A 144179-nucleotide genomic window follows, 5' to 3' on the forward strand; every position below is an offset into this window, starting at 1 on the left:
TCCATAAATGCATTTATTATGGTTGGAAGGGTGATCAATAAGGTCAGAAAGTGGTTGAGATGTGTTTGAAGCACAGGCAAAGGGCAAACAGGAGTCCGACATGTGGTTTGTTGTTGATTAGACAGGCTGGGGTGGTGGGGGAAGCTGGCAGTCAGAAGAAATGTGTTCAGAGAAATGGAAACATGAAGAAAGGATATTTGGGGAGGGCAGGAGAATGTGAATAGTTGGTGTTGTAAAGTGTGAAGTTGGAGGGGGATGGGCCTGTTGGAGAGGCCAGCAAATCTTAACTGAAGTCATGAGCCAAAGTAGCATTAGACCATTAATAGTGGGGATCCTTAGAAAGTTTTAAGAATGAAAAGGAATTAGGTTAGATCTGTTTCTTAGAGTCACTTAAGGCTGATCTTTCTAAAGAAAATCATGATTCAAACAAGACATTTAATCTGTCTAGAAGCTTATCTAAGCATTTTAGGACTTACCTCCCCCCCATTGGTGTTTGTTGATATTGGACTTTTAGAATTTAATTATAGGAATGAGAAAGCTTTTAGAGGTTGGAGGTCCTAGGGCCTTTGTGACAGTAATCCTCCTCAACTGAAGTTGTTTCCTGTAGATTGTGTTATTTCAAGGCTTGTGTATGAAAGATGATGTTGTTGTTTTCCTTGTAAAATGTATAGATTTTGAAGCCAGGTAGATGTGGTTTCAAATCCCAAGGTTATCATTTAGAAGTTTGGGCAAATAAGTAAACTTTTGAAAAAAGTTTTCCTCATCTGAAAAATGTAGATAATGCTTACTCCAATCATAAGAATTAAATGATTTGACAAGGTAAAATGTCTGGTGAGGTGTCTGGCATTTTGAAGGGTTTTACCCCTACGCACCCCCTAATTCTCATGTAGGCAGTCAGAAGGTGGTATAAATCAATGAATACCTGGGGAGGAAAGACCACCAGGGTGGAAAAGATGTGGTGGGGAGAAACAAATCATTTTTCAGTTGGCTCCATGTTTGTTCATGATGGTGGCAGCCACCTGGGTAAGGAGTATGTACAAGCCAGGCAGTTAGAATAATGATATTTCCAGTGATTAAAGCAGTCTTCCACAGTCATAATTTGATTATCAGAATGAATCAGCATCACTTGGAAAGTTAACAGCCTCACGATATGGAAAGGATTTCTTTATTCATATTTTTAGGTATGCACAGAGCCCTCCTCTAGGTCTAGGTCAGGGGACACGAATGTGGTGCAGGTGTGTCAGTGATTGTACGGTGATAGGTAAGACATAGACGTGAGTGGCAAAGAAGAGGCACAATGTTAAAAGACTGATTTGAAAGGAGATTTCAAAAAGGCATTTTGATGGCCCAGTATGTACAGGACATTGTGTGAGGACTAAAAGAGTCTAACAGGTGTAAGGCATGATTGTGATTTTTGAAAGCCTTAAGAAAAGGACTTAACAAATATATGCAAAAATTATGAACAAATCAATGTAAAATCTTAAACAAGTAGTATGATATCTGATAGGACTGGAGAGTAATAGGCTCTGATGTGTTTGGGAGATGTGCACCAATCAGGTTCATTGATCAATGGAATCTTAGTAGAATCTTAGTGTTAGAAGAAACCTTGGAAGGCTGTTAGTCTAGTTTCTCACTCATTGCTGTTATTTTCTTTACTGTGGCCCTGACGAGTAGTTATGAGGCCTGTACACCAGTATTTCCTAGCATGAGTCACTCTCTTACAAGGCTATATGTTCTTCTGTTGTCTAGTTCATCCTTGTATTGACTCCAAATTTTCCTCCACATGATTTCCTCTATAAAACTGAATTCTTTTCTATATAGAAATCCTTTAAATATTTGAAGTTATATCTTAATTTAAAAATTATTTTTAGTATTTTTATCATGGAAACTTTCAAATAAGAGCAGAGAGAATAGTAGGGGACTATAGGTAACCATAACATACTGTACATTTTAGAATACTAGAAGAAAAGGTTGTGAAAGTTTTACCATAGAGAAATGATGTTTGACGAGGTAGATATATTTAACTGATTTAAATGTTACATAGTGTAATCATGCATCAAAATGTCATGTTACCTACTTCAATAATTATAATGTTTGTTTCTATGTACTAGTTAAAAAATAAATTTAATTAGAAAAGCTTTAAAGAAAAGCACAGAGAGTAGTATAATGAACCCACGGGCCATCACCCAACTTAACAGTAATTCCTTGATAGCTAATATCAGTGAGTTTTTTTTTAATTTGTTCTAATTGGTTATACATGATAGCAGAATGCATTTCGATTCATTGTATATAAATGGAACAAAACTTTTCCTAGTTGTACACAACACATTTGTATTCCTACATGTACCTCGGGTAATAAGGTTCATCTCATTCCACCATCTTTCCTATCCCTATGCCCCGTCACCTGTCCTACCTCCCCTTTGCCCAGTCAAAGTTCCTCCATTCTTTCCATGCCTCTTACCACCCACCTTACCCCCATTATGGGTCAGCATCCACTTTCAGAGAGAACATACAGCTTTTGGTTTTTGGGATTGGCTTACTTCCCTTAACCTGATATTCCCATTCACCCGCAGATGCCGTAATTTTTTTCTCTTTTAAGGCTATAAGTAATATTCCATTTCATATATGTACCACAGTTTCTTTATCCATTCATCTGTTGAAGGGTTGGTTCCACAAAACTATGGAATGCTTCACAAATGTGGGTGTCATCCTTGCTCAGGGACCATGCTAATTTTTTCTGTATTGTTCCAATTTTAGTATATGTGCTGCCAAAGCAAGCACACTCTGAGTTTTAACAAATGTAGATACCCATGTAAAAACTACCATAATCAAGATATAGAACAGTTTTTTCACTAGAAAAGGGGTTTCCTTGGGATCCTTCCCAGTGAGTTCCTTCACCACCTGTTCCAGGCAACCACTGATAACTTTTTTTTTTAAACTATAGATTCATTTTTCCTACAGTACTATTTCATATATATGCCACTATAAATGGACTCATTTATATCTAGGAGTGCAATTGCCTCCTACGTTTAATGTATGTTTTTATCTTATGTGATACTGTCAAGCCATGCTAAAAAATGACCACAATCATTTTATACTTCCACCAGCAATTTAGGAGACTTCCACTTGACTTCATCTTCACTAGCACTTGGGCCATTCTAGTGGGTATGTCTTTGTGAGTTTATTTCCTGATAATTAATGATATTGAGTGAACTTTTTTTTTCTTTTGAGATAGGGTCTCACTAACTTGCTTAGGCCCTTGATAAGTTGCCAGCCTCAAACTTGGGATCCTCCTGCCTCAACCTTCTGAGTTGCTGGGATTACAGACATGTGCCATGATGCCTGGATCAAATACTTCTTCATGAGCTTGTTGACCATACTGTTTTTGTATGTCAACTCTCTCTGGCTAGCTGGAATCCAGACTTCTCCCAGCTCAGTGCCAACTGTGGGATTGGTTAGCTTATAGTTGTTCTTGGCCCTCGCAGGTACTGCTTAGAATGTAGCCCCAAACTGAAGACCACCTCCATGCAGATTTCTGGAACTCTCTTTCTTTGTGGCTCCCATCTTTCTGGTAGTTTTCTCTACATATTTTTGGCTGCTTAATCTCCTGGAACTCTGGTCTCTCTCTCCTCAGTGAGACTGTTATGCCCTATTTGGGTTCCCCTTCCCAAACTGAGGTCTAGAGGTTGCCTCCAGGTGAAATGCTCATCTATTTGTTCTCCTGCTCTTAGGGGTGACAGTTGCATGTCCCTTGTGGCTTTCTATCTGAAAAATAGCTCTTTAAAAATATATTTTGACTGGGCATGGTGGCACATGCCTTAATCCTAGTGGCTCAGGAGGCTGAGACAGGAGGATCATGAGTTCAAAGCCAAAAGTGAGGTGCTAAGTAACTCAGTGAGACCCTGTCTCTAAATAAAATACAAAATGGGGCTGAGACTGGGGATGTGGCTCAGTGATCAAGTGCTTCTGAGTTTAATCCCTGATACCAAAAAACAATATATATATATATATATATATATATATATATATATATATATTCCAACTTTCTGGTTGCTTTCAGTGGGAGAACAAGTCTCATATAAGTTACTCTCTATTGATTTATCCTTTTGTTGTAACTTTTTGCGATAATTGAAAAAATATGTTTGTGGGACTTCTAGGATATATTGTAGCTTTGGTGAATAAATGACATCCCCCTGGTACAACAATTTAACCTGTTTTCTCTATTGCCTTTTTTTTTTGTTTGTTTGTTTGGTGGTGTTGGGGATTGAACCTCGGGCTCCATGCATTCTAGGCAAGTGCTGAGCTAACAACCTCAGCCTTTCTCTGTTGCTTTATATTTCTTGGAAATTGGTAGTCAGGTTTAGGTTCAATTCTGTTTCTTATGAAAACTTAATAAAATATTGCATTGACATCTGCATGTCCTCTCCTTTGATGTTGACTACTAGTCAACAGTGACCTTGGTGAGATTTGCTAATATATTACAGGTTGCAAAATAGCAATGGTCTGAGTTGCTGGGATTTTTCTTTCTTCATTTAAAGGCTGGGATGCCTATACAAATAAAAAATTATGATTGATTATTCTTTCTTTCTTTCTTTTTTTTTTTTTTGTACTGGGGATTAAACTCAGGGGCACTTGGCTAGTGAGCCATATCCCCAGCCTTATTTTGTATTTTATTTATATACAGGGTCTCACTGAGTTGCTTAGCAATTCGCTTTTGCTGAGGCTGACTTTGAACTTGCTATCTTCCCTCCTCAGCCTCCCGAACTACTGGGATTACAAGTGTGTGCCACGACGCCTGGCTATGATTGATTATTCTTTACACAGATATTTGGTTTGTATAGTTAAGGCAGGAGATAAACATTTGATTCCTTTTCTTCATTACTTTTCAGAATAGTAAGGTGGTATTCTAGCATTATCAAATGATACCCAAAGGGGCTTTTGAAATCTTTTTAACTTTTATTTAAGAGTCAATATGACGTCATGCATTTAAAAATATTTGGTGTGTTTAATCCAGTTAGGAATAGTAATTGTTCTTACCTGATGCTCAATTTCTCCCCCTTTTGCCTTGTAGAAGCCTCTTTATCTTGGCTCCTGGGACCCTTTGCCACCACCTAGTGGTCATTGTTACCTATTTCCCTTGCTTTTGAACTATGAGATATTCCAAGTTCATCTTAAACATTCCCTGTCCAGACCTTGAAGGAACTATTTCTCTAAAAGAACTTTGGTTCCTTTCAATAGGAAATGATATTTAGAGGCTACATTCCAAGTACTAGGATTGCTTATTGCTCAAATTGACTGTCATTTGTAGGCCTTTTTAGTGAACAAAGCTCAGAAATATGTGGGGATTTTTCATCATGTCATTTAGATAATTCCCATGAAAATTCAGGAGAGATTTTACTTCACTTCATCTATCTTAGATTTGTGTTTTCTTTCTCTGATGTTGGAGTTCCAGTTTTCAATGACATCAGTATAATTGTTTACAGTCTTGTGCCACTTAATGACATTTTGGTCATTAGTGCATAATAATGGAGCTAAAAAATTCTTGTCACCTAGTATTTTTAATATCTTTTTTGTGTTTTGATATGTTTAGATATATAAACATTTACAATGTTACAATTGTCTACAGAATTCAGTATAATAATATCTTATAGGTTTTTATCCCCAAAGCGATGATATACCATATATGAATACCTACGTGTGGAAATGGCTATATTTTCTAGGTTTGTATAAGTATGCTCAATGATGTTTACATGCTGAAATTGCCTAAGATGTGTTTCTCAGAATTTATTCCCATCATTAAGCAACACAAGACTATATTTATGTTATTTAAAATACTTTCAGGAATGTATTCCTGAAATGAAATTCTCTTGTCTTTAAGCTATATCCCACTAAGGTATGTTTGAACTAATTCATTTCTGTGGTTTGTCACCAACTTGATGTCACAGGTTGTTTCATTTTTGCTTTCAATATTTAGGTATTACTTTATAAAGATTTTTTTGTTTATTTTACAATTATTTAAATATTTAGAAGAGCCAAAGTTAATTTGTAAAAATAAGTTGTTTCTGTTTTCTAGTACTGGTGATTGAACCCAGGGCTCCTATCCACTGAGCCACATACCTAGCCTCTTTATTTTTTAATTAGAGATAGTTCTCACTAAATTGCGTAGGGACTTGCTAAGTTGCTGAGGCTAGCTTTGAACTTGTGATTCTCCTGCCTGATTTTGAAAGAATTCTAGCTTTTGTCCCAGTTCTGTCTACCCTGATGTTACTCTCTTTTATAGTTAACTTTTAAAATTTATTTCATTATGTATTCTGTTATTAAAAAAATAAGCAAATGAGAAAAGGGATATGTAGCTCAGTGGTAGAGCACTTGCCTACCATACATGAGGCCATGTGTTCAATCCCCAGCACCATAAAAAGAAAAAGAAAAGCAAATGATTTTTACATCTAGCTATGATAGCTTTATATAGGTACTGGCTTCACCTTCCCAACTGAAACAACTAAAATAAATATGAAAAAAAAACCCACAAACAGATAAAATTTGAAGATCCAGCAACATTGAAGATCAAGCAACAAAGAATGATTCTGGAAACATAAGGAACAAATGCTGTGAGCTCTTTAGTTGTCCCAGCTTTTACTATGTTAAGAGATTCCCAAGCCATGACAAAGAAGGGGAAGTCAGGCAGAACCAGAGGATACCATGAATTGAGAGATGGTGCTGAGATTCCAGGAAAACCGAAGTGACTAGAATTCACAGGGTGGAGTACCAAAAGAAGGTTGCTACATTGAGAGACAATTCTGGAAATCTGTGAAAGGCTCTCTGAGTGTTCAGCAGGGTATTGATCTGCACATAAGTGTGATGAAACTGCTTAGCAAGTCAGAGAAACAATCTTAAGTGATTAGAAGGAACAGGTCCTAACACAGGGACCAGAATAGCACCTGGAAAAAACTATCTAAGGAAGTTGGGTAGAATAATCAGAAGGGCGTTACCTCGGACTGACTATTACAATTTATGTAATACCTAGCAAATATTCAGACCCAAGAGAATCAAATTGTTTCCAGTAATTTAATTGTATACAAAATATTAAGAATAGTAATTTGTAATGTATGGCATCGAATCAAAGCTTACCAGGCATGCAAAGAAGCAAGAAAAATACAATCCACAATGATGAGGAGAAGAATCATCCAATCAAAGCCAACCGAGAACTGCCGGAGATGTTAGAATGAGGTAATGGCATTTTTTAAAAAGTTATTACTACAATATTTCGTGTGTTAAAAAGGTAAAAAGAGATATAGAAGATACATTTTAAGAAAATCAGACTTCTAGAGTTGAAAATATATGATAAACACAGTGGATGGGATTAATGTCAGAATAAGCATTTGTGATGAAATTGTTAGTGAACTTGAGGACATAACAGGAGAAGTACCCCAAATGAAACACAGGGAAAATTTCTTCTGTTAAAGAAAAGTGAACCAGAGCATCAGTGAGCTGTGGGACAGTTTCAAGTTGAGCGTTGAGAGGTATTCAGAAAAATATTTTAAGAAATGATGGCCAAAAATTTTCAAAAATTTGTGAAAACTGTACATCTGCAGATCCAAGATATTAAAAGGAACTAGAGTACAAAAAGCATGAATAAAGCTATATCAAGGTATATTATATCATAAATAAATTGCTCAAAACCAGTGATAAAGAGCAATCTTAGCAGTTAGAGAAAACATTTATGTAGAGAAGAACTAAGGATGACATCAGATTTCTTGTCAGAAATTAGGCATAAGAGAATATAGTGGAGTGATACCTTTAATATATTTGAAGAGTAATAATGTTGGCCGATAATATCTTTCTAAAATGAAGACTTGTACTGACATACAAGCTGAAAGAATTCACCCTACACTTGCACCAAGACAGCAGATGGAAATAATGGAATAAAGGAGTAAAGAACACTGAAAATGGTAACTGTGTGCATAAATATTTAAAATAATTTTTCTTATTTGAACATTTTAAAAAGTCATTGACTGTTTAAAGACAAACATTAGTGTAGTATGGGATTTAGAAAACATGTAAAGTAAAATACATGACAACAGTATAAATCTCAGAAGGGTAGTAATTATTGTAACGTTCTTATTGAATATGTGAAGTAATACAGTATCATCTGAAGGTATATTGTGACAAATTAAAGATGTACATTCTAAACCCTGAAGCACTAAGATTAGAAAACAGAGTTATAGCTTAATAAGCCAATAGAGGAATCACTAAAAATACCGATAGTGGTATTTCTGCAAAAGAAGACAGAAAGAAAAGAAAAAGAACAAAGAACAGAAGGAACAAATAGAAGATTATATTAAGCTTACACCTATGCACAGCAGTAATCCTATTAAGTGGAAAGTATCTAAATACATCAATTAAAAACAGAGATTGTCATATTGCCTAAAGAAGCAAGACCCAAATAGATGTCTAAGGGAGTAACACTGTAAATAGACACAAAGAAGTCAAAATTAGAATGATTGAAAAAGGTATCTCATGTTAAACACTAGTGAAAGGAAATCTGGAGTAGCTACATTAAACCAAAAGAGGTTGTGGGGCAAAATATATCATCGGGACTCAAGAAAGTTATTTCCTAATGATAAAGGAATCAGTCAAGATTATATAATAAACTTAAATGCTTGTACTTTTAATATTAGACCTTCAAAATACATGAAGTATAAAAATTGATAGAATTATGAGGAAAATGATGAATCCTATAGATTACATTTAGAGATTTTAATATCCTCTCCTCAGCAATTGGCAGAAAATGAAAAATAAAAGTAAGATTGTAGAAAGTGTGAATGACATAATCAATCCATCCATTTGAAATTAATTGACGTTTATAGAAAACTCCCAAGGAGCTTAGTGCACATGGAACATTTACCAAGATAAACTGTATTCTGGATCTTAAAAAAATTATCAGTAAATATAAAAGTATTCAAAGTCAGGCAAAGCTTGTTCTCTGAACACAATAAAATGAGAAATCAATAATGGAAAAATCTGGAAATTTCTCAAATATTTGAAAACTTTAGTGCCAGACTGCTATATATATATATATAAATGAACAACACAGTACATTTATTTTTATGTGGTGCTGGGGATCGAACCCAGTGCCTCACACATGTGAGGCAAGCACTTTACCACTGAGCTACAACCTTAGCCCCCACTGCTAAATAATTTTTGAGTCAAATAAATCAAAGAAGAAATTCATATTTTGAGTTCAATAAAACTGAAAACAACATATCCATTTGTGCAATGTCACTAAAGCGTTATTGGAAAATTTATAGCACTACCAGGCCCAAGATAGCTTTATTAAAAAAGAAGTCTCCAGTCATTGACTTTAGTTCCTACTATGAGAAACTAGAAAAGGAAAAATAAGTTAATCTCCAAGTAAGCAAGAAAAAAAGATATAATAAAGACTATAAGTCAGTAAAATTTTAAAAAAGGAAAATAAGAGAAAATCAATGAAACCCAAAGCTAGTTCTTTAAGATGAATAAAATTGATCAACATCTAGTGAGGGAAATAAAAGAGGAGACACAGATTACCAATATCCGCAATCAGAGAAGGGATATAACTACAGATTTCACAGATACTAGACTGATAATGGGGATATTATGAACAGTTTATGTTAATTAACTTGACAATTTAGATGAAATGAAGAAATTCTATTTAAGCCACAAATTGCAAAAGTTCACTCAAGAAAAACAGACAACTTCATAAACCTTGTTGACTATTAAAGAAATTGAAGGTATAGGTAAAAACCTTTCTACAAAGAAAAAATATAAGACCCAGATAGCTTTATTGGTGATCCAATTCCTGTAAGGAAGAAATGATACTAATTCCTAATAGTATTAGTAATACTAAACCCTTGTAGAATATTAAAGCAAGGAAATATTTCTCCTATGAAGCCAGTGTTATCACTACACCAAACCAAGACAAAGATATAACAAGAAAAGAAAATCACATACCTCTCAAGAGATCTCCAATGAATCTGTACAGAAATTCTAAACAAAAATTTAAGTCGAATACAACAATATGTAAAAGGAAAATACATCATAGACAAAAACTAGACTGATGATGGGGATTTATGTCAAGAATCCAAAATTTATTTAACATTTGAAAATCAATGAAATTTACCACATCGATGTACCTAAAAGCTGAATAAGAGAAGCCATAGAAAATACATTATTCCATACACATATCCCATACTCTTGTTTAGCTCAAGAGATACAAAACAAGCATTTAAAAAATATAGCAGAGGGGGGAAATGTTGGGGAGTAATATTGGCCAAATTATATTGTTATTTTGTGTGCATGTACAAGTAGGTGACAATAAATCCCATCGACATGTAAAAAAAAATCAGCCCTGATTATTATTTAAAATTTTTTTTTAGATTTTGATTGACTTTTATTTTATTCACTTATTTATATGTGGTGCTGAGAATCGAACCCATTGCCTCACACATGCTAGGCAAGTGCTCTACCACTGAGTATCAACCCCAGCCCCTCAGCATTTATTATTGATGTAGAAAAACAAATAACAAACTAGGAATAGAAGGGAGCTTAAAATATCCTCTGAAAAAATGCAGCTAACCTCATACTTAATGGTTGATAATTGAATACTTTTCCCCAAGATCAGAAACCAAACAGAGATGTCCACTCTCATTACATCTATTTAGCATTGTACTGGGGTGCAGTAAGGAAATAGCTAGTATACTAAGGCAAGAAAAAGAAATAAAATGCACTCAGATTGGAAAGAAAGAAATAAAATTCTCTTTATTTTCAGATAACATGAATATATATAGATACAATCTGGTATGATCTAGAAAAAAGCTATTGTAAGGTTGACAGATAAAATTTACATCTAAAAGCAATTATATTTTCTATATATTAACAATGAATAATTAGAAATTGAAATTTTAAAGATTTCCATGTACAATAGAATAAAAATATGAAGTATTTAAACATAAACGTGGCAAAAACTAAAATGTATATATTAAAAACTATAAAATATTGCTGATAAAAATTAAAGAGAACCTAAATGGAGAGATATACCTAATTTATGAGTCAGAAGACTAAGGTGTCCATTCATCCCAGTTTAATCACCAGAGTCAACATTATTCCAATCAAAATTCCTGCAGAGTTTTGTAGAAAATGACAAGCTGATTGCAACAGACTAGAATACGTGGCTTCAAGACTTAATCTAGGCCTGGGGATGTAGCTCAGTGGTAGAGCACTTGCCTAGCATATGCAAGGTCCTGTGTTCAATCCCTAGTACCATACGAAGAGGAAAAAAAGAAAAAAAAATATTCTAAAGCTACAGTAATCAGGATTGCAGACAAAACATTGGAACAGAGCCAAGAATTCAGAGATAGATACACAATATATATGGCAACAGTCATTGACAAAGATGGAAAGACAAGTAGAGAATGGGAAGTTTTTCAGCAAATGGTACTGAAATTACTGCATATTTATATGCAAAATATTGATCCATGCCTTGCATTAGACACCTGAATTAACTCACAGACTTAAATATTAAACTCAAAACTACAAAACCTCTAGGAAAAAAATAAGAGAAAAATTTTTGTTGAACTTAGGTTTGGCAAAGATTTCTTAAATTTGACAACAAAAGCATTAAAAAGGATTTGACAATGTGGGATTCATCAAACTAAAACCTCTGTAATTCAAAATACACTTTGAAGTGAATGAAATAGACAAAACACAAGCTGGGAGGAAATTACTGTAAAGCATTTATCAAGACTTGCATCAAGAATATATGAAGAACTCTTAGAACTCATTAGAAAAAATATAGTCCTGTAAAATAACACTTCATCAAAGAAGATAAACAGATAGTAAATAAAGACATTAAAAATGCTTGACATAATTATCAGGGAAATGCAATTTTGAAGCATAAGAGTTACCACTACACACTTATTAAATATCTAATATTAAAGACAATTGTGCTGAGTGGTTGGAGATGGAGGAACTGGATGGGTACACAGCTGGTGGGGATATAAAGTGGTAGAATCACCTTCTTAAAAAGGTAAACATATACCAGTCATATCCAACCATTCTTTTCCAAAGAAAAGATAAGTTATATAGCAATAGGAGGAATTTTATATTTGTAAAAGCCCCAAACTGGAAAAAAATCCAAATGTCTATCAATAGATGATAGACAAATTGTGGTATGTACATATAATGAAATGCTACTCAGCAATAAAAATAGATGATAGATAAACTGATGTAGATGAATCTCAAATTATGCTGAATAAGAGAAGCCATAGAAAATACATTATCCCATACACATAAAACTTGAGGAATACAAAGCAATCTATTAAGATAGACATTTTGCTGGAGGAATGGGAAAGTGGGGGGCAAGAAGGAAGGGTGACAAAGGGCAGAATTACCTAGAGAATGAGAATATTTTTGGAAGTAAAGGATGTGTATATTATCTTGATTATAATGGTGATTTCATAATTTCATGTTAAAATTTATCAAATTGCACACTTTAAATACATGTAATTTATTGCATGTCAATTTTACCTCAAAGCTATAAGAAATAATATACTCATCTTTTTTCACTTTCTAAGATACAATTAGTATTCTACAAATATTTTTCTCTACTTCATTTTAAAAATATATATTCTGGAAACCAGCTCTTAGCAGTATTTAAAATTATTTTCTTTCTTCTTTGGTTTATTCAACAACTTTCATTGATGACGGTTGTTTCAGCCTTTTGTGACCATCTTGTATTATTATAATTAATGCTTGAATAACATAGTTTTGTAAATACAAGTTTTAAACATTTGTTGTTGTATTCCCAGTATCTTTAGAAGTTAGGGCTGGGGGACTATAGCTCAGCAGTAGAGCACTTGCCCTAGATACCCTTCCCCAGCACTGAAAAAGTTAAAAAAAAAAAAGTGCGATTGTTGAGTTAATAGGTAAATATATAAGCAGTTTTGGGAGATGTTGCCAAATCTCATTCATAAGGGTTGTATCATTTTGTATACTTATCTGAGAATTTGTATTCCCCCACATTCTCTCACCTACTGAGTATGTGGTCAAACGTTTGGATCTTGCCAATGCAAGTGAGAAATGGTATCTTGGTGTGGTTTAATTTGTATTTTGTTCATTATGAGCTAAGCAGAGCATGTTTCCATATGTTACAGCTATTTGCATTTCTTTTCCTGAGATCTGTTTATTTCTTCAGCCCATTTTTGTATAGGTTTGCTGGCCATTTTATTTATAATGTTCTTTATATTTCAGGAACATGATTCTTTGGACAATAATAGGTTGCAAATATTTTTTCTCAGGTTGTCATTGTCAAACTGTGTGTGTGTGTGTGTGTGTGTGTGTGTGTGTGTGTGTGTGTGTAGCAGGTTTAGATACAGCCAGGAAAGATTTTTTCAATGAGGCAGGTTTTGCCCACTCATAATACATAGAAAATTTCACCCAATATTTTCTAGTACTTGTTTATTTTCTATTTTTACATTCATGTTTCTTATCCATTTGTAGTTTATCTTTTGAATAAGTAGAGAAAAATCCAATTTTATAATTTTCCATGTGGTAACGCTACTTATTAGAAAGTCTATTTTCCCCAAACTAACTTTTATTGTACCCCAAGTGTCCAGTTGGTTCTGTTTCTGGATTCTCTATTCTGTCCCACAATCTCTATGTATTCTTGGGCTTGGACGAGGGTACATGAATTAATTATATAGTCTGCCCTCCCTGTACCCTTCATTGCTCTTCTTTTTCAGTGCTTTCCTGCTTATTCTTGTTCTTTTGAATTGACTATAATCAACTTGATGACAGATTTTTAAAGATCCACATATGTTCATTCCCTCCCCAAGTTAAACGTCCCCAGTTTCTTCAATTTTTAGCACGTGCTTTTCGGGGGCTATTCATGATTCTGTTCTTTTCCACAAGTCATGCAACCTTAAAATGTGGCATCCAGAAATGAAGCCACCGGAGTGGGGTGATAATGACATGATTCCTTAGGGTAAGGCTTTTTAAAAAGAGTGTCATCCACAATTGGAGAAAGTAACAGGACTGGATTGAGCAGGGAAGGAAAGCCCAGTCCAAGCAGTAGTCCTTTATAAGGGAGCAGGAGAAGCTTCTCCTCTTCTGTCTGCACTTTTGGGGCAGGTAGGTACCTGGTGTCTCAACACGTTGACAAAAGGGTTTTGCTCTGGGAGGAGCTGGGAGGCCTGACTTTCTCCTTTTTCCTAGTCTCTGCCTATAATCCCCTTTTGCTAGTTCCCTGGCTTCCTCCAGGGCCTTCTAAATCGCTGGTCCTCTCCCAGTTCCGGGGACAGGTGAGCCTCTTTCCTTCTGGAGTCCTTTCATTTGGACTCTTCTGCTGGGCTCTCCATGCGCTGTCCCCCGCTGGGCTCCGCAGTTGGTTCTTTCCGCTCCCTGCCCGCCCCTCTGCATCCTCTGTCCTCTCACTGCTGTGGGCCCAGGGGCTTCCTCTGATGACGCGTTTTACTTGCCTTGGGCGGAAAGCGCCTGCGGTGGAGGAAGGCAAAGTTCACTCCCAGTACCCGCCCCCTGCGCTGGGTCCTACCGAAGTAGGAAACGGTGAAAGAGGGTCCTGTGCTGTTCTGCATGGAAGCGTTGCTTCCGCTCAGCTGTCCCTACACCATGGACTCAGTACCTGCCACTGTGCCTTCTGTCACTGCTTTCCCGGGGGACCCGGAGCTCCTGGGACCCCTGTCGGTGCTCTACGCAGCCCTCATTGCCAAGCTACTGGAGGTGACGGTCCCATTCCCAGGGAGGGACCCCAGCTCTGGCAGGTGGGTGGCTGAGTTCTGGCGGAGTGGGTGCACTGACTGTCGTGGCAACGGAGAAATGGAGTGTGTCGGGCCCAAGGCAGGCAGGACTTGAGTGTATTGTTAAGCGAGGCCGGTGAGAGTGTACTTGAGCTTTCCCCACTTGCACTTTTTTTTTTTTTTGACGGAATAGAGGTGACAACCTCATGGTATGTTCCGAAATGCAGCCAACAATCCAAACAGCTAAGGTTACTACAGGTGTTTTCCCTACGGAGACTGCTGGGGAATTGGGCCCAAATGACAGTTATCTCCTATTACGTGTAGAGGGCGGTGAAAACAGGGAAGAGTAGGCAGGTGTTTACTGCACTGCCTTTGAGCAACCATTTAAAATTAGGCTTTGAATTTTATAGAAGGATGTTAAATTCAGAGAAGTTTAAGCCAGTTTTCAAGAGTTGTCTGAAATTACATGTCACTTATCTGTTTATATAAGAGTGGAATGGAAGTAAGATTTAAAATCTTATATCATCATTGTTTTTATTTGTTGCCATAATATTAATTAGTTCTTTCATATATTTAAGTTTTTGTCTTAAATGAATTTTTTAAATTATAAAAACCAGGTTATCTAAGAGAAAAGAATGATCCAGAGGGATTCTAGCCAGGTGTTAGACAATGTGATGTTATAGGGCCTGTTACAAACTGGAAATGTATGCTCAATTTAAAGTATTTAGATTCGGGCTGGGGTTGTGGTTCAGTGGTAGAGCGCTTGCCTAGCATACATGAGGCACTGGGTTGGATCCTCTGCACCATATAAAAACAAAACAATGTGTCCACCCTAAAACTAAAGATACATAAATAAATATCTTTTAAAAAAGTATTTAGATTCATTATACTTGAAAACACTGCAAGCCAACAAAAAATGTGAGACTGCCAGTATCCTCTCTCTTGAAGAAGCTATTGGAAAATATTGAGGAGGTTGATTTCTGATGAGGAGGTTGGTTTAGAATTGCCATGATTCTTTGTGACTGTTTTGTTATAAATTTAAGGTTTCCCATTTCTTCTAATTTGTCTGTTTCAGCTGTTTACTACATTGCCTGATGATACTCAACCTGGGCCTGATTTTTATGGACTACCATGGAAGCCTGTAGTTTTCACTGTTTTCTTTGGGATTGTATCCTTTGTCATTTTCTTTTGGAGAACTGTTCTTGTTGTGAGTAAATTAACTTACTTATACCTCAGCACATAAGCACAAGGATTATTTTATATAGTCACTGCCCCCCCTTTTTTTTTTCTTTTTCAGTTGCTAAAACACAAATTAGTGGTTTAAGTCAAACTAACCTTATAAAATAATTTAGTGTGGGTGCAGTTGGTAGAACTGGTAATTCTTACAGCCATCCTGACCAGTAGTTTCATATGTATCAGAAGTCTTAAAAGTGGGATAAAAGATGGGATAGGTTAGATAAATATCCTTTTATATAGCATATATGTCTAGTAATCTAAAAGAAATAACTATGCTTTGAAGATTTTGGTAATGTTTTTCAATGGAACAGTGTATTAGATTGAAGACTTAGCACAACATAATTCATTTAGGGGTTATTGTATGTTCAATTAATGGAATAGTAGGCAGATGTATTTATTTCAAAGCTTTGAGGTACAGAAAATGCTCACAATTAAATGTGAAGTGGGGAAAAAAAGCAGAAACTAAGATTTAAATGTTGATGAACTGTATGTTAATATAAACACATATAAACAGGGGGAAATGCTGCAAAGAAATACAGTAAAATGAGAAAAAGGAGATGAGATAATTTTTCCAGTCTTTTATATAAATTTTTCCCAGATTTTATGATTTGATCATATGTTCAGAAAATACCTTTTTATTTGGAAGTATAGATTATGTGTTGTCCAAAAATCCATTAAATGTTTTGTTCATTAAGTCTTTTTTTTTTCCTGAGCAGAATTAGTCTATCTCTGTGTATATGTGTACATATATGTATAAGTGTGTGTGTGTGTGTGTGTATATATATATATGTGCTTATACATACTTATGTTTGTACTGTAGGTCATTCTGTTTCATAGTTATTTAACATAATTGGAAGAAAATTATTTTAGGTAAATGGACTTTGCATATGAAAAGCCTAACAGTTAAAGAGGTCAAAAGCATTGGATACAAATCTTTTCAAATCTGATTGTTCTTTTTCTGATTTCTTAATTATATCAGACATATCATTGTTAAGATAAGTTTCCTCTCCTTGTACAATTGAGTGTAAAATCTCCTAGAAAGTATTCCCTTCTTAAATAGAAGAATCGTTTGCCTGGATTCCTGTGAGGAATTTTCTAATCTCATTGAACTTTTTCTCAGCTAAAAGGAAAAAGGAAATAGAAGGATAAAGAGAAGGGAAAAACATGACAACATTTTATATTTCTCTCTCTTGTTTCTTTCATTTCAAAAACCCTGGTACCTGTTTCTCTTTTCACTAGGTTATGTGGGATCTGGTTCCTAGCTTGTTGCTCCTCAGTTTCAGCATTTGACTTTGGAACTTTAGTCCTTACCTTAGATGACTGCTTTTATGCTACTTCCCATTTTCCTCTGTTGTCATTTTGAGTAAAAGGTTAGCAAGGCTATGACATTAAAGAAATGTTCATTTCTTTCTGTGTTGGAGTTTTCTGAATGCAATTTCCTATTACGAAGATCCCATGGATGATCCATGGACACATCTGAGTATCCCATCACCATTTATAACATTTGAAAGGACAAGTAATATGTTAAGTTATAAAGAAATTTAGTGATGTTTTAAAAAAATTTCTGCTTACGTTTTATTATCAGGTAGTTTATTGCTGTCTTTTGGAAATGATTGTTTTTGTCCTTTCCAGAATATGTTAATTGTCATTTCTCTTGTTGCTTGTGCATTTTCTTCTAGCAGTCTTCCCTTTCAGAATTCTTGCTATACATTTAGTGGTTTGCAGAAATAAGATGATGTAGCCTCTTAGTTTCTAAATTCAGCCAATAGCCAAATTTAAATTGGAGTTCTAAGATGTTTTCTGGTGAGTGAAAGTGGCATATCTTAGTACAAAGATTATGCCTTTAATATTGTTTCCTCAGATTCCTTTTGAATAGTCATTGTTTCTAGACTTTATCCTGGTTATTTAGAATTGTCAAGTAAATGATTTTGAGTACACACACACACACACACACACACACACACACACACATATTTACTGTGAAATAAGGTGCATATCTTAGTGTTTTTATGTCAGAGGCTATTTATGAAATATCACTACCAATTAAATTTAAAAGGCTTGTTAACCTTTACTTATTTTTAATCCTATAAATTATTATTCTGAACCAGAATGTTATTAAATTCTCACTTGGTTATGATTCTGATTGTTGTTTTAGGAATGCTGTTTCTATTGAGCAGATGTTTGATATCAAATTTAATCTTTTTTCTCTCTTCTAGGTAAAAGATAGAGTATATCAAGGTAAATTTTTAGGTCTCTTAAACTTGTAATAACCCTTTGTATTGGTGTTTGATGTGTGTTTTATGTATGTTAGAAGTAGATACAGTGACTTTTAATGTCTATTATCTTTTTTACCTCCTGAAAATTTTACTGTTCCTAGGTTGCTAGCATGGATAATAGAGTAGATGATGATGGTTCCAACTCTGAGATAGGAGATAAAGAGGAGGAACAAATTGTGGATAGGGAGATGATAAGTTTTAATTTGGGGCAGATTAACTTTGAATATTGATATAATGCAGATGTATTACATTTGAAGAGTATTTCTATGCTAATGATTTAATCATGCATAAAGTAATTGAGTAGATAATTTAAAGAATGGTAATGTGAATCAGTATGTTTTCATTTCTGTTTTTCTTTGCAAAGAATTAAATGATTCCATTTTCTGAAAAGAAAGTGTTTTGAGAAGGGAGGAATATCAAGCTACAACACTTTACTGTATTTCCCATCTGTGAAATAAGCTTAAATTGAAATATCATTTTGGATGGGAGGGGTACCTGGGATTGAACTTTGGGGCACGCTACTGAGCCACATCCCCAACCTCCTATATTTAGAGACCAAGTCTCACTTAGTTGCTTAGTGTCTCGCTCTTGCTGAGGCTGGCTTTGAACTTGGGATCCTTCTAGCTCAGCCTCCTGAGCCACTGGGATTACAGGTGTGTACCATTGCGCCCAGCAAAATATCATTGTTCTTATATTTTTCTTAAATTTTAATAATTTTTATACTTAATAAGCATAGATTTCTTTTTAAAAGCATAATAGCTATGCTAAGAAGTATTTCCTCATAGTACCATATAACATGTCTTTGCTTTTAGTAGATTGAATAATTGAATTTCATTTAGTGATTGTAATAATCTTGTATATTTCCCCCTTTTAGTCAATGAACAGCAAATTTCCAAAAAGGTGAACAATTTCATAAAGGAAAATGAAGAACTAATGCAGAAATTGTCAAATTATGAACAGAAGGTATAATTATTTTTTTGTTTCTTTCTCCCTTGGTTCTAGCTTGAATCATTTCTACCTGTTTTAATTTAAAAATCGTATTTAAAAATTTTTTTCATTATTTCCTACAAATCATCCAAATTCTAAGCAGTCATGTATTAAGTACTGCTTTCTTCTGGAAAGGGTCACTTGTCTGGAAGTAACTTGTATAGTAGCACTATAATTTGTGTATCTTAATTCTGAATGCTTTATTTGCATAGGTGAAGGAATCAAAGAAACAGGTTCAAGAAACCATGAAACAAAAAATGATTCTTTCTGATGAAACAACTAATTACAAGGTAAAAATCCCTTTTTTGGGGGGAATTACATTCTAAACTCAAAAGTAAATGTAATGAGTGAGTAATCTTGACACCTATTTTTTCCAGGATAAAATGAAGCTTCTTGAAAAAGCTAATGAACTTCTGGATGAGAGAGCTAAAAGTCTTCATGTTATGTTAGAATCTGAGAAAGAACAGAAAGCTAAGAATCAGGACTTGGTAAGAGTTTTGCTGCTAAGTGTTACTGCAATTTGGCTTTTGGAATATTTTGTAAAATTGGTTAAGTTAAACTTAGTCTAGCTGTTAACTAAAGTAAGATTAGGAGCCAAGGAAGTTGAACCCACTTCTGCCCATTTTGTGGAACTTTTAAGTACTGATACAACAAATTATTTTTATGGGCCTAGGAAATATTTTTATTCTCAACCTTGGATAATTTTCATATTGCTTTGCTCTGCCCTTGGAAACATGCAGAACAACTAAAAAACTATTGTCCAGTTGAACAGTATTTGTTTACTTTTTACTTGAAAGAGTAATGAATTAATCAATTTTCTGTACTTAAAAAAATTTATTTCATTTTCAATTCATGTTTCATTTTCAATTTTTATAAGTTTCTATAATTACATAAAAGTTGCAAAAGATAGTAGAGAGTGTGTTCTAAAATATCCTACCCCCAAGTAAGCTTGATCACCTAGCTGAGGTAGTATTTATCAGATTTCTCCACTGTAAAAATTCTTTCCAATCCTTTTCATATTGTATTCTTTGGAAGTTACCATGCACAGCCCACAGTTAAAGTATGAAGAGTTACAAGCTCAGGATGCAGCTCATGGTAGAGCACTTGCCTAGCATACATGAGGCCCAGGATTCAATCCCAGGCATTGCAAACAAAGATTGCAGAGTTATATCCACTTCCTTAAGGAGCGGGTATATTTATAAATTTTTTGGATTTCTTCTGTATGTGAGATTAGTCTATTCTTCCTTAAATTTTATCATTTTTTACTTCAGATAAGAAAATTTTAAAAATGATCTTGGGAAATTTTTTTCTCTATCACTAGAAAAAAATTACTAATTTGAACTGGTTTACTTGAAACAGTAATTAATTAGTTAATTTTCTATGCTTTAAAACATTTTATTTACTTATTGCATTATGATTTTCTATACTTTGACCTTTTTTTCTCGTTATCTCATAAACAGTAAGGTTGTGGATGCCATGAAATATTTATGACTTCATTTTCCCTCATCTCTTTCAGTTCTTGATTTTTTGCTTAGTCCAAAGCTGGATCCCCTGCATTTACCTGAAATGTAATGGGATGGCTTGACAAAAATTTTGTTGTGTTTAACTTTTTAGTATATATATGTGTGTGTACACACACACACATATATATATCAGTATTTCTACTGAAATCCTAATGCATATTTTGTGTTCTGTTTTCACCTGGCAGATAATGGAAAATAAGAAAACTATAGAGAAGCTTAAAGATGTCATTTCAGTGAATACTTCTGAACTTTCAGAGGTAAAGCTGCCAACTCTTGCTAACGGATATTAATACTATATCTTAGTTTTGTTGCAGACCAAAAATTTGAGGTGTGCTAAAATGTGCAAAAAATGAGAACTGTATGATGTGTGGTTTGGGAAAGTATAACTTTGTTTTTTCTTTGGAATTAATTCACTAACTGTAGTGTTTTGCATTAGCTTCACATTGTCCTTAATGAAGCTAAGCTTCGTGAAGAGAAGGTGAAGTTGGAATGCTGTCAGCTTCAGAAAGAAAATACCATGCTTAAGAAGAAGAAAGAGCAGGTAAATAAAATTTGATGTCATACATAATGTAAACTAGAGAAGTGAATATCATTATCTTGTATCTTTTTTGGATCTGTTTCTGAGGTAAGGAATATTCATGTAGGACCTTTTCTAGATATGCAAAGTTTAAACAATGCTCCCCAAATTGAGTGCATATATATGGTCTCCATCTGTTTTGGATTTTTGGATTATTGCTTTTCTTATCAAATGTCAATCAGTTATTAACTTGCATAGCCTCAAAGAAACTTTTTAAACCAGAAAATTAAGTATTTTATGATCCTCTTTTGAGTAGTTACTGATTCACCGGCCAAGGGAAGATTACATGATAAGGAATCTAAATTTAGGAGACAGTCATATGTGCCCAGCCATTCCTGCTGGAGGTAAATTATTTGAATTGGCAGCAATTTTCTGGGGAATGCAATAAACAGGGTCAACTTCCTGATAGCTCTGATGTTCTTACTGCAGCTGTGAGAGTTGAGGCCACTCTGCCCTCTTCCTTAACCAAGGTCTCAACCTCCTCGATTGAGGGAGGCCACCGAGGAGTATGGCTCTGTATTTCTTTGTCTAAGTCTTGTAGTCCTGATGTATCCAGTGCAGAAACCCCTCCCTAACCCATAGGAATTCATTTGTTTTGACTTTTCAGTTGCAGCAGGAAGTGAAAGACTGGAGTACATCACACGCTGAGCTCAGTGAACAAATGAAATCATTTGAGAAGTCACAGAAAGATTTACAAGTAACGCTTAGTCTTAAAGATGATACTATTAATGTAAGTTTATACTCCAAATACATGTTTCATCTCATGAATTCTCCTGAAATCTTTGAATTAAAATTGAGAGTCTTCCAACCTTTTGCTTCTTTTCTAGGCTCTAACTAATTACATCACACAGTTGAATCGGTTACAATGTGAATCTGAATCTGAGGATCAAAGTCGAGATGAGTCAGATGAATTAACCAATGGAGAGTTAGCAGGTAAGATCAGTCTCAGGGAGGTTGAATCCTTTTTTGCTTTCCTGTCTTTAATTAAGTATACAGATGCCACTTTTCAGCTGGCTGAATTTCTTCTTAAGCTTCAGGGTTGTAGACACATATCACTGGATCTATAGATATGTCTGTTGCATTGGCAGAGGTGGGTTGCTGGGGTATAATGTAGCAATAGGCATGTGAAGAACACTTGACTTTTTCTATCCCATTGAAAACTAGTAAGTACACTGCAGCTACAATAGTCACATCCTATACCTCTAAGTATTGAACATTGTACAGTAAGAGAAATTTATTTCTTAACTTATGCAGATGATACTTGATTTTGATACTCATCATCTCTATGGCTCTGTGGTTTTAAGTCCACAGTCAGTCTTAAGAGTCCGGAGGTAGTTGGAACCATAAACTAAGGCTGTGAGAACAGAGGCTAGAGACTATCAGAAAGCTAGAGAGGGAGTGTAACAGTGTTTACTGATGAGGAAAATATTTCCAGATGTTTTCTCCCAAGTTGGATATTGCTTACATAGCAAGTATTTCAAACCACACCTGGTAGTAGATTCAGGGAGAAAATAGAGGATTGAATCTTTCTAAACAAGACACTTACTTGCCCAGGTGAAGATAGATCTGAGAGAGAAGAAAAGCTTTTATCTTACAAGAATAACATAGATAACATTTTAGTTGTGCAAACTAGAAATTCACCTTTTTTAAAAAAAAAAAAACAGACACAGTACTTTTATTTATTTTTATGCTGAGGATCAAACTCAGTGCCTCACACATGCTAGGTGAGCACTCTACCACTGAGCCACAACCCCAGTCTGAAATTCACCTCTTTCTTTTTTTTTTTTTTAAATCTAAGCTTGCAATTCTTTTAAAAGTCATTAGTCTAATCAGTTTAATTATTTAATTGATTTTTTTTTCTTCCAGTGTTTGAACACAATCATTCTTTAGTTTGGGGAAGTTAGGAGAATATAGAGTTAAAAGTAAGGAAAGGAAAAGCTAAAAGTCTTTTGTTTTTTAGGTGATCGGAACAAGAAGATCAAAGATCAAATTAAGCAGATGATGGATGTCTCTCGGGTATAGTTCTTTGTAAGAGTCCCATAGTGCCTGTGAATTCTTCCTGTGCCTCACTTTTAAGAATACCTCTCTTTTCTGCAATTTTTAGACACAAACTACAATATCAGTAGTTGAAGAGGATCTAAAACTTTTACAACTTAAGCAAAGCGCCTTGATGTCCACAATATGTAATCTAGAAGGTGGGTTCTTCTTGAGAAGAAATTGCCATGTTGAAAAGACTTAAAATTTTATTGGAAAGATAAAGAATGGCTTCTTGCTTTCATGCTTCTTACTTTTCTTGGCACTACTCCCTCAAACAAGTTCTTAAGTCCTTGTACACATATAGAGATAAGCTGTTTTATCCTTTACAGACCAAATAAAGAAATTAGAAAGTGACTGCAATTCACTACGGTCTTCTAAAGCTGAACTGGAAGAGGAATGCAAAACTCTTAGGCAGAAAGTGGAGATTTTAAATGAACTCTACCAGCAAAATGAGATGGCACTACAAAAGTAAGATTTTCATTGTTTGTTATTGTTATCACTGTGTGAACTAACAGATAATTTTATCTTTTCTTAAGATTATTTACATTTTTTTCTAGTTGTAATAAGTAGAGATTTGTCTTTTTTCCTTTGTGTTTTGTTTCCTATAAGTTGCATTTTTCTTTCCATCGTCAGTCTTAAGAGTCCTGAGGTAGTTGGAACCATAAACTAAGGCTGTGAGGACATCGTAATCAATTGTCAAATTCATATGAAGGCAGGAAGTGGTAAACTGGTATTAACAGTCACTGATGTGGAAATACCTCTCAAAAGATCTAGGCCCTTTCTATGATCCCACTATTTATTTTAATTACCTTTCATTGTGATCAGTTATGTAATTCCAATGTTTTGAACTTTTATCTCTAACTCTGGACCTTTAAAAATACTGAGTGATTTGGAATGACATGTTTTAGTAGAATAAAAACTTCAAAAAGGAATAATATTTACTTATTGATGGTACAAGTTTTGGACTTGAATATCTCAGATGTTCACACTAAAAATTGAACTGTGGCAAGGACCTTAGGAGTTATGATTACAGAAGTACTTGTTTGTAGTATATATTTATATATTAATCTTCTCAGTGTGGAGCTATTTATTTTTTGAAAGTTCATTTGAAGTTTTTAATCCACAAAAATACTTGAATTCTCTAAAAATAGGTTTTTTGTGTCAAATTTTGTTTGTTTGCACCTGATTTTACTCTTCGGCATATATATATATATATCTTGTTAAAGCAAAGACAGACCTTCTTATAGACCTAACTATTTTTAGGTATTTTGACTTCTGTTGCCTAATTAATGCATTAAATATTGAAACCTTTCCATTAACTTTTCTAAAATTCTGTGATCTCCAAGCGACCTTTTTAGAATCTCAAATTTTTGTTCAGGCCAATTCTAAATGCCTGGCCTGTTTCAAAGAAACATTTCTCATTTTATCACTTTTTATTTAAGAGAACACTTGTTTTCTCTGTCCCTACTAGTAATATGAATGACCTAAATGGCAATTAATTTTCTTTGTAATGCAGTTAAGTTATAGCACTATTTTCCTCAACTCCTCCAAAATTCATTCAGTTATCATCTGTGGTTTGTACTCTTTTTACTCATCCCCAGGTACTATGTTAGTTCATGCCTGTGTCATCTTTTCTGTTTCTAACCTAGGTCATCTGTCTTTATTCTCCATTTATATTTTTATATAATTTATTTCAAATTCTTAGTAATTTTCTCTATAGCTGCTTGAGTGGACTTTCTAAAATATGTCTGTCCATGTCAATATGTGCCTGTGGTTTATGAAGAATTTGCTTTCTATTTGATGACCTGTTCTTTTTTTCTTCCTTGTATCTTTTTAATAGTTTAAATATTTTTAATTATTTTCCTCATCCCCTGTATAAGCTTGATGTAATCATAAATTATAATGGAATTATAATTATATAATTGTAATTATATAATTATAATTTTATTCATCTTCTCATAATTTAAAGGCCATGGTATATATTCTGGATTTAATAAAAACCTGACATAGATTAATAGGTTTATTATTTTTTTTATGGGCTTTAAGTAGCTCCCGAATCAGATAACTGTTGTGGCATTGTATGTTAGTACTTCATATACTGTGAACTCCATAAGACATTCATTCAATTTATACACATATTTAAAGTTTCTGTAGTTCTGCATTCTACACTGTTGGTTTCATATTTGAAATTATTTTCATTCTATTTGAACATTGTCCTTTAATGATAGATTTGATTAGTGTATCAAAGTAGTACAAGGATAAACAGAATAGTATTTTATCCACTAAATATTGCTACCTTTATAATCTGTATTAGGTTGACATGAACTTCATGATTAGAGTTAAAACCAGTTTCCATTTTTAAAGGATCTCTCTTTTGGCTACTGAATTTTGACTGTTACTTAGTTTTAGCAATTTAAAAATATCCAATTAATTACCATCTGTTTTAAATTTTTTCTTTAAGGAGTCCATTATCATTGTTGTTTGGTCTTATCCCTCCCCTAGTTCCTGTAGTCATTTCTCTGTTTTTTTAACAGTTTTATTGGGAAGTGCCTAGGTGTAGTTTTCCCCACCCCACCCACTTTTTCCTCTTGCAGTTATGTTGTTTGGGACCATTAAATATTTCTTGAGTCTTTTTTTAAATGTTGATTTTACCTCATTCTCTCTTCTGATTATAATAATGCATATTAGAATTTGATTTCCCCTGCCTCCTACATTCTGGATTTACTTCTTCTGGATATTTTCTTCTGACCTGTCTTAAAAGCGCTAGGATTTATTTTACTTCCCAAATCTGCTGCTAAAATCATTCATTGAGTTTAGGATTTTAAAAAGTTCAGGGTTTAAAATATTATTTTAGTTGTAGATGGACATAATATTTTATTTTATTTTTTATAGAATTTTTTTAAGAGAGAGAGAAAGAGAGAATTTTAATATTTATTTTTTAGTTTTTAGCGGACACAACATCTTTGTTTGTATGTGGTCCTGAGGATTGAACCCGGGCTGCACACATGCCAGGCGAGCGCACTACCGCTTGAGCCACATCCCCAGCCCGACACAATATTTTATTTATTTTATGTGGTGTTGAGGACTGATCCCAGTGCCCCACACATGTGGGGCACGTGCTTCACCACTGAGCCACAATCCCAGTCCTATTTCAGTACTACAGCTCAAACCCAGGACCTTGAGCCATGTGCTCTACTATTGAGCTACTTCCCCAGACTCCTTGCTCTTTCTCATAAGGGACTAGTGTCTTACTGCTTTCCAAGCTATCTTTAATCTCATCATTCTGCCTCTGCCTCCTGAGTATCTTCGATTGTAGGTAGGTCACCACACTCAACTATTTCTTGGTTTTATAGTTTCTAATCCTTTGACAAAATTCATAATCTTTTTTTTTTCCTCTTTTGTGGTGCTAGGGTTTGAACTCAGAGCCTTGTGCATGCAAGGCAGCACTCTAACAACTAAACTATATTCCCAAACCTGAAATTCATAATCTTGACTTTACTTTTTTGAGTATATAAAGCACAGTGATTTTAAAACATGTGCGGATAACCCCATTAGGTGGTTTCCTTTTCTGTGGGATTTTTTTCTCACAGAATTTTGTCTTATGGAGTGCCTGATCAGTTTTGATTGGCTAATATTGTTGTGATAATTATAGATGAAATTTGAGGACTAAGATGAAGTTATCTTTTTATAGAAAAGTGTTGAGGTTACTTGAATAAGATTGTCTGTCACTTTAAACTTAGTCAGCAATTAAGATAATTCAAAAATGACTTGTCTTTTCAATGTTTCAGTATTATTCCTTTTGGATTTTTTGCCTGTCCATCACTTAAGTGTGCAGTACTTTCTAATCTAAACTCAAAGGCTAGGGCTTTTATTAAGGGTCCCTTTATTTGTAGCCCCAAACACTTGTTTTTTCCTCTAAGCCCAGGAATTTGATGAAGGCTTAGTTCAGACTCATTATATCTTTGTGTTATCTTCAATATGTGGGTAAACCTAGGAGAAAAGTACCTTAAAGTGCCAGCCTTACTTGTAATTCTGAGATTCCTTTTTCTAATGGATCTTGGCCACATACATATATCTTCACTGCCTTTTTAGCTTGGATCCTTTCAAACACAATTTTATATTCTTATAAAGATGTTTTGATTGTTCTTAGTGCTCTCAGACTAACTCTTTGATAATTGGAAACAAAATTCTCTCTGTCCTTCAAGATTCAGTTTTCTCCATATTCCTTCTTAAGCCAGTGGGGAAAATTATTATATTCCTTTAGGTGTCATTTATACCTGAAACAGTGAGCTCTTTTATTCTTTAGCATCTTACAAGGTAACTAGTATATTATAGCCACTCATAAAATACTTGCTGAAGAGTTAAATGAGAAGCTATATAAGAATATATAATCCCCTTTTTCTATTTGGTATCAATAATCCTTTTTTACTATAGTTCTTCTGATTTATGGAAAATTAAGTTTCAATTTAATTATCTTTTGAATTGGAACTATGGCTAAAGTAATACAAGGATAGCAGAAAATAGTATTTTTTAAATCATTAAATGTGGCTACCTTTGTCTCAGTAGATGAACATCTTGAGTTTCATGATCAGAGTTAAAACTTGTCAGTAGATAATACTCTGATTGTGGGTCAGTTTGGCTTCTTTTCAGACATTATCAAAACTCAGATTTGTCTTTTTGCTTAATTGCAATTCTTTTGAAATAGATATCTAAAGTGTGAAAAATGTTCTGTCGTTAATTGCATAGCTAAAAAGACATATTCTAGAAGATTTTTTCTTTGACTGACTATATCTTTATTATGGTACCAGTCTTGGATTGAGAAAAGAGTTCCTCCATGACAAAGATATACTTAGTGTCCTACCCATGGCAGAAACGAGAAAAGAATTATCCCCTGCTTTATCCTAATATGTTTAATTATGTTAGGTTGATCAGTCCTGATCTTCCACATTGAAGTAAAGTGAGTTTTTATTATCTTACACACAGGAGACTTGCCCTTGGGGCACATGTTGTTTTCACATTTATTTTATTTACTGGTAAGTAGAGAATTAAGAGAAGTTAGAAAATGTAAGTGATTTGCCAGAGTTTGATTTACGAAATTGCAGGTTTGAATTTCTATTTTATGTGCCTAAGCATTTTATAGAATTGTGGGAAGTGATATTTACAAAGAGAAACTTTTGATTTGATAACTGGCTTTATTTTAGGAAACTAAGCCACGAAGAATATGAGAGACTAGAAAAAGAGCAGCGGCTGTCAGCTGCAGATGAAACGGTGGTTTCCACTGTACAGGAAGTTAAAAATTACAAGTGAGTTCAGTTTCTAAAGGAGGGTGTCAATGTCTAATGATCTAGTGTTAGCTTTCTTTTTTAATCTTTTTTTACATTATGTAGATAGAAGAAAATAGCATGGAAGTATAAATAACGAGAGGATATGAATACATTCAATTCACACAGGAGAAAAAATAAATTTCAACTTTACAAATGAAAAATGTTAACAAAAAATTTACTTACACCCAATGGGAAAGACCATAGGGAACTTGGTCAATGCAAACAGTTCTGGGGGTTTTGATTGTTGTAGTAATTCTTTAAGAAATCAGTTTGCTGTGTGATGTATCAAGACCCACAAAAGTGTGGCATTTGATAGACCTTGGAAATCTTCTATGGATATAATTTGAAAAAAATAAAAAAATGTTTTAAGGAGGAAGATATTTCTAGCAGAATTACTTGAGAACACACTGATGAACAGTTACAGAAATTATAATTTATCATTCAGAATCTTTAGCAATTAAATGATAAAGAAGTTATTAGTATTAGGTTTTTATTTTATTTATTTATTTATTTTTGGTGCTTTACTACTAAGCTACATCCTTAGACCTTTTTTTTTCCCTTGAGACAGGGTCTCAGTTGCATAGGTTCCCACTTAATTGCTGAGACTGACCTCGAACTTGTGATCCTCCTGCCTCAGCTTCCCAATCATTGGGATTACTGGCATGTGGCATTGCACCTGGTCTGTAGTATTAGTTTTGATCACACTGGATTCATATAACTATAGAAATGTTTTTCTTATGTATGATAAAGTCTTTAAAAGTATAGCTGATGGAATAAAGGGAAAATGGTCAGAATGTTTCAAATGTTATTCAATTGTTGTAATTCTTAGGCGGAGAATTGAAGAACTGGAAGAAGAACTACAGAAAACCGAGCATTCATTTAAAAACCAGGTAGTAATTAATACTGTCCTGTAGTTGCAGAATTCTTTGTATCTAATACAGACAATTATAGGCTATTATAATGAGTCCCTAAAAACATATTTTTTAATGTGTTGTCTTTTTCAGATTGCTGTGCAGGAGAAGAAAGCTCATGATAATTGGGTAAGATTTTTTCCCCCTTTTCTTTATTTTGTGCATAGCCTACCACAACTGAATTTGAATATTTTCTCTTTAATAGCTCAAAGCTCGTTCTGCAGAAAGAGCTATAGCTGAAGAGAAAAGGGAAGCTGCTAATTTGAGACAGAAGTATGTGATTTTTGTATCTTACTATATGTTTTATAGTGTTTTAAGGTTATGCTAGATATTATCTATGAAGGAATAGATTGCTGTTTCATAATTCAGCCCATTCTTTCTCAATATTCAAGACTATTGGAAATGACCCAAAAGATGGCAATGCAGCAAGATGAACCCATGATTATAAAACCTATGCCGGGAAGACCAAATTTACAAAATCCTCCTCTGAGAGGTAGGGGACACTTTGTAAAAGGAGCTATTTTATTTCTTGGTGCAGAATGTATGTAAATTACTTTTTATTTCTGTGTGTAATGGTTATGAAATAATCTGAATGATTTGCTAAAGCAGGAGGTGAGGGTTGGTGTCAGGGAGAAGGCTACCTTAAAGTAGTAACACGGCATTGTTGTCTTTAGGTCCACTGAGCCATAATGGCTCTTTTGGTCCATCCCCCGTGAGTGGTGGAGAATGTTCCCTTCCACTGACAGCAGAGCCAGCTGGAAGACCTCCTTCTGCTACTCTTAATCGAAAAGATATGCCCAGAAACGGATTTGGTGAGCATTCACATGTTGCTTTATAGTAAACTGCTTCAAGGTTTTGTTTATTTTTCCCTTTTGAATATTCTAATAAAAACATAGAATTTGGGCCTGTACAATACATAGAAGATAATTTCTTACTTTATCTTAGTGAATGTTTTCTGTAAAATCTGTTCTAGAATAGAAAACATTTTTTTTTTCCTGGAGGTCCCTGTATTGTTTTTTTCTTTTAAATTTTACACTGTGAAGTGTAAACCTTTATCTTTAAATTAAATCTCTATGGTGTTACTTTCCAAAATATTATAAAAGTAGCCTTAAACTTTATGTAGCATACATATTTCCAACATGAAATACTGAGTCTTATTTCCAATTCTAAATAGGACTGTAGTCTTGGTAAGATTGGAAGTCAGGTTATACAGACTAAAGAAAAAACAGCCTACACATACTTCAAGTCTATAGCTTAAAGTTTAGGACCACTACTTATTAATCTGCTGTTCTATCAACCCAAGGCAGTTCTTTATTTTACTTAAGTCTCTTCATAAATTGTGATTTACGTATTGGGCAACCCATTTTTTTAAAAAAAATATTTTTAATTGTAGATGGACATGATATCTTTATTTATTTTTTAAATGTGTGCTGAGAATCAAACCCAGTGCCTCACACATGCTAGGCAAACACTCTACAACTGAGCTATGACCCCAACCCCTGGGCAACCCATTTTTAATGTTGCTTTCCAGTTATTGTTGAACCCTGACCTGTCCACCAGTGGTTTATTTCTTCTGAAAAATACATACAAGGGCTCTGATCTTTCTTTCCCAAGGGTCAATGGATGGACCTTTACCTCGTACTGGTCTTCTGAGGCATCTGGGAAACCCGTTGCCTCTGGTAAAGGACCAAGTAATTTCAAAGAATCTGTAATTGTGGATGGAGGATTTTTATTCTTTTCATGTTAGAATAAGTCTGAATCCATTCTTTGATCTCTAACAGACCAAGGATGTGGTCCAGCTCACATGAACAGCAGCTCCAGAAGTTCTTCTCCAGCTAAGGTGACGAATGAGGGCAAGGTAAGTTCTGCAGTTACTGTGAATCATGTGGTCATGCAGGAACATGTAGCTTTCTACAGTACTTTCTCTTTGCTTTATCCTTCTTTGTGTTCTATTTGTACTATCCCATTTGTTTTTTAAAAAGCAAACTGTTCCCCAAGAACCTGAGACCCCCTCAGTCTCCACCATTACTTCTTTGACTGAGCATCCAGTTGGAGTAAGTACTTAGAGGTTGAGAACTGAATTGGGTTTTATTCTGTGCATTTCTGGGAAGGATATTCAGAGCATGACACTGATCTTGTTTGCTTTAAACTGCATGCAATATTGAGCTTACTTTTCTCCTTAACTTGGGAATGTTGCTTAAGTGTGTACAACTATAATGAACTACAGAATGTAAAAAGTTATCACTCTAACTTTATATGGTGTTTTCTGTTGAATGTTCTAAGGCAAAGTAAATTCATTATAAATTATATAATTCATCATTTTTATTTTTGTTTGGAAGAATGTTATTTAAGAATTCCTCCATTTGTGCAAACCCTATTTTGAGCGATTTGAATTAGATTGGTATCAGATTTTCTGTGAAACAATGATCATCTGAAATGACCTCTTGAGCCAGTCCCAAGAAATGGTCTCATTTGTTCACATAAGTGTATTCTCTTGTAACTGTGTTGCTATTATATCTGGTAGGTCTTCTGCAGCTCTATAATAAAATAAATTTTTAATTGTTTAGTTTCAAACCCACTACTCATAGGAAATGATAAATCAATATCTCAAATGGTGTACAGTAAATGAAAGTAAATATTAAAGGCTTGTCTTCCTAATTTGTGTATATAGCACTGTGATGGAAAATACTTCTCAAGTTCCAGTGTATATATATATTCCAGGAATATATATTTCTGGAGAAATCTAAGGGCAGCTTAGATAAGACCCCAAACCCCTTTGTAGTAGAAGATTTAAAAGAGAGCAAAGACCCATTGTTAGAGAGGAATAGAGGTGGGAAAAGCATGGCTTGGAGGCAAACCTGGGATTGAGTTCTTTAATATGCAGTGTGGCCTTCAACAAATTATGATATCCCATTTGCTTTTGTTCCCTCTTATTTAAAACAAGACAGTCTACTTAAAGATCTCAGAGGTTGAATAATATATGAAAGACTTACTGAAGATATAGTAGAATAGTAGCTATTATTACATGAGTAGAGAATGGATTTTTCATTTTATTCTGTTTATTCTTAATATGGAAGTAATGAGCTATTGTGATGAAAGGGAAGTGATGGGGATGGGGGGACTCCCTTTGAAATAGATTGTAGTGAATACAGCATGACATACTGGTCAGAAATCACCTCTGTTAATAACCCCTGCCAGTCCTCTTGCCTTTCCCTTTCCTGTGCAGATATAATCAGTAACAAACTGCTCCCTCTTGTGGCATCCTTCCAACTTCTATAAGCTGTCAGTGGGAATACACAGGAGGGGTGGGTAGAGTTTTGTTGCACTGATGGTGTTCTCTGGACAGGTTTTGGGTTTTAGCTTTTATAGGTATTGGTACTTTGTCTTAATACATAGGAATTTTAAAACTTTTAACTGCTTTCAAATCTTAAATTGCAGGTTCATATGGCTATGAAAGGGCCCCCTCCTTTCTCAGGGGTACCCTTCATGGGACCCCCGATGGGACGGCCTCCACCACCTCCCATTTGGTATGGACCGCCACTTCAGCTCGGTGGGCCTTTTGGGCCTCGGCCAATTCCTCCACCATTTGGTATGATGATCTGAACAGTAGTGATTGACTTATAAATCACATTCATCTTCCACTTCTATTGCTTGCTAAAACAGTTGGTTGCTATCTCAGGTCTTAACAATGAAAGGATAAAGCTGAGTACATTTTAACTTTTCCTCCAGTTTTCTGGGACATATGGGATACTACATAATCTTATACTGAGATAGGCAATAGCTATCTCTCATAGACAAGGATAAGGGGCTATATACAGAAAAGCCAGAAATATTACTTCTGCAGATGTTTGTTGAAAATCTGTTGATATGCACTGCAATAGATGGAAAGGTGGATGAGACGCATGCCATAACTTAAAATTTTGTCACAGATATGAAAATCCTATAACATAAAGTTTGTAATCACCCATAATGGAAGCATAAGCAGTAGGTTATAGAATATAGAAAAGGAAAAGTCAAACCCTCCTTACCTTGAAAAAAGTCAGAGGGAAGTGTTAAAGAGGATTTAACAGTGACCTAATAAATGTTCCTGGTTTAATTAGGTGGCTGTGGAAGGCCTTTTCCAGGAGGGCATGCGTGCACCTTGATTCTGATGGCATGTGTAAAGTCCATGCTGAAATACTTCATGAATTTTTAATGGATACAGTAATAGTGAGATTTCCTTTTATCAAAATTTCTTTGATGTAGTAAAGTTCTTATTTCATAATCTATCATCTTGTCATGGTAATACTTCCAAATATAAATGGAGCTCTTGTGAGATAGAAATAATTCTGCAATTATATAGTAGGGAAAGAAAAAAGACAAGCCTGGAGCTAGGTAGAGCCATGTTAAATCCTTAATATGTTGCTTCATGGCTGGTTGGTCAAAGGCTATAACCTAAACTTGTTCCATCTCAGTTTGCCTCATCTGGCAAGTCAGGATGTTCACCAGCTGATGTTATAGGCTTGGGAGAAATTAAAGACTATATTAACATACTTGAAATCACCCTAGTTCAGAAATTTCTGGTATTTACATAACTTCCTTTTTATTTTCCAGGTCCTGGTATGCGTCCACCAATAGGCTTCAGAGAATATGCACCAGGTGTTACACCTGAAAAATGGGATTTGCCTTTTGACCCTCGTGATTTTTTTCCAGGACCTGCACCAGCACCATTTAGACCTTTAGGCTCATTTGGCCCAAGAGAGTACTTCATTCCTGGTGCCCCATTACCACCTCCAACTCATGGTCCCCAAGACTATGGGCCACAACCTGCTGCAAAAGACTTAATGCCTTCAGGCTTTAAAGATGAAACTCCACCTAATTCTCAAGAGTAGTGAGGGCTGTTCACAGGCCTTAAAAACACGGCCCATAAAATTAACCTCTGACACTTAGTCAGAGATAAAGGATTATTGGCTTCAAAATATAAAAGTTTATTTTAAATGGTTTATGTTTTCAGAATGAAGCTGCCTTGGCGCAGTATACATTTTGAGCCAAAATATTTTCCCCCTAAATATCCCCCACTTAAGCTAGAGTATCCTTCCAATTTAAAAATGTGCAATAAGGAATACCTTTGTTTTAGTTAATGTAGCATATACAATTGCTAAATGATTTAGAATGTCATAATTATGGACATTTCCTGTGGAAATGCTTTAAGAACATGTATTTCCATTATCCTATTATTAGTGTATTCCAGTTGACAACAGAGAAATGGTGTTTTATAAGCTTGATTTTTTTTCTCTTTCAATATCTGGTCGCAGAGACTGTTGGGCTAAAAATGTTTACTCAAAGATCATAAACATCATTTTCCTTCTTGCTGAAGTTCTTTGTTGTAATAGTTCATAAAAATTGTTTATTAATATTTCCCAAGTGTCTGTTGATTCATTGGATCGTCATGAGATTTTGTGCCATTGGGGAAGCATGTAAACGCACTCTCAGAACTGAAGATAGTGACTTGGCAGCATATTCCCTGTTGCTCACTGTTAAGGAGGCTGGACCTTGGTCAACTGTGGACTTCTACAGAGGATTTCTTTTACTTGTGAGAAGTCTTGTGGCTCTATTTTTGTAGCACATTCATGTACTTTTTTCTAACCACTGTCCATGTGAGAATGCTTTTCTGAGAATGAGTTTACATTAGTAGCAAGAGCTACTGCTTTTGCCATTATTGCATTGTAACAGTAAAATATAAGGTGGTATGTTGTGTCTATAAAAAATAAGGAAATTTCTTTTTAAAAATGTACACAACACACTCTTCTCTTTCCCATACCTTCCCACTGATTTTCAAGGAATATGATAAAAAAATTAGAAAAGTATAATCCTCTAAGAATGAATGAAACTCTAAGGCTTATAATGTCTTTACTCAGCAACTACGGGCTGAATTAAATTCTTTTTTTTTGATAAATACTCAAACATATTTTATTTAAAAAACAATTAAAGCAAGTCCTGGATCTGTAACTACTGTCTTTAAAACAATGTTTCTAAGAACTAGCTCTCCAGAACTGTAATTTTAATTACGGCAATTTTAACAATACATTTTTAGAGGTTTAAGATTTAAATAAAATTATAAAAGCCTGATACTTTTGTTTACTGCTAGACCATATTCTTCCATTCTTTTAAATTCTAGAAAGTAATAGGATTGTTGAAACCTAGAACATAACATATCATTGTTTTTTTTATGTCCCCTAAGTATTCTCAAAATAGGGGCAAAAGCTTCAGTGTGAAACAAAATCTCTGTGAAACAAAATCTCTAAACTACTGAAGATAACTCAGAATCAAAATGAATTCTTCCTAAAGGACTCAAATTCTATCTACATAACCTCCATTTAGTATTAGAAGCAGCAGCTGTGTGTAAGAGGAAAACCATATAATAGCTTATGCCATTTTTAACCATGTAAAATAAAATTTAAGTCACAAACACATTTTGAATGTATCTTTCAACCTCTACAGGACACAAGGCAATGCTGAAGTTACTATAACTTCTAATTTTAAAATAGCATTTAAATAAAGGTGATGTCAGCTAGGAAGATAGATTTTCAAGAAAAGGCAGATTTATTATTTTATTCAAAGCAACAGTAGTTTTCCCTCTAAAGCCTTTTTTGTATTTATTCTATTAGTAAGTTATAATGCGTTCTACGTAGTTTATCTGAGCAGTTCTGAACCCACCCATAGTTGCCTCTCCTTACATCCATCTAATTGATTGTACCACTTCTGTAGCAAAGCCCAAGGTAGCTGCCCATATACAGGTTGTGTAGAGAATACTGTCCCTTGATTCAATTATACTTTTGTATCTCAAAAGTTTTAGAAGTCCTCTCCAGCAAATTGTGTTTGAATTTAGTTACTAAAATCATTTCATTTGTGAAGCAGTAGTGTTTCAACCTGAAAGTATTATTGCTATAGTTGTAATTATTGTCCAGTAACTCATCCCCTCCCACACTAGAAAGTAAATTTAAACAACTAATTTGTGAGATACAGATTGCTTTGTGTTAACTGCTTCAAGATAAAATCACCTTTTTTTGGGGGGGGAGGTTTGGTCATTCAGGTCTGAATTAAAGCTAAGCTGATGACAATGTTCAATTTAAGTTTGTTTAATGCTGATGAAAGACATTCATACAAAGCATCCTCTTTTTTTTCATATAACCCCATTCTTTGGTGGAAGCTGGGGTTGTGGCTCAGTGGTAGAGTACTTGCCTAGCACAGGCAAGGCCCTGGGTTTAATCCTCAGCACCACATAAATAAATAGAGGTTAAAAAAAAGCATTCTTATGTGAAGGATGCTAAATGTTTCTTCATATAAATTATCACTTTGAGGGGCTGGGGTTGCATGTGAGGCACTGGGTTTGATCCTCAGCACCACATATAAATATAAAGGTACTGTGTCCATCTACAACCAAAAAAAAAAAAAGGTTTGTTTTTTTTAAATTATCACTTTGATATACATGTTTTATAGTATGAGAGAACAGAAAGAACAATGTATCAGTTTTGCTACATTTTAATAGCAGATTTTAAGGGAGCAATATCAAACATCAGTAACATCAAACAAAAAGGTACTGAGTACTCCACAGGGTACAGACTGCTGCCAAGCACCTTGGAAAGTTTACATGACATGGAGAAGATGAGGCCCTTCTCTTGAGAAGTTTACAGTCTGGAAATTTTGACTACTCAGAGTTTCAGTTGAGTGAACATTTTATTAAGGCAAATTCTTCATTTCCTAGAACTACTGTAGACTGAACTATTTTTGCACTTGTGAAATTAACCCAATCCAGATGAAAGAAAAGACTAAATTTGGTTGATAATTCTTTCAGGCTCATATAGTTTTATGAGTCTAGTAAACAAAACTGACCTAACAGACAACTGAAAAATTAAAGACTAGTTCTCTTGAAGTGCAAGGGCTAAAACAACTGTTATTTGTTTTAAAAAGCAAACGGATGGTATGATTAGGGTTTACACTAGTTTAAAAATAGGCCAAGTATTGCATTCCCTTCATGCATTGTTCATTTAAAATAGTGAATATTAAAATACGTGGGTTCTACATGTAACCCACAAAAAAGCTCCTCACAAATCTTTATGTTCTGTGTATCAAATATACACCTTGTGTACTATGAAAGTTTTATTTATGTCTCATCAAGTTAAAAGTAATGTAAATAGTGAAATTATAATAGGCTAATGACCTGCATATTTTCATATGAATGTCAATATATCTAAATAGGAAATAAATGGCAGTCATATCTACCTATATTAAAAAAAATAAAATATCTTTCCAGATTTTGCATAAAGACAAGGTACGCAGGTTTTAAGGTTTCACAATCAGTTGTCAGAAACACAGCAGTTGTTCCTAAAGTATCTCATTAGCATCTGACTCAATTATTTTTAGATGACATGATTTAGAAGACGTAAACCCACCCCAAAATTTGTAATTATTCTGAGAGAGATGGTTTTAATGTTAACCCTAGAATCATTAATGTTAACCCTAGAAACAATAGCAATGTGATGTAGAACAACTAATCAACATGACTAAAAATGTGCTCACTTTCAGAAAAACAATCTGGTCATCTGGAAAAAAAATCACAGCTACAATCTGGGGAACACTCCCATATAGGATATTGATCTGATCAAGGCATACTATTTCTAAGTAGAACCAGGGTGAATTTAGGCCAGCTCTAAGGAACAGCCTATAAGACAGACCATAACTGATCCAATTTCCTTTCAAAGCAATCTGGTACTATCCTACCCACTTCAATTCAAAAGTTTGAAGTTAATTCAAATCAAAAGACCATATTGGAGCAAAAGTGAGCAAATGTGTAAACTCTAGCACATTCTTATTGCTGTATTAAGTTTGAAGATGAGCATACCTACCACAGGAGTATTGATCCAGGAAGCAGGGTAGGAAGAGTGGTAAATTAGGAAACAGACTATTAATTGCACAATTAATAGGAAAGTAAAAACAAGTTTCAAAATCTACAATAAATCTGTACCCAAAGGAGTCATAACAATGAGGTGCTGGACTTTAGTTCTGTTGTACAGCTTTGCAATGGACTCACTGGCCTATAGGTACGGCTCACTTCCTGCCTCCTGAAGGATGAATATGCTACACAGAGCTATGATGGTTTCTACTGAGTGGTAAAATTCACAGAAATTAGACATTACTCATGTCAGAATCATTCCTTGTGCAAAGTTTGATGTAGATGAAGATAAAGTGGTTTCTTGGTCAATAACTGCAATTTCTTTCTTTTAAAGTCAGTGGGTTTCTTGTATCTGTAACCACAATAGATTTAAAATACTCTGATGATTGATCTACTCCAATGTTACATTCTCGATAAGAGGGACTAAGAAGAAACATGAACTAGTAACCATTAGAACAGTATGAATCCTATATGTATATCACTTACAGTTCTATTACAGTTGGCCCAGGTTTAATCTCATCCATCTCCATGAAAGCAAAACACTTGGTGCTGGTAAACCTTTTTTTTAAGCTTGTAGTGTTTGAATTCAAAGAAGATAGCTGCACCTAAGGAATTAAAACAAACAACATAAGCCAGAGACCACACATTTCTTATGTGTCACCAGAAGCCTATGATTTTACAAAGTAACGTGTCAAACAGACTGATGACACAACTGTTGATAACTCACTGTGGCTGTCACTCCAAGCTCTGGTACTAGCATGTCTGAGTGACATTTCTCCATATCATTTAATTCTATAAAGTACAACAAAATTGTATAGCAAGAATGTAAGTTATGTACACAGGTAGAATCATAAACTACCAAAGAATATAAAATATTAAATACCACAAGAAAAACAGAAGTTACTTAAGTATCAGCAGTACCTATAGAAATGGTTTCAATAAGCACCTATATTAGATACAATAGAAATTTAAAAGAGTTCCTTTAAAAAAAATTCTACCTTATAATATCATTTCTCTCCCTCCTGAAACAACCACGCCCAGATTGTCCTTTCCATATTCTTACAAACTAACTGCCAGTTATAGTATCTTTTTACCCAATGCATCTTATTGAAAGAAAAAAAATAATTTAACTGTTAGAAAGTAATCATTAGGTTCCTAAAAGGACTTAAGGTAATTATTAGGGAACCTGCTTCCTTAACTCTGTATTATGAGAAAAACTTCCCTATCAAATAATATTTAACCACATTATTACACAACTAGATAATGCAACTGCTAATTCTCATATTTTAAAAAAATTGATTTGACTTTAAGTCAATATTCATAACTATGTGACATAAGATCTTGTGTTAAGTACACTATGAACACAAACCCAGATAAGTACTGTATCCTTAAGAAGTCAGTAACTGATAATTACAAACCTTTGGTTAATTTTTCAATATGCTTCTGGAGCTCAATGTCCACATTAAAATGAACATATGTATCTTCTTTTCTTGAAGCCACAGGAGTATCTTGCAGAGGAGTTAAATCTATGCCATTCAGATCTGGAGAAACAATTAAGTTTCTGCTTATGAGCATTCACATATACAGACGGAAAATATAGAAACTGCAAAGGTTACAGTTCCTAAAGAGACATGGAAAGAGCTGAGAGGAGATTCTCAGGCTAAGAGATTCCTATTTGATGTGAGCAAGTATGTGAGAGTTGTTGAAGTTCATGGGGTATGTGGAGAGAAATGAATATAGACTGGATAGGGGACAAGGAAGCCTTTACATGGCCAAGTGGACAAAACTTGATCTTCATAGTGAAGTGGTAAAAAGAACAAACATGTTTTTCTTAGGGAATAGCCCACTATATTTTTCTATGCAAAAAAAAAAAATCTGGAGTATTTAATTTGCCACAATGGAGCTCTGCCACCAATTTCTAACTTTGATCAAGTATGACTTATTTAGAAAAGCCTTTAAACCTAACCTTATCATAATTTCCCTGTTAAGAACCAAAAATGGATGAGAACAGCCAACAAAAACCCTTTTGTTAATGAATAATTTTTCATATATATTATCTAAATTCTGGTTATACTGTTTACAACATACCCTGAATTTACAACAACCAGATGGTACGTTATATATAGTTTTAATTTTCTGGGTTTTAAAATCTCAGTTTATAGTCAAATGCAACATGGACTCATTTAATAACTCCTCAGTGTTTATGTGTTATTCATTTATGTGTCTCAAAAAGCTCAAAAACAATTTAGTACATTTAATAATTAAAAAATATTTACATAAAAATATTTCAGTTTAACATATGCAAAGGTAATTTAACATTTACAACATCATTAAATATTTTTGTGTTTTAAGTATACTTTCTGAATGAGTATGCAGTTTTACAAATGGCCTATTAAACAATGTAAATATTTTCCAGTATACTATATATTTGATAACTGGTAACATCGGAATTTAAAAGTGTACCAGTATTAGTGCTGTGGATTCTGTTCTTTAAATAAATGTTTTTCTTTGTGGTCAATTGATAAAAGTTCCTCCATTTAATTTCAGCACCAATCTGTTCCTTTGGTGCAAAACTATAGATTAAAATAAGCCGTTTGTACTAACTATAGTTATTTCTGTAAAATGGTATAATTTATTCCTTAATCACATCATCATCCCACGGGATTGCTTTCAGGGCATGGATGTTATGGACGCACCCTACTTCCCTGTCCCCTGATTTTCATCTGCCTCTGTAGGACTCACCTAAGTAGATACCTCAGTAGCACAGGAAGAAGAAGGGGCTGAAGCAGGAGAGATGGGAAAACAGGACATGGGGCTTTGTGGAGAGAAATGAATATAGACTGGGTAGGAGAAGGTGAGGGGTGCTATTGTTAATCTACATCCTGAAGGCTGTAGCTGCTGTTAAGGACAATGTGTATGTTTAGTCTGCACGTTAGATGGAATCTGAAGAGCAAAAATCTATACAAACTCAAAAGCAAAAGTGAGTGTATAAGTAGGAAATATTTTTTGTAAGTCTTTCGAACTATGTTCTGTTATGATCTCTTCTAGGATTTTGCCTCATTATAGAATGCATTAAAGTAAGTTGTCACATATACAAGATCATCCCCTGTCAAAAACTTTGTCTCATATGAGAAAAAACATAATGCAATTTGCCAGTTATTTACCCTTTATACTAACTGTAATATAGGGATCGATGCACTGTCCAGCGTCTTTCAGACCAATTTTCTCAATCCTGATAGTGAGTAATGTCATTCCCGGTTCTGATGGCAACCTTGGTAATAAAGTACCTGGCAACAGAGAAACCTCAATAAAAGTTAGCTCCACCAATAATGCAGAGTAAATACTTTGACAAACAGAAGATATAGCCTACCTCTTAGGAACTAGCTAGGCATTATGTATTTTTATTTCCAAAATTCATGAACATCTGATGTTATACTTTTTTAGAAAAATATTTAATTTTACACATAATATATCTGCATTTCCCAACCATACAATCACCTTTAAGCAGAAATAATAATTTCTATAATAATAGTATATAGTATGTATAATAAAAGTATGTTAAAAACATCACTTGAGGAAGCCCAATGATACATAATATTATAATATGCTCACATAATATTTATATTCAATATGTACTTCTATATTATATTCAGCATCTTAATATGAAGTGGTAGAACAAAGACAAGAAAAGCTTTTAAAATACTTGTTATACTGTTCTAAAGTCTGAGACATTTAATATCACAGTTGATCAATACATTCTTCTCTTTAGTTACTCCTAATAAAGAAAATAATTTACAATTTGATATTTGTTTTAACTTAACTATATAGTCTAACTTCTATTCTTCATTCTATTTTGTATGATTTATTCTCTCAGAAATTAGTACTATACAGACTGCCATATAAAATGGCCATTTGTATAACTGAACATTTTCCCCAAAACCAACTAAAATTTTTAAAACTAAAAACCCACCCAGAACAACATGACAACATTCACCCACCAAGAACATATGAAGGAAGAAATCAACTGTTCAGTATGTTCCCTTTTTTGAAACTACCAATAGAGAACAGATGCAAATAAGCTGATTTTAATCAAGTATGTATACAGAACCTCAAAATACACTTAAAAAAGATTTTGGTTGATGTTTTTCAAGTTTCTATTCAACAATGTGTTATGCTACTTTTAATGATGAGTTATTTGAAATACATGAAGTAATCAACACACTACATTTGAAAATACACATTTGATTGATGGCAAATGTGGCTTGAGGAAATTTTGGGAGGTGATGGGAATGTTCTGAACTTGTATAGTGATGGCAGATGCAAAACTCTATAGAGGTGTCAAAAATCGATGAATTTTATACTTACAGAAGGGAAATGTTATGAAATGCAAATTGTACCTCAACAGTGCTGTTAAAAATGTATTACTTTCTAATTTAAACAAATATGAAGACAATACAGACAAATGCAATAATAGGAAGGCCTGGAGGCTGCATTCCACTGTTGCATTAACAAACCTAAATGGGCTCAGGCTGATATCATTAAATATATACATAATACCTTTTATGCATCTTCTTTGATTGACAAATGAGGGTACTTTTAGAAGAGGGGCTTGTACCTGGACATCTGGGATGAACTTCAGAAAGTTAAGAAACACTTCTGAAATTTTATGAAAAATGTGAATATGTATACATTTATATTTATATATATACATACATATTCATATGTATGTATATCATATATGAATTTTTCTGCAGAAAAGTTCATTCTATTATGTAGTACATGGCTGTATAAATATGCTACAGTTTATGTACACATTCTTGTGTTGATAGACATTTGAATTACTTCAAGTGTTTGGATATAGTTAACAGGCTATTATAAATACTCTTCTGAACATCTTCTAGTGCCCATAAGCACCCATTTCTGAAACAGAGGAATCACTAAGTCACCTGGCATGTTACCTCCATACCTACTATGTAATGACAATCCATTTCCCAAGGTGGTTGTGCCAACTTTTATTCCTAGCCCAAGTGCAGTAGTGTTCCCATTGCTCCACATCCTCACTAGGTACTGTTTTCTCAGATTCTTCATGTTAGCCAATTTTGGTATAAAGAGATCAATCATTTTAATTTGCATTCCTCTGAAGATTAATAAGGTTGAGCACCTTTTAGAATAAATCAAATATATGATTTCCTCTTTTCTGAAGTGTGTTCAATTATTTTGCTCGATTTTCTATTGAGATGTCTATCTTATTGAGCTGTAGGAGGTCTCTATTATTTTGCTGGACAAATGTTTTACAAATAGCTTCTTAGTAGTTTTCCTTTATAAAGACTTTTTGTTGAAGTAGAGCATATACATTTTAAAATGCACAAATTGTTAGTACAGTTTGCTAAACTTCCACAAAGTGAATACACCTGTATAACTAGTATCAGATCTAGGAAAGATATGATCAGCCTCCTGGGAGTGTCCTTCCCCCCACCCTATCCAATTCACTCTTCCAAAAGATAGCAACCATTGCTAACTTCTAACACCAAGTGTTAGTTTTGAATGTTAAGAATGACTTTTCTCTGCCATGGTGTCTTCTGATTATGATAAATACTTACTGCTAGTAATATTCAAATTTCTTAATATCTTCCTTTACAATCAGTGCTTTTTATGTCATATTTAAGAAAACTTACCCCACTCCAAAATCATAAAGGTATTATCTTGAAAGCATTTTATAGTTTTGCCATTCACACTTAATTCTATATGTCACACAGAATTATTGACTACGGTGTATAGTAGGAGCTTTAATTTCATTAAATTTCACATAAATACTCAATTGTCTCAGCACTACTCATTAAAAAGACTGACATTTTCCACCACTGATCTGCAGTCCCACCTCAATCATAAATCATGTGGCAATCACTTTCTGAGTTTTCTATTCTGTCTTACCGGACTGTTTATCCTCTTACCACTAATATAGTATCTTAATTCTATAGCTGAATAAAAGGTCCAGGAACTGCAATAAAAATTCAGATGAGTTTCAGAAAGAGTCTATCTTTATAAACTGCTTCTTCTAATTTATGAACTAGTATATATCTTTACATTTTAAAAATCATAACAATTATTTAATAGAATATTATTTGACCTAAAAGCCTTCAGAAATAAAGACCTACAGATCCAGGGAAAACTCCTGTTTTTTTGTTTATGTTCCATGAAGAATGGATGGCCATGTAGAAATGACTGGAAAATGGGGTGTGAGCTAATGGTAAAAGGCTGCCAGGGTTCCAGCAAGCCCTGTCTGGTCAGATTCTTCTTGGCCTCTCTGTATAGCTTTCTTTCCTTCTGGACCTAAGGCAGGTCCTGTCTGGAATGAGGGTTTTTAAGGGAGGGGTAAGGGAGGGTAGGGGGACAGTAAGGGAATAGCAGGGAGGGAAAGAAAGAGAAAGAGAAAGAGAGACAGAGAGAGCGCTTTCTAGGTTTTATGACTGGCTTTGGGAGAGAAGGGTGAACGGACAGGAGGGCAGGAGGAGAGCAGAGGCTTTGCTGCTGAGGTTGCTTTTGGGATTCCAATCTCCTTCAGTTAGAAGTTCTCAGCGGGCCAAAACCTCACCCTTTGGGCTATCATATTCTGATCTGACCCTGCCCACCTTTCCCCTCTCCCTCCCTCCTCCTCCCTTTCTCCTTTTAAAAAGGGAATGTGTAGATCTTTCCATCTTCTAAGCTCTTCTTTGATTTCTCTCTTTAGAGTTCTGTAGTTTTCATTGTATAGATCTTTGACTTCTTTCATTGATTCTCAAGTATCATTTTTTTTTTGAGGTTATTGTAAATGAAGTAGTTTTCCTCACTTCCTTCTCAGAGGCTTTGTCACTGATATACAGAAATACCTTTGATTTATGGGTATTGATTTATATCCTGCTCCTTTGCTGAATTCATTTACTATTTCTGGAAAGATCGACCTTGTTCTTGGATAGGCAGAATTAATATTATCAAAATGACCATACTACCAAAAGCGCTATATAGATTTAATGCAATTCCAATCAAAATCTCAATGGCATTCCTCATAGAAATAGAAAAAGCAATCATGAAATTCATCTGGAAAAATAAGAGACCAAGAATAGCTAAAGAAATCCTTAGCAGGAAGAGTGAAGCAGGGAGTATCGCTCTATGAGACCTTAAACTATACTACACGGAAATAGTAACAAAAACAGCATGGTTTCAGCACTAAAACAGACTGGTAGACCAAGGGTACAGAATAGAGGACACAGAGACTAACCCACAAAATTACAATCATCTTATTTTAGACAAAGGTGCCAAAAACATGCACTGGAGAAAAGATAGCATTTTCAACAAATGGTGCTGGGAAAACTGGAAATCCATATGCAACAAAATGAAATTAAACTCATAACTCTCACCATGCACAAAACTTAACTCAAAATGGATCAAGGACCTAGGAATTAAGCCAGAGACTCTTCGTCTAATAGAAGAAAAAAGTAGGCCCTAAACTTCATCATGTGGGTTAGGCCCCAACTTCCTTAATAAGACCCCTATGGCACAAGAATTAAAACCAGGAATCAATAAATGGGATGGATTCAAACTAAAAAGTTTTTTTGTCAGAAAAAGAAAACAATCCGTGAGGTGAACAGAGAGCCTACATCCTGGGAGAAAATTTTTACTCCTCACACATCAGATAGAGCACTAATCTCTAGGGTATATAAAGAACTCAAAAAGCTAAGCACTGAAAAAACAAGTAACCCAATCAAAAAATGGGCCAAGGACTTGAACAAACACTTCTCAGAAGAGGATATACAATCAATCAACAAATATATGAAAAAAATTTCAACATCTCTAGCAATCAGAGAAATGCAAATCAAAACTAAGATACAACTCCAGTCAGAATGGCAGCTATTATGAAGACAAACAACAATAAGTATTGGAGAGGATGTGGGGAAAAAGGCACACTCATACATTGCTGGTGGGACTGCAAATTGGTGCAGCTAATCTGGAAAGCAGTATGGAGATTCTTTGAAAATCTGGGAATGGAACCACCATTTGACCGAGCTATTCCTCTCCTTGGACTATACCCAAAGGACTTAAAAACAACATACTACAGGGACACAGCCACATCAATGTTTATAGCAGCACAATTCACAACAGCTAAACTGTGTAGCCAACCTACATGCCCTTCAGTGGATGAATGGATTTTAAAAAATGTGGCATATATACACTATGAACATTTTTAAAAGAGAATAAAATCATGGCATTTGCAGGTAAATGGATGGCATTGGAGAAGATAATGCTAAGTGAAGTTAGTCAATCCCCCAAAAACAAATGCCAAATGTTTTCTCTGATATAAGGAGGCTGACTCATAATAGGGTAGGGAGGAGGAACATGGGATGAATAGATGGATTCTAGATAGGGAAGAGGGGAGTGAGGGAAAGGAAGGAGGCAGGGGATTAGCCTCCTAATGAATGTGATGGACATCATTATCCAAAGAACATGTCTGAAGACACAAATTGGGTGTCAACCTACTTTATATATAGAGATACGAAAAATTGTGGTATATATGTGTAATAAGAATTGTAATGCAAAAAAAAACAAGTACATGAATAATGTGAATTGGCGTGAACATACTTTATACAAAGATAAAAAATTGTGCTCTATATGTGTAATAAGAATTGTCCATTGTCGTGTATTAAAAAAAATAAAATTAATAAAAGAAAAAGAAGGGAATGGGGAGTGGGTAGGGAAAAACTGTGGAATGAACCCAAACTAACTTTCCAATGCACATATGTGAATATACTATAATGAAACTCATCATTTTGAATATCTATAAGATACTAATTTTAAAAAATGTAAATAAATGGATCAGTAAAGTGGATGAAAGGGAACAGTGGGAGGGAGGATGGGGAGGGTGAAGGGACTGAATTGGAGCAAATTATATTCCATGCATTTATAATTAGTCCAAATGAATCTAATGTCAAGAATAACTACTATGAACAAATGAAAAAAAGAATAATGACTTCACTGTTTTTATAAAATGCATTCTCATAAACAATTCAATTGAGAGAAATGAAAAAAGTAAAAGAGAATGTACAATTCAACATCTCACCAACCATAACAATTATTAAGTCACTCTTCCATCTTTTTCTCTAATTTCAAGATGGCTCCAGTTTCATTTTCCTTTTGATATTCTTTTATTTTTTCAACAAAGGTTTATTTTCTACATAAAATTCTTATATTTCTTTTGTTGAATTTATAATAAGGTCCTTGATATTATTTAATACTACTATAAATATTATAATAGTTCATTTTCTAAGCAACTATTACTTGTTTGAGATAGAATTGATTTGTCTGTACAGATTTTATATCCAGGAACCGCATTATCTTATTAATGAGTTATGAATAGGTTTTTGCATATATTCTCTATATATTCATAAATATGCAAATAAAGAACATCCCCCCTTTTATATTTCATTTTCTTGTCCTAGTGCAGTAGCTAGGGCTTCCAAAACAATGCTGATGAAAAGAAGTAATAGACACTCTTGTTTTGTTCAAATTCATCATTAAACGATTTTGGGCTGTAAATGTCATGTAGCCATGTTTTATCAAGTTAAGGATGTTTTTCTGTTCTTTGCCAAGAATTGTTTAAAATAAAGGCTGTATTTCAAATTTAACTGAAAACTTTTTCTGCATTGTTGACGACTTTATGAAATCTTTCCCCTTAATCTGCTAATGTGAACTACCTTGATAAATTCTGCTAACAATAATTTGAAAAATCACTCATTAGTTCAGGAAGATTTTCTGAATTATTTTCTACAGCATCCTATGTTTATTCAGTCAATCTTCATATGGCAGTTACATTATTTCTAACTTTTTATCATTATAAAAAACACCTAAACAGAGAATCTTGTGTATATGCAAATGTTTTTCCCTCTTTTTCCTGTATTTTGGGGGTGCATCTTCAGAGTAAATTCTCAGGAATGGGATTGCTAAGGAAAAAATATATACTTATATGTTGCTAGAGAATGCTCAATTCCCCTCCAAAGGAACTGTACCATTTTTCTATTCCCACCAGTGATTAATAAGTATCTATTTCCCCTAAGACTCTCCAACAGTAGCTTTAATTTATGTTTTTATTAAAAATAAAGTTGAGTATCTTTTTATATGTTTAACGGGTATTTTTTAAATGTGTGTGTGTGTGTGTGTGTGTGTGTGTGTATGTGCACGCTCACGCGCTTGCTCATATTGTCTGTTCCTCTCATGTATTCTGCTTTGGTTATTACAATTAAAATTTTTCTTTATACATTAAGAATGTTGGGTTGGGATGTAGCTCAGTGGCAAAGTGTCTGCCTTGCATTTGCAAAATCCTGGAATCAAACCCCAGTTCTAAAAAAGACAAAAAAAGAACCCACCCCACCCCACCCCCCAAAACCCCCAAGAATGTTACCTCTTTTATGTATTACCTCTTTACTACCTGTTTTGACATTCAAAAGATGATTGCTTTACAACTTTCAAAAAGTCTTTTTGATGTTAAGATTATTTTTTGCCAAGTTGATATTAAACTTGTTGTTACTTTGGGGTGAGTCAATTTTATAAGCTGTCATTATCTAGATCTTTCAGTTGAAATGGTAGGGCTGATGCTACATTCCTTACCAACAATATTTTTGCCTGAGACTACACAGTAAGGTTTAATGTAATCATTATGCTTCAGATAATTTAATATGGAGGCAGTGATTTCAAGTCTGAATTTCTTGTTTAATTTAAGGTAGAATGTCAAACATTGTGTTCCATGATGAAGGAAGCTGACTGTAATTAAGATCATAGATTGCATAGAAAGGTGCCTATTTAAGGTGTTTCAGAATGCTCTATGATGTGCTCTCTCTGCATGGTCAACTCCTACATACTCAGTGAGTCCTAAATCTGGACAGATTTATTGAACTCCCTCAGCCCTTCTTTTTTGCCAACCTATGACATTGGTGCACATCTCTAATTATAATCATGTGCTTTTGGCTCTGTCTTGCTGACTACACAATAAGCATCCTGAAAGGTGTGGGAACTGTTCCTTTTGTAGTATGCACAAGGAATAAACAGATCTTTGTTGAAGAAATATTTTATTGAATGAATGACTGAATTTCCAGTTCTAGAGGTTATCATGCTCTAGTAAACAAATGGCTAGAGAATCTATATCAAAGAGTGAAGAAATAATAAACATAAAAGAAGATCAAATACTAGAATAATACCATACCATCTATAGCTCCCAGGTAGATGAAAAAGGGTGCATGTTTTTGCATCAAAGATAAAACCATGATAGTTGTAAATTGAGCCAATGCATTAAAAGGAAGATTTCTAAGTGAAGAATTAACATATCCAATTACATAGTGTAATATGAGAACAAGTCAACTACATTCATAAAATTCGAAGACTAACAAGGATAAGAAAGAAATCACTACACACAATCCAGTGTAAACTGTGCTATTCCAGCTAGATCATCTGCTCTCAGATCTAGAGCAAAGATCAGAAGAAATGTTCTTCCACATGGAACTGCTATGTAAATAAGAAATAGCTAACACTTGTGAGTATTTGTGTTGTGCCACATACTATCCTACTCCTCTCATCTAATCCTCACAACAATAGTTTAGTTCTATTTTTCAGAGGTGAAAAGTGAGGCATAGAAAAACAAATTATCCATAATCACACAGCAGGTTGGCTACAGAGTCCATGCTTTTAACCATCATGTCTCATTTTAACATTTTTATTTTAATTGTCCCTAAAGCCTTAAAAGGAACTGCAGGAGAACCTCCCCATCTCAAGCTTCTGCAAATTTCCTTTTGCCATGTAAACATAACAGTCACAAGTTCCCAGGATTAGAATATAGACATTTTTGTGAGGCCACTATTTGTGCCTCATACTTTTAAATATGGAAAACTCTAAATGGCTACAGCTGTCCAAACCAAGTTTTCAATAACATCTCAGGGATGTTATTGAGCTGTCACTAAGAACTCCCAAGTAAGGGATTGATTAAAAAAGAGTAACATTTGAACTTTGTACACTGAGCAATGCACATTCACAGGAATGGACAGAGACTGAGTAGCCCAGATAGCAATATGATAGGTCTTTAACACTCATATAGCAGTGAGCAGCAGGACTGTGTTCATTTGGTTAATTCCACTTTCAGTTTTTACTGCAAGACAAAGGAAGCCATTGGTAGCTGGTGAGCCCCAAGTTGTAATGAACACAAAAAACACGTCTTTTTCTGACTTATCTGCCCCCAACCACCTCTTATGCACCAACCAGAGCAAGCATGCTCTCACTGGTGTCAAAAAGAGTTGGAAGGAATTACTGAATTCAGTGTGATTTTCTGTGAGAGGAAGATTCTAAGCCTAAACCTAAAGACAACTCTGATAAAATAATGACAATGAATTGGAAGGTTTGGAACCATTTTACCACACTACTGTAATAGGGGATACCAAAAAGTCCATCTTGTTGTTTATTAACAGGTGGTACTTGGTAAAAACTCAAGTTGCTCTATTTCATTGTGCTTCATCTGTGGAAAACAATTTATGTAGGTAGCTATGGATCCCCCAAATGGCTGTTTGTTAAACATAGACAAGTTTGCTTAAGAATGTTTTAAAAACTGTGTAAAAGCATCTGACCTAGCCAAGAATGTTACAGCCACTGCCACTGTGGAGAGGAAAGGGAATTGTGCAAGTAAGGCCTCTGCCTCTGCTGGGCACCCAACAGCACTGACACAGACCGAGCAATGAAGCACCACTGTACCTGCAACAGGTACAGAAAAACAATGGGAGAACATCTGAAGCCCCTCACCCCCCCCGCCCATAACTTCTTTGTTCCAAGAGGGTGCTGAGAAAAATGAAGGTCTAAGTATCAAGTAGGATGGCCTCACATTCAATAGTCTCTGTGTAGCCATAGAGATCATGGAGAATCAGACAATGAAAGGACCACCAACCTGAGGATGAGTCTGGAGTGACATGGATATGAAGGTCAGTGGGATCCTTAAGGCCCTGTCTTCACATGCAGAAGAGGAAGTCATTCTTTTCTTTCAACTTTTTATTTTTGCTTTTTAAAAATTTCTATTGTTTATATCTCATATCATACCATAAGGACAATTTCTAGTCCAAAATTGGAAATGGCATGACAGTCTTTGTTCCAAAATAGTACATTATTGTCTAGGTTAGAACATTAAAAGAGGAAAATTACCAAAGATTATATTTTTTTAAAACACTGATTTGAATTTGCTTTTACATGATATTGTACAAATGTTTGTCACAGGCATTTACTTCAATAAGAGGTGAGTCAGTCTTCATTTTGCCTTGGTGCTTGGTGAATTAAATGTCATGAATAAGGAGTACAAAATTTGTTGTCCATACTTTTAGGACAGAGATGGACCTGATATCTAAAATGTAAACTAAGCATTATCATATGTGTGTGATTATATATTTATGTCTTCTTTGTTTTAGATTTATCATACTTGCAATTAAATTCAGATGTTTGATACTACCAATTCAAAGTCTGTCACACACATTTTTTAAGTGCACATTTCTTTGTAATTTTAAAATCCAATAAAAAGGATATATATAAAATAATATTTTCTATTATTTTGGGATAATTTTAACATAATTTAAAATAATGGTATTGTCAAATCATTATTTGGTCATAACATTTTGTAGATGGCACAAAACATGAAATGGGTCTTAAAAATCTAGCAAGAGAAAAATTTTGCAATTTGTACTGCACATCTGCAATTTGTACACACATACAAATTGTGTGAAAATATGAAAACACATGCACAATTTCTTTTGGTTGGTAATTGATTAGTAGTTGAGGAACTGCTCCAACCTTTCAAGATAAAAAGTAAAATGATAAGAAGTTTATTCACTTTGAAATTATATTAAAAGTTTGATAAAAATCTTAGGGGTCATTAGCATTCAAACAATATTTCTAGGTCTGTCAAAAATTATACTTTATTAAAGTTGTTTGTATATAGGTTATATGAGTATATTCTTGTTTTTATTTTCTTTATTGACTGGTACTAGAAATATGTATTTTTCTGTGTTCAGAAATATGTGATTTGGATAATGGCTGAATTCTTAAGTGTCACCATCATATCTGGAAAAAAATAATAAATACTCTCACAAAACCTAAGATGAATCAGTGGGTATATGCTTCATACACAGATGCCATTTAGCATGCAAGGAAGAGTTACTACAGGTGTTGGGTTAAAAATTTGAGTGGCCAGGGGACTTTCAAGAAAAAGCAGGCCTGGGGCTGGGGATGTGGCTCAAGCGGTAGCGCGCTCACCTGGCATGCCTGCGGCCTGGGTTCGATCCTCAGCACCACATACAAAGATGTTGTGTCCGCCAATAACTGAAAAATAAATATTAAAATTCTCTCTCTCCTCTCTCTCTCCCTCTCTCACTCTCTCTTTAAAAAAAGAAAAGAAAAAGCAGGCCAGATGTTGCTTAGAGCCTTGATGAAGAGCCTACTCAATAGACATTTCCTATGAACCAATTTCTGCAAAGCTCTGGAGAAAACCTTTTGACTTCAAGTGACAAGATTCATGGATTAAAAAACAAAACAAACTGAGCCAGACATAGTGCTGCATGCCTGTAATCCCAACAACTTGGCAAGTTAAGGCAAGAGAGGCCAGCGTGGGCAACTTAGCAAAACCCTGTTTCAAAATAAAAAAATAAATCAAAGAGCTGGGGATGTAGCTAGGTGGTAGAGCACCCCTGACTTCAATCCCCAGTACTACAAACAAACATGTAGAAACAAATTATAAAAAAGAAATCTTAAAATGTTTTCAAAACTGCTTGAGAGTAATAGAATATTAACAAGCCTTAAAACTATTGAAAAACAGCTAGGAGAACTACCAGATAACATTGAATGGTATTTTCCTTTCCTTTCAATATAAGTACATGACTGGATGAGGGACTCTGGCTCTGACTGTTCGGCTCAGTCTGAGAATTTGAGACTTTGAGAGAAAAGATGTGCTCAGAGAGCCAGAGTCTATCTGCACACTTTGGTGGTATTTACTGTTTAACCCTAAATGTATTCTGAAATTCTGTCAAATAAGGATGCCCTAATATTCATGGAACAGCAATGAATATTTTGTTGCAGTTTTCAACTTCCTATATGCACGGGTAAGAAAAAAACTGCACTTTAGCTGAAAATGAAATACATATTTGCTTAACTCTCAAGTTCAACTCAGAATTGAATATTTATGCAGGAAAGAAACAAGTACAGGTTTGATATTAAAGAAGTAAGATTCACTCTTCATTTTGAGTTTCAAAAAACATTTTTTGTACATATCTAAGACTATATAAAAATGAATAACCAATACAAATCTAGAATAATGTTGAGATTGCTAGGCTTATGTTTAGGTCACTCAGAAACGTTTTTTTAAATTTTGTCTAAAATTGTGACATGGCTATTTGTGCATGTGGTACTAGGAAATGAATGTAGGGCTTCACACAGGTGAGGCAAGTACCCTACCACTGAGCTACATCCCTAGTTCTTTCTATTTTGAGACAAAGTCTCTCTAAGTTGCCCCCACTGGCCTCAAACTTGCAATCCTCCTGCCTCAATTTCTCAAGTAGCTAGGATTATAAGCATATAATCCTGGCCAGCTATTTTTTTTAAATTTGTATTACTTTGGTTTATCATTTAGAAGCTTTAATATTCAACATGATAAATAAATTTTCAGGTAATAAATAATAGGTTATAAATTTTTATCCTCTATTTAAATGAAATCTACTGAGATTATCTTAAGAAAATTAAACTACTATTTGGACTTAAGCCAGTTAGTGTTTAAAGCAGTACAAAAAAGTTACTGTCTTATGAGAATTGAAGGCTTTGAAAATGATAATAATGTCAAAGAAAGGTTTAACAATTTTTTATTCTTTTCAAGAAAGGTTGGATAAAAATCCATTTTTGATTTTAAATGGGAATAAACTACTCTTGATCATACCATATTCATATATTATACTTCATCTCATTAGCTTAAAGGTAGTAGTGTTTACCATGTGTGTTTGTCAAAACTCATAAAGATGTACACTAAAAAAGATGCCTTTTGTATATGTAAGGGACACCTTAATAAATATTTTTTAAAAAGATCACAATAAGCTAGATGCTATAGCACAAGCCTGGAATCCAGGTGACTTGGGAGGCTGAGCCAGGAGGATCCCAAGTTTAAGACTAATCTCAGCAACTAAGTGAGGCCCTCAGCAACTAAGTGAAATCCTGTCTCAAAATAAAAAATAAAAAGGGCTGAGGATGTGGCTCACTGGTAAAGTACCCCTGTGTTAAATCCTCAGTACCAAAAAAAAAAAAAAAAGTACAACAAACTTACAATTATATAAATTACATAAAATAAAGGTAATAAAAATGTTATAATTCTTAGAAGCATCCTGCCATGATAATGTAGACACAACAGCCTTATCACGAATGAAATCTTGGATGTCCACAGTATAACAATTTTTTTTCCCATTCTACAATTAAGTTAAAGGTCAAATTGTCCTTCAATGATATTTTCAATTTTATAATGACACAGGCCCTGGAAAATATGATCAAAAATCAAATATAGCCAATTGAACTATATGTACTCTTTCTTACTCTTTCTTACTTTGAGGAAAATAATTCAGGGAATAGAAAGGTTTAGTGAGCTTTCTGTATCTCTGAAATAAAATACCAAAATGCTATATCAGAATAAAAAAATCTAATTACTTTGGGCTTAATCTTTCATAGCAAATAGACTTAATTTACAGAGTTTCTTTTCAACTCAGCAACCTGAACCCCATAAAGACCTGTCCATTTCATGACTTACATCATCTGCTTTAAGGATCTTGTTTGCTACAGAAGTATAACTAGTGAACAAATAACCAAACCCAGAAATTTATAGAACTGGAATCTATTTCAATTACAGCATGTGATTTGAAAAGGAAATAAAAAATGCAGAAAAATTTTAGCAAATTTATTTAACTCATCATCTCAGCAATCTTGAAATTTCCTACAAATATAACAAGTAAAATATAGCTCTTTCTTCATAAGGACAAGCAGATTGGAAATAATTACCTTGTACCAAAGAAACACTAACAATAACATTTTATAGTGATTGTAATTTTTCTAATAATCCTATGGTGTAAGACTGTTAGCATCATTTATAGGTGATAATGAAAATACAGTAGCCACCAGTACCCCAGCAAATGAAAAGTATAATGCCAAATGATTTGTATGTGGTGCCTAATTTTCATTGTAACCCTATGAATTAGACATTGTCAACATCTCCTTTTATAAAGAATTAAGTACAGTCACTTAACTACTGATTGGCAGATGTTAGACTCAAAAGCGCAGGTATGTTATTGGTCTAAGCCTATACTGTTTATATTTCAAACGTCTTCTACCAAAGAGTATTTAAATTACTGGAATATGACTTTAATTATGAAGTTTTATGGATGATATGTATATTATATTTAATTATACCATAAAGCATAGAGTCTTTTAAAAAAATGCATCACAATAGTACAGCGCTATTTCTACACTTCCAAAAATGAACTAATTCATCAGAAGTAAAAACTGTGCACTGTATAAGAACAGAAGAAAGTATAGAAGTAGAAGAGGCAAATAATTTACTCAGGGTGCTTGACTAGGGTATTTTACAACCTTGTCAAGATCTTCCAAAAATAAAAAGGACTTGCTATGTATTCTTTATTTCCCTGTTAAGGGCAACTGTTTAGTATCTATTCCTCCAGGTCCAGGTTTCACAATCATATATGATTATTTAAAGAACAGCTAGATATATAAAGAAAAGAATTAACATAGCAAACAGTTACTCTAGAAAGCCTACTTACAATGTTGGTCTATGGCTAGCATCTGGGAACCTGGATTTCAGCAGCATTCCCATCATGCCCTGTTAAGAAGATCACTGTGCCTAAACCGTCCATGCAAACAATATGGTTTGTGCTGAACACTTGCTTTCTTCCTGGAGTCTGTAGTTTTGGTTCACGCTAACCCCAATAAGTGTCTTGTGCACTGAATCTCTACAGTGCTTCCCCAATAGACAATATTTTTTCATTTCACAGGTGTGAAAGAATGTTGAGAGAATCAAGTACATATTTGACTCTGCTGGGAGAGGACTCTTAGAAGTTTGGTTTCGTCTGGAATTTGCCTGTGTGCCTTTACCCTTTGCTAATTTTGTTCTTATGTTTTCTTGTTGTAATGACTCAGAATACAACTGTGAGTACAGCTATATGCTGAGTCCTGTGGGTCTTCCTAGCCAATCACTAAACATGGGATGTTTTGAGGATCCCTGACACAAATAGTAAGATACTTTCACAATAAACCGATAGTTACCACTAACAGAATGGCCATGATAATTTGCTTAAGATTGGCAAACCTGGAGATGTTTTACCCGCCACTAACAAGTACAAAAGTAAGTTCCAAACACCTGACCTTGAATTATATAATGTACATTTTTTTGTACCCACCAGGCACTCTAGCAGGAAAAGAATTAGGAGACCCTGCTCCAGCACCACCTTCTTCTTCATCTTCTTCAAATTCCAAATGCTCTTCCTCACCAGGGGCTAAAATTCTCCTATATAAAAAAGGACAGAAAAAATAGTGAGCTACTCCACTTAATACACCAGCTAACTAACTAGCCACTAACTTCCCAGATAAGATGCTGATTATTAGGTTGATGTTGATATAAATGTCAATGTCAATCATCTCATTGCTATCAATGGTAACAGTCATATCACCAATACCAAATTTGATAGGGAAAAAAATACAGAAATATTTGAAAAACAGGCATAAAATAGATAATAAAATCAGAAGACAAAATATGGATGCTTATTTATTTACCTTAATGGGCTAGGCTGAACATCAAATGGAAATTCTTTATTATATGTGAGAATATTTTTTAGGACTAGAATAAAGACATAGACAAACATTTGTCTTATATCTTAGTCTTACATGTTATGTAAGTCATATATTAGTTAGTCTTATATGTTATATCTTAAATTGATACTTTTAATCATATTTTATAGTGTATTAAGCCACACATTAATATATGTATTTTAAATTCCGAGCTTCACTATCATTTTAAGACTCTGCAATTGACTACTACTGAGTGTCTTAGCAAAATAAAAATGTCCATAGTGGACTGCAGGTACCAGTATTTTCAGAGTACTGTAAGATCTCCAAGGAAAGTCTCAGAGCCCTCATAGAAAATGAACCATAAAATAGTTCTCCAATGTACAAGGTCCTAGGTGATATGGGGTACCAGTGAAAGAGAATACCTCTTCTCCTGAAGTATTTTAATTAAAAGATTGATACTGAAGATGACTAATTAAAGAGAAATAGATAATCACATCTTATTCTTTATCCTAAATAGATTTCCCTCAATACTTATCACACTGGTAAGGTTTGTAGCAGCAAGGTTATAATTCTAATATTCCTTTTATGATGAAATTTATTGTATATGTGTGCACACATATATACATGCATATATATATATGTGTGCGTTTGTGTGTGTATATATATATATATTTACACGTGTGTACACACACATACACACACACACACACACACACAGCAGACTTTCTCCGCAGGGAAGTCATCAAACAACATAATGCTATCACCTCTTGTGTCCTGGTTGATTACTTTCTGGCATGTAAGCCTACAGACAGATGTTCTACAATTCTATCTGTATCTGGAAAAGTATTTTATGAAATTTATTGTTTCATTTCCCAATTTATGGGTTCCTAGTGACTACCTGCAATTATTTCAAGGTAAATATTTAGCATTATTAATTGGGCAACCCATGGTTTTTACTCTAATTACTCAGACTTTAATTTTGGAGTCTTGCAGATTTCAGTTAAAAGGAGTATGGCATATTGGGTTCCTAAATAAGGAAATTCAAAAAGAACAGGTTATAATTACATAACTTATTCCAATAGGAGTCAATCATCCAGTGAGAAAGAAGTTGGAAACTTGTACCTAGATTCTCATTACTCACTCTTATTCTCTCTCCCTTTAGCTCTTCTTCATCCTTTATCTCTTTCTTCTTCTCAACAAATGCATACCGAGTACTCACAATGTTCCAATCACTGTTTTAGGTGCTAAAGATACACAGTAATCAAGAACTCATATTTGGACCTTAGACCTTACTAAGGAAAAGTAGACAATAAATATGCCAACAAATAAACAAGATAATGTAAGATGTGATTAGTGGTATGAAGGATACAAACAGGATGCTGTGTAAAAGCAGAGAGAACTTGGTAGAGTAGCTAAGGTACACAGGGTGCCTTTCAAAACTAAACTGTAAGAAGACATTTGAGCCAAGACCTGAGATGAGAGGAATCATCCATAAGTGGCTCTAGCATAAGGCTTCCCAGGTATTAAAGAACAGGCTGGAGCAACAACAAAGGTTCCAAGTAGGAAACAGTTTGCCTTATTCAAGGCACAGAAAGGACTGTGGGAACTTAGGGGAAGCAGCAGGAGATCAAAGTAGAAGGTTTAAATCAAAACCTAGCCCTACAATTACAACAATAACTTGAACATTTACATAAATACCCTAATCTCCCCAGTTCTAAAATGAGAATGCTACTTCCTTTACAGGCTATTGAGAGAATTACAGCCTAAATAAATGTATACAAAATGGCAAGGGAAAATCTAAAATGGACATTCACTCTCTCCATGACCTTTTTGATCTAGTTGACTAGAATCCTAATATTTCTTATCTCACTAAGAAGTACTGTTTATTTTTTAATACAAGAACATCTTTTCTATACTTCTGCATGATCATTGTTACTAAACTATTAAATCAACTCAATATTAATAAGTAATATTAATAAATATTGATCACTTACACAACAATGGAATAGATACCAAGAATGGGGAGCAGGTAACAAAAAGATCATGTCTCACTCATATCAGAAACAAACACACAGAAATGATCATATTGTAATAAGAGTTTAATAAAATGAGCAAAAAAATCAACCATTAAAAATGTATATAACAATAATTTTTAAAAGCTGATCCTGTTATGGTGGCATGTGTCTGTAATCCCAGGTACCAAAAGCCTGAGTCAGGAGGACTAGAAGTTCATCTGCCTAAGCAACATAGGGAGACCCTGTCTCAAAATAAAAATAAAACAATAAAAGGGCTGGGGTTGTAGTTCAGTGGTAGAGTGCTTGCCTTGCACATGTGACAATGGGTTCAATCTTTAGCACTACATGAAATGAATAAATAAAATAAAGGTATTGTGTCCATCTACAACTAAAAATGTTTTAAAAAATAAAAATAAAAAGGACTGGAAATATAGCTCAGTGGTAGAGCACCCCTGGGTTCAATCCCCAGTACGTCAAAAACAAACAAACAAAAAAGTTGAAAAATATCTTGGTTATTAAGAATATCTTGGCTGAGTGTGGTAGTGCACACCTGTAATCCCAGAGGCTTAGGAGGATTAATAATTCAAAGCCAGCCTCAGCAAAAGTGAGGCATAAGCAACTCAGTGAGACCCTGTCTCTAAATAAAATACAAAATAGGGATGGGGATATGGCTCAGTGGTTATCTTGCATTTGTATTGTAACAGAATAATTAAATAGTATTTTCATTTCTTTGGTATCAAAGCTCTGAAGAGGACGTATTTGCTTTAGAATAATAGCTTTGTTATATTATTTTTACAAGTTAAAGTACTATGAAACATTTAATTTATGTGAATAGCTTTAGAACAAATTTAAATAGCTTTAAAACAAATTCTGTTTTACTTTCTATAACTGTATTATAGGTTTACAATTTCAACAACTGTGGAATAACAGATTCTATTGTTCTTTTAAAATAGCTTAAACTTTACATAGAGTTTTCTTTCTACCAATACTAGCAATGATGTCTTAGGAGGATCTCAAGAGGAGCTTGAATTTTACAAAAGACATTATCATAAATATGAAGCATGTCATGGGTTGGAGATTCATTGGCTGATTTGGTAGGACTTACTACACACTTTGGATCACTACATGGCAGGCATCTGATGCTACTCCACCATGGAAAATTCAGCACTCCCAGCCTTTCTCTTGGAGCACAGACCTACCAACCTCCTGAAGCTAACCTTCAAAAGATGACACACAGGCAAATATCAAAATGCATTTTGCTTTTGGTGACTGACGTGTTTCATTTTTGTGGTAGGAAAATGGGCAGCTGCCTTAATTTTGAAAGGTTACTTTTTAAATTATAGGAAAAGATTCCTTCAAAACATTCAAATCTATTTAACTCAACACAATCTTGCCAAGTTCATACAACACTTAAAGCATTCAATAGGCTCTGGGGTGGGGGAAGAGTCCATTCATAATCTCTTTGAGGACTAAAACAAATACAAGTGAAAATAACACATGTGAGAATCTGACAATGGATAGTTAAAATGATTCTATACAGGAGAGGAGGCAGAGTTTAATTATGCCTCTATAGAGACAGCAGAGAAAGCTTTCAGGGAGAGGTGGGATTTCTGTGAAGCCTTGAAGGGTGGCTTAACAGAAGTGAATTTTGCAGGGTGGTGGTGGGGAGATATGCTTGAGTAAGCAGCAGTACATTACTGCAATTAACATAAGAAAAAAATGGCTCAGACTTTCACAATCATAGTTTTAGTATTTTCAGACAGAATTTAAAAGATTTCAAATGTTCAAGTAAAGAATACATCAGCCTAATAAACTAGCCAAGAGCTAGTGATGTAGCTCAGTGGTAGAGCATTTGCCTTATATGGGAAATGCCCTGGGTTCGATCCCCAGCACCACACACACACACGCATTAAATTTTAAAAAAACTTTTTTTAAAAGAAAGGAAACCAGTTAAGTTCAACATATTAAAAGTTAGAATTCACTATTTTCCTTAGAAGAGGCTTAACGTTTTAAAAAGAAAGCTTGAATAAGTATACTTAATCTGAAATATTACTAAATACCAATTTGTAGAAAATATTTAATTCCAACTCAATAATTAACTCACAACAAGTGCCCTGCTTGGACAAATTCCAAATTACAGAGTCTACCCTACTGAAATACAGAATACTCACTTATGTTTCTTTGAGAAGCAACAGCAAATTAAAATCATCTAAAAAGATAACTATCAAGAAGGGAAAAGTACAAATGAAAAACATTATATAAAGTATAATAAAGTGAATCTCCAAAATACTCTTTCCATTTCTATTCCAAATCTTTTTTAAAAAGCCAAAAAAGTAATAGATTTTAACCTGATCTTCAACTAATACATGGGTCAATAATTTCTTAGGAATTTGAACTGGAGAGCTGTACTTAGGAATGATGTAGTACAGCACCACTACAGGTATTACTAACAGCATAGTGAAAGAACCAATCCAGGTGACCCTAAAACTCATTGCTGGGATTTACAAGCTAGTGTTGGTGTTGTCCTTAGCAGAATGTTACTGAGAGGATTCGAGTGCTCAGCATATAGATGCTATTCTAAAAAAAAAAAAAAAAAAAAAAAAAAAGGGCAATTAATGAAAGATCTTGTGAGGCAATAGAAGTACTTGAGCATGCTCAGAGGAAGAGAAGAGATAATAAATATATGAAATAAACATCCACAGTCTTTACGGCCACTCTGTGTATCTATAAGATTCTTAAATTTTGTTTGGAAACAAACAACTAATAGGAAATAGTGACTGAATAAGAAGCCAAAATCCTAATAATTTTTATCATAAAAAACTGAGGGCTGGTGACATAGTTTATGGTAAAGCACTTGTCTAACATGCCCAAAGCCCTTGGTTCAATCCCCTGCATCATCTCTCTCTCTCTCTCTCTCATCCACACACACACACACACACACACACACACACACACACACACACACACACACAATTTTCAGTAGAACCACCGTATAAACAACTGTTGCAATCTTTTATTTAAAGCCATCAATGTATTTTTCTCAAAATAATCTTATATGTAGCCAGTCATAAAAGATCATATATCATATGAGTCCATTTAAATAAAATGTCTACAATAGGACAATTTATAGACAGAAATCAAACTAATGGTTTCCTAGGGCTGGGAATTGGAAGGGATTTTAGGGGGATGGCAAGAAGTGAATGACTGCTCATGGGAATAGGGTTTCTTCTTGTGGTGATGAAAATGTCCTAAAATTGATTGTGGTGATGTCTGCATAACTCTTCCAATTTACTAAAAAAATTGAATGATATGTTAAATTGGTGAATTGTGCTTTATATAAATTATATCTCAATCTTATACAAAGTATTTATTAATGCTTTTGAGAAATAAAGTTTTAGGTACAAAAAACTCCCAAAATTTGTGAGAAATATTACATTGATTAGTATCCTTATATACATTGGATATAGGCATAAGAACTATTTCTGAATATAAGTTGTGTCTCTTATAACATCTCCAACTCTTATGATCTAGGGCTGGAGATGTAGCTCAGTGGTAAAACGCTTGCCTAGCATTTGTGAGGTCATGGGTTTGATCCCCAGAACCACAAAGAAAACAAAACTTTATGATCTGGATTACATAAAGAAACCAAAACTATTAAAATGACAGAATTCTTGCCATATTCAGAAGGATGGTGTTCTGAAGAAATGAAATATGATCATCTAAAACTGTGGAAAAGCCACCAGAATCACAACAAATCCACTATGCATTCCTTTGTTGTTGTCTGTTGTTGTTGTTAACTTCTCTTTTCCAACCCAAACAACAGAAAATCAGATCCCCTTCAGTATAGTCTGAGAATCCTTTTCTACCCTGGATCTGCAATACAATCACATTTCAGCTATCTCAATAATATATGTCTTTGTTAGAATTGCTATAATGAATTAGATATTGGCAGTTTGTGGAATTTATTGGAACATTCTATTTAGTTCTTTTTTGGCAGGGGGTACTGGGATTAAACTCAGGGGCACTTGACCACTGAGCCACATCCCCAGCCCTATTTGGTATTTTATTTAGAGACAGGGTCTCACTAAGTTGCTTAGTGCCTTGCTTTGCTAGGGTTGGCTTTGAATTTGATATCCTTCTGCCTCAGCCTCCCGAGCGGCTGTGATTACAGGCATGCGCCACTGTGCAAGGCTCTCTTTAGTTCTTAAATTAATTTTTTACCTCTTACTCAAAGCATGTTTACATTAAAAGGATTGCACTAGTGTGAACTGAGATACACTGACAAATGTTCTGAGATTTAGGCCCTGCTCAGTTACTGGAGATTGAAGTGAAACAGGACAAACAAATCATTTCATTTCTTTCCTCAATAGAGAATGTGATCACAAGTCTGAGACTCCTTTCTGTTTGAAAATGCTTTGATTTTATGATTCCCTACTTAAAATTTTATCTTACTTAGTTAGATAAATAAAATCTACTATTCCCTAGTCACATAAATGCACTGAGATGTGCAATCTTATCTCAATAAAAAAAGAGTACAGGAGCTGGGTTATAGTTCAGTTGGTAGAGCATTTGCCTTGCATGTGTGAGGTACTGGATTCGATCCTCAACACCACATAAAAACAAATAAATAAAATAAAGGTATTGTATCTGTCTACAACTTAAAAAGTTTTTAAAAAAGGCTACATTAACTTACATTCATTCAGTTATTCACACTGTGCCTTTGCCCATACTGCAGACAGTTTTAAGAGAGCAATCATTTGAAACAGCAGAAAGGCTTTATTTGGGAATATCCTAACCAACAAGATAACTGAAGGAATTGTTTACTTTTTAAAATTTTGAAGAAGGGAAAAAAATGGAGACAACAAAAAAAAACACTTTGTAATGCTTTCCCAACATTCAGACTGTAGTTTTCAATAACATGTAATGTGAATGGGCATTAATGACTGTAACCTTATATTCTCTACTGGACTCTACTGAAAATGTTTATCAAAATAATTATAATCTTATTAAAGCCATTAAGACAAATTAAAGGTTAATTTGGATATTTAGATGAAGTACAACATATATATTCTATAATAAAGATTAAATCCAAATGGTAATTAAAAATACAAATATTGTAGGAATTTTAAAAGCACCAAAAAATAAGAGAAATAAATCCAATCACTTTCTGTGCTAAACAATCTTAATATTCACAACAGATAAAACTCTCTTCCTATAGGAATATCACTAAAAAATATAAAACAAAACTTACTTGGTTCTAGCTTCTTGAGGTCCTCCAGTTTAAATTCTTCCTGGGACTGTGTGGACTAAATTTAAAATATGCATATTATATCTTTTCATTACAAAGATTTCACTGCACCCTATGTCTTTTAAATGGCAAGAATAAAATATTTAAAATAAATATATTTCTTGTTTTAAAGGTAGAAAATGAAAAGTTCCAAACTGATTTTTGGAATATTCAAGCTAATAGAAACAGAAAAAATTAGAATCATATCTTTTATTTCTACCGTTTACAAAGTATGAACTAAGTCATTTAAGTGTGAGTTCAGCTGATCAATTCCAATTGTTATAAAACCCTTCTGAGATAATATTACTTTGGGCATGAATGTCTAATATCTTTTCAGAACAATTTAGAATAATTCATTTAAAAAAATCCATTTACCTGTAAAGCTGCGCTTTGCAATTCCAAGCATGTTGCAATTTTGCCTATGGTTTTCTGTAGGAAAAAAAATGCTATAAATCCCAAGATAATTTTAACTGTCAGTTACTAAAATCAAGAATTTTTATTTATAAGAGATCTATAGGGACTGGGATTTTAGCTCAGTGGTTGAACACTTGCTTCACATGTGTGAGGCACTGGGCTCCATCCTTAGTACCACATAAAAAAAAATAAATGAAACAAAGATATAGTGTCCATCTACAATTTAAAAAATTTACAAAAGAGATCTATACTTCTTTAAATAAATTATTATTCCTTTTCTAGCACCTTGCAGATTTTAGAGAAGAGAATCAGAAGACAAAGGGCTGAGAAGTGGGAGAGAGATGAGTATATATTCTCTTCTAAACTAATATGCCACAACCAATTCTAAATCAAGTTTGGTTTGGTGATAGGTCTAGATATGATTTAAAGGGCAACAAAGATAGCCATTATGAAAAGCAGTGTGGAGGTTCCTCAAAAGATTAAAAATTGAACTGTGATATGATCCAACAATTCCACTCCAGGATATATGGCCAAAGGAAAGGAAATCAGTAAGCTGCAGAGACACCTGCACTCCCATATTCATAGCAGCACTATTCTTATTAGCCAAGAAATGGAAACCTAAGAGTCCATCAACTGATAAGTGGATAAAAAAAAGTGTTATATATACACAATGGAATACTATTCAGTCATAAAAATAAAGAAATCCTATCCTTTGCAACAACACGATGGAACAAGATCATTATATTAATGAAGTAAGCCAGGCACAGAGACAAGACCCACAAAATCTTATTCATGTGGAATACAAAAAAGCTGATTTCATAGAAGTTAAAAGTATAATGGTAGTTACCAGTGGTTGGAGACAGTAGGGGTGAGTGGGGGGATAAATAAATGCATCCTACATTTCAAAAGAAAAAAGAAAAAAATTTGTAAGTTTTTAAACATAAGAAATGATACGTAAGTAGAAAATGTTAACTGGATTTAAATATAACACAATATATACATGTATCAAAACATGTTACCCCATTTATATGTACTATCTTTGTTATCTGTAAGTTAAAATATTGACTATTTATTTTTAAAAATAGCTTTTTTTTAGCTGTAGATGGACATAATACCTTTATTTTATTAATTTGTTTTTATGTGGTGCTGAGGATTGAACCCAGTGCCTCACACATGCTGGGCAAGCAAGCACTCTACCACTGAGCTACAACTCTAGCCACAAAATACTAACTTTAAAAAAGAAAGCAGAAAATTAAAAAGGGGGAGGGCAATGAAAAGAGAGTTTTGACATCTTCCCTTCCAACCATCTTCTCATAAAGCCTGAAATTTACTAAAAGATATCTGAAAGATAGCACAATGGTCTAATTTAATTCTGATTTAAGCTCAATTCTGACTTGTATAAAAACGTAGGCAATATTAACAAAATTAGTATTTGTGATGAATGGTGCAAATTTTACAGTCAATCTGTTTTATAAAATAAGCTATAAAACACATGTGATAGGGCACAGTCCTTGCTTTTAATATGCTCATGTTCTATTATGTGTGATAAAACATATATCAAATCACTATATTAAAAAGAGAGACATTCAATCTATAAGCTTCAGCAAAATAAGTTCCTTTTATGTCCTAAAGGAAAAGAACATGATCTATTTTAGGAATCCAGTCCCAAAGACTAGGGAGGATTTCCAAATCAAAGAGTTTGGAAAATTGTCAAAGTTCAATTACTTAAAATCCCGAACTGAAAGCAGAGGGATGGGTGTGAAAAGTAAAGTGAAGTAGGGCATAGTCATTCTGAAATGGACCTTTCACAAACTCCTTGCTGAGGAATCTAGGATTTCTTTAACAATAAGTTACATAGAAGTGTGTTTTTATTGTTCTTTTTTTTTAACTGACATGCCCTTAAGAACACTGTTGTGAGCTGGGCATAGTTACGTGTACCACCTACTGGGAAGGCTAAGGCAGGAGCCTAAGAGTTTAAGGCCGGTGTGGGCAACACAGTGATACTTTCTAAAAAACAAACAAAAAACCCCTTGACTGTTGTGATACAGGTATGCAATGCATACATAATTTAAAGGAAAGGGGAAAACTGAAGGAAAAATCATTTAAGTTATTTCAAACTGTCTAAACAATATTCAGAATAAGAATATGAATAGCTAAGGTGGACATGAAAAGAGGAGATTCATGAGAATCATAAAAGAAATTATCAGGGCAGGCAGCTGAACAATGCCACTGAGACTTCTAGGTCCTTCCAAAAAAGATATTTCTGAAATGTGTTTAGGAATAAGTCTAGATGATAAAAGCAAAGAACTGTGTAACATTTACAATGTAAACATTTACAATGCTTACAAAATGACATATTTTGGAAAAAAACTGACATGTTTTTCTGAATGTATTTTCTGTATGACTTACAAAAAGTTTAGTAAATTGGGGATTTGGTGATTTTGTGTTTGGTTAATGTTCTTTGAAAGGTAAAAGAGGAGTAAAGGGAAGTAACAGTATTGTCCTGGCCTCTGGTGCTTAGGCTAGTGGACATTCTTCAATTACTGAATCTTCAACAAACAGCTAGGATAGCAACTCACAGAAAAACCTATTATTGAGCAAGATATGCCTCTCAGACACACAAGTAATAATATTTAATTATCTCCATAATCTTTTTAAAATTTCAATATAAAATCTTAGAAAATATGCAATTTTAATCTGAATAGAGATTACATTTGAAAATTATGTTTATACATAGTTTGCAAAATACTCAAGTTTATTCATCCTCTTAAATAGCTATGTATAGAAACCAGCAGTAAGCAATCTTTTCTACATAAAGTCTAATATCCCCAATCATTATTGTTCAAATATACCACTCAACTCCAGCAAAACTAGTAAATAATTAAGTATAAATATAATAATCAAATAATTTATTAATAACAAATACTATTAATTATTAACCACTTATTAATAACTAATGAGCACTTATAGGCTCTCCTAAATGATTAATAAACATTAATTTAATAAATCCTCCCCAACTCTGAATTAGCTGTGGTCATTTTACAGGTGTGAAAACTGAAGTACAGGCAGGTTAAGTAATTTGTCCCAGTCATCAATGCCTTCTATACAACACACAAGATATTCAATAAAACCACACACTTCCATCAATTCCATTTAGCTATGACTTACTATATTCTTTCAAAACTGATTTATAAAAGAATTTTGCTTGTATTGAGATGTATCAATGAGCTAATCTTCAAAATAGTAGTTAGCTTTTTTTCCTTCTTGACTTTAAAATCCATTTTATTTCACACTTCAAACATTTAAGATAAAAATGTTGTAGCTGAACAATAAGAGACCACTAACAAACTATTATCACTTAAACATTTCTTTAAGTTAAGCAAAGGCAATAGCTTTTTATATATAAATGTACTGAACTATGGCAAAATACCAACCGGCCTTATTCATAACTATTTTAAGGGACCACACCCAGCTTCAGTATTAAAAAAGAAGTGAAACACTATTATTTCAGCTGTGGCAATAACTTTTAAAACATGTAGAATTTATTGATGTCAAAAATCAAGGCTTGCTACTGAAACAGTGTCACCTTCCTTAAAATGAACAGTTCAGAAAAGTAATAAAGAAGCACAAGTTCACATATGCCAGAGTATAAGTATTGACTACTTTAATTAATGTACATTAAACCAAGCACTGAAGTGATGTTTGATTTTTAGAAAGACTTAAATCACTAGCATTTTATTCAAATTAATTGCTCATACCTAATATGATAAGAAACAGAGAACAGTATCATTTTTAGAGTATTAGCTACTTTAGTTTGTCATTGCTAAGAAAATTGAGAGCTCTAAAGATCAGTTAAAGGTAAACATGGAATAAAAATGGACAATTAATGAGCTAAATTAATTTTGCTAAAATGTATTCAATTTATGTAATGAATAAAATGAGTTTAAAAATAAACATAATTCAGTACAGTCTTACTTAATCCAGACTTATCTTTTAAATATTTAAAAGCAGCCACTCATCTTCCATCTAGCTGTTGGGGGAGAGAAAACACTGGGGTAGAGAGAAAGTGGAAGTAGAAAGGTGGAATCGATAAAACATAAAACAAGTATATATTTCTGGGATTCTCATTACCACCAAGTTTGATTCAAAATAGGAAAATCTTTCTAAGTGTCATGAGATAGGATGTTCTATTTTGTCCAGAAACTTACATGAGAAAATCTACAACACCAAAGTAGGGAATTCCATGGAATGAAAGCTTTTGGCAGCTTTTTGTTGGCCACTAAACCCACTTGTTATAACGACAAAACTATTGAAAACTGAAATGAAACTAAGTGAACTAATCGTGAGAGAGGATCAAGTAAGAATCATAAACTCTTGTTTTAACTAGAAATCTTTGAGAATATTAAAAATAGGAAATAAATGTGAAGTTTTTATTCTATCACCAATTAATATGGCTTAGACAGATTAGTAGTTCTGCTTTAGAATTCTTTAGATATAAAATAAATATTGGAAAAATATGTTATTCTCTTAAAAATTAGGATTTATTTTAATAAATATAAAGTAAATATCAATAATAGACCCAATAAAACATTTATTCATCAAATATATTTGAGAGCTCACTGTGAATTAGACAGCAAAAAGTTTCATAAAGAAAGCACTTTAGTAATAAGATTGGTTTTTAAAAACCAAAAACATTTTTCAAAGTTCCACTAACTACTGAATGGTTGGCATAATTATATAACTTGTCACTGCTATCAATACATGAAATAGTATAAGCATAAGAAATATAACTCAAAATACAACAACATTTTTGCAAAGAATAAGGTTAAAAGCATTTTCTATTTTCCTTTTTGGAGAAAAATATTATTCAGTTTTCTCTCCAGCTTATGTATAGGCATAGTATTTAATGCAGATCTAACAGTATGTGTCAAAATTTCCTGTATTATGTTCTTTAGAACACTAGATCCAATGATTTTGAAAAAAATTAAATGAGATTTGAGTTCTAAGCCATGTGACTTTGAAGAAATCCTACACCTATAATCCAGAAAAACCATGCCATATTTTCTGGGCTTCTAAGGAGAAGACCAGCAATACTTGAGTTCTTGGTAACTGTCTTCCAAAGCTGTAAGATACTTCTCCCATGAGAGGTCAAAAGTAAAGAAAGGGTTTCCACTAATCCATACAGCATCTATAAGTGAATTAGAAAAAATGTACCTCTTCCTCTGAGTAAATGAAGCTCCATTCCAAGGCACATAGCATGATGAGTGGAGCACAGCTGGGTTTCAAGACTACACAGCCCTAAGCCTGGAACCTTCATAGCAACTTCACAACTGCCAGAGGGCAGAGTCATTGGTGCCAACAAGACACAAAGTAATCGTGGCAGTGCTGCCAGGAAGATCTGAAAGTCTTTTTTGTATATTCCTCTGATATCCCCTGCATGCTGTGAATCAGAACTGACTTGAGAGAAGCAAGATAAAACTGTTCTAGATGAAAATATAACCTCAGGATGAGTCATAGGAGGCCCCTAGTTGGGTTGCTTGGCAAGCTCTATTGGAAAGGCTGAGAGTTGCCTAGGGAAAAGCAATCAGGTGTCCAACAGTCACTAAACATAATAAAGAGAATCAGATGCTATTTTAAAAGAACAACTGCCCAGAAAACTCTAAGGATCTATGCATATGTATCTATAAGTCATTTTATGTAACTTAAATTTTGACTAAACTAACTTCATCTACAAAATGTACGTCAAACATAATCATTTCTTACCATCTTTACTAACATTTCTCTATTCTAGGCCATCATCACCTTTTGGCAGAACTATTATAATAGCTTCCTGATTGGTCTTCCTCCTTCCTTCTTGCCACCTTAGAATCAAGTCCCCATTTATCTAGATTAATAAAAAACTCATCATTCCCTGCTATAAAACCCCCTTGTGAAGGATTTTTCAATAGGCTTTTCAATAGCAGAAGGAATCACAGTTGCATTTCAAGTGTTTATGCCAACACTTGTCCAAGTTGGGTTAATGCCCCAAGGGGTAAACTCTAACCAACAAGAAACAAGCAATGGGACTCTTCTAAGAGGTGGTAGTTTCACATAGTAGAAGATGTACCATGTGACAAGACAACCAGCTCAGTTTTCTTTCAAGGTTAGGGCCTACTTGGTAGCATCTTTCCTCCTTTCTTGCCTTATTTATTGTTTTCTTTCATTCTTGCTGCTCTGGGTTTGTACCACTCAATAAAACCTTACCTCCAGTTGCTTTCTGAGGACACAGGGCCCAAGCCCTACAAATCAGCTAAAATGACCTTTTCTGCAATCCTATCACACACAAAACTGCTTTACCACACTTCAGATTCTGAAGTCAGACAGATAATAGTTGCACATTCTTAGACAAAGGTATTTCACGTCTCTTAGCCTTATTTTATTTATATATAAAATATGAAGTATAATAAAGTTTACTGAAATTAATCAATGTAATATAAATGATGCCAGGTACATTATTTATATTAGTATTTCCAGTGCTTAATATGTCATCTACTACACTGTAGGTATGCCTAATGCCTACAATGTTTACAATAGTACATTTTCTCTGTATTTAAAAAATTCCAACCAAGTAGCAAAGATTGAAAGACCTGTAAGGTCTCAATACAAATAGCCAGTAATCTGTAAAAACACATTAAATCTATACATGAATGCTCTCTGAAAAATGGCCCTTTACTGCAAATAATTCACTTTACCTGGGTTTTTGCCTCTCCAACTTATCAGGAAAAACAATTAAGTCAAAAGTACAGATGTCGCCAGCTTTAGGCACAATATATTCCTGAGAGGATGCACACAAATCAAATTTCTGTAAATCAAACCATATTTCACAAGCACTAGGGGAAAAACACCCTTTAAAATGACTTCAACAAATAATGCTATAGTAAACTGTTACTGTAAAATGAAAGTTTCTTCATAGCCGGTGATTATGTTGACATATAATTTCATTAGGTTTTCATAAGAAAGGAAATACAGCAATCAGCATATGGCAACATGAGCTCCCTCCCACCCCACATGAAGTCCCATGCTTGCTCAGGACTCTACAAGCAAGAAGATCATCACCAGAACTGAACACAGCCAATGCTATGCCTGGAGTCTGTGAAACTGTGGTTATAAAGTTAAAAAAATTTATGGCAACAGTATAGATTGTCACAGGTATGATGTTACTTTGTCTGACAAAGCAAGAACAGCAAATAGAAACAAAATATTCCTATACAACCAGTGTTCAAAAGGAAGATTCCAGTTAATAAAATTATCATAAGCATTTATATTATTACAAGCTTTTGTGGATATATATATATGGATATTGATAGTATTCATGCATAAAACTCACAGGATAAAAAATATGCATCAGAATCATGATAACTCTGTGGTGGCTTAACAGGTAACTCATTTTAAAGGTTTCTCTTATGTTTTCCTTTATTTTAAAAAATTTTTCAGGCATAGGCATTACTGTTTTGGGTCTCACAAATGGACTTCCACAAAGGAATCATTTGTTTCTGACACTTTTGGCTTTGGCAAAAAGTTGGGAAAATCACCACATTTCACACTGCTAAAGCCCTTTCACAGAAAATATTTCTTGTATTATCTGGATTAGACTTGAAGAAAACAATATTAATATTGTTGGCAATCAGTTTTACCATCTCTAATTTTCCTGATGATCAAGCCACATTCCTACATCTCTGATTACATTGATGGTATACGGGTATTGTTCTACTTCCTATAAATGTAAAAGGTAAAAGCTGTGCCTTCAAGGGCAGTTATGCAATGCTCCTAGACAGAATTCCAAAAGTCTGCATCTCTTACAAGAAGATGCCCAATTGTCAAGGCAAATGTTGGCAACCTTGAGGAGTGTTCCTCACACTGGGAGTCTGTGCCTTTGGCAGCCACTGCAACAGACTGAATCTCAATTAGAGGCTTATCATATTGGTACGGAATGGTTTGTGCAGCCTACTAATTGGAACGCCTGCCTGTCTAGTAAATACTCCACTCTGTGGATTTTGTTTTGTTTGTGGGAGTTGTGGGTGGGGAGTTACAAAGGATTGAACTCAGGGGGACTTAACCACTTGAGCCACATCCCCAGCCCTACTTTGCATTTTATTTAGAGACAGGGTCTCACTGAGATGCTTATGCCTCACTGTTGCTGAGGCTGGCTTTGAACTCATAATCCTCCTGCCTCAGATCTCTGAAGCTGCTGGGATCACAGGCATGCGCCACCACACCCCACCACTCTGTGGGTTTAAGACCTAGGTTCTTTGCTCCTCCCCTCCCCTTTGCCAAGCATTTTTGTAAAGCCACATGTCAAGCGCCTATGAATCATAGGTTATTGTCCTTTACTCTAGAAGACACAATGACATAGGAGAAAAAAAAATAAGGGTTTCTCCAAGGAATCATGAAAAAAGACACATGAAAGTTTCCTTTCTTAAATCTAAGAAGTACACTAGGTACTGCTCACAGTCTTTACAGAGTTCTAAGTCAAATGGTTTCTGGACAGTGTTATATTGAAAAAAAAAGTGATTCAATATTTAGACTTCTATTTAATGTTTTGTGCTTGATTTTTCAACTTTTGATAGAATATATTGGTACCACTCACTCAACATATGATATACAGAATCTACAACATCCAAAAAGAGATACATTAAGATACTACGAAAGAGTTGGTCTGCTTCTAGATCAATATTACTAATCAGTAGGGAAATGCAAAGCAAAATCATAAAGGGATACCACTTCACACCCATCAGGAAGAACTATCATTTTAAAAAATGAAAATCCTAAGTGAAGACTTAAACAAATTGGAACTCTTGTGCATTGCTGATATGAACATAAAATGATACTGTCTCTATGGAAGAGTTTGATGGTTCCTCAAAAAGTTAAACATAGAATTACCCTATAATACACCCAAATTAACTGAAAGCAGGGACTCAGATAACTTGTATGCTAATGCTCACTGCTGAATTACCATAATAAGTAAAATGTGGAAACAATCTATCAACAGATGAGTGGATAAAGAAAATAAAGTACACACATACAATGAAATGTTATGCAGACTTAAAAAGGAATAAAATTCTGACACGTTACAACTTGGTTGAAACTTAAAGACATTATATTAAACGAAATAAGCCAAATATAAATTAATAAATATTGTTATGATTCCACTTATAAGAGATATTAGGTCAGGTAAATTCATAGAATCCAAAGGTATTACAGAGGTTACCGGGGATAAGAAAATACAGGAAGTCAAAACTTAATGAGTATAGATCTTTTGTTGGAGATGACAAAAAGGTTCTGAAAATGTGTAATGTGATGAATATTGTATACACTTATGCCAAGTTAAATGGTTAAAATGGCAAATTTAAAAAAAAGATAACTGACTTTAAACAAAAGTAATAACAACCTAGGGTAGGCTTACAACACACAAAAAAGTAAAATGTATAACAATAGCAGCATCAAGATAGGAAGAAGAAAAGGGAAGCAAAATATTAAGTTCTTATACTTTAAGTGGCACAGCAAAATATCACTCAAGGGTAGACTGTGATAAGTTAAAGTTATAGCTTACTGCACTAAAATAAAAGACTTAAGTCTAATAAACCAACAAAAGAGATAAAATGAAGCCATAAAACATCAAGAATCAAAATATAGTCTGATCCAAGAATTTATTCCCTAGAGAAATTCCTTGATAAAATGCAATATATATTTTTTTATCATCCAGTGAAAGGTTTATTAAAACTTAATCAGAGGTACAATTAAATCAATGAAAGTAAATGGCAAAAGCACTCACTGCCCAGACTGGTGAGGTAAAACCCAGAATTGCAGCCTTAGCTCCACCGGCAACATACGGAATGATATTTTCTCCTAGAGGTGTATCTCTAAACAAGGCTCTGAGGATATTCAAAGCATGAACCTAGGACAAGAAGTTCAAAATTAGCTGTGTGTTAATAACTATGGTGATTCTAAATCTGTATATAAAATTACAAGAAGAAAGTAATAATATGCAAATGAAACAGTAGATTTAATAAAATAATAATTGATAAAAATAATTTTTAGACATTAGTAAGAACAATGTAATAAAAAAATTTGATCCAACGAACCTATAAGGAATCCTGAATCTAACAAACACATTCTTTTCAAGGAACATTTATTCTTTAAAATGGCCTCAAACAAGGAACATTTATTTTTTAAAATGGCCTCAAATATAGGATTTCATTTTTATAATATTAAAGTAAAAGGTAAAACTAAAGTGTTAGAAATTAGGATTTTGGTTACTGTCAGGGAAACAGTGCTGATTAGAAGAGAACATGAAGGGGCCTTGGTGTCCTAGAAAAGTTCTGCTTCTTTCTTGTTACACAAATGTGATCACTTTGTGAAGCTGTAATGACTTGCACACTGTATATTATAATTAAATCTAAAAATGCATATAAAATATGACAGGGACAGCATGAGAAAGGAAGAACATAAGCCAATCTCAATTATGAACCCAGTGAGAAGCATAAATGTATATCCTTTCTAAAGAAAATTTAATAATGTATAAAAACATATCAAAGTTGAGTTCATTCTCAGTATGCAAATATATTATATTTAAAAATCAGCATAAGTGCTGGGAATGTAGTTCAGTGGTAGAGCAATTGCCTAGCGTGTACAAGGCCCTTCAATCCCCAGCATTGAAAACTACAACAAAAAGAATAACATGTAATTCATGATATTTGAAAATTCTAGGGAAAAACAAAACGTATTTATCTCAAATGATGCAGGAAAGCACTCAACAATTGGTTTTTTTAAATCAGATAAAGGACAGATTAAAAATTTCAACAAATAACAACATAAAGATGCCTGCTATCTCTATTTCTAGCAAAATTGTGCTACAGGTTCCAGCAGCAAAATAAGATAAATAAAAATTTTTAAAAGACTAAGCATTAGAAAGCTAACAAACTTAGGATTACCTACTAGGGATACAATTATCTATAAAGAAAATCCTAAGAATTTATAGACAAGTCATTAGTTGTATTATAGCAGTTCAGGTAAGTTGCTAAACATAAGTACAACAATCACCAAAAAATCAATTTCATTCTCACAGAGAACAACACATAATATAAAATTTTGAAATATCATTTATAAGAAAAATATATAGAAATAAATCTCATAAAAGATTCATAAGACTTTTAAGAGGAAAATATATGCATTCCTACCCACAAGGTATGAGAATTTCTGTTGCTTACCAGCACCTTGGTATTATGAGACCTTTACAGTTTTTACTTTTCTGTATGAAATGGCTCGGACTTGGGGGCCAGAGGCGGCACGACGCTGCGGGGGAGTGGGCAGCGCGGGCAGGCCAGGGGTCGGCGGGACCCGGGGACCAGGGAACCGGAGACCTGGCGCGGGAGCGCGGCTCGGGCGGGCAGGGGGCTCCGGTGCCGGGGGAGGATGCGCGGGCGGCGGGGCGCTGCCGCCAGCGCCAGGTTGGTGCGCGGAATGCCGGGAGCCGCGCCGGGGCCGGGGCGGGGGCGGGGGGGGGGGAGGGGGGAAGGGGTCCGCGGCGCGGCGGGCGGGGCCCCGGGGCCGGGCGCAACGGGCGGGAAGGTGCGGCGGCCTCAGGCGCGCCGGGCCGGGTCGGGGTCGGTCCCGGGAGGCCCCCTCCTACCTATGCCCGGCGCCATGTAGATGGAGTAGAGCGGCAAGGAGGAGAGCGAGAAGAAGAAGAGAGCGGCGAGCGAGCGGCGCGGCAGCCACAGCAGCCCCCGGCGGGCGCACACGCTGCAGCCGGGCGGCCGCTCAAGGGCCGGGCCTGCTCCTGCTGCTCCCGTGCACCGCCGCCTGGGCCTCGGCCGCGGTCTCCGGAGCCTCGCGGGCCGCCGCCGCCACCGCCTCACGGATCCCAGCCAACAGCCGCTGCGGGACAGGCCACATGAAGTGGGCGGGGCCGCGCGGCCCGGAGCAAGCGCAGCGATGGGGGCGGGGCGGGCGGTTGCACAGGGGCGGAGGGGCGGGGCCAGCGCCGCGGGGCACCGTTGCAAAAGACCCGCCCGCTCGCCACCCGACCCCAGTCGCCCCGGAGGCCGCACAGCGGCTTTAGGGAGCGTCACTAAATGACGACAGCCCCTCTCCCCGCAGGGCCACCGCCCAGGCTTGCAGGGAGCGTCTCTCAAGAGCCAGCCGGCTTCGCGCTTGGGCTCCTCAAGAAGGGGGGCAAGGGGCCATCTGCAAAGTCTGACCGTCTGATAGCCCACTGCAGCAGAAGAACTGGGATTGTAATGCTTGGGGGGACTCGGCTTTCATTCATTCGTTTATTTATTCATTCAATCAATTCATTATTTATTTATTGGATGCCAGATGCAGTTGTTGGTGCTGAGAACAAAACAGATTAAATCTCTTGTCTTATTTGAACTTATATTCATGTGGAGGAGAATAAACGCAAGTCAATCAATAATTATCTGGTACTAATAACAGATATGAGCAAAATAAAACAGGAGGATGTGTTGGCAGCAGGCTACAGTAGACAAGGAAGGTCTCCCTAAGCAGCTGACATCAGCTGAGACCAAGGGTGAGAAAGAGCCAGCCACAAGTGAGGACAGAACAGTGCCACCAGGGGGAACAGCAGGGCAAAGGCCCTGAGGTGGAGAAAGCCCACTCTGGCCCCAGGTTGAACCCAAGGCCAGCAAGTGAAGTAGGAGACCTGTAGACAGGTGCACATCCCACGGAACAGGGAACCAAAGAGGAAACTGACATTGCTATAAGGAGAAGCAAGTCACGCCCTTCCACGCAAAACTGGCCTGACTCTGAAGGCAGGCCCTTGACTACTGAGCCGTAAACTGCCTCAGTGGTCTCTCTGCACCCTGCAGCTCATTCTGTAGGCAAATTGGTGCCCTATCCCATCACTTTAGCACGGGACCATATCTAAAACAGTACCTCAAGACCAGCCTTGATCCAGAGCACCTCAGAAGGCAGTGAGCAATAGCTAGAGACCCATGGGGAGTGACAGTAGCACCCCACCACCTTCAAGAAGCTCCCAGATGAATCCAAGTGGCAAGTGTCCCCCATGTGGGCACATCTGAAACCAGAGCCCTGTCTTGGAATATGTCAGAAGCCAGGAGTGGGGAACTTTTCAGGGATTCTGTGAGAACCAAAATTAATCCTACTCTATATTCCTAAAGCAATTTGAACTTTTTCCACTGTTAACTTGACCCTTTTAAGGGGAGGCTATAGAGCCAGACTGCCGGGGTTCTTTAACTCCCAGCTCTTCCATTCTTAGCTTGTGACCTTAAGCAAGTTAGTTAAACTCTCTGTACCTTAATACAATGGGAATATCATTAGTAATGACCATATGAGATTGTTGTGAGGATTTGACTGATACATGCAATGCCTGATACATGGTAAATGCACGTGGGTCTCGCCTTATCCAACAGCCCTGGGAAATGGGATGGGAGAGAAGAGGCTTTAAAAAGTGAAGCAGAGAATTTTGATTTGGATAGATGTGGGTTCAACTCTCGGCTTGGCCTAAACTTTACTGTGTGACCTTGAGCAAACCTCTTATCTCTCTGAGTTTCTGTTCATTTGTGAAATGCGCCCCACCCCGTGCCACCTACCCCACAGGGATGTGATGTAGATTAGGTGAGGTAGTGTGGAAAGGCCCTGAACCAAACTCTCTAAATTAATCTGATTTTGAATACTTTTTCTTTAACCAATATAATAACCCTTTTTAACACCCATGTCTAAGAAATATTTTTAGACACCCAGAAAAGTTTTAACTTTTAAGAACAATACAAGGGCTGGGGATGTGGCTCAAGCAGTAGCGCGCTCGCCTGGCATGTGTTCGGCCTGGGTTCGATCCTCAGCACCACATACAAACAAAGATGTTGTGTCCGCTGAAAACTAAAAAATAAATATTAAAATTCTGTGTGTGTGTGTGTGTGTGTGTGTGTGTGTGTGTGTGTGAAATCTCAGGTACAGATTGCTCAAAATTTCTGATACGTAGATGACTGTCTTTCCTGCTTCCTAAGGCTAATGCAAACTGTGTTTCATTTTTTATTCTGCTGGTCATTTCTGTTGCAGCTGGAGGACACTATGAATTTGTGCTTGCAATACCTTTAGTTAGAAATCCAGACTATTTCATTCTTATGTATTCCATGAAGTACAAGTGACACGTGTGCACACACACACACACATGTATTTACATAGGCACATGTGTTGATTCATCTCATTTCATCTGTTGGAATTCTACAATTATTTTCCCCTCTATTGGGCACATGGAAGCTCGGGTCTTGGGTTTTAGGTGTCATGATGGCTTCCATAGCACTTTGCTGGAAATCCAGCTTCATCACCAAGCCTGCCTGATGCCACCTTCTTTCTCTTATATCAAATGAGCACAAAACAAGCACAGCTCCAGTAGCACTCCTGTTACCTATATCCTAACAGGTGCACAAAGCAAATTAGAGAAAAAGGAATCCAACTTCAACTCGGAGATGCTCCACAATTTCTCTTGATTTACAAAATTAGGTATAAGCCATATTTTCTGAAAGTTTGCCACTAATGCTTTTGGCATGTTCTTTGCTTCTAACAGGAAAAAAATGTAACTGGAAGTAATTCTTATAGACAGATGGAATACCTTCTTTGTTTACTTAACAGAAAAAAAATCAGTGAAACTTTCTCTCTTCAGAAATTCATTATCGTCATTTGAATAACTCCCAGAACCTGATGAAAATTTCGAAGGACTCTACCTCAATGGGTGACTCTCTGACCTGGGAGAGAGAAACTGGTATTTCTGGGTTTTTTGGAAGTGTTGTCTGAGGGCTTTCAAGGGAGGTACTAGAAAATTTGAAGAGCTATTTGTATTTGATTATTTCTGAGAACTTTGGGTGCAGAGAGAAAGAAAATGGTTACAGGAAGTTAGACCATTATTTTTGTCATTAAAGAGGGGCAGAAATTCTCATGTTCCCAGTAAAGCAAGTACAGATGACGAATTCTGAAAAATCTTTTGAGTATTCAGATCCAGAAAGGGTAGATGCGAGCCTGCATGTTTAGAATCAGCCATTTTAAGGACATACTTCAGAGACAGGTGAAAGATAAGAAGGAAGGGAAACAAATGGTGTGGCCACTCTCCTGCTCCCTCTGGGGGCCTCAGCAAGTGCTGCTGGTTACTTCTCCAACACCCTCACCCTCTGAACTTGTAACCAACAGCGTGATTTTGATTAAGGTAATGATATATATTTTTAAAAAGTAGTCATCCACATTATAGATTGCCTTATAAACATAGAGAGGTCAGCAGGAATTCCAGAGAAGGTCTTTTTCTCAAAGGAAAAGGTCAATGCACCAGAAGATTCTCTTTGTCCTCAACTCTGCCATGAGCCAAGGTTGGGGCAATGGGGCAGCCAAGGCAGAAGCACCAAGACAGAAGTCAGTGTTTCATGGGTGCTGGGTCAAAGCTGAGAAGCAATATGGACCTGGTAGGTCACTGAGCTGCCCCACATCACCTGGCTATATTCCCACAGAAGTAGCAGATCCCTATTTCTCAAAGCCATGTACAGCCAGGGTCTTACTACGATTGGATCTGCAGCGTCCTCCTAAACTTCATGCATTGAAGGCTTGGTCCTCAGTGCAGCAAGTTTCAGAGGTGGGGCTCTGGAAAATGAGTGGATCACGAGAACTCCGACCTCATCTCTAGATTAATCTACTTGATGGATTAATAGATTGACAGCTGGATGGACTGACTGCTGGGAGGCGGGACCTGATTGGAGGAAGTAACCACTGGGGCCAGCCCCTTCTTCTTCCTCTGCTCTCCAGCTGCCAGGAGCTTGACTGTTTTGCTCCACCCTGCTCTTCTGCTGTGATGTTTTGTCTCACCTCAGGCCAAAAGAAATGGAGCTGTAACCCATGAATGAAATCTTCTGAAACTGTGAGCACAGATAAAACTTTCTCTCTCTTCATTGTTCTTGTCGGGTATTTTTGTCACAGTGATGAGAAGCTGACTATTACATGCCCTGGTCTCTTCAAATCTCTATTCTGCTATTAGTCTTTCTGACTTTTGTCCACCAGCCAGAGAAAACTAATCTGGAAATCTCCCTCTTGCTATGTAGCATGGGGTCATCACTAGAGTGACAACTCATCCTACGCATAGGTTCCAGCCACTCTATAGTAGGCTATTATAGAAGGGGGAGTATCATTGGAAGGTCATGTTTGGAATTCTGCCTACTTCAGCCACTAAGGAAAAAGTACTGCCAGAGCATGGAACCAGGCACAGTTGTAAAGAACTTTAAAATCATCAGCTACATGACATATTCCCGATTCAGGGATATTAAAAAATGAGAAAAGATGCATTTAAGTATGGACAAGATATAGTCTTCCCAATTTGTTACTTGTATTATTGATGCATAATGATTTACAATGAGAAAACTAGACTCAGAAAGTAACTTACCTACGGATAGAGATCTGATCACAATTTAAATTCTGGACTTCTGATACTGAAGCCTGGTGCTTCATCTTTGATACCAGGCTGCATCATGTTTGTGCCAAGCATATGTGGGCAAAGCTGCCCCTCTCCCTTAGGTCTTCACCTACCCTCCCTAGCATCTCTCTACTCATAGGGATTTCCACATGTAAGTACGTTTACAATAAAAACTCTTATGGGCACAACAGAGAGAAGAGAATGGTAGACATGGAGAGGCACTGCTGATGTGGTCCTGAGAGTCACCTCAATTGCTCTCCACAGCTAGTTGGTGGCCAGAGAAGAACAAGCAGAAAAAGTTATAAGAAAATATACTGGTGCCACATTTCTGGAGAATCACTCAACCTTATATGGAAAAATTATTGAAATATTCATGTGTATTGACCAGTAACCCCTGTCCTGAGAATTAATTCTTGAAGGAAGTCACCAGTGTTGGTGAAACAAAAGATAAAAAAATGTTCACAGCATTATTTATAAGATTAAAAAGCACGGAAGCAATCTCAGTTTATGAAACAGTTAAATAAATTATGCTTCAAACATTAAAATGATGTTGTGGAATATTCTTATAGAAATGCAAAGATATTTTAATCCACTACTCGATTTGAAAATCTTATTAGAAAAGCCTCTGTAGGACTAGTCCATGTATGTATTAGAAGGTCAGAAGTGCAGATGAGAGCTTAGCTCTGCAGCCAGATTGCTGGTGTCTAAGCCGATTTTGGCCACTTAGGAGCCTTATAAACTTGGGGAAATTGCTTAACTGGGCAGTGACACTTCTCTTGCCATTAAGTGCAATCGGAGTCAGCTCCTATCTGTCAATCTCTTGCAGAAGCACAGCTGTAGTGATGTTTGACAAGAGTCGGTAGGGGTCTGCCTCCTCACTGTGTGCACGGCAGTGTTCTAAACTCTCCGTATGTCTTCCTGGATCCCTCCTCACAAGTAACCCTAAGAGCAGGCATGGTTCTCCCCATTCTGCAGATGGGATAAACAAGGCTGCCTTGCACTTGATCTTATCTCCTACCATAGATGATTGCAGTGGCCTTAAAACTGTATGACCTCAAATTCCATAAATGGTATGAATCTGTAATCCATTCTCCTCGCAGCAGAAATGATTGAAATAAAGTTCAATAGCATCACTCTCACTCACCCCTACTGAAAGCCCATTAATGGTTTCTATTCCATGGGGAAAGAGACAACCCAACTTATTCGCAAGGCCTTCAAGCACCATATGACCTGGCCACCTCACTGGGCCTTGCTCTTCAGTCTATAGCCTCATTTGGGCTTCATTTCAAGGCTTTGAGAAATGGCTTGCTGCTTTTGTGCCCATATTTCTTTCCTTTTATCCTCCATCCATCATCCTCTCAGCTTCCTTCAGGTCTCCTTGGAAACGTCCCTTCTTCTAGAGGTCCCCAGTGAAGTCCTCTTCTCAGTCATGTCTCCTCCCTTTATTCTACTCATGAGACTCTCCTGTCTTCCATCTCCCCTCTCTCATTATACGTTTATCCATTTAGGGTGTGTCCACTATGTTGCTGGGCCAATGGTGACCTGTCGGTAGTGTCAATATCTGTTTTGTTCACCATCTTAGTGAGCTCAGTACCTAGCACATGCTTCGTGAATAACTGGCATTCAATAAATATCTGCTATAGGGATGGATGGGTGGGTGGATGGACAGAGGAGTGTTACAGCTCCAATGTGGTTTCTCCTATGTAGGAAGGAATTGATATCCCCTTACAAAAGTATGTGCACAGCAAGCTCAGACCACCAGCGGTATTCCTTACGTTTTCACATTGTACATCCATGAAAGTCTGTCAATGCCGTCAATTTCTGAGTCCTTGAAAACCAGGGACCCTCTCTGCTTTCCACTCTGCTTTCTCCATGGGTTTAGCAGTTTCTTGCACTGGTAATTGTTCGGCATATACTTGTTGAATTGAAACAGGAATCTGCTAGTTGAATAGCTAATTGAAAAATTAATAGCTATTAATTAATGAGTAAAAATGGCTTAATGCACTTTTCTTCCTAGTTAATATTTTTGAATTTTTTTGAGTCTCCTGTTAGGAAAAATATCAGGTGATTTGAGGGGTGGGGATCCAGGGTCCTGCAAAGAGATTAGAGGATTTTTCAAGATAGGTACATTTGATCGCCTTTAAATCGTATCATGTTGGCAAATGTCCGCGCAGGAGTTGGCCTGCTTGTGCAAATGTGCATAATGGACGGTGCCGGCTGCTGAGAGTTTTCTGGGTGCTGGGCATGGGGCGGAGCATGTCATGTGTGCCCTGGCTCCCTCTCCATAATCCCCTCAACACCTTCAGGAAGGTGCTGTCACTGTCCTCCTTTTCCCTGAGGAGGGAATAAAGGCAGAGAACACAAGCAATCCAACGAGGTCACTCAGCTCCAAAGGAACACAGTTTGTGTTTGAACCTGGCCTGTCTGACTCCTCATCCTCGTAGGCGGTACCCTGTACTTAACTGCCTCCCAGCAGATTGTAGGGTTGTCCCACTGTGTGCACTGGTTATCCAGTTGAGTGACAATATCACACACAGTGTGGGGAGAAAAGAGAAGCCAGTGATCAAGGTTGACACTGAGTCTGCGGAACACGAGGAGAGTGCTAATGCTCAACTGTGGGGGACCCGCTGGAAACATGCCAACCCCAGGCAGGAATGAAGCCAGCTGAGGAGCACTCGTGGAATGTCACCGAGACAGAGCAGAGGCTAGACCAGACGGAGCAAGGACATTTGTGCTGATGGAACAAATGGACACCATGTTTTCTTTCTGAGTGGGCTGGAGTACACCCGGGGCTGCTGCCCTCCTTGGTATCCTGGTGTGTGTGTGTGGGAGTCAGGGGTCAAACAGAGGGGTTTTCTTTGTTTCTTTGTTGCTTTCTTTTTTTTAAATTTTACTCTGATTTTCAGGTTTCTAGAATGTTCCTTGAAACTAGAGAGTTGATGATTTCTTTTCCAGTTCTTGAAAGCAAATAATTAAAATCATCAGAGAGTACATGTCCTTGGCCATGAGGGAAGGCTGTGTGGGTGAATCCAGAAGTAAAGAAGTCCTCTCCAACCCTGGCTATTCAAGTCTTCTATAAATCTCTGAAAGGATGGATTTTTTTTAAGTAGTAAAATATTATACTACAGCTTTCAGCTTAATTTATTGTTATTTCTCCTTTCATCATTTAATTTATTGTTTCAATGGATTCGAGAACCTGCTTAAGTATCAACTGGACCCCCTGAGAAAGAATGGCAGTTTGGGACACATGATGACACACGTTGATGAATGTTTTCCAGAGGGGAAGCAGGTCTTGAGAGGACGCTGCAGTTTAATTAAAAACTATGCCTTTCATATCTCAACATTTGATTGTTTATCTTTAATGAAAGTTTAGATAATGGAGCTTGTTAATTATATGTCTCCCAGTGTGGTCCTTCTCCATTTGCTTTTGTTATCATGGCTTTTTCTAATTTCACTTAACTGATTGGGACACGGCAAACATTCCAAGTTATTAAGGGTCATGGATCCTTAGTAATTAGTAAGCATACTTTCCTAATTAATGCGACTGTCTGACTTCAAAGTGGAAGTGCTTTGATGTCACGTGGTAAGATGGTGTGGGTCAACGTGAAGGGAAATTGAGGCTGTTCAGTTCCATCAGTACCATTCACTTTGAGTCTAGATAAGTAGAATAAATACACTTTTGGTTAAAATGAGGTTCAGCTGTTAGCAGAGTACTAGATGTTTGACAGATAAAACATGACTTAGCATATATCATACATAATAGCCGGGGGCACTCAAGATGTTTCTTTTAAAAATGCATAAGGCTTTAAAAAATTCTACATGTGATATATGAGAATATTAAAATTAACATATAGAAAATATAATAATAAATCAACTGCAATGTCATGTTCCAACTATAATTACTTTTAAACATTAAAATATATTACTTCCTATTTATCTTGATACACATATTTCTATGTGATCAAACATATTAATGGGGGTGATAATACTTATTTATGTATTTACTCATATGAACAAACATATTCATACATTCAGTCTTAGATTCTGCTAGGGCTTTTCTGTTTTCTTATCTGATTTCAGAGCCTCAAGCAACATTTGGAGACAGTTTTGGTCTGGAGTCATTGCTACTGGCACCTAGTGGGTAAAGACTGGGGATGCTACTAAGCACAAGACAAGCCCCCACTCTGTGACAAAAATGATCTGGTCTCAAACTTCAACTGTCTTGAGATGAAGAAATGCTGGTATAGTTTAGATTTTTTTTTTCTTTTTTAACTTCCTTTTCAATTCCCATATGCTTTAGTAGAGTTTTTTTTTTCCCCTGTCGCATTACCCATCTCCATTTTTCTTTCTTTCTTTCCTTTTTTTTTTTGCACTGGGGACTGAACTCAGATGTACTCGACCACTGAGCCACATCTCCAGCCCTGTTTTGTATTTTTATTTAGGGTCTCACTGAGTTACTTAGCACCTCACTTTTGTTGAGGCTGGCTTTGAACTCACAATCCTCCTGCCTCAGCCCTCTGAACTGCTGGAATTATAGGCATGGTCCACCAAGCCCGGCTATCTGTCTCCATTTTTAAGGAAGATAAACCTAGAAGTAAAACAATATACCATTACATATATAATCCCAAATGCTTTCTTGAAAAAGAAATTTCACTGATCAGAAAAGGTAGAGAACAACATTGACCAAAGTATTCCTATTTTTTTTCTAAATAGGAGGGCTCCTGAGTGATCAGAAAAATTCAATCACAAACTGTCAGGAAGGAGAAAGGAAATTTCATAGGTTCTCTTTCACTTAGTAAATGATAGGAATAAATCATAAACTGTCATTAGCATTTCAAAGGACAAACAAAGCCTACTTTTGAGTATATTTGGTCTTTCTTCACAACTTTGACCTCTGACATAGGGTTCGTCCAGATTACAGAGGCCCTAGACTTTGGAAGGGGGAACTTGATGGCACTGGACGATGACTCTAGGCCCTGTGGAAGTGTCGCGAGACTGTTTTTATTTTTCACTTTTACACCCCTGCTCCCTCCAAGCAGCACTGCTTTCCAGGTGGGAAAGGGGTTTATTATTGCATATTCACTTCAGAGTCTCATTGTGCAGCCGCTGGCTCCTCCGCCTCTCCCTGGCTCTGAATGTCCCCTCAGTGTTCCGGGGGCACAGGGCACGCCTTCTGTATGGCTGTACCTTAAGCTGAAATGCACCCCCTTCCCACAGTCTTCTCAAAGCAGCTCGGGACTGGCTGAGCATGGAGCACACCTTAGGGAAGTTTCTGTGAGCATGAAAGAATCTCAGCCTGGGTGCCTGAGCCTATGGAGGTGCACACGGAAGGGGACCCCAGTGGCAGCGGGCTGACTGGGATCTCAGCTCTACCTCTCAATGTAGGACCTGGGCTGACTCTTCAGGGAAAGTGCTTAGTACAATGCCCTTTCCATGGACCACCTCTTCTCCCCTGGAGGCCACTTCTTCATGGCCACGTTCTCCTCACGTATCTAACATGTCTAAACACACCCTCTCACTTACCTCCTTCCTCCCTAAATATTTTCTTTCTCCTGGTCCCTTACCTTCCTCACCTGGTGAACCATCTGCATTTCCCTTAGTCTTAGCAGAAAACAGGTGCATGGTATTCTTATGGGGAGCACTTGACTCTTCTGGTGTTTTACTCTACCCTGTTTTAGGGGACTAGGGAAAAGAGTCCTCACTGTTCATACTCCGTGTGGGTGGTTAGAGTTAGAATACTTGGTCACAGGTGATACCAGACCTGGTTCAAACCAGCATTAGACCATCAGTGCAGTTCACGCTCTGCTTCAGGGGTGCTGCTATGGTAGGACTGTTATCAAGTCACGGGCAGGGACATTAACCCTTGGTTTCCCCTCTTTTTTCCATCTTCCTCCATGTCTGGTTCATCTTAGCCTTTTTCCTTTCATGGTGCCCAAGGGACTATTTCCCATAAGCCATTTCTTCTCTGGGAGTGTCCATTTCCCACCCCAATTCTGAAACTTTTCTGGATCTGCTCATCCTGTGCCAGTGACTGTGCTGGAGGAATGGCAGTCACTGATGGGTCAACAAAGTCCTGTGCTCTGTTTTTAGCAATGGGTGGCATAGCATTCATGCAAGGCCAGAGCCAGAGTTGGTGATGAGAGCTGTCAGAGGTCAAGGGAGACCCCACACACATGTCCACAGTAAGACCCAAAAAAGTATTCTTCTAGAACATTGGTTCTCTAATATGAGTTGCATCAGAATCACTTAGGCTGTTTGTCAAAATATAAGATTCTGGGTCCCAGCCCCAGAGCTTCTGATTCACCTGTCAGGGCACTTTTATTTCCAACAATCCCCAAGGTGATACTGATGCTGCCAGTCTGGTGACAGTATCTCGAGAGTCAACAAGTTAGATCAAAACAAGCCAAAGCAAACAAAAAGCAAGCAAAGGTTGTTACTGACGTCACTTTGGGGTCTACCTTTGAAGGCAGAAGCAGCTACCTTTAGTTGTAATTTTAAATTTCATTTTAATTTTTTTGTCCTCAAGATACTTAACATTTATCTGGTCTGTAGAAGAAACTGATCCATGAAGGTGATCTGACCTGTCGGCATCCCACAGTTAGTTTGTGGCCAAACTCAGAGTGGTTCCCTCTGTTCACCGCATCATGCTGTCTGCACCGAATGGGTGATGGGGAGCCATTCCTGGGCATTTTGCAGAAAGCAGCCTAGTAGGAGAGTGGTATTATCGAAACACAGCAGATGTTTAGTGTATAAATGCGGCAGTTTAGGTGCTTTCTCCTACAGCCAAGTTTCAGATGGGAATGGAATTCATACCCCATCTCTGAGATGCATCTTCCCTCTTACCGGCAAAAGTGGTGCCCTTAGGCTGCGGGGGGACATGCTCAGCTCCCTCTTCACAAGAATGAAGAAGACAGCAGAGGTTGAATGTCCTATTTTTGAACAGGGGAGGTGGGGCTGAAATAGGGGCCCTAGAGAGAGACTAATTCAAAATGAGGAATTCACCTTTTGCCAAGGTGAGGATTAGAAAAAAAAAAAGAAAAAGAATTTACCTTTGAGAGGCACCCTTTAATTAGGCGACCATCTGTTCCCCTGATTTAAAAGATCTTTGCTCAGAGCTCTTAGGAAGGTATGTCTCTCACTTGCTCAGCTCTGGCTTCCCATGGTTTTCGGAGTTGCCCAGTGAAGAATTCTCCAATACCACTTTCCACACTCCCTCCAATGCCTGACAGCACTTTCCTGCTTTGAATTAATCCTGAGAATGGAATCTGAATTATTATGAGTCCCAACATTAAACTCTTGGTTGCTTGCTTCAGTGTGTTGCTGCAGGAAAAGTCATTGTCCATCTGGTGACAAATTCTTTCCCTCCCTGTCTCCCTCTCTCCCTTCTACCTTCCTCCACATCTTCTTTTCTTTCTTTCCTCTTTTTTTCCCTATAGATATTTATCAAATTTTCCTGAGCAATGAGTGCTTCAGAGTGAAAGAAAAGCATATGAGACAGAATCCCTAACTGTCACCAGCTGGCTGGATTGGCAACAACAACAACAACAACAAACACATATAAACACAGAAATACCTTTTTCAGGATTCAGGGACAGCTCTGAGGCCTCAGGTGTCAGCTCCTATGCTGAAAGGCAAGAGGAGCAAGGTAGGCAAGAGGCAAGAGAGCGAACCCACCCTGAACTCCTCTATTTTTTAGGGGAAAGACATTTGATAGAAAGTTCCACCCAAATAAGGCAAGGGATTGGGTTTCGAAGGGTGGAGTCTTGCTTAATGATGTCTTGTGATCAGCAGGTTGATTGACATCTTGGAAAACCACACCCATCTCAGGTGCTGTGTGGGATCACAGGCAGAGCCAGAGAAAAGGTACACATATGTGGCACAGCCCAATAAGGCATTAAGGTCAGGCCAGTCTCCTCATATGCTCAAATGCACATAGCTCACTCACACAGCCCATGGATGGCTTGAGACACCTAATGTCTTTAGAGAACATTAGACTTCATCCAGAATACTTACAATACAAGGCAGAGGTACTTAAAAGGTGAAACAGAATCCAACGTTGTTTACACCATATGACCATATTTTATAGACTCTTATTTAGTCTTCTGTTATTTCACATGTGGTTATTGAGTTCTACTGAAGATACTGTAGTGAACAGGATTGAAGAACTCTCTTCTTGGAATGGGGGAGAAAGTAGACAAGGCTCGCAGGTGCTGAGCAGAGGCATAAAGAGCCAATCATAGAGACAGATGGATGCGGAAGGTTTTCTGAGCTGAAACCTGAAAACCAGGCCTGCAAGGATATTGCTCCTGTTTTGCTGGGAAAAGCAAATATGCACTTCCCTTGACTGACATGTTGGCAAACTTGAGGGACTGAGAAGATTCCCGGTGGCTGGAGAATGTTGAACTTCAGGTGTTCATGGGTGATGAAGAGGAGATTGACAAAAAACAGAAGCCAGGTCGGGGGCCTTGAAAAATGGCATGGGTTTATCCCAGGCATAAAGAAAGGGGGCCATTGGAGAATTTTAAGCCACAGAGGTGACTCTAGCAAACCAGATTAACAGGGTGCAGCTGTCTGTGTCCCTTCCAAATACCCTTATGGTAGCATAACCTAAATATGCTTTCAATTAATACCAGTTGAATTGACTATGTCCTTTTATATAAGGACAGTATGACCTACTGGCTCTTTCTGGGAATCGGATCTACTTTAAATTTATTCTTTCCAAAAGAGGTTATAGAATGTGTGTCCCAGAAGAATTTTTAAGAAAATGGATTTGGACCTTTGGCAGTTTTATTTGACTTTGGGGCTTAGACAACGTGACCTCTGCACATAGCAGATGGTCACGACAAATTTCCAGTGGAATAGAAGGATGTCTCATCAGTCTTGTATATCAACAGAGGTGTTTATGGGCCTTTCTGAGGCCCCAGTTCACCTGGCATCTGTAGAGTACCTTATGCTGTCCTGTAATACCATCAGAGCAAATATCTTAAAATTCCTTTTCCAGGCTTTTATTGGTTAATTTCTGAGTATTGGGGATGAGTGAGAATTCTGCTCCTAATCCAAATAATATTTCACTCTTTAGTTTGAATTATGGGTTCTGCAGACAAGAAAAGGATTGGAACATGAAAACATGGTCTGGGAAAAAAATGGTCACATCTAGTCTCACTGCATTCCCATAGTAAACAGGAAAACAAGCTAGTCAGAAAATGCCTAATAAATGTTAAAGATATTTTCCCTTTGTGACCAACGGTTCTTTATTGATCTCTTTTATTTTTTGCACTGCTGGCAGAAAATAAAAATGTGTGTGTGTGTGTGTGTGTGTGTGTGTGTGTGTGTGTGTGTTTGAGAGGGAGAGAGAGAGAGAGAGAGAGAGAGAGAGAGAGAGAGAGAGAGAGAGAGAGAGAGAGAGCTTGCTGATTTTTACTTTATAGGCCAGTATTTGCAGGTGTATCTTCATGACCTTGAACAATAGGTTAATAGGTTGCAGGACCTTAAAAAATTGTTTCCCTGTGTCTACTCAGCATTGTTGGGAGTCCATTTGTTTCTCAGAGAGGCCTGAGGGCTTCTTGCTACCAGAATGTCTAAATCTTGCCAACCTGTGAGTTCCAACTTAAATCCTCATGCAAACTAATTGCTGAGTAAAAGTGGCATTTGCACCAGCCCCTCCCTGTGTGCAAGCAAAATACAATCCATAGAATTACGAATGAAGCATTGATTAAGAAGTGACAGCAGAGATTTTCAATAATGAAGGGAAGAGCAGTGGTTGTTTGGAGAGCTGCCAGGCTCTGGCAATTAATTTAGCTCTAGAGGCAGCAGGATGCTGTATTGTGGCTTGCACACTGAGTGGACACTTTTCTTTTCAAATTGGCCAGGACTTGGTTTATTTTTTAATTCAGAGGTGCTTCTCCACTGGTTAAACCCAGACATTCTAAAACAACTAGTGTTTTCTATGGAAAGAATCCAGGCCAGATCATACGTGGTTTTTCACATGCATGAAGTGACATGGGAAAGAGGTAATGCAGCAAAATAATTATGGCCTCGGATAGAGGCCATCTGTGTCCTCATGACCAAGACAAAAACTGTGAATATGGGTTGTTCTTAAAATCCTCACATGCTGATATGGAAAGGAAGCAGTTTCAAAATGAGGGGAAGGGCTCACAGTGTACAATAAAAAGATCAGGTGAGGGCAGCCATGGGTTGAGTGTGTGTGTGTATATATGTATATGTATATATATATATATATATATATATATATATATATATATATATATATATATTTTCCAAGTTCTAGAACTATTTAGATGGTCTATTTGATGATAATCAGAAATAGAATTTAGAGCAGTGTTAAGATTTAGATAATAGGTGCCTCCCTGCTCACCAAAGCTCATGTGTGAGACAATGCAATGATTTTCAGAGGGAAATGATTAGATTTTGAGCTGTAACATCATCAGTGGATTAATCCCCTGATATGGATTAATTGGGTGGTAACTGTAGGCAGTTGGGGAGTGACTGGAGGATATAGGTCACTGGGGCCATGACTTTGAAGTTTATATTTTGTCTCTGGTGAGCAGAGAGAGCTCTGCTTTCTTGCTGCCTTGGCCTGGGCTGCTTTCCTCCTCCACATACTTCCACCATGATATTCTACCTCATTTTGAGCCCAGAGCTATTAAATAGACCATCTATAGATGAAGACCTCTGAAATCATGAGCAGATAAACTTTTCTTTTTCTAAAATTTCTCTTGCTAGATATTTTGGTCATAGTGGTGAAAAACCTCATAAAACAGAAATTGGTACCAGGGGTGGGGTTGTTGCTGTGACTAACCTGACTATATGGTTCAGAAGCATTTGAAATTCATTTGTAGGGGGAAGAATTTTGAAAAGTTTACATGTGCAAGCTAGAAAAGCTTTAGAACATTGTCAATGGAGCTTAACGAGTGATTCTGGTGGGAGCTTAACAGACTAGAATGTAAATAAAACTGTGGACAGTAAAGGCTGGGCTCACGAGGTTTTAGAGGAAATGGAGGACTCTTGGAAATTGGACTATAGACCATTCATATTATGTTCTGACAAAGATGTTGTCTGCATTTTGTCCATGTCTTGAGACTTTCTGTGAGTCTGAATTTAAATGTGATGGACTAATTAATCTGATGGAGGAAATTTCAAGGCAGCACAGCTTTCAGGCAGTGGCATGGATATTGCTGATGGCTTTTAGCCAAGTTTACTTTGATATTCAGAAGCAGAAAGCAAAGTGAAAGTGTGAGTAAAATCGGCTAAAGAAGGTGTGAGTGTTAAAGAGATTACAGCCACTAAAAATGGACTAAATTCTTTACCCAGAAATAATAGGAAAGATGGCATGAAGGGCATCTCAGTAATTGGCAAGACCATACCCATGTCTGTTCAAGGATATAAAAGTAAAAATTCCATTGTGAGGAGTACATGGGGCTGCTTGTACAGGGCAGCCTCAGAAGTTGTTTCACTGTGCTTAGCTGCTCAGGTACTCAGAGGCTACTGAAGCTATGCCCACAGTAGGATTGGCTGCTGCTCAAGATGGCGGCAGACCTTGATTTCAGCCACATGATGCTGGTTCTGCAGGAATGCAGGACATTAGAGTTGAGTGTTGGGAGGTGGTGGGCATAGAGGCTTATACCGTGATTTCAAATGACGGCTTGGAAGGCTAGAAAAGTGTGTCAAGGTCAGAGTCCTTGCAGGCTGCCCTTGAAAGGGTGAGACATTAATATGTGAGAAGGAAGCTGAAGCTGCAGTGGCGACCCATAAATCAAAGATGCCAGTAATGTGAAACATTTGCCCAGAAAAGCTGCAGGAATCAAGTAGAAACAAACCAAGAGAGAGGCTATATGAGTTACAACCAGCATGGTCACAGGGGCAGAGCTCCACAGCTCTTTGAAGAGAACTTCATGATGCCATGTGCCCAGATACTGGAAGTGGAGCTACAAGACTTGCTTGCCTAGCTGGAATTCAATCATGCTTTGGTCCTTTTTCTTCTTTCTATGCCCTTATTTCTTCCTTGTGAAATAAAAATGTTTACTCTGTTCATCACACATTGGATACATGTAACTTGCTTTTGATTTCTACAGGGTCTTACACTGAAAAGTTGTCTTCAGACTCAGATGAGACTTTGGACTTGGACTTTTTAGGCAATGCTAAAACTGTTAAGACTATGAGGACTTTCAGAAATGGATTAGATGTATGTTGCATTGTGAGATGGGTAGAGCTTTGGGGGGCCAGGAGTGGAATTTTATGGTTTAGATGTGCAGTGTCACCTAAAATCTTATGTGTGAGACAATGCAAGAATTTTCAGAGGTGAAATGATTAGATTTTTTAGGGTAACCTAATTAAATGGATTAATCCACTGATATGGATTAGCTGGGTGGTAACTATAGGCAGGTAGGAGTGGCTGAAGGAGATATAGGTCACTGAGGGTGTGACTTTGGGCTTTATATTTTGTTCCTGGTGAGCAGAGAGAGCTCTGATTCCTTGTTACTATATCCTGAGCAGCTCTCCTCTGCCACAAACTTCTGCCGTGATGTTCCATCTTAACTTGCCCTAAGCTATAGAGTCAACCACCAATGGACTGAGACCTCTGAAATCATGAGCCAAATAAACTTTTAACCTTCTAAAATTATTTTTGCCAGGTATTTTGGTCATAGTGCTGAAAAGGGTGGTTGTGTTAAAACCATTGAGGGAGTTTGTTGGAAGACAGAATATTTATACACTATCAATGTCATCTCTCCACAGATTATTTTTAATAAAGACAAAAATGAAAACTTTAAAGCAGAGAAATCTCCACTGAGAAAATCACCTCCCCCATTTGATCCAAGTCTGCATTCCCAAGGGCACAAGTTAATGTCCTGTGTCTGCTGAGCATTGAGAAAGACACCTGTCACTTGTACAGCATCCACATATAATTAAAACCCAACCCTAAGGAAACATCTAGAGAGATCTAAGTGGAGGAGTAGTCCACCAAACATCTCTCCTGTGTCTTTTAAAAAATGTCAATGTCACCAAATCCTGTCCATATTGAGGGCACCAAAGGGACAAGACAATCAAATGCAGTGCACGACCCTGGACTGGATCTTGGTCAGAAAAAAAAAAGGGAAAAATGGTGTAAGTATGTTATTGGGACATTTGGTGAAATTTGAAAGTGGCGTGTGTATTATGATATCACGTTTCTACCAATTTCCTAAACACCTTTGTTCTCAGGAGATACATCTGATGCATTTGGGATGAAAGATAAAAACATTCAGCACATGTATGTGTAAGTGTTACACACATGTGCACACACAGAGGAAGCCAAGGGGTCAAAAGAGGAGCCAGGTGATCAGTCTGCTGAATTTACCTTAATAAAGGTGGTACCATTTGTGAAACTTTTTTTTAAAGAGAGAGTGAGAGAGAGAGAGAGAGAGAATTTTTAAATATTTATTTATATTTTTTAGTTCTCAGCGGACTCAACATCTTTGTTGGTATGTAGTGCTGAGGATCGAACCCGGGCCGCACACATGCCAGACAAGCGCGCTACCGCTTGAGCCACATCCCCAGCCCCAATTTGTGCAACTTTTCAATGGGTTCAATTGTGTGACAATAAAGTTACAAAGGCAGAAGAGGGGGCAGGGAGCCTAGGAGGAGGGGACATAATGGGGAGTGGCTCATAGGCTTTCTAGGACTATCTGTTACCCATGTCTGGGATGCAAGGTCTCCACAGCTGCCCACAGACTCCTTGCCCAGCATGGGCAATCCTTCAACCATTTATTAGTGCACACCACCTGTACTGACATCCTGAACAGTGGGTGGAAGGAAGAGTGTACCATCCCTGCTCTTGGGACGGAGGGGGACTGTGCGTAGAGGGTCAGAGCAAGCTATTTCTCTATTTGTCAGTTCCTCACTCATTTCAGACTCCTTTCTCCAAGACCATGCAGACCCTCCTAAGGAATTTGGATTGCTCAGGAGGTATCCCAGTTGCTGCCCTTCCCTTAAGACATCTCTGTGTTAAATGTTTCTGGAGCCCAACTTAATAACTAATTAACTAGTTAATCAACCAATAAACCAAGCCAGAGTCTTCTCCTTATCTGACAACTGTAGCCCCTCCTTGTTCTCCTAAACTATTCTTTGATTTGTAAGAGAAATATTCTCCACATTTCATAGCCCTGAGAAAGAAAGGGAAAAAAAGAAAAGAAAAAAAAGGACTCAGGAGAAAGTAAAGAAGCACAAAATTCCTATCTTTAAAAACCTTCAAAGAACCAGGGGTGGTGGCAACACCTGTAATCCTAGCTGCTTGGGAGACAATCAGGAAGATAGCAAGTTCAAAGCCAGCTTTAGCAACTTAGTGAGTCCCTGTCTCAAAATAAAAAAAGAAAAACAGCTGAAGATGTGGTTCAGTGGTTAAATATCCCTGGGTTTAATCCCTGGTACCAAAAAAAATTCTTAAAAGAAGATTACCTTTGCAGATGTAGGGTAGCCATGAAGGAGAGTTGGGATGGTGGTGGAAGAGGATGTAGGTGGTAACAGAGAGAGATCTTCCAGCATTTCTCAGCCCTAGGAATCTTGAGTCTATGAAGTGTAGAAATGTACTTGGTTGAGTTTGTATTAAATGCAGATTCTGTTCAGGCCTTAGAGTTCTCATCTGTGTTCATGTTGCTTTGAAGAATTGTTTCCCTAAGACTGTTTTATAGATATGTTTGTAGGACCACTGAGCCCAGAACACCCACCCAGGGAGCTTTCCCCCAAGCCCTGTAATTATAAGTGTGTCTTCTTGTCACTAGACTGTGTGCTGCACTCAAGTTCTAGTAGCTGCAATTTGTTATTGATGAGGAAAAGGTGGGGTTTGGAGCTGGCTTTGGTGGGAGGTGAGTTGATTTTTTAAGAGTGGGCCACAGGGGCTGGGGATGTGGCTCAAGCGGTAGCACGCTCGCCTGGCATGCATGCGGCCCGGGTTCGATCCTCAGCACCATATACCAACAAAGATGTTGTGTCCGCCGAGAACTAAAAAAAAATAAATAAATATTAAAAATTCTCTCTATCTCTCTCTCTCCTCTCTCACTCTCTCTTTAAAAAAAAAAAAGAGTGGGCCACAGAACCAAAACTTTGAATTGTGCTTCCTAAAGTGTGGTCTTGAGACTATGGAAGATCCCAAACTCCTGCCTACCCATGAGACAAGGACAGATACTAACTGTTTAGAAACTTCTAGAACAATGTCATAGAATAATTTTATCTATTATATCTAATAATTTAACGGGGGTCTATGTGTTTTTTAAAATTTTCTTAGCAATATTTTATTTTTCCTGTGTTTGAAAGTATTGGTTGGTGATGACTTGGGGCTGGGCAGAACCTGTCTCTTCACTTTAGGCAGTTCTGATAGCACTGTCTCTTAAATGCTCCGAAACTCTTATGTCCATCGATCAACTCGCTTCCTTCTGGAAATACCCATTTTATTCTCCTCTCCCTGCAGACTTCTCATCTTGGCTTTCCAATTTCCAAAGCAGAGGGGATTTCAGGCTGACTCCAAGACGGAATCACAGCCTCTTGCTATCTGTGTGACATTGGAAAAGACAGATTACATCTCTAATGTTTCCCATTTTCTCTATAATTCAGAGATGATGCATGCAGTTACTTCAGAGAGTTGTTTAAAAGCTTAAATAGATTATGTTTATTCAATTCTTAGCACACAATGTGTGCTCAAATACTTATTAGCTGATTTTTTTTCCCTTTCAGTTGACTTATTTTTTAAGTGGTCCATTGTTATCAGCACTTCATTCTGGTAATACTGTGTACAGTCTCACAGGTTGTACTGGCCATCTGCAAGAGACAATGTCTATATAGATGATGACATAAATAGTCATGGTGGATGTGACACACGGGACTCAGATCCTCATTTTATGCTAATCTATTTATAATAACAACCTTTAAATTAAAGGAAAGAGGTAATGGGATCAGAAACAAATGCCTTAATGACTTTTGCTCATTTTCTTTATTAGTATTAAAAGATAAAATAGTGAACACAGAAATTAATTTTAAACACATTTATATTATTTCCTGCATTGGGTGCTATCATCATCATTATGTAATTAAGAAGAATGTTTATCCAATTGAGGTGCCTTTTTAGATTCCATAATCTAGTTTTCAGGCATGTTGCAAGCAGAAGCACTTATTGAATGATTGCAGGGGTCAGGTGCTGGGGAAGGAGGAACTGCTTCCTCCATCCAAGATTTTCTCTCATTGCTCTTTCGGATTTCTAGGTAATCTATTAGATCTACTGAAGAGGAAAACTCGCCCAGACAAAGCTAGATGGGAAAGGGGTAAAATGATAGTGTGTCAAAGAAAGCGAACACCTGCTTATTTATCAGATGGCAGGGAGGGCCTTTTACTTCCCGGGCATGGCCTCGGGTAGATCCCAGTGCGTCTGCAAATGAAATGGGATAAATAACAAAATGACAGTTTTATCAAGTTAAGCTTGAGTCATATCCATTCTGTATCTTCTGGACATGTACTAGATGTTTTGCAACCAAATCACTGTTTTAGTCCCACTTCAGGGGTGATGATTAGCATATTTATTGGGTAATGATGAGCTATCAAATTATCAACCGCTGGTCAGAAGCGTGTTTCTTGCCGGGTCCATGGTGAATAGCCCACAGCCAAACAGATGGCTCTCAGCTCTGCAATGCCAAAAGGCTTGTTGGAAGGCTCTGTCTTTACCCCTGACCCAGAGCAGCTGGAAATGAGGATTTAGGGAGGAAAAACAACCTCAGAATGGAAAAATCAATTTGCATAAACAAGATGGACTTCCTGTTTGGGAGGACTGGTGGAAAGAATTACTTGCTGCAAAGGCAACAGAAATAAACATGCTCTGAATTCTGAGGTGCAGGGTGCTGCAGGATTTGGCAAGACAACATAGAGTAAGGAAATACAAGGCATCTGGGGTCAGACAGTCTTGGGTTGCAAATCTCACAACAAAACAACCAAAGTGGGTAAGCACAAGGCACACTCCCTGCTGAGATTGCCTGGGTGGTGACTGGGGTCTGGGTGGGGCTGGGCAGGGCGGGCTGAACTCCACTAGGGCCCTAGCTTCTGAGCTCAGTGGGCACATTTGGCAACATGTCCTGGTCTGGGCTGACTTCCTGCTGCAGCATGCTCTGTTCTCCAGGAGGCTGGTCTGGAGGCTTGCTGCCATGGTGATCTCAGGGGTTCTAGACCCCTGAAGCAGGAAAGTCCCCTGGAGGCTGAGCTGGGACATTGTCAAGCTGTGTTTAATCAGCCAAGGTAAACCCAAGGAACTGTGGACTAGAGGAGCTGCAAAGTTGCAGAGTGAAGAGCCTGGCTTCAGGGAGAACTGGGGCTGTTTTTGCAATCATCTACCATATACATTCATTAACAAGGGAGATGCCTAACTCTTCTCCAGCTCCTGATCAGGAGAAGTAATGATAACCCTCATCATCCTCAAAGGGCTCCTGTTGATTAAGTGACACAATGGCTGCAAGTGCTTAGCTCATCCTCTGAACACCCTCCGTGAGGACTGCTATTGCCCGGTTGTGTGGAGCTCTCACGATTTCCAGACTCCCATGTTACTCAGCAAGGGGACGGCTGCTTCTCCTGGGCTGTGCTTTAGCTTGCACAGGCTGAAGCTACACACCGCTTCTCTTGGCTCCAGGGTTAGCTAGACTCACTTGAACTCCATTTCTCTCCTGCTCCTTGAGTTTGGCCACATTGATGTTCTTTGTGTTTCTCAGAATGGTGCTGATTAACAGTAGGTGCTCAGTGAATCCTAGTTGGCTGAGTGTTGCTGTTGGAAGGAACATGGCCCTTTCATTTGTAGTGACCCCTGGCATCTATTTTTTGGTGGCTGCTGCTTTCACATCTCACTACTGTGCAGCTATAAGCCACGCTCATTGCTCAATGTTTAGTTGCTGAATTACATGTGTTTGCTCTATGAAATATGCCTCCTGCCTGGCACCCCCTCCACCACTCTCTCCAGGACTTATTTCCAACCTTTACACCCAGTTTTCCCTTTAGGGACATTGTGGACATTTGGAGTTTCTTCAGATTAGTGAGGATACTTCAGCTTCTGCCAGAACTTTCATTTTTAAAACTAAGAGCAGCTTCCAGAACAGAGGCTTCTCTGTCTACACACGTACTCTATAATCATGTGCACACGTAGTCTCATTCTATTATTTAGATATCATTATAATATTAATATTACATTGTCTGCTTATCTCTATCTGATAATTTGCCCAGGTGTTTGTCTTTAAACCCCAAATTAATTTTTGTTTTTTTAAAAAATGTGTCATTTCTTTATTTCCAATCAACCCACTATGTGAGTATTGGGTTTTATATTTGGAGCTTCTTTTTAAGAAGACTCTCTGAAATACTGTTTAAAAGACCTCAGCCTTGCAATTTTGAGGGGTGTAAACTAAAAAAGAAGAAAATAACAAGCCAAGGGGAATGGGGATGTTTTTCCTGGTTTAGCAAAGACTCTGGGGTGGTCCACTGGCCATGATATCCTGTCTGGAGTGTAGCGTGCAGAGAAGGGGGGTGCTGGTGCTCTGTTCTCTCTGGGATCACAAAGGAGTGGGGAAGCTGCTTGGAACCCAAGCAGAGAAGCATCTCCCCCTCCTTCATAGTTACCTGAAAGTTAGGTTGCTTTCTGGAGGCAAGGGGATACTCACCAATAGAGACATTTGTGCAAAGACTGGAAAACAACACATGGCTTTGAGTAGATGGTCCCTCGGATCTGGGGATCCTAGGAGGCATCAGGAACTGCCCGTGCATCTGCTTGTCATAAACAAGAGTTCATGTTGATGAACCTTTGATGTTTTCCCAGCTTTATTTCAAATGCTTGAAAATATTCACTTCATCCATTTAGACAATTTCCCAAAAATGCTTTATAATTTATGTAAAATATTAGAATTAAAAGCTGCACCGTGGGTCATCATGCTTAGTTTGCATATTTTCAAAACAACTCCCCCAACTTTTCTGTTATCATGAAGTACAGACTGTTAGCTTCCAGTGCCAGACAAGAGCAACACTTAGGGCTTGTTAACCTGATGCATATTTATTTATTGCTGCAATGCATTTTATTTTTGGTCCACAGAGACCTTTAGGCAGAGAACTTTTATTATATGAGCCATTTACCAAGAAGTGAGTTTGATCATGAACTCAATACTGTTGGCCCAGCAGGTAAAATATAAGGTGAAGTTTTATATCACATGGGACTTTACCAAATTCACGCACTGTGCACCCACCTTCAAATATATCTAATGATACAATGGCAGGTCACAGTTCTATAAATACCTGCAGATCAATGGGCAGAAATATCGCATTTCAAGGCAAAAGCTTATCTTTTTAAAAAATGTCCTCTATCTGTGACTCTAATTTTAGTAGCTGGATTTTGCATTTGCTCGTACAATTTTTTAGAGCTGGAATCTTTGAGAACATCTTGGCTATTTTGGTATTTTTAATGAAAAGTATTGTTCTCATGGTCACTGGTTATGACTTCCAAAAGAAAGCAGGTCACCCTGTAATTTAAAGGAAACAAACAAAAAAGTTAATACAATAAAGTGCTGGAAGAAAATGTCTCCGGCCTATAATTGCTGTCCCTTGACAGGCTTGGTGGCTGTTTTCTGAAGTGGTATTGAGGGGCAGAGCTGGGCCTGCTGGTATCACTCAGATCTACAGCCTAAGAGCAGAGAAGGAGGGTGAGTGATGGGCAGGCAGTGATGGGCCCGGGGCACACAGTGCTGGGTACATTTTCCTTTTAATTAGAAGATGCTAAGACACATGCTTCTCTCTTGCAATTCTGGTAGAGGGAATAAATAAAGCTAAAAGAGAATCTTCAACTTACTATATCTTCTAAAATGCCCTAATCTCTAATATTCATAATTTGTACACTAACTAGAAGCCATAATGACTTGGTCAGATCTGGATTTGCTCAGGAAGGAGCAGGATATATTTTGAGCTCAGACTTTTGGAACCTGGGTATGACTGCCCCAGGGTGAAAAGTTTATTTGCTTACTTATTTTTTTATTTTTTCCTTATTATTATTATAATTATTAATTTTACTTGGGGAGGTAATTTTAAAATTACACAAAAGTTAAGAAATAAATAGAACGTCTTATTCAGAATTGACTGTTGTTATGAATTTACTACATATTCTCTCACCTTTTTCTAGAAATAAAGTATTTCAGGTAAACTTGAAGTTTCTTTTGACACCAAACTCAATCATCTCTTTTCTTCATTCTTTAAAATTGTTTTCTCATATACATGTGTGTTTTATTTGTATGTATATGTATAGGTAAAGTTATGTATTTTAATGCACATAAGGGGCTCAATACTATAAAATTTTATTTTCTTTATTTATTAATATTGAGGGTATAGATTTAATTTATTCATTTATCTTCCTTCCTTCCTCCCCCCCTCTCCCTTCCTTTCTTTCTTTCTTTCTTTCTTTCTTTCTTTCTTTCTTTCTTTCTTTCTTTCTTTCTTTCTTTCTTTCTTTCTTTCTTTCTTTCTTTCTTCACTAATGTAGATTGAACCAGAAGCATGCTACCACTGAACTACAAACCCAGCCCCTTTTATTTTGAGACAGGGTCTTGCTTATTTACCCAGGCTGGCCTTGAACTTTTTTGAGTCTTCCTGCCTCAACTTCCTGAGGAGCTGAGATTGCAGGTGCCCACCACTGTGTCTGGCTTCCTAATCTATTTATTTAATTGTTTCACAATATCCCATTATGTGAATCTAAAATATTTTACTTAGCTATTTCTTTATGAAGGACTTGTTGTTTTCAATTTTTCACTATTATTAAAAAATTCTAATAATTTCTCTTGTATAAGGTAGGTATAAGTATTTTTTCCCACTCATAAAAGATATTTTGAGATAGATTTGTGGTTTTTGAACATATGTGCATTTAAATGTCTTCCATAGATCTTCAACAATTGATAATCACAGAATTAGTTTATTAGAGTTCTCTCTCCACATAGTTAACAAACATTATGTCTGGTGTTCCATTCTCTTACCATTAACAGGAAGTAGATGAATTTAGAAAATTTTGTGTTGTCCAGAGGTTGTACTTTAGGAAGCAGGCCTGCCTCATGGATAATGGACAGCCTGCCCTCCCCCTCCCTCTCCCTATTCCCTTTCTTCCTTCCCACCCACGCTCAGGGCCTCGGTTACCCACAACATCCTGGAAACCACCAGAACCTGAGGAGAGAGTATTTCAGAGAGAGGCGCTTATTGCTGGACTGTGAGCAAGAGGCCTGCCATCTCCCCAGCTGACAAGTGCTGTGACTGTCACATAGAGGCTGGTCATTAAGATAGTCTAAGTAGTGAATCCCAGGTGGCTGAGTGTGGCTAGAACTAGAAGACAAGTTGCAAGGTTCTACAACTTTCTCAGCTTTCAAGAAACAACCATTAAAATGGTTATTAGGTCAAAACTTATAAGTTACAAAGGGTTGCTTGGAACTTCCCTCTTTCATTCTGGTCCTCTATTTTCCAGATATTGTTTTTTCTTCTCCTCTTTTTTTCTCCTTCTCCTTCCTCCCTTTCTTCTTCCCCTCTACTTTCTCCTCTGCCTCCACTCCTTCTTCTTCTTCTCCTCTTCCCTTTTCATTTTCAGGGTGAACTCAGGGCCCTGTGTATGTAGGCAAGTGCTTTACCTAAGCAGTTAGCTCTTCCCCAGTCTTTTAGTTATTTTTCCCCCCATACTTATCTTTAACCAAACTTCCGAAAATGTCCCAAGTTTTTGTTCTCTGGGTAAAATTTATTACATTTAGTCATTTTGGTTATTCATTTAAATGATGAGAATCTAACTTTTCCATCTCTGAGACATCTTGGGAATGACCAGAATGTCAATTAGAGCACATTTGAACCATGGTGACGCCCACAGGCCAACCCCTTCTGTACTGCAGCTCTGGTGTTGCTGAGTTTGGATCAGCATCCTTCTACAGAACATTTGAAACTCTGAACGTGCATCTGACCAGAGCCTGGATGGTGGTTCATTCCTTCTTTCAGTTGAGTAAAACACTCAAGGGACAATGACAAAGTGTAGTGGAATTGACATAGGAGAACATTGTTTTTAAACTCTACAAATGAGAATTTTAAAAAAGTAATTGTTTTCAATTATTTCCCTGTTGAACCACTTTTCCTATTAAACTGGAAAGGGAAAGGTGTGGTTGGAGACAATGTGGAAGTTGACAAGGGCTGAATGCTATGTTACCAGCGCTGTATGGATGCTTCCCAGGGCGAGGGGGGGGGGCGCTAAAGGAAAGTGTTTTTCATGGAAAATGATGGAAGGGAGGATGAAGCTCCCCTCCTGGTTTAGGTTGTAGCAAAGAGTTATATTTGTGTGTGTGTTCGTTTTGATTTTCTAATTGTAATTAGTTGGTTTATTTATTTTTAATTTCATTTGTTGCCTAACCTCCATCCACTCTTCTAGCTATTGATCAAACTGTTTTTCTTTTGGGGGGAGAAACAGTGTTTTAAGTTCATCCAGTTTGATTGGAATTGGTCCCACTGCCAGGTCTAGGGATGATGGTGTGACCTGGGCTCAGCCATTCTTTCCGTGATCCAATCTGAGAGATGGGTTCAGGTCTGGGCATCTGAAATCTGGCATGTCTTCAAAAAGGTTAGGAGAGGAACTTTATTTGCTGTGGGTCTTGAAGTTAGGAGTCCATCCATCTGGGTCTGCCACCAGATGGAGCCTGACATTGAAGCTATTGGAGAAGAGGTGACAGAGTCTAGGTCCCAGTGTCATTATTTGAGCCCTGTCAAGTATGGGTGGGGCAGTTCTAATCTAGAACTTTTCAGATATGTGAATTAGGATAACCCCTTTTAGCCTAAACTAATTTGTGTTTGTTCTTTGCTGCTTATAGGGCTTAACCTAATCTGTGTCTTTATTAGAGAGTCACTAAATCAGCCATATGTTCTAACTACGTTCTCTTGAGCCTAAATAAACTATAGAGTCCAGAAAAATCTAGAACCTAGAGTCTATATAAAGATCACAGATGAGTAGAGAGTTAGAAATTTGTCTACAAATCCAATTGGAGCCCACAACAATATTATACTTGAGAATTGAGGGACAGTTTTATGCTTCAGTGCTTACCAGAGCACTGAGGTGAATGTTTCCCCTGTCCTGGTCCACTAAGTTCATGGCTGCCTTCCACCTGGCTGCTTGAGCATCCTGTCCTGTTGGGCTGGGTATACCCATTATGAGGGACAGACTCTGAACAGGCCTCAACACCTGCCCCTGTTACAAAAAGTTCCTGAGAATTTAAACACATGGTAAACAAGAGCCCTATTAATCAATAAGACCCCTGGTGATGGGATGGTTGTAAACATGGAAGCTATTTAGGGAAAGATATACTGTTAGTAGAATGAGATTTGAAAAGCATTAAACACTGGATCATTTTCTTTACAAAAACATCCTGTCTCTGTCTCTTGTCTCCTTGGAACATTAGGCACAAATGAGACCAAGCGAAATATTAAGTCTTTCAATGATTTATAGTTAATAGTAAATTCAGAGAAAAACACACCAATCTGAGGCATTATTGTCATTAAGGGACAGTCAGTGCTTTTATCCTTGCAGGCAGCATGTTAACTCATATTCTCTCTCTTTCGCATATTCATAATCATGGTTATTTTAGAGGCAATATACATAACTGGATTATTTTTTTCTTCTTCACTGTGGCATCTTTTGGTTTGGAAAAATTCCATAATTTAATATTTTCCCCAGCACACAAGTTTTAAGACTTTATTTTACTTTCAGAGAAAAGAGATGAAATGATGCTCATGCAAATGAGAAACAAGCCCAGGATGGTGTGTTATCGAGATCTAGCCCAGAGGACTTCTCTTTTACAATTTCCCCCTGTGCCATTTAACACATGCATTTGTATTCTGCAGCTATTTTGTCATGGGTTTCTTTGTTCATTACTTCTCTCATCTGATTGGAAACCTTTTCTTATCTTTTCCTGCCCTGTTCCAGCAAAAACACACTATTTTGAACCAAGTCAACAAAACCTTATTTATATACTATGATAGAACTGAAAATACCTAAAACTGAAATAACAGTTGGTGGTATTCTTTGACAAATTGAACCATTTGAAGAAGACAGAAAACTTATCAGATGCCAGCTCCAGACACAGGAGCTGAAATCATCCTGTGATTTGTTGAAACTTCCACTGTGTTCTGGACAATGGCTAAGGATGGGACTAAGCAGCCCAAATCATCTTGCCTTTCTTTGCCAATATCCAAAGAAAAGCATGGAGTTTTAAAATTATCTGGTGGACGGTTTCAAAGCCACTACAAAAACACAAGGAAGAGATGGCATTGACCTAGATTAGTTATAGTTCCTGCAAAAGCATGACCCGTCTAGGTTCCATAATTCTTATTAGAAGAGAAAAAAAGTTTTATGTGGCAAGAATACACTCTGTGTTTTAGAATAGGTAATCAACAATCATGAAATCTTAACATTAAGATATAAGTGGAAGGACTCAGAGGGACAGAAAACTATCTTTTTTTCCTCCTCAGAGAAGTTATTCCTATTTTGTCCCCCAAAGAATGTCTTATTTCATATTCTCATACCACAGACTATCTTTTATTAAAAGCATGTTCAAGGTTGGCAAATGAGTTGTATTTGTATAAAGCCTCAAGGGCAGGGGCTGCACAATTACCTGCTCACCATTGAATTCCCAGAAACTAATGTTGTGCTAGATGCAAAATAGATATATAAATACTTGAGGATGAATAAAACACTTAAATCTACTGAATTACTGTTTACTGTAATGATTGGGAGAGGTACCTAATTGCTAAATCATAGGGGAATTTCTCTTGGGCATGTGTTGGGGATCAAATCTAGGGCTTTGCACATAGTAAGCATAAATTGTACCACTGAGCTATACCTCCAGCCCCTACAGGATTTTTTAAAAAATTACCTTTTAGTATAGCCATAGTGATAAAATGGCATGTAAGTCACCAAGTTAATGTTTACTGAGAACTTCTAAGAGCACTGGAAAATGAGCATAGTACTTAGTGAAGGAAGGCAAGACCACTGCTTGCAAAAACTTGAATAATCATTCCAAGATATTTGAACACTTATTTTCTAAATCCTCTTTCCTGTTTTTGCTCTAATTCATTGCTTTGGATTAACTTCTTCACTGTTCACTTTTCTCACACAAGAGTCGAATTCCATGAGTATGTAAAAGTGGGGCTTAAAATCTTTGTGAAACCTTTTCCTTCATCTGTCAGGAAGATCCTTCCCTGAGCAGGCTTTGATTCCCAAAGTGTCATATACGTCACATAGACAAGCATTTCCAGTACAATCCTCCCGGTTAATTTCCATGTAAATTTTCTCAGAATGCCAACTTGTGAAAGGGAGCTCTGCTCTACAGGGATAAAATAAAATAAATGATATATATGTTTTACTGATTCAACACACCTGTAGAGTATATAACTTGGACTAAATATAGGGATAACTCATATAATTATCTATTGGGATGGTGTTTCCAAGAAAAAACAAATTCAAAGAAATCTCTATCTTGTGGTAGGAAGAGTCTTCTGCTCAATCAAACTTGGAAAATTCCATATACTAACTCTCTTTCCTTAAATCTCACAAATTATATTTTCATATTAAAGGTTCAGAGAAACCTCCCAGCTAATAAAAAATGATTACTCTCACTCATAATTAAACAAGCAAATGTACTTATATCAGATAATATTGTTTTAGGTATATCTAGAAAATTAATTATATGTAGAGCTGCTCACAAGCATTTTCTCTCAGTAACAAGTTGATAATGATATCATAGCACCTTTGTCTTCCTGAAAGATAAAGTTTTAAAAGCTTCCCGAAGATTCTGGATCAGTCACTAGATAAGCTTCTCAAATATCACTACAACCTATTATTTTACTCATCAAATCAAGTGTGATATAATTTTGCAAGCACAATGACACACATGCAGTAGAGAATAGCAAGGCGTTTGAGCTAGATGTGTATTGTCATTTTTATGGGGCTGTATGGCAGGCACTTCAAGTTCCTGTTGAAAGGGTGGTTTAATTCTTCAGCTCGATAGTATCTATACACAGATCGTTTTAGGAATTAGATTGCTTAAGTTTTCTAAATTGCATTTATCACCTAAAACCATCTTGGGTGTGGGTATCACACTTATGTTAACAGTGCATTTTTTAATAGGTATTAGAAAGAAGACAACCAGCACATCATACTTGTGATTTTTTTCCAGATGCTATTGCTTCAAACCAGGCTAAAGTCTTAGATTTTAGAAAATGAATTGATTGAATGAATAATATTTTAATCATTTATAACGTAAGTGAAACACAGCAAAAATGTCAAGACATTATATGTGTGGGAAACTTCAGGTTTATTGCTTTGTGAGACCATTAATGTCCAGTTTTTCATGCCAGATGAAGTGGGTGGACTAGTAAATCCCAAACCTGACTGTGAAATATGAATGCAGTCTCCATCCTCAGCCACATAGATCTGAATGTCCAGGCATGAAACCAGGGAATTAGGAATGCTTTAAAGCTCCCAGTACTCCATTGTGAAGGTAGGATTTGAGACTCACTGAGCTAAGATATTATCCTAGTGCAGCTGTTGCTTCTGATTTCTTTCTTTTTAACCAGCTGCTTCTGAATGTTTCCTAATCTGACTTTGTATTCACAATTCATGCCAATCCATTCCCTTGAGCCAGAATAGAAATACAGTCATTCGGTGAGCTCTGGATCCTTCTATTGATATGGTTGAGTTCTGGCATTTATGCTAATTTCCTGCCTCCATTACACAGATTTTATAGTTGTACATTTATTGTTCTATTTATTTGTGTTCTATAGGATTCTGTGCAAATAATGCAAAATTTGGAAATGAAACCTTACTACAAATGGATTCAGCAATAAAATTCTAGAGAATATTTGAGAATTATTTCTATGTGTTTTCTCTACACGTTCTCTTCATCTGCAGCATTGAATTTGTTTAGATATTCTTGATTTTAATATACAAAGAAAAGTCTTCCTGGTAGAGAGTGTACTTCTCTAATTATTTAAAAATTCGAATTATGCTCCCTTCTGTCTAATCCTCATCTCACCCTGGACCCTGTCAGACTGCACTGCAAACTTCTTTCAGCTAGAGAAGATGAGGTTTACGATGATCTACTTGTCTGAAAATTAATTGTTGTCTTTATTTTTTACTTTGTGAATAATTATCAAATGCCTACTTGATGTACACAACATGTGGTTACACTGGTAAAAAGATTTTGACATATCCAGACTCAGTGTCCAAGTAGTTTAGTTCAAGATCTGGGGACTGAAGTATAGACTAACAACCTACAAAATGCAGAAAGACAAAGAGGTAAAAAGTTATTTCTGCCTCATCATTGATCTATTTATTTTCTTACACCTGCAACTAATTTGTTCCTTTTTAAATGCATGAAAATGTAAAAAGTGATTTGCATTTTGTCTTTTAATGCATACAAATATTTAAACAGCAATTTAACAGGTTCTGCATGCATCTTTCCTCATCTCCCTTCTAGTTCCATCTTTATGAAGCCCTTCTTTTTGTGAACCTCCAAGGTAACATAGATTCTTGATATTCATAAGGGATCCAATATGAAATTATATGAATTTCTGAATTTTAGAGGGGCAACACTTGCTCTCTGGGGCAAGTGTTGGCAAATCTTTTCTGCAAAAGACCAGATAGTAACTAGTCTCGGTTTTGTGGGCAAATGTCTGTTGCATTCCTGAGATTTGCAGTTGCAGCATGAAAGAAGCCGTAGACACCCAGTAAGGGAATGGGCATGGCTGTGTTCCAATAAAACTTTATTCCGAGGTAGGAACCAAGTTTAATTAGCTAGCCCTTGCTCTGCAACACACAATTTCCCCCACAGAGCTGAGTGCAGTGAAACTAAGAAATCTTAATAACTTCTTCACGATCTTACTACTCTGTAAATATAAAAGTCACTTTAAAGCTATTAAAGTTAATTCAGCCCTACAGTGAACTATGTGCCATTGCACATTATGAAAGAGCTTTCCTGGATCTGGAACATCTTATCCCATCCTCACAGTTACTGTGTGCAGAAACACAAACCGAATGGAAGAGCTGTACTGGGTTGCAGACCTCAAATTGCACCAGGCAGTAGCCCCTGTAATTCACTCCTATATGCCAGTCCTTTAAAAGGACCTTGCCATTGACCTTCAGCTCCCTTATGAAGGAAAAGAACTAAAGCAGTTAGGGCTGCTCACGCTATGCCCCCTGTGCATCAGGCAATTCAGCACCAAATCATTTTAACATGTGTGACCTTAAATCCCTGACCACTCTGCCCTGGGTGTGCCAGCTCTGTCTACCCAACTAGATGTGTCCATGTCTTTGTCCACATGGGCCACAGCATTCAGTGCAGAGTCAAATCACAGTTAATAAGAGAATACATTTTGATTAAACATCCACTGGGATAAGATAATATCCTTGTTCAGACATTCCTCCTGATGGGAAACATATTCTAAGTCATTATATTTTGAGTGCATATAAGCAATTCTATGTGATTTAGGCTGTGAGGAGATCACTGTAGAGCTTGGGCTACAGCATGGATCTTAAATATCCTCCAAAGGCCTGTGTGTTAAAGGATTGGTTGATCCCAGAATGGTGCTAGGAAGAGGTGGTGGGTAGAAGTGTGAGGTCTTTTGGTCAATGGGGGGATATCCTGGAAGGGGATTGTGGGACCCCAGTCTCTTCCTCTTTCTCTCTTGCTTCCTGAACATGAGGTAGGCAATTTAGCTTTATCCTGTACTCTCTCCTTGGTGTAAAGCCATTCCACAGGCTCAAAGCCAGGGGACCAAGAGATCATGAACTGAAAACTCCAAAACTGAGGCCCAAAACAAACCTCTTCTCTTCATAAACTGATTATTTCAAGTACTTTTATAGTGATGGAAACTGACTAAGGATGTTTCTTCCATTTGTGTGGCGTGTATAGTCACTGATAATCTTGTCCTGATTTTATTTTCATCATTATTATTATTTGCAAATTTCTCACTCTCTGGAGCAAAATAAGAGAAGTACGGATTTTTAAAATTTATTTAAATATAAATCATATGTATTTATCATATGTGTACTGTTTTTGAAATATAAATACATTATAAAATTGAAATTTTATACCTTTTGACCAATATAGCCAACCTCCCTTCCACTGCAGTGGCTAAGAACTGCCATTCTACATATACATGACAACAGGGGTATTTATTTTTCTGTGCCTGGCTTATTTCTTTTAACATAATATCCTCTAGCTTCATCTATGTTGTAAAAAACAACAGAATTTCTTTCCTTTTTTAAGGCAGAATCGTTTTCCATTGTGTGGACATATCACACTCATCTACTGATCTTATTCTTAACTGGTGTCACTAGTATTTGGACAACTGTGAGGTCCTAGTTGTTCCTGTATTTAACTGGTACGGAGTCAGTGGCATCTGCTGTGTACTGCGCTCTGTTCCCAGTCTTGACACAGTGGGGAACCAAGTGCAGCCTCTGCCCTAGAGAGCTCTAGGTAGCAGGAAGGACAACATGCCAACAGGTCAACGTTGACTCGGTGCTTCTGTAAGGAGAAGACGGGGTATGGAGAGAGGAGCAGCTAACCATGATGAAGGGGTCAAGATCAGGTTCTGCAGGGAGTGCCGTATAAGCTGAGACCCAGGACTGGCAAGTGGGGTTAGCTGGCTGAAGGCCAAGGCTGAAGGTGAAAGGCAAGGTGTACCATGAAGAGGAAATTGCCCATGAAGGCCTGGGGAATATGACCTTGGTAGCCACAGAAGAATGCGGCTGACCACCAGTCAGCCCAGGATTAGTGACTTTTGTGAGCAAGGTCCTGAACATGGGCAGCCTTAGAAAGAGAGCCATGTGGGTTACTGTGTTGATTTTTTAACACACACAAGCAGACCCTTGGTGCTGCAGACTGGCTGGGCACAAATCACAAGCCAATGAAGCAGGAACAAACTTTATTTCTGAACTCCACCAGCACACTCCACACACGCTCCCTGGGCTCCTCCAGGAACCACCAACCGGAAATCCCTCCTCTGGCACTTCCCCAACCAATGGGAACTCTCCAGGAATCCTCAGGAGAACTCCAAAGTAGCAGGTGGAGATAGACAGCGGGGGTCTAATATACACAGCTTAACATAACCATTATCATCTCAATGGCTTGCTGGCGTTCTGGCAAAAATGCCATGCATCATTTGGACTGGGCTATGGCTCTCAGCACCTTGGGAAATTTGAGTGAGTACATTGAGAGTAACATTCCCAGTGGAGCAAAACTGGGAGTCAGTCCGTTGGGTGAGGGATTATGGCATCTCTTCCTTTCATGGCTGTTAGGACAGTAATAGATTACAATGGACCTTGGAGTGTTTCTAATTACATAACCCTTGCTTCATCAATGATGAGCAACCTCACTGAATCACAGAAATCAGGCTACGGTCAAAAGGCATGCTGCCCACATCTCACATTTCTCCTCTAGACTGACCTCCCCATTACTTGATGTGCCCAGCATCTCATCTTCCCAACCCACACATCACCTCCTTTGACCTTTACCTTCTCTGCATGTCTAGTATAGCAAAACCCAACTTCATTGGTTGTCAGGATTTGTGCATTGAAATGCTTGCCTTTTTTGTTTTGATAGCATGTGTCTGAGTACACACACACACACACACACACACACACACACACACACCACATACATTCACACTTACATGTTTGAATTAAAAAGTGTGTTACTCAGATAAGTCTAAAGGAAGTGGTAATTTAGGTGCCACAGAGATATTCTGATAAAATAATGATTGACATTTGGGGAATTTTATTTAGTAAATAGAATATATATCTTTTTGGAGTATGATCAAGGTTTGGATCTCAAGTTTAAGACCTCAAGCAAGTTATTTGATCTCATTGAGCATCAGTTATTATATCTGTGAAATAGGTTAATGAAATCCTCAATCTGTGCCAGACTCTGGTTTTTGCTTTGGATAACACTAATTTCAACACTCAGTAGAAAATGCTGAGCAGAGAGTCTGCTAGTGGCCCACTGTGTCATAGGAGATTGGGCTCTGGCTGCCTCTGCCTCTCTCACTGTTTCCATGACTTTCTCCCTCATCAGGTTGGGATTTAATTTTTCCCATGTATCCCTCATTACCTGGTCCACTTCTTCCCATCTGGGCTTACATACATAGGGCTTTTTTTAAAAATTAAAGTTCAGGTTTCCATTTCTTCTTTTCATTTTCAATAATTGGAAAGTGACTTTATCTTTCTGGACTGTTTCTGGCAGGCAGTCAGATCCCGACAAAGGAGATCATCAGCCCCCGTTTTCTGCCTTACAATTGCAATGTTTATTGCGATGGTGTTAAGATATTTTTATTGCAGGTTTTGGTGTAAAAATAAAGTGTGCAGAGTTTAAACTTGTTGGCAGTGTGAATCATGCCTCCCAGCTCCTGGAGGTTCTGAAGGTTTAGTCAATAGAAAAGGCACAATTTACCATTTTTAAATCCATTTTTTTAAACCCAAGTTTTAAACTCCAGTCTTGATTTAGATTTTTCCCCTTTAAAAAATTATTACTATTAATATCATCTGTCTGTTCCAGGATCCAATACAGGGCACCAGCCTGCTCTCCTCTGTCCCTTCTATTGTGTGGCAGTTTCCCAGTCTCTGTGTTTCATGACAGTGAGAGTCTTGAGGGGGATTGGCTCCGTATCCTGTAGAGCTCTGTATCTAGAGAACATTGTAGTTGGGGTCTGTCTGATATTCTGCTCATGATTAGTGGAGTGATCAGTGTTGGGGAAGAAGGCTGTGCAGGTGGTTTGAGGTTCTCACCATAGCACGCCATACCAGGTGTTATGTCACATCCACATGACGTGCCATGCATGAGCCCTCAGCCCTTGAAGAAGGTAGCGTCTGCTAGGCTCCTTCACAGTAGGTTATTTCCTTCTCTTTCCATATCCCACTCTCTGAAGCAAGTCACTAAGTGTGGCCCACCTCAAGTAAAGGCAGGGTGGAGAATGAATCTCTATTTCCCGGAGATGGACGAGTCTACATATACTAAGTAGAATATGTTTAGGGCGGATTTATCTCTGCAAGCCCATTAAAAAACATCAACTTTGGAGAGGGGTATTTTCCCCCTACATCAATCAGTTCCCATCTGCACAATAAACCTACATCTAGAGCAGTCTGGATATCCCCTCAGGTCCTTGTGATTTGAAGTATTTATATGACAAAGTGTCACTGAGATGTCTTCCTGATATTTATCTGTTAAGTAGAAAGGCTGGTCTCATATACCAGTCTTTCTGTTTTCGTTTGAAAAAAGAAAAAAGGAGAAATCCCTTTATTAGAATGTTGGAGGATGCACAATCCCATAAGGGTTTTGCAAAAAAGAACAAAAGACAAATTGCTGGCACATCTAGAAAGCCTCTGTGCCAGACTCTGGAGCATTTTCATAATACAGATCTCCCTCATGCAGGCTGGAGTGGTTTCTACAATGCTGTGTGCAGGCAAACTACAGCAGGCGGCACCTCCAACTGTTGGAGCTCAAGAGGACGGGACAGGTGGGCGGAGGCGAGCTCTGCATTGTTTAATACTTCTGTTTTTTAACTGGTTTAAATGACTTTTTAAAATGTGGGTCATGGGAAACACACACACACACACACACACACACACACACATAAGATCTTCACTGAAAGCTTCCAGGCTTGGGAATACACCCAATGTGTGCCTTCCACCACAGCTAGATGCTGGGAGTTCATGGCTCCAAAATGACTTATTCAGCAAATTAAACACACACATAGTTACTGGCTTTTCTCTCTCGTGTTCGGGAAATCACAGTGGCAGGAGCTCTGAGACTAAATTTAATTTTGTGATTCATTAGAACAAGCTGGAGGAGCCAGCACTGCTGGAGGCTTCCCAGGGAACCTGCAGGAACTGCAGCCTGAAGACAGTGAGCTCTGAAGCCCAGGGCCAGAGCATTGGGCAAGTCTGTGGTCCCGGGCTGATGAGGTGCCTGGCACATGGAAGGAGAGCACTGAGGAGAGTTGTCACAATAGAAAAGGGACAGATCTTGTTAAGGTTTGGATTTAGAATGTCCCCCAAAGGCTAGTCTCTAGTGCAGCAATGTGCAGAGCTGGAGCTTTGGGAACCGATTGGCTCATGAGGGCTCTGACCCCATCAGTGGATTAATCCAGTGGTAACTGAACAGACTACTGGGAGGTGGTAGAAACTAATGGGTAGGTAGGACATGCTTAGAGGAAGAAGTAGGTCCCTGAGGGTTTGTTTAGGAAGGCTATTTCTTGTTCCTGGTCCCTTCCTTTCCCTCCCAGCTGCCATAAGTTGAGCAGCTTTCCTCTGCCACACCCTTCCACCATGAAGCTCTGCCTCACTCAAACCACTGGCTGAAAACTCTGAAACTGTCAATCAAAATAAACCTTCCCTTCTCTAAATTGTTTGTCTTAGATATTTGTCACAGTGATGGAAAGCTGACCAAAACCCTGGGGTAGGGTCCCATAGGCTCTTTTAACAAGCGGCATCACACTCCAATCATGATGCTCAAGACCACCCAGGTCAGATCACTCCTGCTGCGTATCATGGGAAGAAGGACAAGAGCTATATTGGGAACACTGGACCCAAGCCCTTTCCATACAGATACCCCTCAGGTTATGAGGCTATCATGTTCCAACAAGCCCCTCATAAATCTGAAAATCTTGCTAAGTTGAAAAATGTATTTAACCTACTTAATCTACCCAGAGTGGGATCCTCCTGGCAGAGCAATGCCCCTAGGCCTCTCCTCCCAACACCTGCATTGGAAGTTAAGTTTCCAACACAAAAATTCTGGGGGATATATTCAACCATAGCAGATGTCGTATCCTCTTTCAATAGATTAAAAACAGAGTTAGTTAGAGATTCAGAGGCACCACCTTCCACCACTCACCAATGGAGTGTCACACTTGCACCAATGGTGTGGCTTCTTGAGCCTAATCCTGAGAAATTCTCAGATGGGTCCACGTGGGACATGGGTCATAATTTTCACTTCAGGAAGTTGAGAATCACTCTGTGTGTTCATCACTGAGAGAGAGGAAAGGTGAAATGTGAGGGTAAGAAAAGAACATGATGGATCTTAAGTCCTTGTTGTTGAAGAAACACAGGCTGATTTCAACAGAAATAACATTTACTCACCTTTATTATGATTGCATGCAAATGTCACATCAAGTAAAATACTAAAAAATGCTAGTTTTGTAAACAAAAAGATTAAATGTTTGAATGACTATCTATAGTCCATGTGGGTGAATTAGAAGAGAAATATAGAGACAAATGATGAGGAATGACAGATAACAATCAAAAGAGGAGGCTTAGGAGGAAATGTGATAATACTAGGCCATCAGGTGAGGAATATGACAAATTCGACTTTTAAGTATGAAGGGGCAGAGGAGAGGAAGGAAGGGAGAGGTAGCAAGAGAGAGAAGAGGGAAAGGAATGGGAGAACAGGATACAAGAAGGAAAGAGAAGGAGAAGAAAGAGAAAAAGATACTATGTCTTTCCTAGGCCACACAGCTGGTGGGTGAGACCATGGAAATTTAAGCCTAATTTTTTTGCTGATATTCAAACTGGTTAAGCCATTTTCTTAACCAGGAGCCAAGCTACCTCCTTTTAAATGTTGCCTTCAATGAAGGGTGAAGATTATGTAAGTTTTTCAAACTATGCATTTCGCCATTTATTGCACCAATAATTCTTGAGCATTTACTACGTCCCAGGCTACCCAGGTAAGTTCAGCCTGGTGCTCATGGACTAATAGGGATGCCTCCATTAGGTGCTAGAATGTTATTCAGCCTTCTCTAGTTTGTGCACATGCAAAAGGGCAGAAAAACATCCAGATATGATGTTCCTCCAAACCCATGTGTTTATTTGATTCTTCTCAGACAACTAGAATTGTGACTAGGATCTTGGGAGACAATATCTAGAGCTAAGAATATCCCAAGCAAGAAGAGTTGGGGACATGAAACAAGAGCTGACTGATGGAGAATAAGTCATGCCATTGGCTATTTTCTGTACTGCAGGAATACACAGACTCATGATGCACAACATTTCATTAAAATGCAGTCAAACTTGTTCTGGCAGCTGGGGGAGAAATTGATAACCATATGATAATAATCCCTTAGTGCTAAATGGTTCCTTACAGATGAAAAAATGCTTTTTTCCTACACTGTTTTATTTGAATTTCACCATAGGCAAAGTAGGGCTCATCATGCCCATTTTGTATAATCTGAATATGTTTAAATTCAATCATTATTTGAATTCTATCCTTTGCATATTCAAAATGAGCGTGCAATCATGTTTTTCCCCCCAGGCTTAAGCCAAGCCTTTGACTGGAGGCTGTATTTAAAACCCAAACAAACAAACAAACAAAATAAAACAAAAATTCTTCTTTGTCTCATTTCTCTCTTTTTCTGACTACATACAACTCTGCCATGATTTTTATCCGACGACTAGTTGCTTTCATTTTTCCTTCCACCTCAATTGTGTAAAGCTTCCAGTGTTTTAAAACACTGCAAAATTACAGAAACCAATCGTCTTTATCTACTCCTTTTTGAAGGGTTCTCATTAATTGAGATAGAGGCTCTGTGGGAAGCACTGATTATAAAGAGATTAATAGTCCTGGTTCAAGGATCACAGAGACCTTCAATTTGGCAGATCAAAAACAGAGCCCTGGAAGCTTCAGCCTGAACCGAGGTTTGCCAAGGGACAGGAAGGAGATGGCTGCTTTACAATTTTTGTCTTTCCTTTCAGGTTCATCTCCTAGGGAAACTGCTTGCCATGGAAGGGATTTTGTCACTGGGTGGCAACAGGGCTATAAAATTCTGCATGGAGGGGGAGGGATTCTGCATGGACTGTCCTCTCTCCTGCTAACTTCCTGCAGGACCTGGTAAAGGGAACTTAATTTATGGAGGATCTTCCCTCCCTGACTCAGCTGCCAGCTGCACCAATCCTTGGCTTTCTCATTCACTCAACAGGGATAGAAATAGGACTTAGCCACTCAGGAGTTTCACTGAGAAGTGCCAAGAAAGCACTTCGCACACAGTCAGCCTCTTTAAATGGGTGGTGATTTTCCTTTTTAAACTAGTTTTCTTCAGTATTTAAGTTTCAGAACATTCCCCAAATTAAATTAACATGTGAGAGTTGGTGTGCTATGTTGGATGTGGTAGTGTCTTTTTTTCCCCTGTGAAATAGCTCTTTAATTTAAAGGTATATTTTGAGATTCATGATTCATTAGAATAAAAAATTGTTATTTGCTTTATGATAAAGAGCTGGGAGTTAAGAAATCTCTACAACCGTTTTTCCAGCAATAGTGTTCTCTGTAAACTGTGTTGGGTCATCTTAATGTCTTTGGGGATGATGAAACTTCAAGAGTGACTTCTATACTCATTATTGTAATCACATTTGTGAATGGCGTTATTGTTTATTATTTTCATCCCAAATAATTTGAGTTTCCCTTAAGATAATCTAAATCTACTTAATAAAGTTACCCTGTAAAACCAATCACAATGAAAAATCAAGAACAACGGTATACTTTGCATGTTCCAAATCATGAAGTGCAGAGCAAAATGGCATGGTATTGGCACCAAAATAGACTTGTAGACCAATAGTACAGAATAGAGGACACACAGGCAAACCCACATAAATACAGTTATCTCATATTAGATAAAAGTGCCCAAAACATATATTGGAGAAAGGATAGACTCTTCAACAAAAAGTGCTGGGAAAACTGGAAATCCATATGCAACAAAATGAAATTAAGCCCCTATATCTCACCATGCACAAAACTCAACTCAAAGTAGATTAAGGACCTAGGAATTAAACCATAGACCCTATTCCCAATAGAAGAAAAAGTAGTCCCTAATCTTCATCATGAAGATTAAGTCCAAACTTCCTTAATAAGACTCCTATAGAGCAAGAAATAAAATCAAGAATTAATAAATAGGATGGATTCAAACTAAAAAAGCTTCTTCTCAGCAAAAGAAACAAATTGGTGAGGTGAATAGAGAGCCTACTGAATGGGAGCAAATTTTTACCACCCACACATCATATCACTAATCTCTAGGATATATAAATAACTCAAAAATATTAACACCAAAAAACCAAATAACCCAATCAATAAATGAGTCAAGGAACTGAATAGACATTTTTCAGAATATAGTATACAATCAATCAACAAATATATGAAAAAATGGTCAACATTTCTAGCAATTAGAGAAATGCAAATCTAAACTACTCAAGATTTCATCTCACTCCATCAGAATGGTAGCTATTAGAATACAAACAATAGTAAGTGTTGGTTGGTGAGGATGTGGGGAAAAAGGCACACTCTTACATTGCTTGTGGGACAGCAAATTGGTGCAACCAATATGGAAAGCAGTATGGAAATTCCTTGGAAAACTTGGAATGGAACCACCATTTGATGCAGCTATCTCACTTCTTGATTTATACCCAAAGGACTTAAAAAGAGCATACTACAGGGACACAGCCACATCAATGTTTACAGCAGCACAATGCACAATAGCTAAATTATGGATCCAATCTAGATGCCCTTCAGTAGAAAAATGGATAAAGAAATTTTTGTATATTACACAATGTAATATTACTCAGCATTAAAAGAGAATAAAATCATAGCATTTGCAGGTAAATGGATGGAGTTGGAAAATATAATGCTAAGTGAAGTAAGCCAATCCCAGAAAACCAAATGCCAAATATCTTCTCTGATATAAGGATGATGATTCATAATGGGGTTGGGGTGGGGAGCATGGGAGGAGTAGAGGAGCTTTAGATAGGTCAAAGGGGAGAGAGGGGAAGGGGGCTCCTGGGGTAGGAAAGATGGTGGAATGCGATGGACATCATTACCCTAAGTACATGTATGAAAACACAAATTGTGTGACTTGTGTTCAACCAGAGACATGAAAAATTGTGCTCTATATGTATGCTATGAATTGAAATGCATTCTGCTGTCATATATAACAAATTAGAATTTTTTTTAAAAAAAAAAGCTGAATTAGAAATGTCCCTGGGTGGGGAAGAATGGTAAATGGGAATGGATCTAGTGGCCAGAGAGGGAGGGCATGTGCATGGCTGGCCTGTCAAATTGTATCATTCTTAAATATAAAATAATATTTGGACTGCATCTATAATTTCTAACTTATGTCTGTACTGGTTAGGACGGTGTTCCACTATAAGAGAAATCCTTAAATGAGAGTTACTTGGACAAGGTAGCAGCTTATTTCTTTTTCAAAGACTTCTAACTTTGAGTTGGAGTCCAGGATTCTTCTGCTGTGTTTCTTGTCTCATGGGTGGGCTCTGTTCCCATACCATCTCCAAGCTCTACCAATTCCAGCAGCAGATGTGGAGAGGACAAAGTGGGATGCAGTTTCCTGTAGGGACACATCTCAGTGGTTGTGCCCATGCTTCTCCTTGTGTCTCCTTGGCTGGAGCTTCGACACATGGGCACAGGGGTGGAGGAAGCTCGGCATTCTTGGAGAGCAATATGGGTAGAGAGCAAAGAAGTCTGCATTCCAGGAAGTTAGAGCCTAACTAAAAGTACTCTCTGTTCCTATGGGAGATGGGAGAGTGGTTTTTGGAGGGCACCTATCCAATTCTGCTGTGCCCCAATTTCTATTAAACCTTAGGTCAAACAAATGAAAGCCTACAGTGGGTGCTCTTTGGCATTAGTGATGATGGATGCCGTAACACATTTTCACAAACATGGCGGTTTGGAATAACACAGATCATCTTTCTTACAGTTTTGGACCTCGAAAGCCCAATATATGTATTACAGGACTAACATAGGTATCACTGGGGCTGTGCTCCTTCTGAGTTCTAGGACAAAATCTGCCTTCCTGCCTTTCCCAGCTTCTGGAGGCCACCTGCATTCCTTGACTCATGGCCCCATCTTCTATGTTCAGAGTCATCTGTGCTATATAATTAAAGTTCTCTCTGCCTCAGACCCCCCTGCCTCCTTCTTACAGGCTCCCTGAGATGACACTGGTCTCACCTGGGTAACCCAAGATTGTCTTCCCCTCTCAAGATCCTTAATTGAGTCATATCAGCAAAGCTCCTTTTGCCATATAAGGTAATATTGTCACAAGATTTGGGGACAGACTGTTGGCCTTCTGAGAAATCATTACTCTGCTTACTGGTTATGGTTTTGGTCTGGAATTTCCCCCATATACTGAGGTAGAACTTTCAGGCAATGGTTGGATCATGGGGTCTCTGAACTCATCAGTGAATTAATCCATCAAATGGCTGAATGGACTATTGGGAAGTGGACCTAGTTGGAGAAAGTAGGTCACTGGGGGCTTGCACTAGAAGGGCCTATCTTTTCCCCATCCCCGGCTTCCTTGCTGCCATGAGCACAGCAGCTCTCCTCCACTACCCCCTTCTGCCATGATAATCTTCTGCCTACTTCATGCCCAGAGTGATGGAGCCATCTGACCATGGGCTGAGACCTCTGATATGCTGAGCCAAAGCAAATTTTTCCTCCTCTAAGTTGTTTGTGTCAGGTGTTTTGGTCAGAGCAAGAAAGAGCTGACTAACAAACTACAACATTCTCCTTGTACCAAAGACCCAAACTTAAGATCCATAATATTTCATAAAATTTTATTATTGATTCTTCACATGTCAATCATTGAATTATGCTAATAAGTCAACTCCAAGGTTTGAGTTTCCTTCAAAATTAGTTCAGATATTTAGCCCTCTGTTTCATTAACTGGAAAGGCTTGTGAGCAGTGGACTTACTCTCTTACTGTTGTTGAAATGTCATGTCATGCTTGTACTTTAGCGTTTGCTGGGGCTCTCAGTGGGTCTGTACACTGTGGGTCACTTCTTCCTTTGCAGCCAAGGAACAAACCTTGCTTTCCTCTGCTTTGAATTTCCTCCTTCAGCCTTTCTCATTGCCCTGATCTTGCTCTTGTGGATAGAATGCACTGCTCTCACAGCAGTCGTTGCTTGGCCCAGACACGTGTCAAGCTGAAGTCTAATTGTGACTGTGTGTAGTCAGTTTTTTCTCCAGTTGTGTGTGATTCAGTCCATCTTCTCTCTTTCTCTCTCTCTCCATCCCCCTCTCTATGTACACATATGGATAGATGAATCACTTGTTCTAGTGACTACTATCTGGACTGGGCTGGAGGTTTAACATCGATCACAGCTAGTAGTCAAAAAAGTGACTTCTGGTCATTTCTATTGGGATTTCTTCTGATGACATTTTAATAATAGAGAGTTTATATTTTGGTCTGTTTTAAAGAAAGGGCTTTCTGTATATATGGCAATAGTTTCCACTTGATTGAGAATTTCTTCGTTATTCTTTATTCAGCTTTTGATAAAAGCTAGGGATTTTCTTTTTCTTTTGGAATTTAACAGCTCTTTCTAAATTACCCACTGCCAATCTTCCCCTTTGCTTATTGCATTTAATAGCTCACAGAACAACTGCCTGCCTGTGACAGAGGTGTCTTTCCCTCATCCTCTGGGTACCTGGTAGTATGTTGGGTAGTGCTGGTCCAATGGCCCTTGGGATCTGAGGACTTTGGGTCCTCCTGGAAGTGCACTGTTCCTGACTCAGTGCTTTTTGAGCAAACACAGGGGTGGATAAAGGCAGGGTATGTTTTTGAATAGTTGATAAGCTTTTAATGAGGGCATTATTCTTTCTGTAATTTGTTAATTGAAATGGCCACCTATTGTCTTCTAGCATAGGGATCTGGGAACCAGGGGGACCACTGTAGACAAACAATGTGCCTCAGAGTTTCTTTCATTTAGGGTTTAGCCAAAATGAAGTGATGGTGGCTGAAAGCCGAGCCCAATTCTAGTAAATTCCCAATTAAACGCCTAAAGTCTCTCTGGTAAGGAAGTGGCACATGAACAAATCCATGTAAAAAGATTTCCAATTATCTACAATGGTTAAAAATGAGATATTCTGTTTTAAGTTAGTTTTCTTATTACAGTGTTATTATTAAGTTAGCTTTCTCATTAACAGAGGGTTATGAATTCTATGTAGTATTTTCCAGTTTTCATTTGATAATTTTTATTTTTGGCTCTGATTATAAAAGGCAATCAAAGCCCATTATAGAAAATGTTGGGGGAAAAAAATAAAAGAATAATATAAGAGAAAAAATATCTGCACTGCTCAGAAAATATCACTGTTAATTTCTTGGTAAATTTATATATGTGTATATATAAATTTTAAATATGTATAGATGTACATACACATACCTTTTAAATTCTTTGTGTATATATTATTGAGATTATATTGTATTTTGGGCTCTCATTTCATTTTATTCAGCATTATATCAGAATGATTTCCATACCACTAAATAGTTTTTGAAAACACTCTTTCCCGTGGTTGGTTGATGCATCACCTGGACACAGAAGCAGTGTTTGAGCAGCCTTCTCCTGACCTCCCAGCTGGATGTCCTTGCATCACAGGTCACTCTGTTTTCCCTTCTCCTAGTTTAACAGAAAGAGATTCCTAAGCAAGTAGTTAAGGCTTGAGACAATCTTAAGACATTTGAAAAAAATAACATTTATTTTTCCAGAAAAACACTGCCCATTTTCATTAGCATTATCAGTACATGGGCATTAGTATGGCATTAAGCTGTTGCCATTGCTAATCAGCTATTTTATTTTAAAAAGGTGGCCAACTTGATTACTAATGCTGTAAGCTCCTATGATTTAAAATAGGTGTCCTCTAAGGTGGTGTGAGTCAGGAGGCATGTTCTGTTTCCAGAAATCTGAAAGCCACGCATCACATTGGTCAGAATAATGCGGTTACGTGTTAGGAGAGCCCAGAAGGAGCAGCTACTTATTGCATTATAACATATGGCTTTTTTTAAAAAAAAAAAAGAACAATGATCCTTGTTTCTATGTTTTTAATTTATCCAAAGAAACATAAAACAGGACAGAGAATATCTTTCTGTTTATGTGGCCCTCCCATGGCCTCCATTCTGCCTGTTGTGGTGAGCCGTTCCTGCGAACTGTGGTCGCCATTACATGATGGCGCTGGCTCCGTTGTGGTCTGTGAAGGACAACTCCATATCAAAGAGAGTTGGCGTGTTCCCAGCTCCTTATCAGAGAAAGTTGGCGTGTCATTTTCTAGCACCCTGTGAGAAGGGTACACGTGGCAGCTTTGCATTGGGGTTCGAGGTGCTTTATTAAGGCTTGGAGGGGCATCCAATTATTATTCCGGGTAGTAGAAGAATCATTAGAAGAATATCAAGGGCCTGAATAAACTGCTGAAAGAAGATTCCTGAGTCGCGTCTTCCTTGCGGGCAAGGGGGTCGTGACAGCCTGTAAGCACCTGCTTCTGCAGAAGCATGCTCAGAAAGGTTGAATATTTGTTTCTTCTTCTTAACATTGCACACAAAGTCTACATCCGCTCAAAACATAGAACCCAGGTCATCTGGATTTTATTAGGGCTTTGTGGCATCTAATAAAATTGAACATCAGAATTTTTACAGTTATCTTTTCCTTATTCATGAAAGAGTAAGAGACTCGTTTTCCAAATTAATTTATGTGACTTCCTTAAGGCAAGGGCCCAGAGTGATTTTGCTCATCATTATATGGGCTTGCTCATAGATTCTGCTCAAAATATGCCTGGTCTATAGAGAAAAGCCCATATTCTTTTGTCATCGATGACAGAATGCCATATCTCCAAAACTGCAGGAAAAATATAGACCCTCAAATGACAAAAATAATGTATATAGCAGTCACAAATATTATAATAGCTATCATAAATATGTTTCCTTTGCTTAATTAGGTCAAGAAGAACATAAAGATGAGAGAAAGAAAAGTATAAAAAATTCAAATGGATCTTTTAGGAATGAAAACTATAATAGCTGAGTTGACAAGTACATTGGATAGGAAGAGCAACAGGTTAGACACTACAGTAAAAAATCAGAAGCAAAGAGACAAAAAAGACTGAAACAAATAATGGTAATGCACCTCATTGACCTGAGGAACAATAACAAGTGGTCTAGTTTTATGTATGACTGGACATGTGTAATATGTGCAAGGTGTACCAATAAAGTCCCAGAAGTATAGGAAGGAAGAGGGAGAAAATAGTTGATAATTTTCCAAATTTGACAAAAACTATAACCCTAATGATCCAAGAAGCTCAAAAAAATCCTAAGCAAATCTTAAAAATCCTATACCTCCAGACATGGTGGTGCATGCTTGAAATCCCAGTGGCTCAGGAAGCTGAGGCAAGAGGATAACAAGTTCGGGGCTGGGGATGTGGCTCAAGCGGTAGCGCGCTCGCCTAGCATGCATGCGGCCCGGGTTCGATCCTCAGCAGCACCACATACCAACAAAGATGTTGTGTCCGCAGAAAACTAAGAAAGAATAAATAAATGTTAAAAAATTCTCTCTCTCTCTCTGTCCCCCCCTCTCTCACTCTCTCTTAAAAAAAAAAAAAAGAGGATAACAAGTTCAAAGCCAGCCTCAGCAATTTAGTGAGGCCCTAAGCCACTCAGCAAGACCTTTTTTCAAAATAAAAAGATAAAAAGGGCTGGAGATGTAGCTCCATGGTTAAACGACTCCTGGGTTCAATCCCTGGTGAAAAAAAAAATTCCATACTAAGACAAATAATAACCAAACACTGAAAACTAGTAACAAAGAAAAAATCTAAAAAGCAATCAGAGATAAAAAGACACTACAGAGGGATTAAGTTAACAAAGATAAGTATGACAGCAATACATCATAAAAACCATGTAAGTCAGAACACAATATTACAACACCTTTAAAGTACAGAAAAAAATTAGAAAAAGAAAACCTGTCAAGAATTTTTCACCTACATTTTCAATTCTGAATATATGTTTCAGAAATGCAGGCAAAATAAAAGGCTTTTTCAGACAAATGAAAACTAAGAGAACTCATTTTGAGCAGAATTACAAAAAACATTTTTTTAATAAAACTTGTTAAACAGAAAAGAAATCGTGTTAATGGAAATCTGCACGTATACCAAGGAATAAAGAGCTCCAGAAACAGCAGATACAGAGGGGAACACAAATACCTAGAGGAGAGGAACCCGACTGAACTCTTGTAAGGATCTCACAGATACTTAAAGGGGTATGCGATTATGAAAAGGTAAACTACAATAAGTTAAAGAAATATATGTTGGGGCTGGGAGGATACACAGTGGTAGAGTGCTTTGTCTAGCATGCATGAGGCCCTGCATTCAACCTCTGCACTGCAAGAAAAAACAAACACACAAAAAAATATATATGGAGGGGCTGAGGATGTGGCTCAAGTGGTAGCACGCTCGCCTGGCATGCGTGCGGCCCGGGTTCGATCCTCAGCACCACATACAAACAAACATGTAGTGTCTGCTGAAAACTAAAAAAATAAATATTAAAAATTTCTCTCTCTCTCTCTCTCTCGCTCTCAAAAAATTATAAAATATATATGGAAAACCTGGGTTCGATCCTCAGCACCATATAAAAAATAAAATAAAAGTATTGTGTCCATCTACAACTAAAAAATAAATGTTTTGGGGAGCTGGGGATGTGGCTTAAGTGGTAGCACACTCACCTGGCATGCGTGCAGCCCGGGTTCGATCCTCAGCACCACATACAAACAAAAATGTCGTGTCTGCTGAAAAATAAGAAGTGTGTATTAATATTAAAATTCTCTCTCTCTCTCTCTTTCTTAAAAAAGTAAATAAATATTTTCATAAAAGAATAATATGTTAGACTTAAATATAACCATATCAATAATTACCTTAAATGAAAATGCTATAAATATTATAATTAAAAGGAAGAAACTGTCAGATCAAATTGAGGCAGGGGGGAAGGCAAGATCCAGCTATATGTTCTTTACAAGAAATATGCTTCAAATCTGAAGACTCAATTACAAAGAAGCTGAAATAGCTATATTATTATCACACAAAGTAGACTAAAACAGAAAATATAACCTCATAGGATAAAAAGGGAAAAATAGGCAAACCTACAAGTATAATTGGAGATATCAACAATCCTTTCTCAGTAATTGTTGAAATGGACCCCCCCTTACATACAAAAGCAGTTAAGACATAAAAGACTTGAGCAATCCTACAAACAAACTTATTTAATTGAATTTTTACACAATAGAAAATGTTTCATATTTTTCAAGTGAATACTAAACATTTACCAAACAGACCATATTGGAAACATTTACCACAGACTTATTGGAAAATAAGTCCCTACATATATGAAGTAATTAAAGCCATGTAGAGTATTCTTTGTCTACAATGTAATTAAACTCAATAACAGAAATCTAAGTGGAAAATCCCCAAGTATTTGGAAATGAAGCAACATGCTTCTTGATGACATATGAGCCAAGGAATCCATCAAGAGAGAAGTTAGAAAATATTTTAACTGGATAATAATAAATTATAACATATCAAAATCTATAGGAAGCAGCTAAGCTTTAAAGGAAAGTAAGAGCATTATATATATTTACAGTAAAAAAAAAATAAAAATCTCAAATTGGTATTCTAGAATTTTACCTTAAGAAACTAGAAAACAAAAGACAAAATACATCCAATATAAGGTAAAAAACAAAGCAAAAATAAAGGTGAACAAAATAAACTAGTTAGAAAAGACAGAAATTAGGAAAATCAATTACTGAAAAGCTAATTCACTGAGAAGACAATATTAGAAAAACTTGTAGCTAGAATGAATGTGAAAAAAAGATAAAAGATTCATTTATGAACATCAGGAATGGAAGAGGGAGCATCACTACAGTTTGTACAGATATTCAAGAAATAATAAGGGCATATTCTAAATAAGTTGATGCCAACAAATTCAATCCCTCAATGAAATGGAAAATAATAATTTTGAAAGATTGATGACTAATCAAGAAGAAATAGCTTGAATATTCATTATAATTATTGAAGAATTTTAATTTCTGGTTAGTAATCAAACCACAAAGGTAACTCTAAGCCAGATGACTTCATTAGTGAGTAATAATCATTACAATTGGAGCAACAAAATAATATAAACTCTACCTAAAAAGTAGAAGAGTGAATACTTTTCAATTCATTCTATGAGGCCAGCATTACGCTGTTTTCAAAATAAAGACAAAGATATTATAAGTAAAGAAAACTTCAGAACAATATCATTCATGAACACAGATTTTTAGAAATCCCTAACCAAATATTAGCAAATTTTAGCAAATCAAATTCAACAATATATTAAGGAACTACATTATGCTCAAATGGGATCTATTCTAGGAATGCTGCACAATTAGTTTAACATTCAAGAATAAACATTATTAATTTACCATATTACTTACCAGAAAAAAAGAAAATCATTTGATCATCTCAAGAGATGTAGAAAATCCCATGATAAAAATCAACACCTATTCATGATAAAATTTCTCAGCAAACTCAGAATAGAAAGGAACTTCTTCAATCTGATAAAGAATACTTAAGAAAACCTATAATTAATGTCATATTGAACAGTAAAGGCTGAATGTTTCCTCCAATATCAGGAATAAGAGCAATATGTCTGTAGTTACAACTTCTAGTAATTATTGTATCAGAGGGTCCAATCCATGAAGTGAGGCAGGACAAATAAATAAAAATCTTCCATAATAGAAAGTAAGAAGTAAAATTATCTTTATTCACAAACAACATGCTCATTTATGTGGAAAATCTAAATGAATCTTTTTTAAAGCTACTAGAAGTAAAAAGGATGTTTAACAAGGTCACAGGATAAAAAGTCAGTATAGAAATATCAATTGTTTATCATTACTACTGCCACCAATCAACTAAAAGCAGAAATTTAAAACACTGTATCAGCCATTTTATTATTAAAAAAACATAAAATATGTAGAGATAAATTTGCCAAAATATATTTGAAAGTCCTAAACCTGAATATTCAAAATTACAAAATATTGCTTAAACATTTTTAAGAAAACCTAAGTAAATGCAGACACATTCCATGTTCATAGACCAGAAGTTTCAATATTTTCCCTACATTAAAATTTAATTTAATGCAAGCCACGTTAAGATATCAACAAGTTTTTTTTTAGGAAATTAATGAGCTAATTCTAAAACTGGTATAAAAAACAAAAAGCCTTGAATAGTCAAAACAATGTTAAAAGAAAACAAGATTAGAGGGTGTGAGTACTCACCATAAAGTCACCATAATAAAGACAGTGTGATATTGATGTAAGGAAAGACATAAATCCAAGGACCAGAAAATTATAAGATTCCAGAAGCATTGTTTGTGTATGTTAAGAATTCAGAGGCAGTTTAGATGTGTGGTTCTGGTTCAGGCTCACCTGAGGTTGCAGTCAAGATGTTGGTTGAGACTAAGCATTTGAATTCTTAAGTGCAGTTCGAGGAGCTACTCCCAAAATGGTTCACCTAAGTGTCTGGTAGGTAGATGTGGGATACAGGAGGCTTCGTTTCCCTGATAAAAAAAAAACTCTCCATAGAGTAGTTTGAGTATCCAACTGGTTTCCCCCAGAGAAAGTGATTCAAGAGGGCAAGGTAGAAGCTAATGTTTTTATGATTTAGCATTGTAAATCTTACTCCTCTGTTTCTGCAAAATTATACACTATTGATTGCAATACAACCAAGGTTGTGGGAGATTACACAGGGGCATGAATATAGGTGTTCATTAGATGCCATCTTAAGATCTAGCTGCCAAGGTGCTAAGGTTATTCAAAAAATGAAATGATGCTGGAGCAATGGGGCATCCATGTAGAAAAAAAAATGGCCCTCAACCTGTACCTCACATCATATATTAAATTTACCTAGAAATAAATCATAGACTTAAAGATATGAGCTAAGACTATAAAAATTATAAGAAAAACAAAAAAAATCTGCACAACTTCATTTAAGGCAAAAGATTTCTTAACTAAGGGCTGTGGCTCTAGCTCAGTGGTAGAGCACTTACCTAGCACGTGTGAGGCACTGGGTTCAATTCTCAGCACCACATAAAAATAAATAAATAAATAGATAAAAAGCAAACAAATAAAGTCATTAAAAAAGATTTCTCTGCTAAAATCCAAACATCACAAACCAAAAAGGTAAATTATCCTCAATGGGCTTCACCAGAATTAAAACTTTACTCTTTGGAATGCAGAGTTGAGCTACTGAGGCTGCAGCAGGAGACTTGCAAATCTGAGGCTAAACTTGGCAAATTAGTGAGACCTTCTCTCAGAATAAAAAATATTGGTGATGAACCCCAATTCTAGCGACTGGGGAGACTAAGGCAGAAGGATCGAGATTACAAAGCCAGCCTCAGCAACTTAGTGAGGCCCTAAGCAACTCAGTGAGACCCTGTCTCTAAATAAAATATAAACAGAGCTGGGGATGTGGCTCAGGAGTTAAGCCCCTCTAGGTTTATTCCCTGGTTCCAAAAAAATAAAAAATAAATAAATAAAAAGAAGCTAGAAATGAAGTTCCATGGTCGAGAGCCCCCTGTATCTAGTACCAAGAAAAAAGAAAGAAAAAAAGACAAGTCACAAACTTAAGAAAATACATAAAAAACATAGACTTACTTATATCCTAAATATACAAAGAACTTTTCCATTTAATAATATAAAGCAAATTACCTTATAAAGCAAATGAATATTTGAACAGACATTGCACTAAAAGAGATATATGAATTGTTAAAATAAGCAGATAAAAAGAAACCCCACATAGAGACTTGAAATTAAAAAAAAAATAGTAAGATACCACAAGACACCTATTCGAATAACTAAAATACAAATGTTGGTGAATATGTGAAAATGATCAAAACTTCATATTCTACAATTGGGATGGTAAAATTCTCCAACCACTTCAGAAAAATAGTTGTACAGTTTCTTATAAAATTGAGTGCATTTTCTGATATGACCTAGCAATCCCATTCCTAGAAAACCATTCAAAAAAATGAAGTTTTATTCCCCACAGACTCACTTGAATATTCATAACATCTTAATTTAAATAGCCAAAACTGTGGGGAAAGCCCAAATATCTATAGACAAGGAAAAGTATAAACTTGCTATACAACCAGACAATGCAATATTAGCAATAAAAAGGAGTAAATTAATGACTTACAACAAAAGGGATGATTCTCAACAACATTATGCTAAGTGAATGAAATTAGGCCAAGTTAAATATAAATATGTATCTATAGTGTTCAGAAAGCAGTCCATTGATTGCCTGGAACCCAGATGCATGGATGGGTTGGAGAGGGGGCTGAGAGTAGTTTGGGATACCACACAGATAACTTGTGTGTGTGTGTGTGTGTGTGTGTGTGTGTGTGTGTGTGTGTGTGTGTGTGTTACTGAGCATACATGACAACTTTTAAGGAGATGTACGTTGTATATAAATAATCATGTCAGTGGTATGTAAATGTGTCAAAACTCATCTAAATATTCACTTAAAATGGGTGCATTTTTTTGCATGCAATCTGTACTTCGATGAAGTTCAGTTTAAAAAAAGAAAAGAAAAGAAAAGAAAAAGGAGGCAGCTTTCCACTGAGCTTCAACCTGGACAGGCAATATTCTGGCACCTTTGTATCTTCATTTTCACCTACAGAGCCCCAGGTTTTCTGCTCGGAGACTGTCGGGGTGCCACAGAGCCCAACATCAAGAGGAACTCTAGTTAATACCTTCAGCCCGATTGGACTTCTGAGAGTGGAGCAGGTGAAGGTGGCGCGGGGTGAGTCCAGCGAACAGGCCAGGAAGAGCTGCAGGTAGGATGCGGAGCTCCCTCGTCGCTCCCGCGGGGTTGGGCGCCGGGAGCACCACCCGATCCCACCGCTAGGGGCCGCTGATTGTTCGGAGGCTGGAGGTCCAGAACACCCAACCAATATGCGTGCCCCTGACTATGCGCGGAGGCCGGATGGCCCTGGAGGTCGTGGATCCGCCCTTGGGTCCCCAATGCCTCAGCCTCGCACCCGCTCCTGCACCGAGCGCCACCGCGTGCCACTTCTGGATGACTGGGGCGATGGACCACCGAGCAATGGGAGCGGGCAGGACCTGTCCGGCCAGAGCAGCCTACCGGGCGGGAAAGGAGAAGCCTCGGCCTCCTCTCAGGAGGCGGTCACCCGCCCAGATGCGCCCGGATCTGCCCTCCTGCAAAGCCAGCTCGCTCAGGACGTGCCGGGGGGGCTCTGGCTCGTCCACTAGCCTCCTGTGCCCCATTGTAGCCTAGAGGTGCATCAGTGGACATCCTCTGGGAGACGCCGCCGATCCCAGATCTGCGGGCTCCGCAGCTCCCCGAGGGGCACTGACAGAGCCTAGCCCGATGCGGTCCGGTCCCAACGGTCCTCGGTTGGTGCTGCTTCATTGATCCGAGGCATCTGCCCACCTCTAAGTAAAATAGAATTCCTGGGAGTCACTGTCCAACCAGAAGGGGATGGGGACGACAGGGAAGCAGAAACTATCTTGGAAGAGCTGTCGCCCTGCTTAACCCAGAGACAACCCCCCCATCTTGTACATATCCTTCACTCACTCCCCACCGCCACCTTTCCAGCCCCCCACCTTCCCCTTGGACGTCTAATTGACTAATGTCTATGATTGCAACCAATTGTTTCTATTTAAACTTAAATTTTTTTTTCTGGAAGATTATTGTTTTGCAATCAGCTTACCAGCAGCTTAATCTTTAACAATCAGCAACTAAAAGCAAAGGATGTTTGCATGTCCCCTGGCTTGTGTTGGATAACACAGAAAAGGGGCAGGAGCTGGTAGAGAACAGCAAGGAAAACCCCCCTCAGGTGGGAAAAAGGGAACTATCCTCGACTTTCCAGCTTTGAAGACTTTCCCAGATACCACTCTTGAGGAGAAAACAAAAAACTAAAACACTTTCTAGTCCTCTCAGCTGAATGCCTTGGGCTCAGTCCTACACAAGAGCTTAGGGACTGTGCAGCGTGGAACTTGGATACTGAGCTGCTCACACTGCTCCTGTTTTTGATAGGTCTTGCAAGTCTGAATGGGCCACGTTTTCCATATCTGTCACTCCTTTCTTGTGGAAAAATGCATCAGAGGAAATGTTCTATCATGTGCCTCTCCAGCTCCATGCAGGCTCTGGATGGCATGTAGCAATCTTGTTCTGGGAATCCTTGTGCCTTAAGAGAAGTTAAAGAGAAACTTGATGCTGTGTCAGAATGAGAGGGAAAAGACAAAGCTCAAAATTCCTAGAAGCCAAAGAGCAAAAATTATTTGTGTTCAAGGAATCCCCTTCCCGCTCCAGCAGTCCATCCTTACTGGGCAGAGTGGCCTCTTTTCTTTCATGGAAATTCCTGGACATCTAGTCCTCCAGAATGGCCATACCATTAAAACTTTTGCATTTCAGTCTTTCCTCACAGTTGGTTCAGATTCAAATGGTAGCCCTTAAAGATGTCATTAAACAGAGTACCACTATGTTTGCTTGTTATGAATACAGCTGTAAAAATAAATAACTAAATAAAAATAACTCACAAGAAGGGATTATAGGCTCTGCAGAAGGCAGTATATTGGAGTACTGAGCCTTCAGTATGTAAGCAGTCAGTCATCTGCCTAGTAGATGGAATTAGGGCTGCCACTCATCAATTGAGAAGAGAAAACACACACACACACACACACACACACACACACACACACACAGCAAGCATTGACTAGAGAATAGAAAGAGCCTAGAGATGGAAAGTATCTTCATCTTCCTCTCCCCTATCTCTGCACTCCCAGGCCAACTCTTGTTTTAAGAACTTATCATTTCTTATCTAGATTATTGTCAAAACTTCTGATCTTTCCTGTGCAGTTTCACCCCTCATCTGGACTTAGCAGTTCTGTCTTCAATGTGCTAATCTACTTTGGCTTTTGTTCCTGAGTTCTTGTGTGGCTCTCCATTGTCTTTAGTGTAGAATTCAAACTACACAGTATCCAGCTTCTTCCAAGCTCACTCTGGCCAACTGTCAGCTTCTGCAGTGGCATTTATTACTCAGCCTAACCCTAGGCCTTCTCATCTTCCCTAAGCATTTCTTGTGGAGTGTTTGGACTGTGGGGAGTTGGGTCCCCAAGGATATAACCAGGACACAGCCCACATGTTATAAAATGCTACAAACTCTAGAGCTGGGCAATCCTGGGTAAATCCTAGTTCTTCTGCTTGTGGGCTCTATGATCTTGGGCAAATTAGTTAGACTCTGGGTCTTAGATTCCTTGTCTATAAAATGAGAATATTAATAGCTACCTTATGAAATTGTTCTGAGGATTAATGAGACAACTCACATTGCCTGATCCTCCCCCACCAATTCTCACTTTCCATATGCATTTTCCTGGTCTCTCTCCCAGTTAGTATGAAAGCTATCGAAGGCCCAAAGGCTTTTTTCTCTCTCTGCTTCTGTAAACTGGTGTTAATAGCACTTACCTCGTAGGTCTTGAGCAGATTAAATGTTTCAAGGTACATGTAATCAGTTCACTGAAAAATTTTTCCAGTTCGTTGAAGTATAATGACTTGGGTGGGGAGGCTCAAGCAGGAAATAATTTCATTATTACCACACCTTTGTCTTTAATCCCAACATTTTTGTGGTTCTGGATGAATCTCAGGCAGCTTCTATATATATTTCTGGTTGCTTTTAGATAATAAATTGCCCTGATCAATTTCATGAGTTTCAGGGAAGAAAATAAATTTTAGTATTTATGTTAACATATTGTATTAATATAATCAATTACGTTATAATTGTATGATTATGGTCATAATAATATTCATATTAATGTGAGGAAAACATTTTTAACTATTGCAGTTCTCTTTTTTAGAGTTAGTTATGTGGTCATAGTTGGTGTTTTTAACTTCATTCTCTATTATTCAATCTATATTCCTTTTGCTTCCAGGACACTAAATGTCATCACTGAAAGATATCTGTATTATTGGGCTGGGATTGTGGCTCAGTGGTAGAGCACTCGCCTAGCATGAGCGGGACCCAGGTTCAATTCTCAGCACCACATAAAATAAAGGCATTGGGTTGGGTCCATCTAAAAAAAAGGTATTCTCCCTCTCTCTCTCTCTCTCTCTCTCTCTCTCTCTCTCTCTCTCTCTCTCTCTCTCTCTCCCTCTCTTAAAAAAAAGAAAGATATATGTATTACATGTTTTACTTACATGCCATTAACCTAGGCAGTTATATTTTTTTTCTAAACCTGAAAAGAACAAAGTTGTGCAAAAATTTCCCTGATGGATCACTAAGATTGACAATGAGAGCAATCATTCTCATTTCAACCTTTTGATTTTCAGACCATGAATCCTGACTATGGGGGGAAAAAGCACTACATATTGATCATTGCTTCAAGACATACACAGCTTCCTGAAGTACATTGCTTCAGCTCTGTCCTATGTGAGTATTCAACTAGCATTGAAACTGTGTGACCAAGTGACCATTCCACCATTCTATTAGGCCATTTACTTCAGAGTGACCAGGTACATTATAAGACCTCTGAATTCTATGATCATGAGTACTTTGCCATATTTTATTTGCTGTTAAAGGATCCTTGATCAGAAGCCATGTTTAGTGAAATATTATATTAATAAGATATTCTGTAAGTTGGTGATCTAATTAGCAGTATGTGGACAAGGAAGGAAAAATCCATATTCAGATTAAGTGTCCCCTAGTGAGGAGAGGCTTGCCCCCTTCATGATAAAAGTGTTCCAATGTAATCAGCCTGCTACCATGTGACTGGATATTCACCCTGGGGAATGGCACCACATTGAAGGTTCAGTGTTGGTCTAAGCTGTTGGCAAGTTGGCCTTTAAGCAGTGATTGTAGACAGATCAGACTTCATGAATAGAAGCCCATATTACTAAGCCATGCACAATTTCTGTCCCTGAACTTATATAATGGAACTATGAGACACTGGACAAAGATAGAGATGGCTGATAAAGACAGCTGGGGAAAGAAATTTGCTATCTTAGTGCCCTGATTATGAAGATCATCCTCCACTAAGATTTCACTTCAGTGGACATTCATGAAGACACAAATATTTTCACTTTGTCTCATCTCATCATTGTTCATTCACATACCTCTTCCCCAGATTTCCTTATTACCGATTTTCCAAATGTGTATTTCCCTCTAATACTATGAGTATCAAGTCAAATTTTCAGCCATAGCACACACACCCATTCAAAAACTTTTTTTAAGTATATATTTTTATCACTGGCTATCTGGCCTTCCAGGAAAAATGAGCAACTATGTGTATTGCTTAAAACTTCTGAACAAAGGAAGGATTTTCCAGCTATCTTTCTGGGTCTCCTCTGAGTGGGATAGTAGTACTGCAAATATTTTCCTTTAGGTCAACTGGGTCAGAGAGAATTTCTCATAGTGTCACATGACAGGGAAGAGGCAGTTTAGCAGGGTTAGGAGCCAAGGGAATCTGTGGCACTTGTTTATGCAATTTTTTTTTCACCTTTAAGGCCTGCTCAAGTTCTAACACATATGCATACCACTTCCACTTGATAGTAGAATATTGCTGTAAATAATATCCAGCTCACGATATGCAGCTCAGGTCACATGGTAACTTGGTAATCCAGAGTCAAACATTGAGTTTCTAGTAGCCCCTCCCCAATGAAGCCAAAAAGGGAAAGTATTATCTGAAGAGAATGGCATAGTTCGATCCAAAATCCTAAAGGTTTGTTCTGTAATTCATCTTTAGCATCTGCTGAAGTTTCCATACACTTATTCATAGTCCTACACAGTACCAGACACTTGAAGTGCCATTGAACCTGAAAGCTTGGTTCAAGGAGCAGATAAGTTTGCACATTCTGGGTCCTACTCAAAATGTCCAGACATTTGAATTATTTGATATATTAAAGCTGCATGACCAAAGTAATTGAATGTTACTTTCCAAATCTAAAGAGGCTCACCAAACACTGCACCCCTTTCTTAGTGTAGAGAAGCGAGAGGTAGCAATTTGTCTTTCACCTTAGATGTGATACTTTAATGTACCTCAAATCTCTGGGCCTCAATAAATTTTACCCAAATTTCTATGGTACTTATTTCCAACCATCTGGATGCATGTGTCTTACCAAAGCCTCTGAAGTACTTGCTACTTGCTACCTACCTGGTCCATTCAGCATCATCTCATTCCTGTAGTAGATAAAGCCCTGAGGAAGGAAGATGAAGGCATATTGCTGGCTTTACCAGTTGGCAGTAAGCTGAGTCTGGTGATCTTTTCTAACAGGCATAAAGAATAAGCATTTTGCCAGGTCAACACCTGAAAACCAGATGCCATTAGAGGTCTTAGATCCACAGGCTGGAAATCTAAGAGCACAGCCAGCAGCTGCTCAGTTTCTGTGAGGGCCTCAGTGTGGCAGGGCATACGGGTGTGTGCAGAAGAGGCAAAACCCACTCCTATGAGAACGGCATTAACAACCAAATCTCCTTTTAGAGGTCCCACCTCCCATCACTTCAAATTACAACATGATCTTTGAAGGGAATAAACCATAATCAAGCAGTAGTCATGATTTTTGGAGACAGTGGGGGAATAAGGTTTGCATAGAGAAATTGTAGGATGAGAGAAAGCCTTTCAAACTTTTTGAGCTCAGGCAGGCCAGCTACTAGAGAAGGATCCTAGAGAAGTCAATGGAAGACTGTTGTCTCTGCCTCTGAAATATGGACTGGGATTTCTGTGGGTCAAAAGGGCTGGAAGTTGCTACTACTTCTGGTAGTGGCATGGGGCAGAATAAGTACAACATGGAACATGCTGGAAGTAATTGCTGCTTCTGCTGAATTTCTCTGCCTTCCACATAATTTAAAAATATATCTTTTTAATGAACCCTAAACATGACAAGAAGATGATTCTGGAAAATATAGTTCTAGCTTACCCAAATTGACCCTATACAAAACCACCATACACCATTTATTAGCTTCTTGATATTGAGCAAATGTTTTAATATCTATGAATCTTTCTCTTTCTATCACAGTTTGGCATTGTCTTGAGGGACAGTGTCCTGGGTTTCTGGATGATGTCCTATTGCAGAGGATCTCTTACTTATAGGTATAAGTAAGAGGTTCTCTGCAATAGATGTGGGCAATACTCCTCCCACTGGCCACTTAAGACCATTTGGCCATTTGGCTTCTGTAGGTCTTTCCCTAGTTAGGGTCACCTCTCTTTTCCAGGCCCTCCAGGGCGGTCTACATCTGGCCCATGGAAAATGCAAACATCTGCTCTACTAAGCTCTCAGGGGTGCACTCACCCTGAAGGCAGTCATCTGGACTCACTATCAGAGCAGCAATCCTGCCACAGCCACTTGCCTTTAGATTATCTTTAGGCCTGAGTCCCTTTACCCCCAAACTTATATCAATGATTCCAGTCAAAACTATTTTCCCTCTGGAATACCCACCTTAAGTGTTATAGTAAGAAAGAATCAACATCCTTGGCTGGAGGGGGAAGAAAGTGACATATCTCCGCAGATAGTTCTTCAAGTGCACCATTTAGCCTCAACTCTTAGACTTCTGTCATTCTGTGAGGAGGCGGGTAATGAGCTGTTGACCACCCACTTTACAAGTCTGAACAAATAGTCTTGCATCTTGATTTATAATGTAGGGTTGCTTGAGAATAATTCATACCCCATTTTCTTTTTCCAACTTTTAATCCCTCTCTCAAAATTTTAGGATGGGAGGAATTCCATTTGTCAACAAAAATAAAAACTCTGCTCTAAGGAATAAGAAAAAGATTTATTCAGAACCAAACATGAGTAACCATGGGCTGGGAACAGATTCAAGTTCCCTGGAATGACATGGTTCTCCTGTGGAAGAAGTTGAATGGGCTTTTATAGTCACAGAAGAAAGTAGATGGGGACTACAAACAGATGGAGAAATCTCTTCTAGAAGACTCAGGTGTTGTCTTTCACAAATTGAGGAAATCTTTTACAAGATTCAGATGTTGTCACATTTTTACCAAGCTTAGTATTCATTCCAAGAGTTTTATTTCATAGTCACAAGAATGCTAGGTCGGATACACAGGTCAATAATAAAAAGCTATTAAAAGAGATAAAAGATAGCCCAAGATAACTTGGCTCTTGATCTGCAACGTTCCATCTCTCCACTCAAGATATGTTAAATGTCAAAGGTCCAACAGTCTTCAGGCTTTTTGGAAATATTTAGTTCACATGTTTAATATATGGTTACCTCGCATGGTACTTGATACATGGTAGACATTCATTAATAGCAGTGATGATGGTATATTGCCAATTACCCAGCATGTAGGTCAATTCAACTTTTGAAAATGCATAATCATTTTCAAAAGTTGAACTCCCATTCCAGAGTTAGTACCCTCATTAATGGTTTAAAGGGCAGTCCACTGGGTTTTCTTTTACCTATTCTACAAGGCTATTCCAAATACATGAATAGCTATCTGGGTCCAGTAGCTGCTGTGCCCATGTCCACTGCAGAACCACACTGAGTGACAAACCACAAGCTTAAGGATATCGGGATCCAGTTTAGCTACTTGACCTGGGGGAAGAGAGAAATGAGTCCTCTCTACCCTGTAATGGGGTCCATCTTAGCCCCAGCAGGTGGAGGAGGAATGTACAATAATGTGCTGGACTGTGTGCAGCCAGTGTGCCCTGTTCTAGCCATCTGTCTTGATTAATCATCTCTGTGCTGAACTAGTTTGATGATACAAGTGTCATCCTTGCTTGTAGATATGGAAATACGAAAATCCACAGATACCCCAAACACCAGCAGCATACAAGCATGTACAATTATATCATTACCCCAAGGTATATATGCAGTTTATTATTTTTTTAAAAAGTATGTTTCTAGTTGTAGATGGACACAACATCTTTATTTATTTATTTTTATGTGGTGCTGAGGATCAAACCCAGTGCCTCACACTTAAGAGGCAGGCTCTCTACCACTGAGCTACAGTCCCAGCCCCTGAAGTTATATTCTTTAAGTTTAAAAGTAGAAACAACATGAACTTGGAAAGCATGAACTGAACTGATATATGGAGAGACAAAACCTTAGGGAAGGCTCTATCTGCTCCAAGTCTTCTCTTGGCATCTCTCTTAGTCTTTATTTCTTTCTTTTTTAAAATTCATTTATTTGTATGTAGTGCTGAGAATCAACCCAGTGCCTCACACATGTTAGGCAAGCACTCTAACCACTGGGCCATAGCCTCAGCCCCTCTCTCTTAGTCTTGATGTCTTCAATTCTTTTCAGGTAACACAAGTGACAACGGAAGGGAATAAAGGGGACACAGGCACACTCAGTGTCAAACAAACAGGCCCCCAAAAGCAGGAATACAATGCAGTCTCATTTTCCAGATTGTTGAGTGTGCATATTGAGAAAGCTAAAAAAAAACACTTTAGCAGGGATTGGCAAAATTGTTCTATAAAGGCTCAGATAATTATTTAGGTTTTTATGAGGGAGGGGGGCCATATGGTCTCTTTTAAAAAATTCAACTCTGAGGCTAGGTATGTGGCTCAAGCGGTAGCGCCCTCGCCTGGCATGGGTGCGGCCCGGGTTCGAACCTCAGCACCACCTACAAACAAAGATGTTGTGTCCGCCAAAAAACTAAAAAAATAAATATTGAAAGAATTCTCTCTCTCTCTCTCTCTCTCTCTCTCTCTTTCTCTCTCTCTCTCTCCTCTCTCTTTAAAAAAAAATCAACTCTGCTGTTATAGCACAAAAGTAGCCAATAATAAGTAGGCAATAATAAACAAATAAACATGATTCTGTTGCAACAAAACTTTATTAACAAGGAAAGGTGACCAAGGAGTTTCATTTACAGACTCCTGTAGCAGACTGTAAGAAACTAGAAGCCATCAGTGCTGGCTTCACAGCTTTCAGGGGACAGGGGCTCCATTCCATTTCCTCCAGAAGAGGCAAAAATCAATTCTATTTGTAATGGCATTAGTTTTGTTTTATTGTGTCCTGTGCTCTGGTGTTTTGATGTTGTGGTGAAGTGATACAGTACTGGGCTTGAACCCAGGGGCACTTGACCACTGTTATATCCACACCCCTTTTTACTTTTTATTTTGAGACAGAGTCTTGCTAAATTGCCTGGGCTGACCTCAAATTTGTGATCCTCCGGATTCAGCTTCCCCAGTCACTGGGATTACATGTGTGCCCACTGCACCTGGATGCTTCTTCCCTCTTTCTGTGTGTATATCTCTAAATGTTTCCATTTTTCTTCTGTCCACTTGCACTCAAGCCATGAAAGTGTCCAGGCTCTTTCACATTAATAATTCTCCTCCTCCTTCTTTCTCTTCTTCATCCCTCCCTCCTCCTCCTCCTCTTTTTCTCCCTTTGTGCTGGAGATTGAACCCAGAGGTGCTTAACCAATGAGCAACATCCCCAGCCTATTTTATAGTTTATTCAAAGACAGGGTCTCAGGAAGTTGCTTAAGGTCTTGCTAAATGTTGAGGCTGGCTTTGAACTTAGATCTTCCTGCCTCAGCCTCCTGAGCTGCTGGGATTACATGTGTGCACCACAGAACCTAGCTTCACATTCATTCTTGCTAACTACTTTCCAGGTCCCTCATCAGTTCTGGGGTAAAAAATGATGAGCAGTAATTAAAAGATCACTTGTCTGGGTGGGTCACTGGGCAGAACAAACCAGCAGTCTGCTGCGTATCTTTGGGAAAATTATCTAAGCTCTCCAAGCCACCCTTTCCTTATCTAATAAATGAGCAAGTTAACTAACTGGCCTGAAATCCCTTCCAACTGTGAGCTTGTGATTTTAGGAAGCTACAGCATCAACTCTGTGCAACTGTCTAGGGCCATTAATTAAGATGTCACTCACAGACCTTAAGGAAACTGCCAGGAGACAACAGAAATCCACTACATGATCTGTAACTAGCAACCTTCCTAAGTTCTTCACAGCTGAGGGGCAGAGGGTGCGTGTGAACTCAGAGGATGTGAGACCCAGCACACTAAGGGGAGACGAGGAAGACAATCCATGGAAACCAATTTACATTCTAGGCTCTCATTGTACAGCTACAAAATGCACACAAATATTGACTTAGTTGGAAACAAGATCCCAGGGAGCTACTATTGGAAAGTGGGACAACTTCTCCATCAGATCCTCTCATGTGGGGCTTTTCTGGCCATGCAAAGGATACCCTTCAAAGCCCTTCAGATAAATATATGAATAGGTTTGGAGGAAATGTGTCTTTGAGGAGGTAATAAAATAAACTACCAGATCCCAGCATGTATCAAGGGAAAGCAGTCTCCTTTGAGCAGGAATGAGGGCGGCCAGGGAAGGTAGGAGAATAAGGTTGGCTGGTGCAGAGGCTGGCACTGGTTGGCTTATGATGAGCAGGGTCCTGGAGCTCTGTCCCTACCTCCTAGACACAGTCTTGAGGGTGAGGAGGGAATGGAGGAGCCCACATCCTGGCCTCCAGAAGAGCAGGCTTTTATTGCCTGACTCTGCTAAAGTTATCTCACTTGTAGTCTAAATAATTAACTTACCCATCCCTAAAGGAGCATTCAGAGAAAAACAACCCCCCCGCCCTCAAGTTCAGGTTTCCATGGCACCCAGGGCAGGCCAGGAGGCTGGGAAGCCATCCCAAGCTGCAAACGTGGCCTGACTTCAGAGGTTCACTGGTTAGTGACCTGAAAAAGGCCAAGAGTTGCTTTTTGTATTTGAGCAATTTTTTTTGGCAATTTTGAAATTTTTTTATAAACCAAATGACACAAACCACAAAAACAAAGAATGTTCAACAAACTGTCCTCAATCTGATGGAGGTGTCCCACTTTTGTGGTCTGCAAAGCCTAAAATATTTACTCTCCAACTCTTTCCAGGAATAGTATGTCAACCTTTACTCCCCTCCTCCAGGTCCTTTCCCAGCCTTGAAGGAGGCAAGAATGGCTCTGATCAGCTCACTGATAACCCCACCTGAGAGCCCACTCTATGCAGAGATTATAGTTGTCAGAGCACTGATATTTACAGTCCAGCAAGAATCTGACACCATTGTTCACCCCATTAACAAAAAAGAAAGAAAAAGAAAAAATACACTAGGGTGGGGTGAGGGAAACATCAGTCTTGATTCTACTGTATAAAGAGGTAGGCAGAGAGGGAAAAACTGAAACTAGTCCCAAATCATCTTATTTGCCTACTTGAGAATCAGAAAGCGGCATCATCCCAGTTGGTTTCTGATGACACCCTATCCCTAAAGCCCTGGTGATCCCCACCGTCACAGAGGCTGCATCCAAGCTATCATATGGTGCCAGCTGATCCTCAGCCCTAGACAAAGGCTCCAGCCTACCACCTCAGCAGGTGAATTTGAAGTGGCAGGACTTTGTCCAGCCCTACACTCCTCCCAGACTTTCTCCTAGAACCAGAACCTCTGAGAGCATCACAGGCTAAAGACCACAAAAGAGACAGGTCAGAGCAGGCAATGGGGATGCCAACCGAGCACCCCCACTGCAAGTGGGCTGAGTGACCTCTGTGTTATCATGGAGCCTATTTGGAATTTGGGGGGCTTAGGGCAGAGTGGAGACAAAGTGACTCTACATCCTGGTGTGTGAAGATTCTGGTTTATTGCAGATAGGAGAACAGTAAACTTGGTCAAAGTGTCTAGCATGTTCCAAGAAAAATGTTGCTACTGTCCAGCCAATGCTTTACAGGGTCAGGTGTAATAAGGAAGGTCTAGGTTGGAATTCCAATGTCCACACTAGTGAAAGGCTGCAGTCTTAGAGATTTGAGAGACCAGGCTGTGAGCTCATGGGATAATCATCTCAACCTCAGCACTCTGGGGCTCAGTTTCTTCTCTCTTTCTCTCTCTCTCTCTCTCTCTCTCTCTCTCTCTCTCTCTCTCTCTCTCTCTCTCTCTCTCTCTCTCTCGGTAATGCTAGGGATCAAACCCAGACCTCTCACATATGCTAGGCAAGTACTCTACTATTGAGTTACATCCACAGCTCTTTTTATTTTGAGACAAGGACTTGCTAAATTTTCCAGGCTGTCCTCAAACTTGTGATCCTCCTGCCTCAGTCCCAGAGTTGCTGGGATTAGGTGTGCGCCACCAAATCCAGCTTTCTTATCTGTTACAATAAACAAATGAACAGAAACCTGAGGTGCTTGGATGAGGCTGATTCTAAGGACCTGTGCATTCCATACCCAACAAACAGCTGAAACATGCTGTGACTCCACAGATGCTTCATTGCTTTCCTTCCCCAAGTCAATCCAATCCCATCCAAATGAGAGATTACTGGCCTGGCATAAGGAAGAAAGCTTTCCTTCAACTTATTAGCAGTTTACCATGGAATCAGGGTGGATGGAAAGGTGCTGATTGTGAATTCTCATCTTTTTGCCTTGTGACCAGGGAGTAGCCAAAGAGCTTCAAAAATTTCATCCCCAAACTCCTATCATGCCCTCAGCAGGTGGTTCAGAAGTCATGGTTCCATAGACTCTCAATGACCTAAATTATCTGTCTTCAATTCCCAGCCCAACTGGATATTCCTTAAGGGCAGGAATTGTGTCTTGGACTTCTTTGTCTCTAGCAGAGCACAATCTTCAAGATATGTGGTTGTAGATCCATCCATATCTGATTAGAGACTTGATTAAAATCAATAGAGTTAATGCTGAATTTGAC

The 144179-nt window shown here is 37.4% G+C and overlaps 2 protein-coding genes and 1 non-coding gene across 4 annotated transcripts; 1 reads left to right on the forward strand and 2 right to left on the reverse strand.

Annotated features, from left to right (window-relative positions):
- Positions 1–2674: 2674 nt before the first annotated feature.
- On the reverse strand, positions 2675–2781 carry LOC144372596 (U6 spliceosomal RNA). The gene has a single exon (XR_013432558.1). It is a non-coding gene; the product is annotated as a U6 spliceosomal RNA (small nuclear RNA).
- An 11699-nt stretch (positions 2782–14480) lies between these two features.
- LOC144372590 (transport and Golgi organization protein 1 homolog) lies at positions 14481–35061 on the forward strand. 2 transcript variants are annotated; one of them, XM_078035935.1, is made up of 22 exons: positions 14481–14816; positions 15868–15999; positions 18245–18266; positions 19179–19267; positions 19504–19581; positions 19669–19779; positions 21000–21071; positions 21251–21355; positions 21999–22121; positions 22219–22324; positions 23352–23407; positions 23496–23586; positions 23758–23896; positions 28630–28731; positions 29582–29642; positions 29757–29792; positions 29869–29936; positions 30056–30156; positions 30338–30475; positions 31445–31521; positions 33102–33252; positions 34257–35061. In XM_078035935.1, the coding sequence occupies exons 1-22, from the start codon at positions 14496–14498 to the stop codon at positions 34532–34534; spliced, it is 2457 nt and encodes an 818-aa protein (XP_077892061.1). In that variant the 5' UTR covers positions 14481–14495; the 3' UTR covers positions 34535–35061. The 2 variants fall into 2 exon arrangements, with proteins under 2 accessions (XP_077892061.1, XP_077892062.1); XM_078035936.1 differs by having other exon boundaries at positions 14641–14775.
- A 2107-nt stretch (positions 35062–37168) lies between these two features.
- Positions 37169–75670, reverse strand: LOC144372588 (axin interactor, dorsalization-associated protein-like). Its single transcript, XM_078035934.1, has 11 exons — positions 75650–75670; positions 74996–75118; positions 66032–66079; positions 65146–65199; positions 64735–64789; positions 57454–57517; positions 57081–57187; positions 52897–52962; positions 41760–41882; positions 40014–40136; positions 37169–39200 (listed from the first exon to the last, which is right to left on the reverse strand). Exons 1-11 carry the CDS (start codon positions 75668–75670, stop codon positions 39112–39114), a joined length of 873 nt encoding a protein of 290 aa, XP_077892060.1. The 3' UTR covers positions 37169–39111.
- Positions 75671–144179: the final 68509 nt, after the last annotated feature.

Source organism: Ictidomys tridecemlineatus, unplaced genomic scaffold (assembly GCF_052094955.1).
Source record: "Ictidomys tridecemlineatus isolate mIctTri1 unplaced genomic scaffold, mIctTri1.hap1 Scaffold_135, whole genome shotgun sequence".
NCBI lineage: Eukaryota > Metazoa > Chordata > Mammalia > Rodentia > Sciuridae > Ictidomys > Ictidomys tridecemlineatus.

Excerpts from the sequence above, each read along its gene's own strand:
- LOC144372588 (XM_078035934.1), bottom strand. The coding sequence starts at position 75,670 with ATGTTCTTCCTTTCTCATGCT. Across the intron at positions 57,518-64,734 it reads CCTCAAGAAGCTAGAACCAA|TCCTAAAAAATATTCTCACA; the intron begins GTAAGTTTTGTT and ends TCTTTATTCTAG. Across the intron at positions 40,137-41,759 it reads TATTACAGTTAGTATAAAGG|ATCTGAATGGCATAGATTTA; the intron begins GTAAATAACTGG and ends TTGTTTCTCCAG.
- LOC144372590 (XM_078035935.1), top strand. The coding sequence starts at position 14,496 with ATGACGCGTTTTACTTGCCTTGGGCGGAAAGCGCCTGCGGTGGAGGAA. Across the intron at positions 21,072-21,250 it reads ATACTTCTGAACTTTCAGAG|CTTCACATTGTCCTTAATGA; the intron begins GTAAAGCTGCCA and ends GTTTTGCATTAG. Across the intron at positions 23,587-23,757 it reads CACAATATGTAATCTAGAAG|ACCAAATAAAGAAATTAGAA; the intron begins GTGGGTTCTTCT and ends TATCCTTTACAG.